At 38.3% G+C, this 128,542-nt stretch overlaps 13 protein-coding genes and 3 long non-coding RNA genes across 26 annotated transcripts; 8 read left to right on the top strand and 8 right to left on the bottom strand.

Moving 5' to 3' along the window:
* The first annotated feature begins 22,549 nt into the window (after positions 1 to 22,549).
* Positions 22,550 to 25,022, top strand: LOC124197486. Its single transcript, XM_046592989.1, has 8 exons — positions 22,550 to 22,857; positions 22,918 to 23,163; positions 23,225 to 23,557; positions 23,621 to 23,863; positions 23,923 to 24,185; positions 24,243 to 24,417; positions 24,485 to 24,635; positions 24,703 to 25,022. Exons 3-7 carry the CDS (start codon positions 23,512 to 23,514, stop codon positions 24,622 to 24,624), a joined length of 867 nt encoding a protein of 288 aa, XP_046448945.1. The 5' UTR covers positions 22,550 to 22,857; positions 22,918 to 23,163; positions 23,225 to 23,511; the 3' UTR covers positions 24,625 to 24,635; positions 24,703 to 25,022.
* Positions 25,023 to 28,625: 3,603 nt separating this feature from the next.
* Positions 28,626 to 36,440, top strand: LOC124198250 (WD repeat-containing protein 44-like). The gene is made up of 14 exons (XM_046594012.1): positions 28,626 to 28,816; positions 28,926 to 29,124; positions 29,188 to 29,351; positions 29,418 to 30,021; positions 30,089 to 30,432; positions 30,492 to 30,611; positions 30,674 to 30,824; positions 30,906 to 31,301; positions 31,371 to 31,493; positions 31,560 to 31,691; positions 31,792 to 31,953; positions 32,020 to 32,135; positions 35,721 to 35,848; positions 35,936 to 36,440. Exons 1-14 carry the CDS (start codon positions 28,749 to 28,751, stop codon positions 36,244 to 36,246), a joined length of 3,018 nt encoding a protein of 1,005 aa, XP_046449968.1. The 5' UTR covers positions 28,626 to 28,748; the 3' UTR covers positions 36,247 to 36,440.
* LOC124198256 lies at positions 32,130 to 35,286 on the bottom strand. 3 transcript variants are annotated; one of them, XM_046594022.1, is made up of 5 exons: positions 34,377 to 34,404; positions 34,191 to 34,305; positions 33,247 to 34,117; positions 33,035 to 33,177; positions 32,130 to 32,960 (listed from the first exon to the last, which is right to left on the bottom strand). In XM_046594022.1, the coding sequence occupies exons 3-5, from the start codon at positions 33,409 to 33,411 to the stop codon at positions 32,189 to 32,191; spliced, it is 1,080 nt and encodes a 359-aa protein (XP_046449978.1). In that variant the 5' UTR covers positions 33,412 to 34,117; positions 34,191 to 34,305; positions 34,377 to 34,404; the 3' UTR covers positions 32,130 to 32,188. The 3 variants fall into 3 exon arrangements, with proteins under 3 accessions (XP_046449978.1, XP_046449979.1, XP_046449980.1); XM_046594023.1 differs by lacking the exons at positions 32,130 to 32,960; positions 33,035 to 33,177 and adding exons at positions 34,598 to 35,102; positions 35,162 to 35,286 and having other exon boundaries at positions 33,903 to 34,117; positions 34,195 to 34,305; positions 34,377 to 34,534; XM_046594024.1 differs by lacking the exons at positions 32,130 to 32,960; positions 33,035 to 33,177 and adding exons at positions 34,598 to 35,102; positions 35,162 to 35,286 and having other exon boundaries at positions 34,056 to 34,117; positions 34,377 to 34,534.
* An 813-nt stretch (positions 36,441 to 37,253) lies between the features above and the next one.
* On the bottom strand, positions 37,254 to 38,917 carry LOC124198257 (F-box/SPRY domain-containing protein 1-like). The gene is made up of 5 exons (XM_046594025.1): positions 38,718 to 38,917; positions 38,359 to 38,597; positions 38,191 to 38,288; positions 37,996 to 38,127; positions 37,254 to 37,937 (listed from the first exon to the last, which is right to left on the bottom strand). Exons 1-5 carry the CDS (start codon positions 38,819 to 38,821, stop codon positions 37,752 to 37,754), a joined length of 759 nt encoding a protein of 252 aa, XP_046449981.1. The 5' UTR covers positions 38,822 to 38,917; the 3' UTR covers positions 37,254 to 37,751.
* Positions 38,918 to 39,600: 683 nt separating this feature from the next.
* On the top strand, positions 39,601 to 42,620 carry LOC124198254 (transcription factor Dp-1-like). Of its 3 annotated transcripts, none has more exons than XM_046594017.1 (8): positions 39,601 to 39,832; positions 40,148 to 40,360; positions 40,438 to 40,535; positions 40,603 to 40,904; positions 40,964 to 41,126; positions 41,187 to 41,417; positions 41,480 to 41,731; positions 41,791 to 42,620. In XM_046594017.1, the coding sequence occupies exons 2-8, from the start codon at positions 40,303 to 40,305 to the stop codon at positions 42,025 to 42,027; spliced, it is 1,341 nt and encodes a 446-aa protein (XP_046449973.1). In that variant the 5' UTR covers positions 39,601 to 39,832; positions 40,148 to 40,302; the 3' UTR covers positions 42,028 to 42,620. The 3 variants fall into 3 exon arrangements, with proteins under 3 accessions (XP_046449973.1, XP_046449975.1, XP_046449976.1); XM_046594019.1 differs by having other exon boundaries at positions 39,611 to 39,832; positions 39,893 to 40,360; XM_046594020.1 differs by having other exon boundaries at positions 39,611 to 39,832; positions 40,152 to 40,360.
* A 1,110-nt stretch (positions 42,621 to 43,730) lies between these two features.
* Positions 43,731 to 44,466, bottom strand: LOC124198258 (mitochondrial import inner membrane translocase subunit TIM14-like). Its single transcript, XM_046594026.1, has 3 exons — positions 44,332 to 44,466; positions 44,128 to 44,256; positions 43,731 to 44,041 (listed from the first exon to the last, which is right to left on the bottom strand). The coding sequence occupies exons 1-3, from the start codon at positions 44,332 to 44,334 to the stop codon at positions 43,823 to 43,825; spliced, it is 351 nt and encodes a 116-aa protein (XP_046449982.1). The 5' UTR covers positions 44,335 to 44,466; the 3' UTR covers positions 43,731 to 43,822.
* LOC124198253 (dnaJ homolog subfamily C member 3-like) lies at positions 44,450 to 46,786 on the top strand. 2 transcript variants are annotated; one of them, XM_046594015.1, is made up of 10 exons: positions 44,490 to 44,639; positions 44,718 to 45,028; positions 45,095 to 45,238; positions 45,304 to 45,485; positions 45,572 to 45,722; positions 45,781 to 45,993; positions 46,061 to 46,209; positions 46,265 to 46,380; positions 46,445 to 46,598; positions 46,745 to 46,786. In XM_046594015.1, exons 1-9 carry the CDS (start codon positions 44,549 to 44,551, stop codon positions 46,576 to 46,578), a joined length of 1,491 nt encoding a protein of 496 aa, XP_046449971.1. In that variant the 5' UTR covers positions 44,490 to 44,548; the 3' UTR covers positions 46,579 to 46,598; positions 46,745 to 46,786. The 2 variants fall into 2 exon arrangements, with proteins under 2 accessions (XP_046449972.1, XP_046449971.1); XM_046594016.1 differs by having other exon boundaries at positions 44,450 to 44,639; positions 46,445 to 46,786.
* Positions 46,787 to 46,919: 133 nt separating this feature from the next.
* On the bottom strand, positions 46,920 to 48,257 carry LOC124198259. Its single transcript, XR_006876537.1, has 2 exons — positions 48,167 to 48,257; positions 46,920 to 48,089 (listed from the first exon to the last, which is right to left on the bottom strand). It is a non-coding gene; the product is annotated as an uncharacterized LOC124198259 (long non-coding RNA).
* Positions 48,258 to 48,442: 185 nt separating this feature from the next.
* Positions 48,443 to 50,723, top strand: LOC124198255 (3-methyl-2-oxobutanoate dehydrogenase [lipoamide] kinase, mitochondrial-like). Its single transcript, XM_046594021.1, has 10 exons — positions 48,443 to 48,587; positions 48,690 to 48,930; positions 48,992 to 49,060; positions 49,118 to 49,228; positions 49,293 to 49,460; positions 49,530 to 49,628; positions 49,693 to 49,858; positions 49,924 to 50,053; positions 50,121 to 50,365; positions 50,432 to 50,723. Exons 2-10 carry the CDS (start codon positions 48,733 to 48,735, stop codon positions 50,497 to 50,499), a joined length of 1,254 nt encoding a protein of 417 aa, XP_046449977.1. The 5' UTR covers positions 48,443 to 48,587; positions 48,690 to 48,732; the 3' UTR covers positions 50,500 to 50,723.
* Positions 50,724 to 50,917: 194 nt separating this feature from the next.
* Positions 50,918 to 54,818, bottom strand: LOC124198251 (calcium/calmodulin-dependent protein kinase kinase 1-like). Of its 2 annotated transcripts, none has more exons than XM_046594013.1 (9): positions 54,663 to 54,818; positions 53,461 to 53,707; positions 53,096 to 53,376; positions 52,971 to 53,024; positions 52,675 to 52,903; positions 52,491 to 52,601; positions 51,820 to 52,416; positions 51,612 to 51,732; positions 50,918 to 51,545 (listed from the first exon to the last, which is right to left on the bottom strand). In XM_046594013.1, the coding sequence occupies exons 2-9, from the start codon at positions 53,633 to 53,635 to the stop codon at positions 51,488 to 51,490; spliced, it is 1,626 nt and encodes a 541-aa protein (XP_046449969.1). In that variant the 5' UTR covers positions 53,636 to 53,707; positions 54,663 to 54,818; the 3' UTR covers positions 50,918 to 51,487. The 2 variants fall into 2 exon arrangements, with proteins under 2 accessions (XP_046449969.1, XP_046449970.1); XM_046594014.1 differs by lacking the exon at positions 54,663 to 54,818 and adding an exon at positions 54,214 to 54,649.
* A 1,344-nt stretch (positions 54,819 to 56,162) lies between these two features.
* LOC124197819 lies at positions 56,163 to 56,509 on the top strand. Its single transcript, XR_006876349.1, has 3 exons — positions 56,163 to 56,251; positions 56,321 to 56,413; positions 56,486 to 56,509. It is a non-coding gene; the product is annotated as an uncharacterized LOC124197819 (long non-coding RNA).
* LOC124197820 lies at positions 56,498 to 57,021 on the top strand. Its single transcript, XR_006876350.1, has 3 exons — positions 56,498 to 56,626; positions 56,699 to 56,861; positions 56,939 to 57,021. It is a non-coding gene; the product is annotated as an uncharacterized LOC124197820 (long non-coding RNA).
* Positions 57,022 to 59,640: 2,619 nt separating this feature from the next.
* On the bottom strand, positions 59,641 to 61,844 carry LOC124198465 (integrator complex subunit 1-like). Of its 3 annotated transcripts, XM_046594309.1 has the most exons (8): positions 61,688 to 61,844; positions 61,477 to 61,618; positions 61,090 to 61,309; positions 60,734 to 61,032; positions 60,528 to 60,673; positions 60,365 to 60,453; positions 60,123 to 60,293; positions 59,641 to 60,044 (listed from the first exon to the last, which is right to left on the bottom strand). In XM_046594309.1, the coding sequence occupies exons 2-5, from the start codon at positions 61,507 to 61,509 to the stop codon at positions 60,539 to 60,541; spliced, it is 687 nt and encodes a 228-aa protein (XP_046450265.1). In that variant the 5' UTR covers positions 61,510 to 61,618; positions 61,688 to 61,844; the 3' UTR covers positions 59,641 to 60,044; positions 60,123 to 60,293; positions 60,365 to 60,453; positions 60,528 to 60,538. The 3 variants fall into 3 exon arrangements, with proteins under 3 accessions (XP_046450265.1, XP_046450264.1, XP_046450266.1); XM_046594308.1 differs by having other exon boundaries at positions 60,123 to 60,453; XM_046594310.1 differs by having other exon boundaries at positions 60,123 to 60,453; positions 61,717 to 61,818.
* Positions 61,845 to 62,807: 963 nt separating this feature from the next.
* LOC124198464 (aurora kinase A-like) lies at positions 62,808 to 64,575 on the bottom strand. 2 transcript variants are annotated; one of them, XM_046594306.1, is made up of 8 exons: positions 64,415 to 64,575; positions 64,216 to 64,337; positions 63,939 to 64,124; positions 63,749 to 63,883; positions 63,531 to 63,689; positions 63,291 to 63,464; positions 63,074 to 63,226; positions 62,808 to 63,013 (listed from the first exon to the last, which is right to left on the bottom strand). In XM_046594306.1, exons 2-8 carry the CDS (start codon positions 64,323 to 64,325, stop codon positions 62,968 to 62,970), a joined length of 963 nt encoding a protein of 320 aa, XP_046450262.1. In that variant the 5' UTR covers positions 64,326 to 64,337; positions 64,415 to 64,575; the 3' UTR covers positions 62,808 to 62,967. The 2 variants fall into 2 exon arrangements, with proteins under 2 accessions (XP_046450262.1, XP_046450263.1); XM_046594307.1 differs by having other exon boundaries at positions 64,419 to 64,537.
* Positions 64,576 to 65,369: 794 nt separating this feature from the next.
* On the top strand, positions 65,370 to 67,591 carry LOC124198463 (UBX domain-containing protein 6-like). Its single transcript, XM_046594304.1, has 5 exons — positions 65,370 to 65,863; positions 65,926 to 66,249; positions 66,303 to 66,433; positions 66,506 to 66,754; positions 66,813 to 67,591. The coding sequence occupies exons 1-5, from the start codon at positions 65,803 to 65,805 to the stop codon at positions 67,344 to 67,346; spliced, it is 1,299 nt and encodes a 432-aa protein (XP_046450260.1). The 5' UTR covers positions 65,370 to 65,802; the 3' UTR covers positions 67,347 to 67,591.
* LOC124198462 (synaptojanin-1-like) lies at positions 67,486 to 72,666 on the bottom strand. Of its 2 annotated transcripts, none has more exons than XM_046594303.1 (13): positions 72,370 to 72,666; positions 72,217 to 72,303; positions 71,871 to 72,147; positions 71,080 to 71,781; positions 70,844 to 71,009; positions 70,703 to 70,753; positions 70,579 to 70,605; positions 70,238 to 70,515; positions 69,768 to 69,897; positions 69,334 to 69,705; positions 68,658 to 69,257; positions 68,397 to 68,595; positions 67,486 to 68,330 (listed from the first exon to the last, which is right to left on the bottom strand). In XM_046594303.1, exons 1-13 carry the CDS (start codon positions 72,494 to 72,496, stop codon positions 67,912 to 67,914), a joined length of 3,435 nt encoding a protein of 1,144 aa, XP_046450259.1. In that variant the 5' UTR covers positions 72,497 to 72,666; the 3' UTR covers positions 67,486 to 67,911. The 2 variants fall into 2 exon arrangements, with proteins under 2 accessions (XP_046450259.1, XP_046450258.1); XM_046594302.1 differs by having other exon boundaries at positions 69,768 to 69,915; positions 72,370 to 72,665.
* Between the last annotated feature and the right edge of the window lie 55,876 nt (positions 72,667 to 128,542).

Below are 128,542 nucleotides of genomic sequence, written 5' to 3' on the forward strand. Positions count from 1 at the left end.
ACATTCCGCTTAGCACGAATATAATCCGCGATGCGGTCGAGCACTTGGTCGGGAGTGGTTATAGTCGCCGGAGTGATGTTTAGTCCAACCTCCACCACTTGTTGCATTGTGGGATCCAGTGACATTCGGAATGCTGCCATCTGTTCCGTGATAGGGTAACTAGCCAGCTGACTTAGTTCCACAAAATCATTCCACCGATTCCTCCATGATTTCAAAAGCGGAATAGATATATCGCTGTGAAGTTTGTCAACTCCGGATGGATCCAGTCGCCGTCTTTGGGGGGGTAATGGAGGCAACAAAGGTCCACCGCCACCAGCGCCACCGCCTCCACCAGCACCGCCACCTCCACCAGCGCCAGCGCCTCCGCCAGCACCAGCACCTCCGCCAGCGCCACCGCCACCGCCAGCACCACCACCTCCAGCACCGCCGCCGGCGCCGCCAGCTTGAACGATGGCCAAAAGTTGGGCCAATTGGGTAGCAATGGCCGTCTGACCGACTTCAATGGTGTCGATCCGTGCGTCGTTAGCCGCGATAGCTGCTGTTGCTGCGTTGGCTGCTGCCAACGCATCCGCTGCCGACGTCATGTTGTTGCGGGATAAACTGGGTGAACGTGGACGACGAGGGTGTCTGAAAAAATAGGGATCGTTCATGTACACCGCCCCACGATGTGGTTCAAATACGTTGGCCGATCACGCCACTAGTAAATAAGGAGAGCGGCTACACTGCAATGTCAGATGTACTAAGGGGGCAGACACGCGCACGAAAATAAATGAAGTAGCGGCACGCCCGATCACACGATTGTAATAGCGTCACTATGTGAACGCACACACCGAAAGAATTACCAATAGGATGGTAGAATCTCCACACAGATGCACGGCGATAAAAGCGAGGCAGAAATGGCTACGCTACGACGTCCGATGCGAAAGGGAGATGGCATCCAAGATGGCGGCGATCACAGACCACGCGACTGCGAGAGACGCACGGTATTAGGAATCGCAGCACTAGTTACGTCGGCACTAGCCCGAATGTCCACCTCTCATCTCTCTCTCTAGCCCGTCGCTGCCACGACCGTCGCGACATCTCCCGTACACGGAGAATGTCATCGATACACAACATCTTTCACAAAATGTTGCGTGTAAAGTAAAAAAAAAAGAGTCAAACTTTTCACTCAGGCTGCACAAAGCTTTCGAATATCAAAAACCCGTCACAACAACAGAAGACTATTAAAAGTGCAACGATGCCACATGGAATAAAACAAATCTGTGATGTTCCTAGAACTTATATCGAGGAACTTTTCACTGCACAAAAATACTAATTACAAATATTGAACTTGAGAAAATACTGATAAGAGTACATTTATTTATTTTCCAAAACTGATACACTCGTCGTAACTAAGAAAATAAATGAAGAACAGAGAAAGGAAATGAATGAAACTTTTTCTTGGTTGAGAGTTGTTTATGCTATTAATTGCCAATCCTTTTCGAAACTTTATCGAAAGCAACCATTTCCGCCTATTTGAAAAAGTATAATTTGAATTATTTCACCACGTAAAAATTAAAATTATATCACCTTTGCATCATTAGTTTTCTTGTGAATGGTAGTGAAATGAGACATTAGCATCACACAACTAGTATTGTTGATTCGACAGACTTTAGCCCATATCTTATTTATGAAAGCTTCAGCAACCGATCGTTTTACGCCAAGCTCCACAAACACAGTTTTGTTTCCCTTTTTGGTTACTTCACTTTGGATGTGATTTACTGAACCGCATTGTGAGCAGAAGTCACCTAAAACTAGAAAAACTTGACCTTGCACTGACACTGTAGAATCTTAAGACGCAAGTCGGCGTCTTAAACCAAATTATAATTAATTAATAAGATAACTATAATTTGAATATTTCACAATATTACTGGTGAATTTGCGACATTTCCGTTTTGACGTGAAGAAACAACAACAGACTGATGCGTTGCATTAGAGGAGAGATTTCGATTTGTTGCCTTTGACGATGACGTAGACGGCAACGTACTTGTAGACTTAAAAGATACAGCATGGAAAATGGGAATCACCTATAAATTGAAGGAAAATTTCAATTATTACTTCATTTAATTGAAATGTTTTATGAAAAAAACTTACTGGCGCAAAAGTGTTTTGATAGGGCATTGTTACGCACACAGAAACTTTTCCAGGACATTTCTTGGAGGTTTTTTGAATGGCGAGAATGATATTACGGCGTTTTTCTAACGACCCAACAAAAGTTCCATTGACCAAGAGGATGTCAGATTCTGCAAACTGGTGTTTGTTGCAGCATCTAGCGCTGACCGCTAGATGTCCTGCCACCTAGAGTGGGCATATACCCGCTATGCAGAGCCCCAATACAGCAGTCTTAGACACGCACTTGTCTTTATAACAGTGTTCACTCTGCTCATTGATGTAGCTCAATAGCTTCTTCAGATCTTGATGAAGAGCAATTTTGACACGCTCATGTCCGGAAACGTCAAGCTCAAACCACTTGACTTCCCTTCCATCAATAAAGGCAGCCAATCTAATTTGAAAAAAATATGATAATTTGCTTGCTTTCAATCCATGATGCATCATCAATTTGTGATATTCAATACTTTCTTCCCTTTCGATAACAAAACATTTTTCACATGAATACTTTTTGGGTGAATGTTGACTTTTTTCATGACTCGATCTCGATGCAGTGGTCGCTAACTTTGAGTTGCACCTAGGATATCTACACATTAGTTGAGCAACTTTTGTTTCCGGTATTGAAAAGTGAACAATTTCTTCTTCCATCCAAATAACTCCATTACTGAAGCCAGCGTCCTGTTTTCAGAAATCGACTTTTCTTCATAAAAGGAAATACAGGCTTCAACTGACAGTAAATCATCTTCGTCTTCGTTAAAAGATAATACTGATGAATTATCTCCTTCCATAAAAACTCTAAATTATAAAAAGTAAACATTACAATGTAATTTTTATTAACAAAATATATTGCTTGATGGAATTGAAATGAAAAAAAAAATTTTACCCACTATCTTCCTTTCCGTCTGCAGAAATGATTTTGGTTGAATTAAGTGAGATTCTCTTTTCAAGAAGCTTATTCAACAAACATGATGCCGGAACATGTTTCAGTAATTTTCGAGGAAACATTGGATAAGCTAGAAGATTTACTGATACAATATGCTTGTCTAATTCAATCATGTACATTTCTTTATCCTATAATTGAAATAAAACATAAGAAATATAAATTATTAAGTAATTAATATTTTAATTTGTCAATAGTTATGCTTAACCTGTTCTGTGGCGAAATTGTCATTTTTCTCAGCTTTAAACCAAGCATAGACCAAGGAGAACTTATCCGACTTTTTTACAGTAGTTCTCTGAGACTAACACACGGTCTTCCGTTAATTTTGCAGCAACCTTCCCATTTCTTTACGAAGGCTTCGCTAACTTTTTGATGAACAGCCAACTCGACAAATGTGGTATCTTGTTTCCTTTGAATGTGCAGCACGGGTCCACATTGACTACAAAAATCAGCAAGATGAGTAAATGTGACAGTATAGCTGAGACTGTACAATCGTATGACAGAAGTCACAGTCTAAAATCAAAATTATAATAAGATTAAGAGTTAATTATAATTTTTCAATTTCTACATTACAGCAATGTTAGGAACAATCCTGTTTTGCTGTTGAAGTGGCGTCTGTGAAACTTTAACGGGAATTTTCTTGTTGATAACACCAAAACGGTTATTGGGATCCGCTAACGGTGATTTCACATTTTCAACTTGACGAACTGTAGACTGTACTGCCTACAAATTTAAAGAGTGCAACCTTTAAGGGATACTTTGAGGAATCTCGTTCCATTGCTTGAACTATGTTAGTCCACTTTTCTATGGGTCCAAAAACAACTCCGTTGGCAGCTATAATGTCGCTTTCTTCGAATTGATGGACACTAACTGCATTGACAAAACTTAAAAGCTTTGTCATGTCTCTATGAATTGCAAAGAGACAACGCTCATGAACATCAATGTAGAGAACAACTTCCCTCAGTTCTCTCCCGTCAATTAGAGCAACCATACTGTGATGGAAATATTTGTTAAAGTCGAACAATTAATAAATATTGAAAACCAAATACCGTTCTTTGCTTGATAATTTTGGAATACTCGACTCTGTATAATGTTCGGCGACTTTTTGAGGTCAAATGGACAGTTTTCATCAATGCAAATTGCTTCTTTAGTAATGGAACTTGGGAAAAATGAAATATATATATATTTCTATGAAAAAATAAATATTAAAAATTCAATTACGTTTCTTTTAAGTTGTGAGTCGAGGACAATTGGTCATGTAAAGAGTTTTCAAGATATCCCGAGTTATCTAGAAAAGATTGATCATAAGAACCCAAAAAAGGTTGCCAATCGTCCTAATCGGTGATGCTGTTGGAAAAAATTGATTACTTTAAGAAAACAATCATTAACAGGTGAATAATACTAGTCTTTGTTGGTTGCATTTAATGTAGAAACGTCAAACACAGAATCGTTGTTTGGTAAAGAACATTCAACGACATCGTCAGTAACGACACTAAATACAAAATCTTTACTATTTGGAATAAAATAGCAAATAAAATATTTGTAATACCCAGCATCGTTTGTTGTCGAAATTGAATCAATGATTCCAATGTTGGATTCGTCATTATGTGTGATCTTAGTTTCAGATTTCAACACTTCAACATCTCTGTGAAATGAAAATATTTGTTATTTAACGAAAAATAGCAAATAACATAAATAACAAATAACCGTGATAATTTGTTGGCTTTCAATCCATGATGCATCCGCAACTTGTGGCTTTCAATACTTTCTTTCCTCTCGGCAACAAAATTACATTTTCCACATGTAAATGTTTTTTGTGAATGTTGATTTCTTTCATGACTCAATCTCGATGAAATGTTCGCTAACTTTAAGTTGCACCTAGGATGTCTACAAATAAGTTGAGTAACTTTTGTTTCCGCGATTGAAAAGTGAACAATTTCTTCGTTTCCTTCTAATTCCATTGATTGAAAGGCAATGGAATTATCCATTATTGTTTTTTTTTTAACAAAAGATATTTTCTGAATTGGCCATTTTTGTCGAGCTCAATTTATTTGCAAATCATTGTGAGCTTTAGAATAAAACAATTGCTTGATCTCTAAAGAAGTTTCCTAAAGTAAAAAAATAATAGTTAAATCATTAGTTTTGTTAATGACGATTAATACAGAATTAGAATTACAAGTAATTCGAATCATACCTGCCATTTTTTCCCAATGAAATCATTTAGTTCTTTAAAATTTGTGTTTGTAGTATCAAGCGCCATAAATATATTTTTAGTAATCAAAGCGATTGGTAGACCAGCTAAGGTTTCCATATCTTTCAATTGTTGGTTCAACTCATGTAGCTTTACAAATTCACTTTTCCAACCATCAATATCCAACTTCACAATACCAGACTTGTTAATTTAAAAAATGAAACATGGAAACTAATTAGAATTACACTTATTTGAATTCACAAATAGAATAGGTACACATACTTTGCCACTTTTGCTTTAAAAAAACCATTTAGCTTGCGTTTAAGCTCAATAACACAAGTAGAATAATATTTTGAGTGCTTCTCCTAGCACAAAAATTTAATGCAACTTCACAATGGTGAATTATCCTAAGTTTACCTGTTGGCAGCTTTTCGTGACTTAGAAAAACCACAAAATCCACTAGTATGTCTATATAGATTGTCTGTATCTATTGTTAATGGTTGTCACCAGTTCAATGGTCACGGGGTAGAATTTAAGTAACTCAAATCTTTCCTTTGACATCAGTTGTTTTACAAAATGGAGAAACCAGTCGAAACCAAAAAGAAAAAAGGGAACTACAGTACTTGAAAAATTAAAGGATGAAGTAATTTACAATGAGATTCTCAACGTGATGAAGGGTAATTATTTGCATTGAAATGTGTTGAATTAAGATAACATGTGATTAATTTAACATTACATTAAACAACTTAAAATGTAAACGTGAATTATTTTTCTCTTGAAATGACTTATCAATATATGAACTCCAACCGCTTCCTAACGATCTGCATTTTGGCACTGCTATAGTAGAAACCATGAGATATTTTATGGAGGCTGATTTCTATGATTTACCAGCAGGCTTGAAGTGCTCAAATTGCTATGGTTCTTGTTCAAGAACAATAAACCTGAACGGGAAAAGGGTTTGCAAACCTTGTACACGTCGAACTCTGCATAAAAATACAAAAAACAAACTGTTTTCGTTATTCGTTTTGCCACCACGAACTGCAAAACCAATAAACTTCATATTGACTGTTCAACGTCAATCACAAAGCACAAAAATTCCTGCAGAAGCCTTGCAACTACTACATGAATTCATCAAAACAACAGAGTAAGAAATATATTTAATAATTAAATTTAGCAGTAATGTAATCATTCAATTTCCTATGCTAGTATTTTAAAATTTTAATAATCTTTATTCTTATTAAAATTTTTAAAACAATTTCGGTTAACCAAATGTAGAACAATGCCTAATTCAGTGGGATATGTGAAATTCGTCATGCTCCTATTGGTTCAATTGGTAGCGGCCTAGCAAGTTATCGCGATATGATTGGAACATTAACGGACCAAAATGGAACACAATACTCGGCATTAAGCGACATTATCTACATGGTAAATGCTGTGATTCGGAAAAATTTCGATAAGATTACAATTGTAGCATCGAAAATGTCTCCGATCACTTGTAAACCAGCTAATTTGGTAATCATTTAAATTTAGAATTATATTTCCCAGAAGTAATTTTAAATTTAAAAAAATCTAGATTGAATTACTAGAAGACTTAAAAAAAGATTCAACATACCCTCCACTGATATTTCTTTCAACATGTGTAGTTTTGAAACTAAAGATGGATAGAATTCTTACACACCTTACTCCATCTCCGGAGAAGACATGTTGAAAGTTTTTTAAACCAAGCAGGTTATAATTAATAAAAATTTAATTAGTTGCTAATTAAAATTTGTTATACATTTAATAGAATTTGCAGTGGATTTCCGAGCTGAAATTGAACTGCTTTGCGAGGACATTTGTTTATGGTTTGGAAGTTGGGAGAAATTGCACAAAAATATTGGAGCAATTTCTAACACCAGAAGAAGTAATTGGAATCCAGAAAAAGATTTTAATTATTAATCAAGATGACGAGGTGGAGGGAGTCAACGATGAAGACTGAAGGCTATATGAAATAATCGTTACAGTTTTCATTTTTCGCTTAACATAGCAACGATACATGTCCCCGATATTACTGGGCTTTCCAATATATTCTGTCATTATTATTATTTTTTATACTTATAAGTCTCATTATACAAAACAAGTACGCGTTTTCCAGACATCATGGAAATGATTCATTGTCATGATTTTTCTGCCCACAGAACGACCTATTTTAAGGCTGGATGCTGAAGATGTCAAAGAGATAGAAAAGCTCAAAAAGAGTGATTGAAATAATGATGACGAATATCTAGATGAGGTCTGAAATGCTATTTTTCTGCCTACAGAACGACCTATTTTAAGGCTGGATGCTGAAGATGTCAAAGAGATAGAAAAGCTAAAAAAGGATGATTGAAATAATGATGACGAATATCGGGTGTGAATTGCTATTTTGTTTTTAATGCTTCCTTTCGTGAAGCTTCCTTTCGTGAATTGCTATTTTGTTTTTTTTTTCGCTTCGTGAAGTGGCATGAAGCCCCAGCAATCCGTCGCGTTCATTTCCGTGTTGATCGAATAAGCAGGGCGGCAACGTCCAGGTGTCTGTACAACAAAGCATTATGCAAAGGGATGAGTCCGCCTTTATCATCAACTACGGGATCATATAGTCTTGTTCGTCATCATATCTGCAATAATCAAATCAAATAAAAACTTTCTTTCCTTTTTGTTTACTCTCGATATTCGTTTGGTCAAAATTCATCATTAAACATCCATCTCATTTCAATCATTATTCCACATCATCATCACTCAAATCGGTTTAAAATCGAATCAATTTATCATGTTTCAGTTTTTCCTTTGAACCAACTATTTTCTTCCGCACATCAAATCTAAAAAAAAAATGTTAACTTAAGAAATCTTCTTTGTCATTAAAAAATTTGTCTTACTGATTATCGATGATTGGTTCATGAACCAAAAGCTTGCATAGGCTTTCCAATTGGGGTGATAACTATCTATGGCTGATGGAAGTTCATTCCACAAAACTTGGAAATCAGTTATCAGACGGACAGTAACCCAATAGGTTGTTGTATGGAATTGGTTGTTGAATTCAGTCTAAGTAAGTCTGAGACATTCTCGAATTTCTGATCTGACATTGAAATAACATTAGTCGTAATAAAAATCATTATAAAAATTATTCCCTTACTTGGGCAACGTAATTGGTTATAACCAGAAGCTGTGATTCCACTTCAAAAGACGAAATGGATGCACCAAAATATGTGCAGCCACAAGAGATGGACGAAATATTGCAAATTCGAAAATTGAAAAGAGAAATTGAAAAAATCAACAAGAGACAATGATAAAAATGGTTTGTCAGAAATATTAGGTGGAACAGAAAAAGGATCCCTAACTCTCTCCCAAACTATAAGTTAACTCAGCTAGTAAAAATCATGTCATCTCAACTCCGTAAAATTTGTGGTCATTTTAAAAACACGCTCAACGGTGAACAACAGAGTAGGACCATAATTTTGCCCACATTGACCAACGAGCTAGATTTAGAGTTTTTAAAGAATGTAATGCTGAAATATTTCAATAGTGAGGGGGTCAGAAACTTAATTTTTGAGGACTTTAGTGTTTATATCGTTGATCCTGATATCCCTTCTTTAGTGCTTTGGCTGACAAAAGAAGACGTGTTCAATCACCTTGACGTTTTTACTGTTGTAGTGAAAAGGTCTGGTAAGTTCTAAGGTGCCCCTGTTAGTTGTCTTATCTAGCTTATACAGTGTAACTAAGTCATTAATATTCCTATATACAAGATATTGTGAACACTGTGCTGCCCGCCACGACGGCCACGGAAAGGTTGAATAATCCGTCCCCCATTGAAACGGTTGACAACCGTGACGTCAGCCCAAATTTGGCTTATCCTAATTTTACACTTTTACCATCATGTAGGTTTCTAATTTTCATTGCTCCGACAACTTACTTATTGAGATTTAATTGTTATTGTGACTCTCTTCTAGCTACAGCTGAAGAAGAATCAAACGTCGTAACACAATTGAGAAATCGAATTCACGTGACGACTTGGTTGTCACTCTCCCAAATTTAGTAGGAGTGCTACAATTGTCAAGAGACGAAAAACGGCTAAGGGGCGGCTCCGTTTATCACGAGTTTGTGAAACTTCATGCGGTACACTACAATTTCTTGGCAAGTGATGGCCTTGGTAATGGCTAAAAAAGAAGGTCTTAGATTATTATATCAAAATGATTGTCACTGAGTATCCTCAAATCAAGGAGGATATTACAGCTGAAAACCCGAGTGGTTATGTAAGTTTTTTTTTAATTTCATTTGTAATGCGTTGTTTATACTAAATTAAAATGTATGTTTTCAGAGATGCCTCAAGGATGAATTTTACAATTCCGCAAGAAAAATGCGTAGTTACCGAAGTAGAAAAGAAAAGCGGTTCGAGAATACCATAGTGCCGACGGCTGGTTCTCCTCGGCAAAGTGTGAAAAGACCAAGAGAGTGTAGCAGTTCAAGGTCGGTTAGTGATGCTGATTTTGAAAAGAGAAGATTTATAGTGCAGGCGATTCCCACCTCATTAATGAATGAGATCGTGTCTCTTATTCCTCATTACGCAACTTTCAATTTGGTAAGAAAGGTCTATTTAATTTAAAATTATGTGCTGTTTTGAAAACTAATGAAACCGTGTCGCCATCAGGTTGTTGCCGAGTTTTTGATGATGTCAGTAATGAAAAACTATGATTATGGTGGCTTTAGCACGCTCTTTAACAAGCTGGTGATTACTTTCAAGAAATTCTTGAACAAAACTCATTCGACTGTACCCCACTACACGGAACAATTTTCAACCCTTGATGTCTTAAAAGCTATAAACAAAGAGGCTTCCACAGGCAGAGGGCAGCCCAAGTACAACTCGCACTTTACGAAAAACAGGTTACACATTTTGTTTCTCTACACTCACAACTTAATTTTTACACTTTTATTGTGACGACATAAATGTGCACTGAGTTGGTGGTTGTCATATGTACTGTAACAGTTATGTTCCTTTATAGGTGGGCGATATTATTGAAAGTGCAGGGCCTGAACCAGTTAAGGCAGACATTCCACAATCCCCGAGGTGTGACGTTTTTTTCTCTGAAAATGGAAAACTACATTCCATTCTCATATATGGAAGTGGTGGTTACAAATTTGCTAATAAGAACGTGGACAAGGAGTCCAAGATATTTTTCTCTCTACTAGCAGTTCACTATTTTTTTTATTTGATTTACCCGATCCCTTACGGTTTGCTGCAAGTGTTGGATACGTACCTTCTTCGACGGTTTGATCCACGAGCACCGATGGACGACGTCAGCAATCAGCCGCTTAAGAAGAAAACAGCAACCCCCGGTAAAAAGGGGAAGAAGACAACGTCTACGGTTGGGAGATTCATTGACAAGTTTAACATGCATTTAAAAACTAGTGAAATTCATTTGAACTCCACTGACTCTGTAAACGATGCTACTACTGACGATTGAATTGTGTACACTTTAGTGTTTTGCTGTTTTCTGTGTGCAAAATAAATAAATTCAACACAAAAAAATTTACGGTTGACTGAATTCAGTTTTTGATTAAGTGAAATAATTTCTCGGTACGCTACGGTGCGTACTGAAATATAAATATGCGTTTCAATGGTTAAAGCGTTTGATGGGTACTGAAAATTAAATACGGCATAATATTGTAATATTTTAAATCAGCATGCAAAGAGTGCTGAAAATTAAAGACTGTACACTATAGTTATTTAAGTACCCAATTGTGACTGAAAAATAAATATGGATAATGAACAAATTTTTTTAACTAAGCATGCAATGCGTACTGGAAATCAAATAGGGAATTTTAGTTTAAAGTCCAATATTTTTAAGCACCGACACAATGTTAAGTATGCATATCATGCTGAATAACTTTTGGAAAGTACTTTTATTTTAAGCATGCAAAATACGAAAAGCAGCCAGTTTTTTAAGCACCCATTTTTATTTTAAGCACCTTTTCACTTTTAAGCATTCTTCGCCGTGTGAATTTTCAGCCACTTTAAGCCGCTGTGTGGCGATTAGCCATGATATAATACGAAAAGAAAAAAGAATAGTATACTGGAGTCCATAAAGACTGCAGTATATTTAATAATTGCGTAATCTACAAAGATTTCCAAAATAAAGCTAATGGTTAGTCAAAATTGTCTAATAAAAAGATCTTTCCCAGATAAGTCACCTTTCCGGAGACCCAAATGAGATAAGCCCCTACTTGGACAAAAAACAGTCAACTATCGGACATATTTTCTCTATGCGGGTGTATAATAGTTGATTGATTTTATCCCCCGCAAGGTGAGGTGAAATAAATAAATATGACTTCATCACAAAAGAAATATTTCTTTTCATTATACATTTTAATGTTCTTTAAATTATAATCATGAATGGTACAAGGAGGTGCATAGCCTACAAATAATCAAGAGAAAGAGACGAGACAATTTCAATGGACTTCATATGTATAAAGAATCATATAGCTATCTCAATTGCATTTTCATCCAACAGTGGATGTGAACAAAGTATGGCAAATTTTGTGAAAGTTTTTTGTTTTCAAATGCATGAGTTCATCATTTTTTCGGAACCGACTTAGGGTTAAGTAGAGTCCACTTTTGAAGCCAGGAGTTTATTTTTTTTACATTCGAGATATTAGCGTAAGCATGATTTTCATGATCTTGGAGAATTCTTAAAACAGTTGATCATCGGACGTCAGCACCTCATATAGTTGTTCCCATTTTTCAAACATGCATTTAAAAACGGAATACCATTCGTCTGTACCAGATTGGCAATTTTCGGTGATAATTCAAAAAGCTGATTTTTCTTTTTCGTTGATGGTCTGAAGTGCGGCACCACTGGGAAGCAGGAACTTTATAACACTTGTCCGCACACTTCTGTTTTCATCAGAAAATGACAAAAATTGGTTTACATCATGATGAAGTAGGGTAGATTTACCGTTCCGTCGTGTTTCCAGTTGAAAAAGATTTCCGAAATAGCAATTCAAACTTTCTTTCTCCATTTCACTTTGGTCACAGAACTAAAACTGTATCTCCACAAACAAATGCAGATATTTCGTTCCAGTATACTTCTCCTTTGATCCGTGGAATAACAGGTGAAATGAAAAAAAAGATTGGAAACTCCTAAAGAGACTATGATAACCGCCAAGAGATTCATGGACCTGTTAACTTTAGCTTTGTTACTTAACACGTCAAACACCAGTTGGAGAGTTTTCATGAAGTAGTAAATGCCTTCTGGCGAAGAATTCACTGTGTAATTTTTACAATGTTCCAAAATGAAAAGTGAAGTGTTGATTGCCCGAATTCGCTTTGTTTCTTGATCCGAGGGATTTTCTTCCTGTGTCAAACGCTTTGCGTATTTCAGAAGATTTCTTAAATGGAACCTGTATAGTTCGTGGTGTTCAGGAATTATTTGCTCAAAGATTTGCATACAGTAAAGTAGAGCTTGAACTACCAGGCAGTGATATCCGTTCAGTAATAAGTCCATTTCGTTCAATTCATCGAGCTTGTTCACTTCAGTGGCATCTCCAATGGCGTGTCTGGCAGCTTTAGACAGAATTAATGGAATTTTATAATGAAGCCTACTGCGTATAGACTTATGCGCTTTCCAAGAAGCAGAAGACACTACTCAAACCAAGGCCCCTTGGGGTCTCTTAGCAACCGACGTTTGACAGTGCTCAAGCAGTCGTCAATACGTCGTCGAGTTGTGCTGCTCTTTTCTCTGTGTCGACTTCTTGGTGTGTCTCTCTTCTTTTCTCGTTCCCTTCTAATCAAGACGTGAATTGTTTTTCCGTACAAAACTATTGTGTTACAACTTCTTTGTAAGTATTGTGTGCGGCTTTCTAGAGCCCAAACTTAAACAACAATACAAACTTTAACCTTGACTGATCTAAAACCTTATTTTTTTAGGAATTGTGGGAATATCAGCTGCTGCTTGAGAGGAGAGGAGTCTCAAAGCTACTCTCCAGTACTGCAATCCGCGTCATCCTTCGCAATACGAAGCTCTTGCAAATAAAAGTGGATTCGGTGTTCGTGATCCTTTAAGGATCAATGAAGGCGGCACCCATCAGTTCATTTTCCACGATTTTGTATCCTCTTGAGATTTTGCTATTAGACATTATTGAATGCAGAATAAAATCTAACCACGATTGATTGTCATATTTCACATCAACGAAGTAATCTATGAGCTTGTAAATTGAAATGTGATTGACTAAATCACTGATGATTGACATTGACTCTTCTTCAAGAAGTTGCGAAACAGCAAGCCTTATTTTCTCCGCATATTCTTCCGCTGGGTCGTCTGCAGAGCACTCAGCATACATTTGATTTAATTCTTTAAATTGTTTCGTAATTAACGTTTTAGTCATCACTACAAAATCCCTTGCCACAAGAAAACTCTTTTTTTGTAAAGCGACTAGTAGAGGTGTTTGGTTTTGCTGGTTCCATGTGCTTAAATCGCCAGTCGCTGCGCTGATGGCATTCTCTTGTAAATTTCTTCGATGTTACTGACGGAGCCTCCACAAATTATGTCCAAAATATTCTGTTGATTGCTATAAGTTGAAGACATCCTTCATAAAAAAGGAACGAATGATCTATGTGTGAGAAAAAAAACTGTCGTTACCATTGATCATCAATTTTATTTAGGCCTATTATGCGCAATTTACAATATGCGACTATTTATATACAGTATATTGAAAAATGATCGAGTTCGCTGAAAATAAAAGAGGCCTAGTTAAAAGTTAAATTCAATGTAATTGCTCCACGTTAGACAAAAAATTTGCCTAAAACTATATTGATTATAAATTTTGAAAAGCAATAATAACTATGACCGAAATAATTATTTCATTTGCTGGAGGTTATATGAGAGCTGCTAAATTACCAGAATCCCACAATTGTTATTTATACGAAAGGGATAATTTATTTTCGTAAAATATTAGCCTATAAAGCGCTTTATCTAATTGAAAATAATATATATGAGTGATAAAACGGATCGTCTCAATATAGCGTACTGCAAGTTGAATAGGTTACATATTGAATAAATTAAGAAAGTGAAACAATCAGCGTTGGAAAGCAATCGTTATGCGCCACTTACAATCGTATACGATTTGAAGTGTGTGCAAGAGTGTGTGTGTTTCGCCTTTAGGCGACAACACATAGCCTACAAAGATAGCCTAAATGCCAACCCTCCCCCCACCAAAAAAAAAGGCCGACAGCAGAAAAAAATTGAACGTCAGATCCTAAAGTAAACGAAAATAACATGGATTCAAATGATGGGATTTTTTCGACTTTACCCTACCGAGCTTAATACGATACACCTTTATATTACCTATCTATTAGGCCCAACCGCTTTTTTTAGTTCGAGATTTTACAGATTACGCCACTATTTATTGCTGGTTTATAATTATGTCATGTAATCTTTTACTTTATTTCAACAACACTTTTCTCGCAGCCAATTTGCATCATCTCTTACGCATATCGGCAAAACTAAATTACATGAAGCTCATAACAAGTGTTGAATTGCTACGACAAGGGAGAATTGCATTGCATTTTTTTGTTTTGATTGTAAAAGGGCAGCAGATCTCGGAAACCTAGTGAGGCCCAGTGTATTAACGAGTATTAGATGTGCGGATGAGAGTTTGACGTTGGTAGAAAATTGATACAGTGACATTACAAAATATTTACAGATGATGGGGAAACTGGGCCTTGTTGACTCAGCTGGTTCTGGCGGAATGTAAACCTAGAGATCCTGAGCACGGTTTGGTGGTTGCACCTGGCCGGCATTGTTGAACCTTCTAGATAATCAGTCGATGATCTCTGGTAAAGCTGCGCCCATGCTCATGAACTAGGGTGCAGTCTCCAGTTCAGTCTATATTAGCTAAAAAGGGGAAGAGAACGGAATTCGAAGGAGACGATTGTTCAAGGGGGGTGGCGAGGCAGTATTTTCTTCTCAACGAGTACTGCTCTGGTCTGTACTCGCGAGTAGAGGTGTGGCGCGCCAATTTACAGCTCTGGCCCATGACTGACAGGTCTCTGAGACCATACATCAGAGTGTCGCGAGCTGGTGCTTTATTCTCTAGTGGTGGAGTTCTCTAGTGGTGGGGAAGGGGGGAATTTAAGACGACTAGTTCTTTTAAGAAAAATGACCAGTGAGTTCCAAAAAAGCGCATGTTTAGGAAAGTCGGACAGGGGTGGGGGCCAAGGTATTTTCAGGTCTTCAGCAGCATTTATGAGCGGACATCTGTAAAAAGAGTGGACAGGGCAGAAGAGAATATAGTGAGACACTGATTCGACAGGGGAGCCGCAACTGCATGCCGGAGAAGGCAAAAAACCAAAGCGATGTTGGTGCTGATTGAGAAGGCAGTGCCCTGTGATCATTTGTGTGGTGAGCGCATTTAACTTGAGTATGAGCAGGGCGTAGGAAGAGTGAACGTTTGGGAAACATTCACGAGTTGACACGCCCTTTTTTATTTTAGCCCATTCCCTGTTCCAGTTGGCTACAAGGTGGGATTTTATCAGGTCTTTCGGATGCAGTGGAGATTTTTTTGAGAAATCGGACACATTACTTGATGACTTAGACCAAAAGCGAGCCAGCAGGATGGTTGGTGATGCCGGGTTGGCGGCAAGAAAAAAATAGATCTTAGAGCCAACTGTGGCGATTCTGGCAAAGTTGTCAAGTTTGGCTTCAGTGAGTCTTGAGCCAGGGGCATATGTGAAGAAACGATCCGTTAGGTAGATTTCAAAAGAACTGAAAAGCGAAGTAGTTCGTTCGACTATCTCCAGGGCCTTTGAGAGTGAGAAGCAGGCTATACCTGGCGATGAGAGGCCGCGGAGGAGAGGGAAGAGCTGACGATTTCTCTTATGCCAGAGTGGTCGATGGTGACCACGTCAAAACCAGCGGAAGTATTGTTGTGGTGGGCCTGCACGAAAAGTTTCAGAGTTCCTTGACAGCAAGGATCCAGTGATAACAGGGTTGGAGGAAGGACTTTGACACGAGATGATAAGATCCAGGGAGGATGCAGGGCTAGTCGGGCACGAGAGACAGGTTCAAATTTGTGTGAAGAGTTGAGAAAGGGAAGTAATGAGGCTATAGTTGCGCGAGATGACGGAGCGAATGAGAGATCGTTTGGTATAGATAGGAGGCGATGAGCAGCAATCTCTATTACGCGAAGATCCAGCGGGACAAGGTTAGAGATGAGAATAATGGAGTCTGTTGTAGCGGTTTTGAAAGCATAGGAAATCATACGTGCGACTGAGCGTTGAAGTGATCTGAGTTTCTTTTTTTGTCCAGCTTTCTTCTTGCAGATGGATCAACAACGGAAGAGTATAAGAAGCGCAGCCGACTAGGGTCCTTCCCAAAGTACTGACGCACGCAGCCATTGATTGCTAAGAGAGCACGTCTGGCCGACACACACTTTGCGTCCAGATGGCCACGCCACTATAGTTTGGCGTCCAGCAAGAAGCGGAGGAATGATACTTCCAGCGAGGGGATGATTTTGACTTCATTAATGACGAGAAAAAGGTGGTTAAGAGGAGAGTGCTTGCGTGTGAAAAGGACAAAGACCGTTTTGATAGCATTGAGGAAGAGTTTCCTGCCATTTAACCATGTTTCGACGACGTTGCATACGAGCTAATGATTACTGGTAGTGATGGCCGGATCTTTATGTGAAGTGCCACGTTAGTGTCATCGGCATATGCAACGAATATGACTGGAAACGGGAAAACTGTTCTGTCACAAGTGTCGTTGTTCTTGTTCGTCAACCAACAAGTGCTATAAAACTCAGGAGTAGAAGAGACGCGGAAATTCTGTCTGCACCGGGAGCAGAGCCTGGATTCAAAGATGCAATTGCTGACTCAAATTTCCAATCTGATATCACGGGTGTTAGCACAGAATCAACACATTATGTTGCCGATTTTGCCTGCTCTTCAATAACATTGTGCAATTCATCGGAAGGCGGTTCAGTTGGAAAGAAGTGGTTCGCGCAAGCTTTCAAGATGGTCCCTGGATCGGATGTGAGAGCCCCGTTGATCGATAGACTGTGTGGCAGCGAAATGGATTTGGATTTGCCAGTGAAGGACTCTAGGGCCTTGAACGAATCGCCCGTTGTCACCTTGGCTTGAAAAGTAGCCCACGATTTGCATTTGACAACAGCGCGCTTTGTGCAGTTTTTTATTTGAACCACGCCTTGCAGTGGGAGCGGGTTTTGGGCGCATGAAGAATGTTGTTCAGCTTGTGGAGTTCTTCATTTCAGAGTTTTCCGCGTCTTCCTAGCTTAACTCGTTCTCTAGTTATCCTCCTTCAAAGTACCCTACTTTGCATGGAGCACTATCCATTTTAAACCTACCCTCCCCTTGATAGGAAAAATCTGAAAAACAGCTTAATGCTACCTGCAATTGCTACGGCCAAAAATAATTTCGTCGTGACCCGACAAAAATTGACTTTTTGGGAACGCCAACAAAAAACCCATTTTCCTCATAAGATTCTCTCGCGCGCGCTCGCGCGTTCCCAAACTTCGGGTAGGTACTATACTTTAAATTGTGTTTCCATCTTGAGTCGCTTGATCGAGGTGACCTCCCGAATCAATCATTGCCTGTAAAATAGTACTCGTTTCATACGCAGAAGAGTTATCCCATTCGCTCTTTTCGGCAAAAATGTGGAGTGCAGTTTTTCCATTCATGTCGATGACGGTAGGATCAGCTCCGTATTCAAGAAACTGATTTATAGTTGTTATGCGTCTTCTTTCTGATGCATGAAATTTATCTCTCCTTTCAACAGCCACATGAAACAGACTAGTATAATGAAAAGAATCTCAGTGGTTTATTGCCCTTCCGCTAGCCTCGATACAAGTCATTCACCCCCCCCCCCCTTTTTATGACCCACGCCAACCTTGACTCTACTGTCAATGACCGCGTTTGACCCTATTTTGACTTGTATGAAACCCCACCCAATGTAGCTATTCTTCAGTCAACGCTGGGCTCCTGTTCAGTCAATACCAGGCTGTTCAGTCGGTCTGGTGTTGGCTCACTCCTTCTAGAGCTCAGTCTTTCTAGCTCGTTTTCAGTAGTTAAATTGTCACTAGTTATGCAGGCGAGATGAGGCCTCAGGCAGTACGCTGGGAGTTATTCCCCGTCTGCATGGCTGGTGGCAATCGGCTATATTCTTTGTCTATCCTGTCTGACCTTATTTGTGTAATTGTTAATTGTATTGCCCGGCTCATGCTAGAGAAGTCTCGCGCTTCGCATGTAGTCTCGTAAAACTCATATGATTCAATACAGATTATGTCCCTTTCTAATTAATCTTTAAGTTGAGGATTGAGCGGAAACGGTCACACGGCCTATCCGTCCAATTCCTTACAATAACTATTGGGATTATTGAGGTGTAAATAAGATGAAAGAGTTTTCATTAGAAAAGCTTCTAGCTCAGCACTGTCTTGTTGGTTGCTCCTCTCGTCAGGTTCGTTAAAGACGAATATGCAGCGCACAACTTGTTCCATGATATTTAATTGCCAATATTGTGAAAGGCAAATTATTGGTGGTACTATTAACAGGTTAGTTAAGACTTTTATACTCAATTTGAGAAATAGTAGAATATTGGCTGGTGACAATCTGTCTCTATCTGGCCAGTTTCGTACATCGTAATTGAAGCTTAGGAATGGTTCTCGCAAAAGAGAATCTGACATCCAACTAAGTGTTTTTGCAATAGTTTGAATGCAGTTTGAAGAGAAATTTGAATTAAAACCGCTTGATTGTTCCAGGATCAGTTGGTAAATGTTGAACTAACGATCATTTTGCCGTATGCAGCATATATATTCCAGCATGATTCTACACCATAATGTTGCAAAGCTCTCAGATAAAAAGAATTGGAACCGGTATTTGATTGGCTGACTGGCTGTAGATGCGTTGGCTAACAAGAAGGGCCTGAGTCACGATGGGTTCATGTAGGTGAGAAAATTCCTCGGTAGTTCTAGTTTCCGCTCTATGCTTCCAAAATTGAATCTCCAATTGCTTCAATTCTTCTGTCGTCATAAACTCAAAGGTGTCTCCAAAAGCGACGCGAGAAATTTCTGGTAGAATATTGCAAGGGATCTTGGGAATTACTAGATAGCCATCGGCTGAAAAGCAGCGCAGAACCATGGCTTGTTTCCAAGAATGTAGGGGAGAGCGGTGTTGGATGGAACAAAAAAATTAACACCGAGTGTAACTTCCTATATTTTTTTAAATATATCGAATTAAGAAAATTTTTTAAATGAACATCTCTACTAGCAGACGCACGGCCATAGGACGTTTCAAAGTCGTCCGCTTCGTTTGGGCTAATGAACGTCAACTGGATGATGACCAGTAAAAATTATAGAAACTAAACTATTAGCACATTTTGATAGGCTAACAATTGCTCGATTTCTATCGACTGATAGAAAAAATTCATGATTTTGGCTAGGTATTTCTCGTGGATGTCCACTGGACGTCCAGTTTTGTCGATAAATGAACGTACAAAACTGGACGTAAATCCTTCTAACACGGCTGGTCTGAAATCCGTCTATGCGACGTATTTTCATCCATTCTCCGTCGCGTCTATTTTACGTCCAAAAAATACGACGATAGAGCGTATTTTTAACGTCTGTTTGCGATGTTGCTATCTTGTCTATTTTGTATTAGTTTTAACTGTCTAATAGACGTGTTAATTTGACACAAACTGGATATATTTTCCGTGTGTACAAGTTACGTCCATTAGATGACCAATTCAAATATTTATTTATTTTAAAAAAGTAACTTTCGGCCCTGACGTACTTTATAAAAAATATCGTGGCAAATTCAAAATGTCAAAAAGATTTCTACATTTTCCACTTGTATTTTTATGTCTTGCAACATTTGAATAAATAACATTACAACATTTCAATCAATGGTCATTTTGCAAACGAGCTAGAACAAAGAGGTGACACAAAATAAAATCCATTTGTAGGCAATTGCATGGGAATTCTCAACATTTTACATTCCATCAACGAAATTGGCCAAGCTTGAACAATCGACGACAACTCACTAACAACTATTTCTTGGATGTCAATAGATTTTAAGGGGTAAACATACAGGTTTTGTTGCTTGCAATATTTTTTTCCAATCAGATATACATCTCCAATATGATCCCGAATAATGTTGCGGATTAGAATTACAGTATGATCGTATAGAATTGCGGAATTATTAGGAACTTTTGTAGTCGCACTCCATTTCCCCCATGAAAACATAGAAAATTGGCTCGTTTTTGAATGATTAAAATTAGTTGGTAGTGATCCTTTCCGATGGGGATTCGACAACGATAATGAGCTTTTATGGGGCTGGTCAGGGCTGAAATGAATATTCATTTCTATTTCGTGTAAGCGTCGAACTAATTGTTCCAATGGCTTTGCGCTGTGTCTCAGTAGATGCTTCATGGTTTGGAGTTTGTTCTCAAAAGGAAAGGCGCTAAACCTGTCAAGATTTCCATAAAGAAGGACATCATCAGGTAGGTGGATAAGGTTGTGAACATTGTAGGTGATAAAAGCTTTCTTAAAAATCCTTTTAGACTTTCGGACATATGCGCGTAAAAGTCCTCTCGCATACTCGGCAAAAAGAATGCATTTAACTGGGAGTACTAAAAGCTTGATTGCTACGTGCAATAAGAGAAAATGTTTGTAGACTCGGGGAGGGAGGATTCCCATGAATGTCACGGGGTCTATCGTCTAGTGTTCGTGTCTTTCGCGGAAATTCAGAAGGAATATTTCCCTTTACAACAACCAGGTATTGGGATACCTTTTTCAGCAGCTCAGGACGTAGACGGACACGATCATACTTTCCACGAACCCATTCACTCATAGACTTTTTTTGGACCCCCAAACAGACCAAATGCATATAATCTAACGGGATATTTTTTACCATATCTGTTAACACTTTTTCTACTATAGATCTTTTTTTTATTATCAAAATGATTCAAATATGCCACTGGTCTCTGCCGAAAAAGGGAATCTGTTCTTGCAGGAGCATTAAGATCGGGATACGTTACCCGCCTACCGTGTTTGCCTGTGTTTCTAACCCAATCCCCTTTGGTAGTGCATTTGTGGCAACAATTATAGCTATTATGAGGGACGACACTTGTTGCAAAACTGCGTGCTGGGGCATCAAACAACATGGCAATCGTTTCAATCTTTAATAGTCTACCACGAAACTCAGAACCATTTTTTTGTAGATCGGACAGTTCAGTCACAAATTCTAGCAAAAAATCGTTGATGCAGTTCGGTTTCTTGATGCCACAAAATACTCCAACTACAATTAGTTCGGCATATTCTACGTTGTATAACTTCCCCAGAATGAGCCAAAAACTGTCCCCACTACCTTTAACTAAAGGGAGCCCATCGATACTCCATATAAATTGCAAAACATTTGGAATGTTCTTTGAGTTCAAAAGAGCCAAAACAACAGCAAGAGTCGAAGCTATGCCAAAATTGAAGTAGGGACCAGGCTCAACAACTCTGCATTGAATTCTGGATCTCAGTGACTTGAGCAGTGTTCTTGAGTCCAAGAGAAGATACGCCAGACCAGCTTCTCTGTTTAAACGCTTCAATAGGTTCGAGACATGAGCTCTTGGTATGTTGCAATCCAGTACCCATTCAGCAAGACTCCGTCTCACAGCTTCTTCATGAGAAACATCAATGTTCTCATCATTTAAATTGACCAGCCAATCATTGACGTTATCTGGGATGGATGATTCACTAACAGATTTTTGGTAAGAATCATCGTCCTCCAAAAGTTCCCCCCAGTCAAGATTTTCATAGTTCATGAAATGTTGGTCATCTGTTGTATAACCTGAAGCACCTGAAGCCTGACTGTCATCTTCAAGAAAATTGGGATGGCCTGGGAATAAACATAAATGAATAAGGATTGTGATTACAGTTTACGGTGTGTTACCATTAAACTCATTGCTTATTGATGTTGCCCCAACCCTTGCTAGAGGAAGATGTAAGTGTTCATCAGTGTTGACATTCTTGCTTGATGTAGTATCGCTGTTGACAACTTCAGCTGCGAGTACATTTTCATCACCTAGTAACATTAAACAGAAATATATTAGGATATCAATATACACCACATTATTATTCTATAGAAGTAGTATTACCAATCAACTCTATCCTCAATGCTGGTGTAACATTTGTTGGTGACGATGGAGGCAAGTTAATACCATTCTTGATTGCACTATATATTTCGAATGACGGATTCTCAAACTCTAAGTAGTGTAAGTAATTATTAGAATATGCCGTGTATGTATTCTTGTATATTTATCAATACCTGTCTCACTTTTTAAACAGGGAAGCAAGCAAAACAAGTTTCACATCGTAAATTTAGACGTGGATGTCGTGATTCTGAACAAGAAAGTGAAACAAGTACAATTGGCAGTTGTACCGGATATTTGGGTGTCAGATGGAATCTGCTTCTACCCTAATTCCAAGAATTCCCTGCCTTATGTCATGAGAAGATCCCCCGTTGGAAAAAATTGGAAAACATATCCATCAACCATCAAGTCAACGTTTGGTAACTAAAATCTATACATTTAGTTTCTCAATGTGAAATAAAGAATCCGTTTTATTTCAGATACCTACACAGAAGCTAGAAACAAGTTGGCTGCAGCTAATTCTGACATCGATACTACAGATTCTCAACATGAGGCATCTGCTGCTGTGAATGAGGAGGGTAGACCCAAACGCAAAAAGAGGAAACCTACAAGACAATTGAGCGCAGATGAATCAGCAGAAGACTCAGAAAGTAGTGATTCTGATTTAGAAGATGGTGACGATGATGTTCAACCTGCTGTCCCAGCTGGCTTATGTGCTGAAAAAAGTATGTGCATTCTCTCAAAATGTTTCATATGTAATCTTAAATGTATTTTTGTTTCATTTAGATGCCACATGTTAGGTACCCCCAAAATCTGCTACGGCACCTGATAGACAGGTGTTTACTGTTCCTCTTACTGTCAATGATGTAAGAAGCAGCCAGCAACCAACAGCTTCAATCAATCAATCGGACTAACCAGCAATAATGCCTACACCTCGTCAGCAATCTTTTATTATGGAACATGTATCCAACGGAGAACGATAAAGTAGTTATCATCGTGAAAATTATCACGCTCCACCGCGTTCTCAACAGCAGTTCTACCCAACTTCTGATACATGGGCACATAATAGTGCCATGCAGCAGCAAACACACACTGCAGTATCAAACGAAACTTTTCAGAGTAATTATTTCTCTTCTTTTATTAGTTCTCGGTATCTTGACTAAATAATTGTACTTTTTCCAGATGACCAATACTCTACAAGGGCCCCATTAGATTATTGGAACTCTCCACAGCCTGGAACTTCTAGTGTGAACTATCACAGCAATGGTTATCAGCAACAATCCAGGATTTCAGAGAACAGATACTTAACTGAAATCGGTCGTGTTGTGAACACTGTTCCCGAGACTCCTTTATTGACTCAAAATCTTCAAAGCAACATTCCTGATACAGTTTCATCTCTGCCTCGAAGAAATCTTCCTAGTCTGGGTAAAAGATTTAACCACCATACATTGTAGAATTTATAATTTATCGTTGTTATTTTAAAGAGTCTACGCAACAAACGAAGAAACGACATCGGCACCCCGAGCAGGAATCTTTTGAATTTTCAGTTTTTAAGTCCTTAGCCCAAATTTCTCAAGGGATTGAGAAACTTTCAAAAGCTTTACAAGTAATTAGTATCGCGATTGAGAAAGGAGAATCTTCAATCGCATTGCCAACGATGGAATTCGACGGACTTCCTGTTAAAGATATTGAATCGCTAAGATTGTTGGAGATTAAGCTGTTGGACCAAGCTTCTTTCAAAGAATTTGTGAGGAATTGCTATCTATATCGTGTAACTTGGATTTCATTTTATTACGTTATGCAGGTATTGATGGTCAGTCGTATTGGTGGAAATGGAGCGGCTAATTTTGTCAATCGAGCCTGGGACGCAATTCTTAGCGTAAATGCTAAAGCAAGTTGCAATTGGAAAGGCGCAAAGCGTAAGGGAACTGATCAAAAGTATGGCCTAGAAAATTCCATGGTTACTGCTGCAGTATTCAGTGAGTATTTTGTTAGTTATTTCTACTCTAGTTCGTAATATTTACAACACAAAATTGTATTTTTCAGAAGCCGTTCTGGATAAGTTTTCCAGTTCGGACAAAAACGAATTGACAAATTTTACGAAACTTGCAGTAAAGCACGCGCCTGGGAAACAAAGGAAACAGAACGCCGCTGCTGTCGTTGCTCAAGAAGACGATCCACGTTGAATAAACACAAGGTGTGCCAGATTTGATAATTTCTTCTTTAAATTCTAACCTTTATCGTGTGTTTGTTTACCCTTATAGTTCTGAACGCCATTCAAGAGAATCAGCTTGAATGGTAAACCAAATTTTCGAATCAAGACAAAACTGCGACTTCAGAAGAAAAACACATCCACAACAGGATATTCATGAAAAAATACCTGTTAGTTTGTTTTCTCGTGTATTAATTGCCAGTTCAATCGAAGAATTGTTGATTCTTTTGTTGTTCTTTGTCCGTTTTTTCATTTGTGTGGTTGACCTTCCTTGTTTCCATCAAACCCGTCTCAACACACTAAATAATCTGGAATTGTCTTACACTTATCGCTATAATTGTAAGTGGAAAATACAAAGAGTATTACATTTAATTCATGGCCAACTTTATTTAATTTAAATGTATTCCGGCTGTAGGGGAGACTGGAGTAAAACGGGACACCGGGTCAAAAGGGACAGTGGAGGGAAAAATAGTAGATGTTAATAAAACTTTAAAATTATTTAGTATGTTATGTAAATCTGTATAATCTACTTTGGCATGAAATTTGGTTGATTTTTGTCAATAACTGCATGAGTTATTGAAAAAACTAAAAAACGGTTTTTTTTTTAGAAATTTTTGTCTCCGCCATTTTATGTTTATAGAAAGAAATAAACGCTAATGGCATGTAAATTTAATATGGAAATGAAGCTGATTCATTTCTTGATCGTTTAAAACAAAAATTAGAATTTTATATCAATTCATTTAGACAGTATGAACTTTTTAAAAAAGAGTCATAATCGGGAAATCGGGACAGCTGTTTTTGCCTAAAATGGGACAGTTACGGACCAATCAGCGTACAGCATTTAAAAGAGGCTTGATTTCCTGACCTGGCAACGCAGGATATCCTACTGCTCCATAAGGAATTTTGTTACATAAGAGAAAAGGTTCATTAACAAAATAATCAAATTGAAACATTTATAAACTCAAAGAGTCTATGCAGTGGAACACTTTTTAAATTTTTTTATATTTTATTAATGAATTTTAAGGCGAAAACGGAGGACGTTCCTTACCACCCACCCCAGTGTCCTCACTTACCCCAAAAAATAGGCTCCACCCATAAATCTGAGTAAACTTTAAAGGTCTTTTATGGGGAAATGGTTTATTACAAAATTATTGAAAAAATATGGGGGGTTCATTACAATAGGGAATACATAAAAAAAAATTTTAAGAAATTAAATGATTAGTTGGGGAGATATAGGGGGCAAACGAAAACCGTCCCGTTTTACTCCAGTCTCCCCTACATATTTCGGCTCAATTGTATGTAGGGTGGATAGTCCAAAACATGTACAAAGAGTGTATAATCTACATCCAAATGTGGCCAGGGTAATATTTCAAACGCGTCCACATCTTGTCCATTTGGATATCCTATAAACGTAAAAAGTTTACGTAGAATGATGTGACATTAGGATAGACATTCAACGTACCATGGATGCCCCAAATGTATATCCAATCGTCCAATATGGATAGCTGGGGTACGTTGATGAGATGTAAGCGTGCTAGCAGATTGGCGTTCCAACGAACGATTAATGAAACATCCAAAATATGGTACAAGCTGACCATCTGATGGATATTCCTACTAGGACATCAAAAACAGAGGATCAAAATCGTCTGTTAGAAGGATGTCCGCAGCTGCCGGAAAACGGACGGACCTAGTTTGGATGGCCGGACGTTCTATCGACGTCCTATGTCAGACGTCCTATGGAAGACTTGTGCTAGTAGGGATTAAAGGCATTTATTTAATTTTTTTTTTTAATTTAATTTATCTTGTAAAATGCATAATCGGGAATGTTATGAATGAAGTGACTTCGTTTATAAAAATCACTTTTTACACGGGGTTGCCTGGGACACTCTTCTTAATGTTAGTTTTTGTGCATAAAATGACGGAAAACTAACAAAACTGGTATATCCATTTGGTGCGAAATTCTATTTTCTTTGCAACCATGTAAATATTACGCACGAAAAACCCATTTTATGTTTAGAAATCTTAAAAAACAAAATTTTTTCTCAAAAACGAGAAATTTTCAATAGACAAGTTCGGGATGCTGAGTTGCACAACCGCAAAATTAGGATCGTGCGCCAACGAGTCCTTTTAACGTTGTGGGGATAGTAGAAAGCGGGTTTTTTATTATTTAAGCATAGAATTACTTATCTAATCTTAGAAATGTTCAGGATTATCGTTGTTTAGAACATTCTGCTTTTTATAGAGTAATTTTAAATGTATAATTCAGCTTAGTTTACCAATTAAAATTAAAGAAAGTCCAAGCCTGGGATGCTGTTTAGTCTTTTCTTGTGTTTTTTGACAGATCTGCTGACAAGTGACAAGCTCAAACACACAAGAAAAGACTAAACAGCATCCGTATGTAGTATTAATTCATCAGACAAGCGACCCTCATTAGTAGGCCTATTTCTTTTTTAGTATCCCCCACCCCCCAAGGTTAGCGAAAAAGTTGCGAAGAAGGTCAGCAAGGCCTCAAGAACATTCTCAGGGGCGAAAAGAAGAAGATGCGCAAGAGAAAGGAGAGTTATACGCCATTTACATCTCAAATAGAAAAAGTGGATTGAATGAAGCAGGTCCGTCCATCCCGACATCTCAATAAGTCTCATCGACATTTTCAAGTGCATCGCTGGAGCTGGAGAGTCGTCCCGTCGTACCGACTCTAACAAGCGTGGTTAATCATCACGAACCGGGAAATGTATACGGCCATTCGCCTTCCTCTACCGGTGAGTTGGCCAAGCACGTTGTGCTTAAACAACGGAGAAAATAAGTTGTAGATTAAGAAAGGAATTAAGATATATTTTCCATAATTATCTACTAAGTACTAACTTGCATATCTTTTGGTTGCGAAGAAAATTTGTTGAACTTGAACATTAAAATAAGCCCATATTGATGTTTTTAAAAACTGGTGTACTGACAGTAGGGTGTTAAAATAAAGTGAGATTAATAATGAAAATTCCCTCTTCTCATTGCAACATCTACAGTAGTAGGCCTATACGTACTTGATTCCTCTATAATAAAAAGAGAATGAAAATATTTACGTTTCTCTACTCTTTCTGTCTGGCTCTGTTGGCCATAATATAATTTTAATGAGAGAATTACATATACTTGGAAACCATTAAAGGATAATAACTGTTGTAATATCTCTTTCAATATATGGATTTTGTTGTCATCAAAGTTATTCTTACACCAAAACAAAATAGCGCGCGTACTCCGGCGGGAATATAGCGAAATATAGGCACAGCAGAAGTTTGCACCAATATCTATTGCTCTCCCCCCCCCTCCCTTCTCATTGAGAAAATTGTCAAATAATAGAATTCTAATGATATCATCTATTCCGGCGGTTTGACGTTTTTATTAGCACTACTGGGTTAGAAACCAAAGGCGAGTTACACACTTCTGTCTGTCTGTAATTGTGCATTGGCGATAACGGATTTATACACCTTTAAGTCTTCCGAGATAGAGCCCTACTCCCTTCTTTTTTTCCGGGTGATCCTTTTTATCCGTGCACTGACTTCTTTTCGTTTCTATTTTCTCTCTTTTTTAATCACGTCGCAGCTCATATTTTCCCCACTTCTTCCGCCATCACTAAGGCTCGCGAAGCCATCAAACAACATTTGTCTTACACCTCTATAATTACACATTTGCAATTAAATCCAATGGCAAATTGAGTTAATGTGAGGGACGCGAACGCGCGAAAAATATTGTATTGATAAATATCGAAACGCTCATTTAGAGCGACATTTAAACGCTTTTATTTTTCCTCTGCGTGATGACGTGATTTGAAGGTTTCATTTTTTCTACTCACTATTATTTATGCGTGCATTTGCACATCATAATCTGGAATTAACCAAGGACATGAATGTGTCGGGGACGGAAAAATGTATCACATCATCAAATGACGTCAGAACAGACGCCATCTGTCATTTTCAAATCCAACTACGTTGAAGAACCAATTGAGGAAAAATTGGAAGATGTCTGTAGGAAAAAACACAACAAGGGCGTTTTAGTGACCCCAACTATTAATTATAAATTTTATTTAAAAGTTTGATCACGTTTTCCAGAATGTCAAGTGATTCAGAAGAATTTTATGACCTCGATGAACAAGACGTTACCGTCGTTGCAGAGGAAAAGTATAAATTGTTTGTTATCTAGTGCAGCCTCTGTTTAGTTTGAGGCGAAAAACCACAAAATATATTATTAATAATTGTAGAGAAAATAATCGTCTTCACTTTCTCTCAGGTCAGCTATGGAAGTGACTACATTTTTCTTACCTACTGTGACGAGCAAGGCTCCTGATGAAGAAGTAAAAACTTCCAACAGTAATTCTCTCCAGCAAGTTCATCCAATATTAGATTTCTCAGCTGAGAAAGTAAAAGAAATTACTAAAGAATCAAGTGTATGTCAAAGACCAGTAGCATTGGAAGGCTTAGATTCTCCTGTAAGTTTCACAATTTGCATGTTTTATGTGTGGTACTAATTAAACATTTAAATCTGAGTATAGTCTGGTTTTGGGGCTATTGAGAAACGAAGAAAAAAGCTGGAAGAATTGAGAAAACGAATGCTGACAGATGATGATGAAGGCAATCCCAATGCATCTCCACCAGGCAGCCATCCATCATCAGTTGAAGGACTCTATGCAGTTAGTAAACCATCACACCCATTCAAGTAAGCTTGCAGCAAAGGAAAATGAGGTTCTCATTTTTCACTCAATCCTTCCTCCATCTTTTACAGATTCATTGATCATGAGACCATGAGCATGCAGAGCACAGTATCTCTTGGTCGAGTTGGTCGTGTTTTAGGTGGGGAAATCAAGCTGGCTTCAAGATCAGGAAGTAAGGAAAATATTAGTCGTGCCACTACTCCTGAGGTAAGGACACCAACTTCGACGGCAGAAACTCCGATGACTCCTTTGCCCGTTGTTGTTAATTGCCATGAGCCAGACGTTGTCGCTAGCGCCAAAGCTTCCATTCAGACGGACGTACCTCCTTTTGCTTCTTCGACTAGTGAAGTAGGTGGAACACCGCGGGTTCTTTTTGAACCAGTCGCTCCTCCACGACGGAGGCGGAATAAAATTCAAGCCCCTACTCCTCCTCCTCCAGCAATACCTTCGGTGCTTCCACCTCTGCAAGACCCTGCTCCTTCTCTAACGCCAAAAGCTCCTATTCCCGTGGCTATTCCCGCTTCCGTATCAGCTCCAATGTTGTCGTCATCTGCCCCACCTCCCATTGTACTGGAACCAAGCAAAAAAACTCCACACCACCCGTTTTCAAAAGGATTTGAGTTTTCTCTTGATTTAATGTCAGCCACCAAGGGGAATTATGTTATCAAGCCTCAGGTAATAAAAATTTACGTCAATCCGCCGTCAAGCCCATCCTTCAATCTAAAACTCTTTGAACTGTTAGGACGAGGAATGCACCAGAGCCGAAAGGCGGAGTTCCATGACCGACACAATGAGTAAAACCCCTGAGCGAAGTTTAACAGGGGACGATGATGTCAAAGTAGAGAAAGTTAGTGCTGATCCCAATTGTGAGGAAGAAGCAAGTGGAATTCAAACGCTCAATATGTTCGTCCGAACCCGGACAGACTCGGGTAAACCTCTTAGTGACATGGAAATTCTAGAACAGGTGACGGTTCTAAACCTCGATACTGGAGAGCAGATTCCTTTGAGTATTGCCGAAGACAAGTTGCCCCAGTGCCTCAACCCGCTGTCATTACATATCATGAGGTTAACCTCGGAGTACATCAGGTACATTAATAATTATCATCTATCCCAATTAAATTTTTACATTACAAATTATTTTGAAGCAATTCGAGTCTTGAAAAAGATAAAGAATCCGACAACGAAAGTGTTGACTCAAAGAAAACGTATAACACTCAACTGGACAATGTGTCCGACGGGGATTCGATTTCTCTTCGCAAAAAAACGTAACTATTTGTAAGAATACCTTCACCTCTCAGTTTTTTATGGGTACTTTTTTTTTTTGTAGATCACAGCTAAAGAAATTTTTGGGATCTAAAGTTCGCCGTACAGTAGGAAGAGCAAAAATGATGGCTCAAGAAGTGTCTTTGCCCGGACGCCAAAAAGAGGAGATGATAGACATCCCTGACGAATTAACTGGTGGAGAACAGCATGTCAAAGTAAACTACATTTTGCTTTACGGCATGGGAACCATTTTGTGATGTGTTTTTCATTCATTCATTTCGTGTTTATTTTTATAGATGAAAGCTTCTTCCAGTCACAAGGGGCCTTATGAATTTGACACCCTACAGTGCGTCCAAGAAATGCATGGCGAACATTTGGGTCCCATCTGGTGCATGAAGTTCTCACCCTGTGGACGCCTGTTGGCTACAGCCGGCCAAGACCGTATTCTTCGAATTTGGGTACTAAAGACAGCCTTCAATCATTTCCAGGACATGCGATCTCGCTGTAATGCCGACAGTAAATCGTCACCGACTCCATCGCAAGAGTCTTTGGTGTCACAGCATTCAGTTGAAGATCCGGTTGCTGCCATAATAGCAGAAAAGGAGTCAGATCCACGTTCACCTTTCGTTGAGCGGCCTTTCTGCACTTACGTTGCTCACACTTCTGATCTCCTTGACGTTTCATGGTCCAAGGTAGCTTCGATAACGTTTGTACATTTATTATCTACAATTACACAACTAATTTTTTCCGAATTTCTGAAGAATTATTTCATTTTGTCGTCGTCGATGGATAAGACAGTTCGACTTTGGCACATATCTCGAAAAGAGTGCCTATGCTGCTTCCAACATATCGATTTTGTTACAGCGATCGCCTTTCATCCGAGAGTAAAATTTTACTTAAGATTTGTTGAAAGGTACAATGTTAATTATTCCTATTGCTACCGTTTACAGGATGACCGCTATTTTCTAAGTGGTTCTTTGGATGGTAAACTTCGCTTGTGGAATATTCCAGACAAAAAAGTGGCCCTATGGAATGAGTTGGATGGACAGCACAAACTAATAACTGCCGCTAATTTTTGCCAGGTCCCATATCATGTTTTTCTTTTTCTACTTTTTTGTTCATTTATTTTTATTACTATTTTGTTTTAATACTTTTTTGTAATTTATCTCATGTATTTTACAGAACGGCAAATTCGCAGTTGTTGGTTCGTACGACGGTCGATGCGTTTTCTACACCACAGAACACCTGAAGTACTATACGCAAATCCACGTCAGGTCGACCCGCGGACGCAATTCCAAAGGGCGTAAAATTACTGGCATTGAATCTCTACCCAACGAAGATAAGGTAACTTGGAGTGCTTATCAATTGATTACCTCTTTTTGACTCATCGTTATCTCCACATTCTCGTAGATTCTAGTGACTTCTAACGATAGTCGCATCCGACTCTACGACCTCCGTGATTTAAATCTCTCGTGCAAATACAAGGGATACGTGAATAATTCAAGTCAAATCCGCGCCTGCTTTAGGTAAGACATTCTTTATCATTCATTTTCGTTTCGGGGCAAAGGTAAAATCATTATCAAGAGTTAAATGCCATGGCTTTAATGTCGATGCGGCAATGTTCGAAAGCGTCGGAATCCATGATCTGTTGCACGTTCCACTGGCAGGGTAGCGTGAAGAACAATTCGGGTTTTTCCACACCAACCAATGTCAACCACTCGTCCATCTGGGGTAGTACTTGGCGGCTTTTAAAATCATATTTCGCCAGTAAAGGAAATTGGTTTTCCAAGTCGAGATAGCGTTTGAGCAAGCTGGATTGGCGCATCTCTTTGAGATTGAGAAGCATCAACTCTGTGTTGAAACCTGGCCAGCCGCGTGGTGGTGAGAGTCCCAAATTTGAATTGGTTTGCAGGTGTCGATGAACAGAAAAAGCCGCTGCGAATTTTGCTCCTTGAACCAACGTCAATCCAATCGCTTGTTGTGCCTCAAACCGGTCAAAGTATTCGTACAACTCGACTATATCGTTTCGAAACTTGATGTGGTTGCTGACGAATATTAAGCGATTGAGGTGGTGGTAGTGCCATGGCAAAATCAGAGGCAACATCTGGGTCACTATGTGGTCCTTCACCATGTCGAATTTGAGGTGTGGAACATTGGTTTTTAAATGGTCCAGCAACTGATCGAACACGTTATCCACTGTTTCTACGGTGTAAGCAAAGCGAGAACGGGCTTGATGTTCTACACGCGACATGATAGTGTCCACCATATCGATGCTACTACTATCGCTCAAAATGTGGAAATGGACTGGAGCAGAACTGTAAATCAGTAGCCACATGATCGTGTCTTTGGCACTAGCGAATAAAAGAAAACGACCTTAAAAGTAAAGAAAAATTGATTTTTATTAAAATTCGTAATGGGAACTTACTTTGCCGAAGCGTGAGGGTCATTACCGATGAACAAGAGTATCATGCCAACGTGGATAGTAATCCCGGCCTTGAGCGAAACCAATTGACGAGAAAATGGTTCTTTAATAGTGTTGATCTGTTGATAGATAAGGTCGTCTTCGATCTGCAAACAAATATGATTTTGTTAATCTTTCTACCGGTAATAGTTAAGTTAACATCAGAATTTTCTTACGTTCAAGTAAACTGTGTCAAATCTCTCCGAGCGGCTGAATAACATTATGAAGAAACCCGTCATTAGAATAGCAGAAGTGTAACGTTTCCATTTTCGTGGAAAAGAAAAAGACACACAACAAAAAGCGAAGAACAAATTCACCAGCCGAGTGAGACTTTGTAACATGATAGTTTAGCCAACTGATTAAAACAAACGTTGCGCTAAAATAAAGATATGCACCCGTGTGAAATTTTCGATTCTCTGCGATAGATTTCACGTGTACGACATTCGCTAGTCAACGTCAAACTGCTTCTTTCTTTCGGATTTCGTTAAAGATGATGAGTTAGTAAGGAATAAAACAGAAAAAAAATCCTGTTATTCGATTTTGGGTGCGGCGAGTGTTTCAACCGGGACTTCAAAATTGCTATGTCCGACATTCACACGAGGAAACTGTATAAGACAACGAGGAGAAAAAGGCAGGCTTATTTTTTAGGAAGGAATTATATTTTGCTTGGAAGTGAATTCCTCCTTCAGCCCCGTTGCATATGCGGGCCAAACATCTGCTGTTTCTTTTTTTTCTCCGGAATTATGGTTTATTAGTTTACAGCTACTGTATAGAAGGCTTCGCATGTGTCTTCTTTTGTCATTTTGTAATCAGCTTGGAAGCCGGTATAACATTTAAGGCAAAATATAATCTCCGTGTACTTTATGTCAATGGAAAAGCTACATATAATTATAAAATTTTGCACCCATGGGTTCATAATAGTCTTGATAATAGTTATGATTCGTCATCCGCCGAATTTATATCAAAACATAATTTTATTTTTTTCCTGGCATTTTTGGTTTCACCGCTAGCCGATTGGTGTGAATTATTGATCATCGTAGGAGTTTCCTATTTGTTAGTCACCAGTTGAATGATAAATTAACGTTCGCGAATTTCATGTAATTTGATTCTAGTTTTTTACCTACCTTTTGTGGAGTGCCCTCGTATTTCTTCAGTGGAGTACGAGGTGTTCCTCCAAAATCTTCCGCAAAACCAAAATATTGCGCTGCGCGTTTTAAACCATCTACAATGGCATTCTACTCGAAAGAAACCCAAATCTTTACTTTCTTCTTAATATGTTACATTTAAACGAAAAAGTGAACATTACTTCTTTGGCTTGGATTTTTAGAATGGTAGCCATAGATGATAGACCTTCTGCATAGCCAGTTCCAATGTCTTCATGATAGGTACCATCTTTCAATTCCATCCGAATAATGGAATTAGCGATTGCGGAATAATAACCGTTCGCCGTTTCTTGGGCAGAGTCTTTCAAAGACATACGTAGTAGATTGTATTGCGAATAAAATTGAGAGATTTGTCGGAATTTACCTATTTCCAATTCTTTGATAGAATGCTTCCATCCATCTTTCCCGTGCATCTGATTGAGTTTAGCCATAATCCGCCCTCGTTCGTCAATAAATCCAAATGTGTACCACGTATCAGGCCCTTGTAGGAGAATGTCTTCTTCCAATTTCCACACATCCCGACCTCGTTGTTCGGTGTCTTTGAGAAATTTGACGTTTGATCTCAGACGATCTGTATCAAACTTTAAATAACATTCAATGCGTATGGCCTCCGGATGCAACTCCAAAAATATCTCGCTAAAATTTGATCGGCCGCCTTTGTTGTTCCACCAAATACGATTTCGACCAGACTCCGGTGCCAGTGAAGTCAAATAAACACCCGATCCGTTAACATAAGCCGTTTTGGCATTGGACTGTATAACTTTGCCGTCCTTGAGAATTTTCCTGAGGTTGTCGTAGTTTGTGTAGTGGTACAAATACTGAGGCGGAGATTCCACGCTCGGCGTGGAAGTACTTGGTCCAGATGGCTCCTATTGTTGAATGATCCAAAAGTTTAATTAATTACCAAGACTTGAATAAATTAGCATAACATTTCTATAGTTAAAAAAAACTCATCTATTCCACAGTTAATAGTTATCTCACTTTCAATCGCTGTAGCTTATCTTCTCTAGTTTTCTTATCAAACAGTCGTGACACGGAACGCTGAAATATGTGTCAACGTTGCCAAATTCTTTCATTTTAATTCGTACCGCTAAGTTCGTTTCTCCAGGGGTATGGACTATGGAGTCTCTCCATACCCATGGTCTCTCTAAGCCCATGGTTTAAGCCGGACGACACGCTAATGATAAATTATTTTCAGCGGATTTTACTTTCTCTAGAATGTTACATTACACCGTAGGTCTATCCGTCTATGGACTATGATTGTATAACATTCTTTGGTATGCATCCCTATTGACTAGTGCGTATGACGTCATAAATCGTCAATTCGAAGGGGGGGGGGGGGTCCGTAAAGATTTTTAATAAATTATGACATCCTAGACACACTGGACAAAATGAGCCCTAAATTACGCTTCAGTTTCTTTTCTTTTCTTTTTATTTTCCGAAATGAAATGAATTTAATCATTTTCTATGTTGTAATTGAATTTTAGTCACGATGGCAAGTACATCATTAGCGGTTCAGAGAATCAGTACATTTACATGTGGAAGACACATCATGATTACGCCAAATTCTCTTCGGCTCGTCGAGATCGCAACGATTATTGGGAAGCCATCAAAGGTACTATTACCTAATCACTACCATTTTCTTGTAAATTAATTCTCTTTCAAATTGAATAATCGACTTTTCTGCATCTATTTACGACAGCGCACAATGCAGTGGTGACATCGGCCGTTTTCGCACCTGATTCGCATTCACTGATTGAGCAAATGGAGCGACATCGAAGAGAGAAGGAAGAGGAAAAAGCTTCCTCGTTATCAGGAGATGCGTTGATGGGTCGGCGATTAGCGGGATCGGCGACAGCCGATGGAGCGAAACCAAACTCAAATGTGGAAGGAGGAGCCTCTTCCGGCAACGGCTACGTTCTTGTCAGCGCGGATTTCAACGGCTGCATTAAAGTGTTCGTCAATCGAGTCAAACCGAAGCATAGTTCTTTGCCCGTTTCTGCAATGTCCTAAAAAGAGAAAAATAGTCGAACGGCTTGGAAAATTTCAATCGACAATGTAGTCGTTCTTCTCAGTCGACGTGACGACAACAGATAAATATGGTTCAGTTTGGAAATTATGAAATTATCGCGCAACCCAAAGAAACTATATAATAATTTAGCATGCCCATTCATTTATGGCAATGAATACACGCCTCCGATTATCGAGTGCGTGATTATTTAATTCAGAAAACTCTTCCTGTTTGAACCGCTCTTCATTTTTGACGCTAGATGGTAGAGGCATTCAATGTTGTCCTTTCTTGCGGATTGCCATTGGGCAGCGCAACAGAATTCCCGTCACAAGGATTTTTTTTTTTTTTTGGTCGAAAGTAAATCGACGGAAAACGTGTTTTGTTGGTCACACAATAGAATATCCAATCCACCTACCTTAGGGTTTGGAACCCCTAAGGCGATGTACAAATAGAAATTGAAAATGGGGAGGAAATGACCAGCTGTCTTTGCTTGTGAATCGAATAGAACTGAAAATTCCGGTGGTACATGACACTTACACTTCGCTTTATGAGGTTGATGAAGGTCAACGTACACAATAAACCATAAAAGAGGGGACGAAACTTTCTTTGATTTTGACCTATTTTTGGAATGATATTGCTTTTGCGCTTTGATTAATTCAACATGCGAAAAACCATTAAAGCCTTTACTCGATCGTCGTTCGATTTGATGAGCGTAATGGAAATACAGTTAAACAAACTTTTTTGTTTGACCTTCAAGACAGTTTTTGACCAATATGTTGCTAGAAATCTAGGATCCAAGTGCCCATCAGTACATTTCTCAGTTAGAAGCGTTAGAAGAGAAAAAATCACACATGAAGTAGTAATGAGGCTAGAAAAAACCTAAACGATCGAATCCATTCGTATACGATGGTAAATGTAGGAGTACTTAGAAAACCTGATTCCTTACTCATTGGTTAACACCTTTAAGTGTTTGAATAATGCTTATTTATAAAATTAAATAAAGGCAGTGTAGACAAGTCATTTTTCATTTATTCGAGTAATTAAACACGAATTAGATTTTTTTATTCAAAACGCCAAACTTTGGGCAGTAAGAGGTTCAGTTATTCTTTAGCATCATCACCAGTCCCAAGTCATACAAACATACACAGGGAAATTTTAAGTTATACAAATCTATTTCGCAAGTAGCAGTCAGACCGGACGATTAACCATTTGTTGGTTTTCGGTTGAACGTGAAAACACAACCACACGAAATTTGAATTGTAACACACTACAATAATCTGACACACACCAGGGAAATCATGAAAAAAAAAAAAATAATAAATAAATGAAGAATGGGAAAATACGGGAATGTTTTAAGTCAGAGCGGTATTCCCAACGCAACCTTTGTACACTGAATTTTGGGATTCTTTTACAACAACATCCTTTCTTGGTTGGCAAAACGCATTTGCCTGTAGAAATTGATTCACACAAAGAAATTTTCTGTTTAGGAGAGGGGGACAGGCGACAGTTAGCCATCCAAGGGAGGACCCAGGTAGACCATTGAGACTTCTGTGTGCCCATAGACTGCCGACACCGAAGGGTATAAGAGCTTCTCTGGTAAGCCCCTAAACGCCACTCCGAGGAATTCATAGTTTCTTTCGAAAGCTAATGTATTGTCATCACAGTCAAGAATGACTCGTATCCGCTCCCCAACCTGCAACAAAACTTTAGGTTAGGTTGATTCAACTCATTCATTGGTTAGACTCAATCACTTGGTATTTAGGTGCATTGTTCAGCATTGGGTAATTGCCTTGGGAATCTCCATTATGAAGTAAATGATTATCAACCAAATTCCAACCCCAACTTTGGTCATCTGATCCTAGTAAAGCTATGTATCCATGTGTCTGTGAACATGGATTTTGACAATTATTTTTAGATAAAATATTCAAATTTTAACACAATTATACCTGGAGAGTTGCTTCTTTAGTTGCAATTCCAACAACTGCAACTGTTCCAAGAGGACCTTCCCACATCACTTCCCAGGCATGCCTACCTTGACTGAATCCTGCACAAACATTAGTTGAATGGATTAATATGTACACTTGCAACAGGCATCTACAATATTTAGTACTCACCAATTTTACCTCTCACAGCATCTGTACTCTGTGCAACAGGGTTTCTGTGTATGGTAAAACCATTGGGTTTGATATAAATGTTTCTAGAGCAGTCTTCTGGGTTCCAAGCATGGTGAAATGCTTTTAATTTTGTTTTGTAGGTAGGAGCGGAAGATAGGAGGTCTGAGCTCAGGACTTCTTCTGCCAGTTTTCGTATGCAGTGCAGTCTCCAGACATCATTGTCCTCATCATTCAGTATACTGATTCAAATAATAATGTGCAAGGAGAACATAAGTTTCAAACAATCGCTGGTTTTGTTAGCAACGGTAGATCACTAGCGAATAGTCACAAACTGGTGTTGATTTCAAGAAAACTTGTACCTGTACCACCGTTTGCACACCAACGAACTGCTTCTTAAATCCTGCAGCGGCAAATATGAGAAAATATTTCCTAGTATAATATCTGGTAGTATATCCACGTGCATTCTAAACGCCGGCTCGCAAACACTTCAACATTCATTTAGGAAATTTCTTTCGATTTTTTCTGCAATTGACAATACTTCTATGGCAGAACCGGTGTTGCCACATTGCCATAGCAATTGATCTGAAATAAGAAAACCGAACAAAAATTATGAGAATCTAAACAACTTGATAAAACACTGAATTACACCTGTGAAAAAACGATATATTAATATCAAACTACTTTTTTACTAGTTTTTAAGATAAAATAATATTTTAGTTTATGTTTGAAATGGTTCCCGCGTATCCGGAAAAGCAGACGACGTTTGATTTTACTTAGCCTTCTGATTTATGATTTCATTCATATTCATGCTCGATTTCAATAAAAATTTAACGCTTTTCCCATGAAATTAATCAAATTAGCACTTAGTTATTACGATACATTTATTACGATAACTGTATTAACAGCCAAATTAAAAAAATAGACCAATTTAAAAGAGCGAAATAAAAAAAATATATTTCAGAAATTAATAAAATAAAATAACGAAATCGCTGAACACTTGCCTGCGCTTAATTAATTTCCTCTTTCTCCTTCATGTTTTAGCGCTACTTAGTATTTTACATGAATATTTGAAAAAGAGAAAAGGAGAAATTAAACGAGCAAGGAAAATCGAAAATCATTTGTTCATATTTTTGTTCTCACCCAACGACCCAAGGTCACGAGTTTGTTTGAATTTCGAATTTCTGCCCGTTGAAAGTATCGATTTTTTTTTCATTGCAAATTGCGATAGATAGAAAGCGAACTCATGGAGAAGTTAGAATTGAATTGAATCCCAGTCTCATATGACGTACATATAAGACGCTCACTCAGTAAACCCCCCGGACGAAAAAATAAAGAAAAAAAAAATATAATAAAAACTAAGCCGTTGGCCTGCTGTGCCATCATCACCCCCTCGTGCATTTTTGCCTAGCTGCCTGCTGATGCTACAGCAGTGTGTGTCTAGTGACGATCGTATAAAGTTGGCCCAGAACCTTAGGTAAACCCTATTGTCTCTTTTGTTTTGGATTGAGGGGATTTTTATTTTTTATTCATAAAGTGAATTAGATAATAAAGGAGGATACTATTTGTCATTGAGCTTGGAAAGTTTAAGTGAAGATGTCTGCAAAAATCTTAAAATAAGGGGGAAAACTTACCGGTGTGGGGTATCGACTGGTGATGGCGTTTTGGGCGCCATTTCGCTCATCGTGTTCTGAAATCATTTGGAGGAATAAATACGGGGAATTTCCATTTTAGTCTATTTAGATTCTATCATAGTTCTATATGAAATTTGATGATATCTGTAATTTGACAGGAAGTTCGAATTATAACGGCGCTCAGTTGATCATACTTTTGGTCCCACCCACCAAAGATGCTTGTTTGACAAAACATTGTCAGCACATTGGATCTTCCTTGATCTCTTCTCTTTACAGTTAAATAATATAAATAAATTTACAAGAGGTTAAGGAGATGGCACAGTCAACCCCAACTGGAAACATCACCAACATTTGGATCCAAGATGCAAATGGTATGTCAAAGTCTAGACTAAGAAATTATCTCATTCTTTTCAACAAGATAATAAAATGATGGTTGTTTGCATTCCAGGTCAGCCACAAATGATAAAAGTGGTGCATGCCACTGCTGGAAAAGGTGTTCCAGTGTCCATGGCTTCTGGAGCAGTTAGAGCTGTTCTGCGATCTAATGTAAGTCAAGGATGTGCTTGAATAAAATGTAAAAGATGTTAACAATGTTGGCTGAAAATTTGTTTAGGGAACCGTTTTGGCTGCCACACCTCAGATGTTGCAGTCACTTGGCAGAGTGACAAGAGCACCTGGACCTCGTGGACAAGTGGCAGCTGGACAGATACTAGCCATACCATTATCATCAGGAAATGGATCTACTCCGAGTAACAAAAACACTGCTGTACAGTTACCAGTAGTGCCTGTTGTGTTGAGCACTCCTCAACGCTTAAATCAGCAACAACAACAGGGCAAAAACTTCATTTCCCCAATTCTTGATCACAGTGGTTCACGAAAAAGGCAAGATCCTGACCATGAACATGGTTCTGAGAGGTAACTTTTCATTTTATTTTTCAAATGAGTAGTTTTATGAGTAAACTCATTTTTAATAGTAAACGGCGTAAGGTAGACAAAGGAGGCAAAGGATTACGTCATTTCTCGATGAAGGTGTGTGAAAAGGTTCAGAAGAAGGGTACTACAACATACAATGAGGTTGCTGATGAACTTGTAGCTGAATTCACTGATCCATCTCGTTGCACTTCACCTGCTGACCAAGTTAGTATCGTATTAGAAATTCATCTTTTTATCAGTGAAATAATGTTAATTTATTGACAGTATGACCAAAAAAATATTCGGCGTCGGGTTTACGATGCACTGAATGTGCTCATGGCCATGAACATCATATCGAAAGAGAAAAAAGAGATCAAGTGGCTTGGTTTACCTACAAATTCGTTGCAAGAATTCCAGGCACTGGAAGCGGAGAAGCAACGTCGGCTAGAAAGAATTAAGCAAAAGACGCAACAATTGCAAGAATTGGTCCTTCAGCAGATCGCCTTCAAGAGCTTGGTTGTTAATGTTTTTTCTAGTAAAACAGAAACATTTTACTGACACGTCTTGTTTACCTTTAGGTTCAAAGAAACAAGCAAAATGAGCGTCTTCACGGTGGCCCTGCCAGTAATTCTACCATACAGCTACCATTTTTGGTCGTAAATACTAGCAAGAAAACAGTGATTGACTGCTCCATATCTAGCGATAAGATGGAGTATCTCTTCACCTTTGATGATACTTTCGAAATTCATGATGATATTGAAGTCCTTAAGCGAATGGGCATGGCCCTTGGGCTTAACGAGGCCACTTGTACTGAAGAGAATCTCGCCAAGGTATTTTTGTTCTTTTATTTTTAAAGTTTATCTTAATTTTTAAATTTTTCTCGTTTTAGGCCAAGTCTTATGTTCCAAAAGCGTTGGAACATTATGTAGATCAGTTGGCTAGCGGTCAGGCCGAGCCACAGTGGCCAGAGGACGTCAATCCTGTGGTTAAGGAAACCTCAGATCACTTTGGAAATCAAGGTGTTCGAGCAGTTACACCTACAGCGTCGGTCTCAACAGGTTTCTCAGACTCCGAGGATGACGATGTGGATGACGATGAAGACAACTCCGACGTGGAAATCAATTAAAGGGTGTGGTTCTACTGATGCGTTGTCTCATTGCGTCCATTTCTACTGTCGCTTTACATGCGGCTGTCCTCGCTGATTGGATGCATTTCTCTTCGCTTGTTCTCGGTTCAGTGTTTACCCTTTCCTTAGAACCTCCTTTTCAATGTCGCCAATTTAAGCCAAGTGAGAGTATCCATCGATGATTTTCGTGGGAATCTGAACCGCGTGTGTGTGTCTATTAAGATGACGGAGTGAGCTCTTGTCGGTATAGGAGACCGCATCGACAACTGGAAACATTGAAAACTCAGGTGATGAATATTTGCAAAAGTGCCTGTCGATGTATTTTCGAGTAGAAGTGAGGTTTCATTGTCGATAACAGTTTTCTTCGTTCATTTTTGTTTACCGTCGTACAAAAACAATGTCGTTCGTTATTTTCGTCTCTTAGTGTTCATATCTTGTTCATCCATCTCGTTGACACGAGCATGTCCGGGTGCATCAATAGTCTTTGCTGGCTATAAACTATTCCATTTCACTTTGCCCTATGATGGGTATTTATTGCAAACTTCACAACTGTATTACCTTACATTTCATGAGTACACATTACAAAAAAAGAATAAGAATAGTAGCAGTTAAGTTGTTATTCATTCTTACAAGAGATCATCATCATCACACAAGTCTACAAATCCTATGAAAAGAAAAATTTTCTTATTACTGAATACTTTGTAAACATGAGATTTTATCAAACCATTGTAAAAATCACCATGGACAGCCTTCTCATTTGATGTCAAATCAACAATCATTCCAGAGGGACCAGCAGATTGCTAAATTAACATTGATATAAACTTATTAGATATCTTAAAATGGCAAGTAACAGCTAAATTAGAATATAAAAGGAAAAAAGTTGGTATTATTAACATCGTGTTCAATTAATTGCTGTTTTTCCAAAAAAATTTGTATCTTTGTCTAGGATCTTTGTAATGCTATCAAATGATTTTCAGATGACATGTTTGAATATATTTTGGAATTGTAATATTTAACAAATGATTTGAATGGGAAATCAGTTTACTATACATCTAGACTAGATTTTTAAAATCAATTGATTAATGCTTACCTCATCTAGGTCCATGTAGCTGCCAGCACCTATGTATGTAAAAAAAATCCATAAAAATATTGGCTGTGGTAATCATCATGTTAATCACGATGGTGAATGGTGGACTACTAACCTTCAGGAAACATTTCATCAACAACTACATTTGGCTTCATTTTAATCACCGTGAAGTATAAACTTTAACTGACTGTAGTTAATTAACAAATGAGCCTTATTTGAAAACACTATTGGTGTTTCCTCAACAATTCTTAAGACTCTTGAGTTGGAGAAAGAATCCAAGAGCGACAGGACAATAATGTTGAAAAACGTATTTTCGTCTGTTAACTGCTAAGAAAAGATGGAACAATGTTGCCAAATCAAACGGTACCGATTTATAGCCTCGGGCATTTGGTATCTCCCCGTGGGCCCGTTTTGTTTCTCTTTATGTGTTCCTAGTGAAATGTAATATTTTAATTTTTGTTTTCTACATCTTTATGAGTATGTTGGAAAAAGTTGTAAAATATACTAGCTGAATCAATCATAGTAATTTTACCTGAACAGCAAACAAACTACATTCATCCTCCAAATTGCAAATTGTCTAAATGAATAATAATTGATTATACAAAACATACAATTATTGAAGCTGTTGACTCTTTTATTTGAACAAATGTTACTAAAGTTAGATTATTTACAATGAAATCTATAGTTCTCCCCTGCACAAAAGATGTTTTATTTCAAATTATCCATGAAATCTTTTGCTTCATTTATCTTAGCTGCTAAATATGGTGAGCCACCTCTATCTGGGTGATTTGCAAGCATTATTCTTTTATGGGCTTCTTTCACTCTGATTTTGTTGGCTGTTGGTGATACACCAAGTATTAAAGATGCTTCTCTTTTGGACATTTTGGCATCAAAACCACCTTTGTAGTACTTGCTTCCAAGAAGAGACTACAAAAAATATTTGAAAAAATGATAATAAGAACATTACCATAAGTAGAAAAATATCAACATTTACAATTAATTCTATCTAATACCTCAGTATCCATAGGAAACTGCTTGAGTATTTCGTTAAACTTCGTCGTCATTGTGGGAGCAGATCGAAGCAGTGTGCGACCAGCAAATCCGACAGCAGCCAGTCCAAGACCAACAACTATCGCTGTTGACTGAATTACATAGTAGACATTAATAGCAAAACTTTAGTTTCACTATACACAATAAAATTTACTTTGAAATATTACCATTTTTTCGTTCGGAGGACAAGAGGTTTCGTCACGTTTTTGTAATGTTGTCTGCTCTGTTACTCAATATCTACCCACGAGCTTGAAATTCTAAACAACAGATGGCTTTGTTTGTCACGTAATGTCTTCTGATTGGGCCACATCACAGACGATTATTCTATTATCAGTCTGAAGTGATCCTTGTGGCTTCTTAAAGCTCTTAAGTTTAAAAAATAGAATGATAACTTTAAAAATGGCTGATTGGGGCCCACATTCAAGACAAATGTATTCAATCTTAATTTGTCTCGTTAGCATCGGAATCATCGAAGGTACAAGCCGGTTTCTTCAACTCATGTAAATTGTCCTTGTGATTCAAACGTCTTATGTATTTATTTTTCATTATACAGTTCACGGAAACGCCAATCCCTCGGAAATTGAAAAGCATTTAGAGCTTGGTAAATTAATGATGGCTAAGGGCCAACTCCAAGATGCACTCACCCATTTCCATGCAGCTCTAGAAGGAGATCCTTCTAACTACTTAACATTATACAGAAGAGCTACTGTATATCTTGCCCAGGGAAGAGCAAGAGCTGCATTAGAAGATTTGAATCGTGTTCTTGAAATCCAACCAGATTTCATTCAAGCCAGAGCTCAGAAGGGAAATATCCTAATGAAGCTTGGGCGTTTGCATGAGGCACATATTGAGTTGGAAAAAGTTGTAAGTATACATGTTATTATGGTCAAGTTAATTAAAAAATATTTCCTATATGTCTATCTTTCACAGCTTAAAAAGGAACCAACAAATAGTGAAGTCAACAAAAATTACATAGCAATTGAATCATTGAAGAAGAGTTACATGCAAGCTCAAATGTTTTTCAGTGACAAGGATTACCACCATGCCATTGATCTCTTAACCCAAGTTATTGATGTATGTTTTTATAAACTTTCTTGCAAATGATTTCTTGCTACTATGCTAACATTTTCTTTCTTTAGATTTGCCCTTGGGATATTGGTTTGCGAGAGATGCGCTCAGAGTGTTATCTAGCTATTGGAGAGGCATCAAAGGCTATTTCAGATTTAAAAGCAGCTACCAAATTGATGTCCGATAATACCGGCGCTTTCATGAAGCTTTCTAAACTGTATTATGGCTTAGGAGAACCAGAAGAGTCTCTAAAGTAATTATTCTTGTGTTTTTTGTTTTGTTCTGCATAATATTGTCAATATGATACAAGTTGCTTACCTTAAATTATTTTTTCTACAGCCAAGTTAGGGAATGTTTGAAACTTGATCCTGAACACAAGGAGTGCTTTCCTCATTACAAGAAAGTCAAGAAAGTGGCAAAGCTTGTGCAGGATCTGCAAACTAACTCTAATGACAACAACTACCAAGGATGCATCACTTCAGCTAAAAAAGTATTTTCCTTTGAATTATTAAATTCCACAATAAATAACAATGTAACCATTCATATAGGTCCTGAAAGTGGATCCCACCGTATCAGAATTATTATTTTTGGCTGAAGATAAACTTTGCCATTGCCATCTTCAACTAGGTGAACACTCGGAAAGTCTCGAGTTCTGCTCTTCAGCTTTAGCTCGGCACACAGAGCCGAGGATATTGTGCGACAGAGCTGAAGATTACATTGCTCTTGATATGCTCGACGAGGCTCAACAAGATTATGCTAAGGTAAATTATTAATTAACATATTGATATATTGATGTCTTGGATTAATCATCAAGCACCTTATCTTTAGGCATTAGAAATCGAAGAATCATTCAATAGAGCAAAGGAAGGAATGCAAAAAGTTCAGAAACTTCAAAAACAAGCAAAGAAACGTGATTATTATAAAATACTCGGTGTGAAAAAGAACGCCAACAAACGAGAAATTGTTAAAGCCTACAGGTAATGAGCTACATTTCATGCTGGAAAGAAAGTTTTCTTATTGTGTGTTTTTTAGAAAACAAGCGCAACAGTGGCATCCAGACAACTTCCAGAATGACGAAGAATCTAGGAAAAAGGCAGAAAAGAAATTCATTGATATTGCCGCAGCTAAAGAGGTTTTGACCGATCCAGGTAAAAATTGCCGTACATATCCCCCATTATTTATTTAATCTAAATTCATGATTTTCGTTAACAGAGAAGCGACAAAAGTATGATAATGGCGAGGACCCATTAGATCCTGAATCCCAACAAGGCCAAGGTTTCAATCCTTTCCAACAGGGGGGTTTCCATAATTTCCATGGCGGCCAATTCAAGTTCCACTTTAATTAAATTAAAAACAAAATAACATGGTTCGTTGTTTCAAATTAACTTTTTTTTGTCTCAAAAGATCGTTTAAAGTCTCGTCATGAATGGGTCACTGACATTTATCTTTTTTTCCTCTTTTTTATTTCAACAATTTTCATCGATTTGGCCTTCCTGTGAATTTTGTACATAGAATATTACCGGTATCTGATTAAATAATGGTACAGGTCACAAATACTTGCCGAATATGGCTCAATCTGAGGTGCTAATATTTAGAAACGTTTCCTCGACGCCAGTCATGTGTTTGTACATCAAAACGTATGTTTAATGTCCAAAATGACCTATTGATGTCTTTTTCGCCAAGATAACTCAACGGATAGAATAAGATGAAATGCTTAAACTTTTCAAGAGTTGTTGTGCTTACTCAGGTGCCACTATGTCATTTCGAAATTTAGTATTTTATCTTTCACCTTCAGAATTACCAACCCGTTTTTTTTTTAAATAATTGACCTTCAACCCGACTAGATTGAAAACGAACAAGAAGGAAAAAGATAAACTAGCATTTCTGTTACAGCAATTTTGTGTTCATTTCGAAATAGTTGAAAGTTTTAGGATAGTTTGAAAACACAATCCCTAAGTAAAATGCCTACTTCAATATTCATGCTTGTGGGTATTGAAGGTTTGATTTCCCATGCATGCCGCTCTTCCTCCTATCTTTTAGAATTTAGAGGCATATACAGGCCCCGAGGCCCGAGTAGGCAGCTTGCATCTACTTTATTCACAAATTCTGTTTTAAATTGCATTTGAAATAGAATGTAGGAGATTTGACCCCCGTCCCCACCCTTGCTTTTGCTGCTGAGATTTGCCACAGTCCGGTAGCGCTATCTTTTGCATCCGTAAAGACTCGAATTCAAAATTGTTTGGCGCCAAGTTCCGCCAAGTAATTTCCCTTAATAATATGAGAATAATAAGATGACATAAAAATATAAAAAAGGCATTCTCTTCTCGAAGGGAAATATCACGTACGTATTTTAAAATTTTATAGTAATTGACATTTCCTAGCTTTTTCTTTCCGAAACGTGAAATAGCATAGGGAAATCAGATATTATATTTTTCTTTTCTACAGGAAGACATCCGTTCCTAAAACCAGTTTTCTTCTCGAGGGATTGTCTTGAGACGAAATAGCATGACAGCAACTCTAGCCTGCAGCCATTCTAGCGCGGTCACTTCAAACGTTATTCGTAAAGTCGTCAAGGAAAAACTATTTCCAAATAGCCACTTAAATTTTTATCCTCCCATCGTATTAACTTTGAATTGACTTCTACAAAAAATACACCCCTTATTAAAAGTACTCAACTTCCTTAAAAAACACAAACAATATCCATGACAGCGTATCGTATGAACCGTATGAACTATGAACTGATGGGCTGTAAGATACGTGCATGGGAAATCACGCCCCATTTCATACGAATGAATAAAATAAAAAGTTAAGGTTTAGTTAAAATGAATATGCTTACTTATTTATTTAAGTAAATCGCCTGTGGTAAGACAAAAAAAAAAGGAAAAACCCGTTTATAATTGCTTTCGAGCAGAACATTTTTACAATTTTGATTACTGGTGCTGGTACTTGCTGAGATTGCATTAAAAGCTCACGTCATATTCCCGTAGGTTTTTGCAGTTTCACCATTTCACCCACTGGCAATTAATACTGTTGTTTCAAGCGTGCCGTCTATTTCGGGTTCGTGGCCGGAAAAAAAAATTTTCAGGCCAATGGCAAACGGCCAAGGCCAAGGTTATGTACCATTGGCAAAGTGAATTGTTAACTACAAAAATTTCTTAAAAAATTAACCTTCTTTTCAAGTTCTTCCTTTAACAGTTTCACTTCCTAAATTTAGATCTCTGGAACTTAGGTCGTCTGCTGCTCGTACGAAAAAACCTCAAATGTCATTTTTGTTTTAGTCTGCTCTGGAACTCCCCATCAGTCTCTACTATATCCCGTGCTTGTTGCTATGTCCATTGTGTCTCAATTTCTTCTCGTAAGTTTCGAAACATACAGCCTCCCCCATATCTTCTCCGGAACTGGAGTAGAATCCAGTTGAAAATTGATTAATTGTTTTTTTTCCACTTGTCATCCCTAGTTCTGTTAACTTTCCATGGATAGAGTCAACTAAACAAATAACAATGCTGTCACTGAGGCATTTCTCCCTCACATTCTGCAAAGAAAAAAGATCTAGCTGTGTAAGGCATTTGACTCATTTTGCTTCATCACAATCCAACAATGTGGGAAATGACAGCAAAGCTCTCCCACAGAGTAATCCTAGTGTCAGTTCCTATTACAAAGTTAACAACCAAAGTGCCATAGACACTGCTGCTGGAAAAGTAATACTATATTTAATAAACATTGCTTATAATTCACAATCATTATCTGATTTTTATTTAGCCTTCTGTAAGATTGACACCATATATGATCCTATATTCCGGAAAAAGTCATGATGGCAGTCATTTATTGGTAGGTGTAAGAATTTCTCTTTTCAAACATGTTAAACATTTTAATAAATTTCCACAGAAAAGTGCCCAGTATTTATGGAAGGAACTTCCAGTCAGAATTGCACATCGTATCCACGAATTTAGATCTCTACCCTTCATCATAGGTTGCAACCCAACTATACTTGAAGTGGTAATTATCTTTGTAAAAGCTGTTTTGTTGTTGTCATTGTTTCTCAAAATTCTTTAAACATTAGCATGAACTTTACATTCGAGCATTTAACATCTTGAACAATCATCCTGTGATACGTACTCCTGAAGATGAAGCTGCATACAGCCGCTTACTAAGGAATCTCCTTGATGATCACACACATGTGGTCACTCAACTTGCTGCTGGCTTTAAGGAGTGTCGTAAACATATTCAGGTAAAATCTTCATTTAAAAAAAGTTAGTTGAATAGTTGAAATAATTATTCCTGAATTCCCCTTTTGAAGAACGAAGATCTAGTCCGTCAGTTCTGCGATCGAACTTTGACGTCTCGTTTGGGAATTCGTCTATTGGTTACCCATCATTTGTCGCTACGCGAAGAGAAGGTTTTTTCTCTTTCAGGCGGATTAAACTTTAGAAAAAATTGCATTAACTAAAAATCATTTACAGCCTCATCACGTAGGCATCATCAATAAATCTCTGCGGTTAAAGGATCTCGTCGAGAAATGGGCCGAATTTACCAGACGTTTAGCTTTCCACCGTTACGGGAAGTCTCCTGATATTCGTTTGAGCGGACACGTCGGTTCAAGTTTCCCTTACATAACCCTCCCGCTAGGTCCCGCAATTATAACTGTAAATCTTTTAAAAGATGAGTCCCCAACTCTTGTTTTCTTTGTTTAGACTACGTATTACCGGAAATATTTAAAAATGCTGTACGCGCAACAATTGAATCTCATCCTGACGCCTCAGAGTCGTCCCTGCCATCCATTCACGTCACAATTGCAAATAACGAAGTGGATTTTATCCTAAGGCAAATCACATTTATAGACTGTTCATTTCCCTTAATACTGTGTTGCTAAAATGTCAACAAATTGTAGAATTTCAGATAGAGGAGGTGGTATTCCGCACGCCGTCCTGCCAAAAGTCATGTACTATAACTATACTACAGCGGAAGAGAGCACGGAGCAGCGACTTGCGGTTGATCCACTAGGCAATATCATTGACGCCAGCAACCCTGGTGCTGGTTCTGTGTCTCCGATGCATGGATTCGGGTTCGGTTTGCCAACATCTAGAGCCTACGCTGAATATCTAGGAGGATCATTGACCATTCAGTCTCTTCAAGGTAAAACTATTTTCCAGATTGTTGCGTTGCAACGGATGCCTCATCATCTGCCTTTGTCTTTGACAGGCTTGGGAACGGATGTTTATTTGCGATTGAAGCATATCGACTCGAAACATGACGCCTTCCGAATTTAGGCCGTTTCTCTCTCTCTCTCTCTCTCCAGCCCTAGTTTTTCTCATTCGATAATATCGAAAAAACAAACAAGAAAATCAAGCATATTTTCCTTTATGCTATCAGTTTTGACAAGTCTCTCAACGTAATTCTTAATTATTAGTAGTATAACGTCGCCCAACTGCCGTTCAACGCGTTTTAAGTGCATTGTTTTTCAATCTCGCTGGAAGAGAATGGTTGCTCGGAATTGTTCTATTTACCTTACTTTTTTTAAGGATTTCTCCCTATAAGACTCTTCAGTATTGCTTTTTACAAAATTATACCACTTCCTATAATCGAACAGCACTGATGTGATGCACTTTCTTGTGGACGAAGAAAATTCGTGAGTACGAAGTTATAATACGAAAGTAGATGAACACAAAGTCGAAATTTGTTTGGCGGTAGAAAATGGAATTTGATATATTTCATAAATTTTGTAGAAACGTTTAAAAAGAAAAAAAAAACATCAAAGTGTTGATAAAAAGAAGAAATAGAAATTCGACGTCTGCATCACTGTACGAGAAAAATTTAAAAAAAAATTCATGTTTGCTCGATTGAAATATTGTGATATAAATGTTGAAAAAGAGTGCCAACAGCAATGAAATTGTGAACGACAAGACAACATGAATATTTGTGCTCTTGATTTGCTCGCATGGCAGGAAGTGAGAGGACACCAGGAGGGGATTTAAGTGCATAATGCTGCGCTTTGTGATATTCGATATAAAATCACACGATCGGTCGTATTAGGGATACGATTAAACAGAAAAAAAACGTATGCGAAAATGATATACTTAAAATGCTCTCGAAGAGTCGATTGTGATATTTGAGTGCTTCAAAGAAAATAGGGAAAAACGACGAAGTATTGGATGTCCTTCATCGATTGGAAACTGGCCAAAGCGCGTGCTGAAATCGATAATCAGTTAGGCGGCGCAGTTACTGGAACGATGCCCAAGCACCACGTGTTTATAGCTACTAGGAGGTCGTATCTGTTGCTGCCTCACGAAGTACCGGCAAGTCTAATGAAATTCCTCTGTAACGAAAAGAAATAATTCAGCCAAATGAAAATGAAAAGATATTCCACGACCACGTTAAATACCTTTCGAAGAAAACACTATAGGAATCCGGAGCCGAGTTGGACCTCCCACCTGATTGAAAACGCAATTGCTTACCGACGGCCTCCGATTGTCCTGCTTTGACTAAAGATGGATTGGAATTTACTGGAAACAAAAACGAAAAAAAAAGCTATAGTCAGATTAATGGGCGTTACTGAGGCATATTGGATATAGGCGAGGGAGACTACTTGCCTTTGAATGGATGCTGGAATGAATGTTTGCGTAACATGGCTTTAACGAGAATGAGCGAAGCGAGATGTGGAATGGAGCGAACCGAGTGAGCCAAATCCTCGGCAGTAATCTCAAGGGGTCCGCTATTGCAGTTTTCTTCTTCGGCTGGAAGCGGCCAGAAACCGTCACACGTCACCCACGAGTGCACTTTAATCTCTGGAACAGTGATGCGTTGACTTGGGTCTTTGCACAGCATACGGATCAGCAAGTCCTTTAATTTGGCGGAGGTGGATGGCCTGGCCGGAAACCGTAATCCTTGGTGTTGGATCAAACCGTAGAGAGCTACGATGTTTGTGTCGTAGAAGGGAAGAACGCCGTAGACGAAAGCATAGAGAGTGATTCCCATCGACCAAACGTCTGCCGCCTTGCCAGCAAACTTGCCGACCAAAGCTTCCGGGGCCAGAAAAGCCGGAGTTCCAACCGTATTGTCCAGCCAAACGTCCTCTGCTCCGTGAAATTCGTTACAGACACCAAAATCGGCGATGCGCAATAGACCGTCGTCGCCCAGGAGCAAATTCGCTGGTTTGATGTCGCGGTGGATGACGTGGTTGTGATGTACTGAAATTTTAATTTGGCTCATATTATAATACAAAACACGAAAAATCAATTTTTGAACGAGCTATTTCTCTTACGATATTCAATTCCCAGCAGCAAGTCACGAAAGCGAACCCTAGCTTGTTCTTCTTCCATGGGATTATCGTTTGGCACTTCCACCACTGGTCCCAATTCCAATAATTCAAACACTGTGGCGCAGCGAAAAGAATAAAGCGAATTGATTGTTGGATTCTTGATTATTCAACTGTTGGCGACCATTACCCAAGTAGAGATTGTCTTGAGCTGGATCGTCTAGAACTTCCACCAGTTTGACAACATTGGGATGATTCAATTTCTTCAGAACAGCTATTTCGCGATGGACTCGGTCGAGCGGGTGTGTGATGGTCCCAGTGCTGCTGCCTTTGGTACCGGATTTATTTCTTTGCGGAGCTAGCCGGCCATAGACACCTGCTTTTTGAAGTAGTTTTTTCTTCGAAAGGATTTTCATGGCCTTGAATAGCACAAATTTATGTTAATCGATATGCAGCAGGAAAAATTCCAAGAGGGATCACACTTACATAGTGAAGGTCATCAGCTTCATTGTAAGCCAATTTGACGATTCCATACGATCCCTGAACATTAAAAAAATGCGTTGGATCACGTAAACAGCGTCAAGTACGTATGATAAAAGAAGGAAATTTACCTGGCCGATCGGTTCTTTCAGTAGGTACTGGTTCAGTTGGATGTATTGGCCAGTCTTCTCTATGCTAACGTGACGGCTCTGTTTGAGAGGACAGCGGCGGCGGACATTGGAGGGTGAGCTCATGGGTGAGTAAGGCAAATTGGGGAAGATAGGACGCTTAAAGTGCAGCGAAATTCCACTCGGGATGGCAATAGGATGACTGGAGGAACGACTACTCTCGCCGCCACCGCTACCGTTGAGGTCCATATTTTGAATTTGGTTGGAGATGACATTCACAAGGCCTAAATGGTAACATCATTTCAATTTTAATTCATGTGCTGAAAACGGAACGAAAATGTGATCAACAGGATTGAAATGCAATTTACCTGAATGACTAAGGCAGGGGCGTGGGAGAGTGGAGGGTGAAGGCACTGAGCTGCTAAAGACGATTTCATGTTGAATTTCTACACCAATAGGCGATTTGGCGCTATTGTTACTCCTCCTGGATGATGAAAGGAGATCACTGGATGTGCTAGCTGTCTTCTCTTTTTCGGGATGCATTGTCTGTAAGCTGCTATAAATTCTGGGTCCAAATACTACATCGAACTATCAACCACCACCACGCTCAATGCCCTATAAAATGAACAAAAAGAAATCAGAAATTGAAACTAAAATATACCTTCAGGGACTAGTCAATGGTTGGGCCGTAGCGCATGTCCACGGCAACCACACGAAAAGCCCACAACCGGTTTCGAACCTAGCCGCAATTTTTTTGAGTAATGTGATATCGTTACGAATCCCAAGAGAAACGTTATTAGCTTCATTTTTTTTTTTTTTTTACTGAGTCACACAATGTACTATATTTTCTCCTAACTAGCCACTATCCAAGTCAAGGTTAACCATGTTCCATGTCTACAGCAAAGGTATTTAATTATTTTTTTTATTCATGGAAATCTCAATTTAGAATTTACATGATTTGCCTGGATGATTTTACCAAACCAGATAACAAACTTATATTTTTAGAATTCAATTTGAAATGCTTGCAAAACACCTAAAGAGAAAGTATCAAGCATCAATTGCATTCACAATGAGGCCATAATAAACCATAATAAATAAATAAATAAAAAAGTTGTATTTACTTTTTACAATTCAATAGTTATTTCTAAGTAAGATGCAGTCTTTTAATTCTGTATTTACAAATTTTTAAAGTTCAGGTAGGAATTTTCTTATTATTTTGCTTTTTGATCATATTGATAATAACTTTGAATATTGTTCAGTAATCACTTAATGCACTTTTTTTAGTAACAAATGGTTTTCCTCAGGCCATTCTGGAAACGAATTATCAAGAACAAGGTTCCCATCATTATATCTGGCGAACTAAAAAAAAAAATGCCAGCGGTTGAACGTGAAGTCAGGTACACCAGAATCGAGGTCCCTACACATATATAGCACTATTCATGAAACTGGGTCGAAGTATAGGTAGGCATCAGTCTCATTAAAATAAGGGCGTACTACGTTGCAAACCATTTCCCACGTACGTTCACCAACACTCACACAACACGGGACTGTTTCACAGCTTAATACTTACATTTCGAGAGGATATTGTGAAAATAAACATTCACCCACCGAGGATGAGCGACACTTAAAATGTCAAAGAGATTTTTGCGAGACCTTTCTGTTGTTGTGAGTGTAAAACGCCACCTATTTACAATATTTTCAACTACAATATTTCTTCCTTGTTTGGCGGGCAAATTCTAATAAACTCCAAACAACGAAACCGTTGGCAGTTGTATGACGCGGTGCGTCTCACAGTGACGGAATCGCACTAGTAAAGGTGGCCATAAATAACAGCTTTTTTTTTTTTGCTCATAAATATATAGTGTTGAAAGTAAAGTGTTTCATAAATAAAAAATATCACTGATATTTTGATGATGTAGTAACTCTAAACTATACTCGTAAATAACTAGCTCTTTAAGTAAAATGTTTCATAATAACGTAAAGGGTGCGTAGCGCTATGACGGAATCGCAGTAGTAAAAAGGTTCATAAGTATCGTACTTTAGTAACTTGTATCGATAGTATATTTGCCATTCGCAACAGTGTATCACTAGTAAAAGGTGTCTCAAATAATAATGTTCAGTAGAAACTGAAATAATTCTTAAAAACTTAACTAATATCTTTGGAACAAAGGGCCATTAATAAATTATTTCATAAGGTGGTACATCTCAGAGTGACGGAATCGCACTAGTAAAGGTTGCCATTAATAACAGCTTTTTTTTTCTCTCATTAATATACAGTGTTGGAAGTAAAGTGTTCTATAAATAAAAAATACCACTGATATTTTGATTATTTAGTAACTCTAAACTATGCTCGTAAATAACTAGCTCTATAAGTAAAATTTGTCATAAGAACATAAAGTTATATATGTGTAGTATAAAGAAAGCGTATCTTAAATATATGTCTCATTAGAACTTCGTTGCAAAGATACTTTGTAGTACATGAATATTCAAATTTGTCACAATAAAAAACTGTATCATAAGTATTCTGTTCCACAAGTATATTCAATTTGTTTGCAATTTTACACGCTAGATGACTCTTAGTGTATGGTAGAATTCGGTACAATTTCTGAAATTCGGCAGCGTTGCAGCTTAGCGGCAGAATTTAAATTTGTTTTCTTCAAATAGCTAGTACTGTGCGTGTCTGGCTGCCTGCCAACCCCCGCCCTCCCCCCCCCCCCCCTTCGCGCTTCGTTTATCGCTTAAATTACCGTGATACTTTTACTTTTTTAGTATAGATATCAATCAAACATATCGGAACATTCCATAAAGATCTGTGAATCATAAGGTGTGCGACTTATTCGCCACCCCGCGTCGCACTTTTTTAAAGCTTAAGGCTTAAGTTACAGCAAAATTTATTATTAGCAATATGGAATTAGAAGATATTTGACTTTAACATATATCGCTGTCGATTTGGATGCGGTAAGCCGCCTACTCCGGCTGCTCACTCCGCTGTCGGCCTCCATGGCGTTCGTCACCGTCGCCATCGGACTCGTCACCGGCCATTGCTCTACAGCGAAGAGAAAATGTCCAACCCGAAATTCAACCGAACCAGAGATCCTGAACTCGAGTACCTCTCCAAATTCACAGTCAGCGGACTCTGGACTCTTTGCTACACCAATCGTACATTTCGCTTAAATCATTTTTAAAGACCATCAAATAGAAATCAAATGACGTGGGAATTTCTTTCAGCTGGAGAAACGGAACGCTACTGTTTCAACATCGATTATTTCCCAACGGAAGAGTACAGTCCCGATCCCAATGACTCGACACTCTCAATCCCTTGTAAGAGAAGTTTCATTATTATTCCGGGCTCCTAATGGATACATTAATGTTTATTTATTTTGATTCCAACAGATGCGGTCTTGAGGTCGGCTCCGTTTTTTTTCATGGCCACCGCTCTGTTGGTCGTCGGAGAGATTTCCTGTTTCCTCGGCCACTTTGCACCCAGGAGACGCTATTGCACTTTTCTATCCGGCGTCACTTTTATCCTTTCCGGTATTTTATTTCGATTGGAATTATTTTTAAAATTTTGATCAAGTTTATTTTTGTTTTTAAATTTTTATTCAGGATTGTTACTTTTACTCGGTCTGGTTGTTTACGTCTCGGTTTTCACGGCTGAAATCGGAAGTAAAAGTAAATTAAGGCCCAGCTCATCATTATAACCGCCAATATTCACCTACGCCTAGGCTACAGTTTCCATTTGGTAGTCATCGGTTTCTTAGCTGGCGAGGTATTTTCACAACCATCATTTTATACATTTAAATTGATTTTAAATTATACATCTTATATTTATTTGGGATAAAACAGGTAGCCGGTACTTCTGCCATTTTTCCTGTTCATTTATTGGCACCGAAATCGAATTGCCAAAAAGGAAATGCACCGGAAAATGACTTTAGCTCTAGTGAATAGACGCCAGTCGATTTGGGTTACACGGCAGCCCCACCTTCTGGCAGATAGGACCGCTGTAGGCCTATAGATCAGTACACCTCATACGTGGGCGATGAAAGCTTTGAAATTTAAACTTCACCTTGAAACGGAATGCTCGATCCTTATACTGCATAGAACTACTTTGATCAGTGATGATCGTTTTGGGGTCAACATCCGCTTTCGCCGTAAAGGTCAAAGCCGCACCAGCAATGTCTGGGTTTCCATCAAGACCTTCATGCAATTTCACATATTGGGTTGGTGGCCGAATATATAGGCCGCGGCTATGGCGAATGGTCAAGGATAAGGTAATTCCTCAATATTCTCCCGATCTTTCCAGCCGGTCACAGCGGCCCATCTGAAACCCCCCTTTGATAGGCTGTGGATGGCGATCACGCTGAGTGTGATGTATGGAGCCGAGTCCACTCAATCATTAGAAAAATCAGTCAAAATAAAAAAAAATTTGACTTTCCGATGGGGACGTGAAAGTGGTTGATGGAGCTTGGGACTTTTCTTTAGTTCCGTCTTTAAAAAAGCTAATTCGGCAAAATGTTCGTATTAGTCTGTTTAAAATTTCCAACGAAGGTCAGATCATTGAAATAGAACGTCATTTTAATTATGTAATCCCACTGTTACGTATAACTCATGTGAAAAACGTATTCATACAATTCAATTTTCAATTACTATTATTTTTTATCATAAAATCATAAATTTTAAATCAGTGCGTGGTGGAAATTTAAAACAAAGCTCGACAAAGCTAACTCTAAAGTCAAACTGATGCCCTATAGGATTTAGTTCCTCCCGTACTCGATAACAGGAAATCCTTTTATACTTATAAAAGCGCAAAAAGTCGATCTATATAGTTCATTAAACTCCTGAAGGCTATCCATCAAGACCAGAAGGTCAGTAGCAAACTTTGGCCGGCTTCAGTTGTCCGTAGTGGGTCTATATATATATTCGTGAATCCCGAAGAGAGATGATCTACAACAGCAGGCTACATTTTGTGTATTCCGATAAATGATCCGTCACCGTCAGGGAACACCCACGAACAGTAATCCTTAATTCTGAAAAGGGTTGCCTTATGCTCGGCTTGACTGGTAAGTAGGATCCTAGATCTTTGTTTTGAAAATTAAGACAGACGTCGAATAATTGTTGGAATTTATATCCATAATTTATATCTGCCCCACCTTCTGGCCATTGTTCCTCCGCCTCCCCCGCCGTCACAGATGAACCATCACCACCACCCCATGACCAACCCCCTAACGCCAGCTTGCCTTCCCCATCATCATCCCAGCGAATCCTTATTCCAGCCGACGAATCAGTGCAACGGTTTCGTGAAAATCCCGTGCCCTTGCTCCTCAATCGGCGGCGGAGTGGCTTCCATCGATGACGAATCCGTTTCAATTCCGACTCCGCTGCCGGCTATTACGTCCGGATACCCGAGAGATTGCCCCGTCCATTACCAGCAGCAGCTTCTTGCAACGGAACGTTCGTCTTACGTGACCGTTCACAGTCCGGCAACTGGTGCCTCTCCGCCGCTGTCGGCCATCCGGCGCCACCACAATTACCAGAAGCAGCAAAGTCAAGAGCGTGACATGCCGGACATAACGGCCTTCAGCCGGATGCTGGTCTACGATCGGCGCCAGTTCAGCACCGACTCGGAGAACAGCAATTACAAAGTCGTGACCGGATCGTCGGGAGGTAATAACGCGTTGCTACACCAGCAGCAGACGACAATTTGCTACTAGTGTCACGGGGCCGGTCACGTGACGGTGCCCTGAGCTAATTGCAACCAACAGATGCCACCCTACGTCTGCAACACTCTCCCGCGTGACGTGACCACCAGCACGCTCTGCAGGGTTGCCATGACGACTCCCGGAGACGAGGAATTCCCGGCTCGGACGGACATGAGCAGCAGCAGCCATCAGCATCGTCGCAGCAGGGATCACTTGGACGACGACGACGATGAAGATGATGCCGTTATTTTTCATCCCAGGCATTCGCGCAGTCATTCTTCCGGTACCAATTACGACGTCTCGCTCAGAAGGATCACTGCCGTCTAAAAAGATTTAAAAAGGGAAAATAATATCGTGACTCAAAAAGATAAGTTCGTGATTTTTTTTAATTTGGAAAAAATTGTCCCACGTCAATCCAGAATTATATACCGTGTGTGTTAGTGTACATAATTTTAGGTATAATATTGATTGTAAATTATTTGAGTGATGCGCGTGTATAGGCCTGAAATGATTATTATTATATGGAAAGGATGAACTCAAATTTCCCAGGCCCGACAATTCGCACCTATCGTTCTGAACAACAAAAATAATAAAAAGATTCTTTGAAAACATTTTGGCTTTTTAATATTTTTTATTGGACGAAAGTTGACCTATCTGAAATTTAAATTATGCGGTTCGGTTGGTCAATCAAGTTAGTTGATGGCCACGCTCACTTCTTGGTCGTTACGGAGAGTTGCGCCGGCGATAAAACGATATTTCGATAATAAGTCATCAAGTTACTTTACAAGTACATTTTCTGCTGGAGCTTGATCCATATAAGCAAAATGAAAACGAAAAAGCCATGCTACTAACTACAAAATCATGTATGTCAAGCTGAGCGCTAGATGGCTACGTATTAAAAAAAACGTCAATAGTCAGGACTTGCGTCCTGCTCCAAGAAAATTAGGAAATATTGGAAAATTTTGGATAAAAATGGGGAAAAAAGGGGAAAGCACGGAAAAATTATGAAAAATAAGGAAATATCGGAATCGGATGTTTACGATGACGCATACACATGGCTAGTGGTTGTGTTTCAATTAAAAAGGCGGCCCGTAGAGCAGCAATCACGGCAGGGCGTACGGCTTCGAAATGTGGGATGGTAGGTAACTGATGAACAAGCCAAGAGAACTGGGAATCGTCTCCTGTTCCTTCGGAGCATGCACCATCACTCATGGTAATATCATCGTTTTTACTGCCAAGACCACACTCAATGCCTATGCAAACGTAATGTATAATCATGGAGCCGTATAATTATTTCAGCAAACTCGTTGATTATGAAAATAAACTCTTACCGTGAGGGCTTGGTGACGGGCGAGAGCTTTCTGAGCACTCAATCGTCTCATCAAATAGTCTAGGACTTCACGGCATGCTTCGGGTGGTAGTTGATTGGGATCAGTCAACAAAAGTCTTAGATGCTGGACCAACTGTTGGTGTTTGTGACGACGTTCCTTGCGTTTGCCAAGCTGTTGCTTACAATCGTTCATTAGATCATTAACAGGCAGACCATCAGCTGCTTCGTGAAGCAAAAACTCACAAAGACATTGAACAGGCAGAACGTTCCAAGCACCTTCATTGGACTCGACCAAATCAGCCAGCCATGGCTTCGTTTGCGCAGCTCCTTGCCTACATAAAAAGAATTTGCATTGAAGAAAATTAGATTAGAATTTCGCTATTTAAAGTCATACTATTTCACATACCTATGCAGAATTTACAATAAAAAGTTTGGTTGGCGACTTCTACAAAGTAGGTGACCCAGTCGAAGTGTTGCGTTCAAAGTTCGAAGCTGCTCAATAACAGCCGGAGGAGGTCGTCGCGTAGATCCTCGTGGATCAAGTGATGTCAACTAAAGTAAAATATTACAATGATTTGCAAGAAAATAAAAAGTTAAGAGCGCTTTAAATACTTGACTTAGCAGCAAAGAATTGTTCTCGGTAATAACAGTTTTTGTAGAGGCGGCTCCTAGATGTGTTTCGAATTCCAAGATGGTTTGCTTTTCAATTGCAGCCACCTGCAACTCTGTCTGGTCTGTGGTACCAGAAGAAGTAGCGAAATCATTTGTGATACACATCTCCATCAATGCTCGGAGTGTAGGATGGAATGAATTCCATGCCTCAGACCCAAGACTGCCAGGATTATGAGCAATCATCATCAACCAAGCCTTCCAGTAAAGTGTGCTAACTGCCAGATTTGGAGGAGTATATCCTAAAGTAAAAAAAATTAGCTTGTGACAAATTAAGATAAGATTACACGCTTGAATACCTTGTGGCAAGACGATATTTTCAGGATAATGATAAGCAGTGAGGCGGAGAACCATGTCAAAAATTTCTTGGTTATCAGCCTCTAGCATAAGGAAAAGGAAAAGTTCCATCTCTCGCAAATCTCCACAGGCGACCAAAGATGCTGATTCACACACACCAGGACTTATGGCAAGGAAAATGCATAAAGTCGTCAAGGCTGCCAATGAATTCAAAAGCCGATCCTGGTATCAAAAGTCATTATATTATTTCATATTGCTACTGACATGGTTTTTTTTAATACTGCCGAACCTTGCATTCAAATTCTCTGATTGCAACTTTGCATGCATGATAAACAAACACGCACAGTTAAAATAAATGCAGTTAACAATAAATATGTGCATGAAATTACCTGATGTATAGAGTTATTCAATGGGTCTTCCATTTTGAATTCAACTTGAGTCCGCTCTCTGAAAGGCTGACAATCTTTCTTTCTGCATGGACCAAATTTTACTTCACATAAATTGGCCACCAAACTCCAAAGAACTCCAAACCTGGATGTTCAAGATACACAATTTTATTTTTTTTGCAAAAATAAGAGCAATTAACTAAAGTATGCTTACTTTTGACACAAAAAATGCGTCGTAATTACACTACGACGCCTCGATTTGTGCCTTCGTGCCGTCGACGCCTTTTTGTCGTCTGAACCTGCGCCGCAGGCTCGCAGCTGCTATTTAACAACACGGTTACTCATGCGACGTTGTCGTAATGTTGCTAAATACTATTGGAGCATTTTACTACTGTCACCTCACATACTCACATTTCTTTTTTAGACATAAAAATAAAAAATAAATAGAATTATGAAACAATTTACTTATGACCATTTGTCTCTGAGACAAATGTAAAGTTTTTCAGAATTATTTCAGTTTCTACTGAACATTATTATTTGAAAAACGTTTTACTACTGATACATTGTTACGAATGACAAATATACTATTGATACAGATTTGTAAATTACGATACTTAAGAAACTTTTTACTAGTGCGATTCCGTCACAGTGATACGCACCCTTGACGTTATTATGAAGCATTTTACTTAAAGAGCTAGTTATTTACGGGTATAGTTTACAGTTACTAAATAATCAAAATATCAGTGATATCTTTTATTTATGAAACACTTTACTTCCAACACTGTATATTAATGAGAGAAAAAAAAAAGCTTTTATTAATGGCAACCTTTACTAGTGCGATTCCGTCACTCTGAGATGCACCACCTTATGAAATAATTTACTAATGGCCATTTGTTTCAAAGATATTTGTTCAGTTTTTAAGAATTATTTCAATTTCTACTGAACATTATTATTTGAGACACCTTTTACTAGTGATACACTGTTCCAATGGCAAATATACTATCGATACAAGTTACTAAAGTACGATACTTATGAACCTTTTTACTACTGCGATTCCGTCATAGCGCTACGCACTGGTATGACGGTTACATTATTCTATCTTATCGATTACTCAATATTCTTTTCTCTTTCTGCCGATCCTTTACTGAACAAAGAAAATGTGCGGCAACTGTGATTGTAAAAATGCCAACTAACAATATGATTGCTTTCAACATCATTAATTTACAGGACGTATGAACTCCATATTTTATCAATAGTTTGTTACTTTAAAGACCTTTGATCGTATTCGATCTTTTCTATCCACATCTCAATACATATAAATACAGAGTAGCATATGAAATTTATACGTCTATTTTATTTTCCTATGTCGAAAGATCACACAGATTAGAAATTTGATAAAATTATGATACAACAGGGAATATAATGAAGAAATCTACTACATGATAGGACAGCAGAAGAATAAAATCAAATAAACTGCATTCAATTAATAAATAATTACACTTCGGATTGAATTGGGTCTTGTAACTGGAAGTAAGGCAATCTAAAAATATATATTGAATTTATAAAAGAAAGACACATGCTATTAGACAAATTGCCTTACTTTGAGCGAACTTCCGATGTCAAATGCTGCTGCACCCATTCATGATGAAGAATGCTCTTCAAATCCAGGCGATCCTCGGGTTGATATTTCAGCAATTTACTGATGATGTCACGGGCGCCATTTGTCACATGCTGAGGAAATCGCAAATCCACGCTAAAATAATTCAAGCTGTTATTGAATTACTGCATTAAATGTGGCTTATCAAGTCATAACTTGCCTGCATATTCTTTTGTAAGTCAAATCGGTTTTCTCCTCCTCAAAGGGTGGCTTTCCCACAAGAAACTCGTAGCACAAGATCCCCAAAGTCCACAAATCAACTCTTTCGTCATGAGATCTGCCTTCAACCATTTCCGGGGCCAAGTAGTCAAGTGTTCCGCACATAGTAGTGCGTCTGTTGAGAAAGAGAAATTTTTAGAAACTGAAGTAAAGCCATTTCCTACAAACTACAATCTAATACCGTGAAGATGGAGCATGAACAGACCAACCAAAGTCTGCAATTTTTACATCTCCGTTTGCTCCTATCAGGAGGTTCTCAGGTTTAATATCGCGATGGATTACTTTTCGTGCATGACAGTACATCAAAGCATCAGCCAACTGAGCCATGTAGTTTGCCACACTAATTATTGAAAATCACTTTATGATACTGCAAGAAAACCCATTAAAAGTTGAGCTTACCTTGGTTCTTCAAAGCGCTGCAAAGGCTGGGCCATCAAAAATTTATACATTTCACCCTTTGATGCATATTCTAAAATCAAATAGACTCTGGTTTCATCAAAAAAGTAACCATACATCCTTAAAATGTTGGGATGCCTGTGAATGAAACAATGTGTTATGAGAACTGCAATGCAATGTAGAATTGTTTTACCTCAAATGTGATTGAATCTCAATTTCTCTCCGAAGCTGATGTTCAAGGTGACTCTTTTGGAGCTGTGACTTGAATAGGACTTTAAGGGCTACCACAAATTTTGATTTTCTCTCTCTAGCTAGATAAACATTTCCAAATTTTCCCTTTCCCAATGGACGGCCAATCTCAAAATTTTCCAATGTCCACCTGTGTTTATCAAAGATTGGAGAATACACCAATGTGCAACTGTTAAGATCCACATCTTAATGGTCTAACAAGAGAAGAATGACAAGCATACTTAGGTTTTGATCTTTCATTTTCAAGCTTAACATCCGGTTTTGCTAAGGGAGCAGTGGTCATAGGTTTAGTCACGTTTTGCAAGTCCCTCAACGGTTGCTTGGTCTCCATTTATAACGTGAACTATTACATCAAAATACCCAACAATTTCTTAAATATTTGGAAAGCCAGTACTAATCATTAGATAATAAAAGTTATACTTATTTGCAGCGAAGTATTCGAGTAAGGTCTCTTTGTAACTAAAGTCAACTAGAAGTCTGGAACTAACGTTACTTCTTTAAAAGTCGGAGAAGATTTGTCTACCCTGTCTGGTTTGAAATTTGAACATTGACGCTAGGGGGCCGATGGGGTTTTAAACGGTAAACCCATCCTCTTGAAGTCTGATTGGTCAAGGACTCAAGGTCGCAGAGAACGATCAATATCAATTAAATTTAAAACATTTTAAAATAATATTTTAACTAATTGTTTTAACATTCCTAAAAATTTTATTAAAGTAAAAGATTAAATAAAATCGATGGGTTATATTTGTTTTATCATTGAAAAGTTGGCAACATCATAATGAGGGGGCTGGGGAACTGAGTTTTTAGGTAACCTTGATAAAATTGCGTGGTAGCATACCTTTTTTTATTAACCCTACCTGAAAACTGAAAACTTATGCAATATATTATGACCCAAGGGCACGACGTAGTAACTGTAATTCTAAAATGAAATTCACGTAGCCCCGTATGGCCCATCAAGGGTTTTGTCATAAAAGAAAACGTCTGTCATATTGTATCACGTAATTTGTCATGCAAATATTGAGAACATATTGCCGTTATTGGATTATAGTTGCCAACAGCAATTTCCTGTCAAAAATGAAATATGTGTTACGATGCGGACACAAGATTATTAGCCTGGTCTGGCCTGGGTTGTAGTGGAAATTGATCGTATAAAACACGCAACTGCTAAACAGCAGTTGGTTCCTGGTTCGTTCTTTCATATTTTGTAAACAAAAGGCTATCATTAGAGTACATGTCATTTCATGATACTAGAATCGATCGAGGATTCAATTCTAAATTTCGTAGCATGGTAAACAACTTAATAATTAAAATTAAATGCATTATTTTACCTAGTGACCAAGCTAGAATGTATAATTATTTGCATAATACCTATATTATAGGTGGATGAAGAAACTTTGGTTGAACAGCAATCTACTTTGTGGGTCGAGGTTTTCGTCGAATATTCCGTTAACTTAATTTATCTTCTAATCAGTTTTGTCATTGACTTTGTTGAAGTGTTACCAGGGCACTGTGAAAGTTTATTTAAATCTATTCTCTTAAAGTTGATTGATTTCTCAGAAATATTAGTGAACTTTTATGATTCAGCTTTTTCTGATTTCCAAATTAAATTATTACAAGTTTTCTTTTGCATACTGACTGTCCATGTATTAGCTATTTGTGTTGCGTGGAAAATTTACAGCGAAAGAATAACACAGAGATTTCTGAAGCCAAGTCAATACGAAATTTCAAGTGAACAGCTGAAGACTGCAGTTTCTGAGTTAAAGCTACCAAGTGAGCATACACCACGGTGGTAAGGCGTAGGATTCAAAATGGATAAAATTAAAAAGTTTTTTGAAAAGAAGAAAGCTGATACAAAATTTAAATTGGCTGGTAATAACATAATAATTAATATGGGTTTGTTAAAAGAGTAATGAAAACTTGTAATTTTTTAGGAGAAGGACATAAACTTAATGAAACTGTTCAACAACCAAAACTAAGCAAAAATTTGGCTCCTACTCAAGCTCGTTCTGAAGCTTCAACTAGTGCAGCACAACAACAAGCTGCAGCTGCTGCATTAGCCAGATTTGAAAAGAAAAAAGACCCTACTCCCCAACAGCGATCAGCTGCAATAATAAGAGCCCAGGCATTAAAGGAATTGGAGCTAGAGAAACAGGATACTTCAATTCAAAAGTTAACTCTGTCTGAGAAAACCCAACAACTTCCATCCTCAAATGAACTTGCTGTTAGTGGAGTTTACTACAAGTGCCCACTGATAGGTAGTATGTGTATCCTCTGTGATAGTAAATTAAATTAATGCAATTATTTGTAGGACCTGAAGTACTGCCTAAAAAAGAAATTGAAAAATTGATTAAGGAGTTTCTTTATCAGCAATTAGAAGATGAGGAAGCAGGACTTACTGCTTGTCTAGTTATACACACATTAAATAAGCCTCAAGAAAAGGTTATTTTTTATCATTTTCAAATAAAGAAATCTATTTCACATTTTTTCTCTCTCGATTAATCGACGATATAGGTTCAGCAATGTGTTGAAACATTGTTTCGCTATTTGGATAACATAGTACAGAACCCAGCTGAGGAAAAGTATCATAAAATTCGTATAAATAACAAAGTGTACCAAGAACGAGTAGGTCGGCTGGAAGGAGTACAACAATTTTTGCAAGCAGCTGGTTTCCAGTTAAAGTCTATACAAAATGCTCAGCAGGAGCCGGAGGACTTCTGGGTTTTATTAAACACACAACCAGAACACATCGAATATATTAGTGTAAAAATTTCATTTTATTCCTGAATACGGTTCAACTATAGATTGCCTATTATTGCAGAATTTACGTGATGGCTTGATAAGCGCGGAAGCGATTCGGCCAGATTTGGATAGAGGAATACAAATTTTGATGCCATCGCAAGCTGCCCAACGGGTGGAATTGCCTTCGGACTTTTTTTGGCTTACAACCGAAGAAATCAAACGAGAACAACAATTGAAAACCGAGGCGGCTGAGAAAGGCTTGATGCTTCGTACTCGGGCTATGAGGGAACGAGATGAGAAGGCTGCATCACGAAAATACCGATTTACCCTGATCCGCATAAAGTTTCCGGATGGTCCCGTGCTCCAAGGAACGTTCAAAGTCAATGAGACTATGCAAGACGTTCGCTTGTTTGTTTGCGATGCACTCGAAGAACCCTTCATAGAGTTCAATTTAGTATCTCCGGCTGGTGTGGTTAACCAACCGGACATTCAAGATTCAACTCTACTTGATCTTCAACTCTGTCCATCAGCAATTTTTCATTTCACTCCAGCCGTTGCATCCTCTTCTGGTTACTTGAAAGACGAGTTAATGATCCTTATGCAATCCATGTGATTGCTTATTATTATTCACTACATCCATGAAATATTTGAACCCTTTTCCAGATAAAATTCTGCATTAGTCACATATTGTTTTCATTTGGTTGTTCTTTTTTTTGGCATTTTTATTTTGCGAAGTGATAAACAAAAATTCCTTTAGGTGTTAAACAGCGACAACGGATGTATTCTGTTTTGTTGGTATTAATGAAGTCCGTTGAGAAGTATGACTAGTTCCGATACACAATGGATCATTCGACACAACCTGAATCAACGCGTACCTTCAATTAGTCTAAAATACAGTATATAAGTTTACGGTGACTGGGGTATAAGTTTCTGCTGGTAGATATGAATTATTGTGGAATAAGCCTGAAACAATTTTTTTTTCTAAATCAGTGCTGTAGAGTATTTGTTGATCACTTCTAGAAGCAGACATTTAAAGAAACACGCAACACATTTAAATTAAGTAAAATTTTTGCCATGAAAGAAAAACAAACAAACTTCCGGTTGATACTTTTGAAGAGTTTGCAGGAATGAATACTGTTAATCTTCACTGGAGTCGCAGGCAGTCAACCACTTACTTGTTATTTTGCCGTGCGGGGAGGGACAGGTGGAAGATTCCTGGCTGGGATGGGTGGAGGAGCCCTCACTACGTTAAACGACTGTGGGGGTTGAGAAGCCGTTGAAATTCCGTTGGAGGGCTGAGCTTCTCGTACTGGTACGACAGTAGGAGCTGACGGAACAGCTGAAGCTTGAACTGTAGAACGGGCGGGAACAGGAGGGAGAGGGCGGGAGACAGGTGGAGGAGCTTGAACTGGAGGAGCTTGAACTGGAGGAGCTGGTGGTGGAGGTTCAACTGGCGGTGGTGCGCTATTACCAACGTTCCAATCTTTAGCTTGCTGCTGTTGTTGCTGCTGTTGTAGGGCTAAACTGTTGGGCGGTGGTGGACGTGGCATCATGGGTGATCGTGAAGATTGTGCCACTGGTGCTGATTTGAATACACCTGATTTAAAAATAGTTATGCAGTTGATGGGATAGTGAAGAAGGACATAATGTTTGTCTATTTTACCTTCGCTCATTTGTATTTGATTGGCCAATAGTGCCAATACACGAATATCTTCGTCCACAGTACGACTTTCCAAAGGAACTACAGAACCGTCGGGTATGAAGAGGGGCACAGTGTTGGCAGCAGCTAAAAGGAAATCCCTAGCTACAGCAGCTGGCCAGTCGGTAGTTTTCAGCTTCAATCCTAGGCGGAGGTGGTTTATCTGTTCGAATAGGGGCATTATTAGTCAAGTGCATTCAAATGTATTAAGATGAAGTGACACACCTGCAAAGGAGAAAGCGCTACGGCAGCCAGAGCCGCCACTCCATCACGAAATGTCAGAAGAAGACCTTCGTGTGCGAAACGAATCAGTAAAACATCGCCGGCTGCTTGATTGACTCGCGTAAGCATGCCGGTCAAAACCATTTCATCGTCGGCCCAACTGGTCTGATCTTCATCCTCTTCTGATTTACCTAGAACTTGAACGACAACAGTGGCATCCGATGGGCCTAATCTCCCAACCACATCTTCCAAGACCGATCGGGCTCTATCAATGCGGGTCGCTAGGATGTCTATATCTATGAAAGCCATTACAGGCCTGTGGTCGCTCTGTTTTAACTCCGCTCGGCCATAATAAGCAACTCTGCCTGGATTGTGACCATGATCACGTCGCTTACGGAACAATACGCGATCCGTCCAGGCTGGAGCTCGGCATTTCTCGCTCGTATCGTAATCATCGGAGAATAGATCGTATTTATAGGTTGGTGGAAAGCTGATCTCGCCTTCAACGTAATTTACGAACGTATTGCCTTGGGCTTGTTGAATTTTCAATTGGTCGTACTGCAGAAGAGAAGACCATTCTCGTAGACTGACGTATTCTTTAACCTATTGAAATTCAATTCGAAGTAACAATTACGTCTTTACTTATTACAGCATTTTGAAGCATTATAATAGATTTTACCTCATCTCGATCGAGATCAATGCGATAGTTGAAATCGCCACACCAGAAGACGAAATCATGCTGCTCCACCTTACGTCCGTGAGGAAAACAGATACGCCGAGTGATTTCTGCGTAGTCAGCATTTCGCTCAGCCCATTGTGATTGGCCAGCGGCAAAATGACTGCAGACAAAACACAACGAAGTATTGCCTAGCAAAAACCGCACTGCCACACCACCTTTATTTCCCGTGGCACCACCCAGACCCGTTTTCACCGAGTCTGTGGCCACGTCGCGCACGTCAGCCGCTAATTCGGGCCGAATGAAAACGTACAGACATACTCCAACTAATTGAACGTAAGTCAGAAGCGCAAATGGACGATCCCGCGACAGCACCTTGAAAACATATGACATATTCATTGATTATTTCAAATAAGCGGTTTTTCACAGACACTCACCTTTTGTAATTCAGTTGCCCAAGCTTTGGCGTTTTCGCTACTAGCTGCCATGATGTTGGAAGCGTTCAAGTCTACGATTTCCTCAAAACCAACAGCGTAGATGTCCGCTGTTCGCCAACCTTGTTCCTCGCTTAGACACACCAATGATCTATTCACCAAAATACCACAAAAATTGCCATTAATAACGGACTTGGACGCAAGGAAAAGCGAAGAAACAAAAAAAATAAAATAAAAATAAAATAAAATAAACAAGTCAAAAGAATTTAAAGAAAATCCGTTAACTAGAATCTAAAGGAAAATAGACAATTACACATGCTCCAATCATTTCCAAATTGGGATGCTCTAATCATGCTAACATATATTAGTTAACTCACCCATCCCAATTCCACGAAATAAATTTTTTTAAAGGGTAAGTAAAAATGGGAGAAAATTACAGTTGGCTTTTCAGTAAATTAAGGAGTAAGTTTTACCTAGCGGCAGCTGAATCTTGATGTGGACTATCAAGCAACCAGTCGGCCAATGTAGAGTCTTTGTAAACGACACTACGGAAATGATGACCACCATTGACGTTGTATGTTCCAACTGCCACGCGAATAGGTTGCGGCTCCGTGAATTCAGAATAGCGAGAACACATGCCATGCAATATATCGGCAGGCAGGACACTCCAGTGCGGTGGTAAAAGACTGCGAGCCAGGTCAAAGATGAAATCATTCCCCGTACCTCCATGGATCAGCAAATCGAATGCTTCCTATTTTAAAAGGACCGAGTTATATTTCCAATTTCAAGCTTACGATTTAATTTCGAATTTTACCTGTTTACTACTGTCCAATAAATTATTCTTAAAAAAAATAAAAAAAATATAAATGTTATTTTAACCTTTCAAATTATACATTAAGTGGAAATAAAACACCGGGCATAGGTTACGCATAGCCTACTTGAATAGTACGAGCAGCCGAACGCGCGCCATCCATTATCTTTGATCCACCCTATTAGAAAAACACGTTCTTAATTAATTCAGAAAAAAAGAAAGAAAAAAAAAAACAGCTCAAAATAAAATTTTTAATAAAATCAATCACTTGTATAGCGCCAGTTCCAGCGTAGATTTTGCTGATTTCATTTCCATTGTTAACCCACATCGCCCGGAAAACTTCCTCAAACCTTGTCCACGTCTGTGGTTTCGTCTGGGGTTCTAGCGCCTCCAATTGTAGTGCTAACATCTCTAAACCGATGAATGTCTGCACACTTTTTTGGTAACAAAATATGCAACTATAAGTCACCAATCCACAAAAACAACCTAAATAATTAATCATACCAATTAGTTCGGTCAAGGCAGTCAAGACAGTTGGTACGAACAACTCCTTTTTGCTGTGAAACTACTCGCTGATTCTTGAGTAGGAAGAAGGAATGGCGATCTAGGATCGGCTTCAGACTTTGTTTCAATTTGCTGAGATTTTGGAGATTACCACCTTTACATTCTTGGTGGTAGTCGAACATTATGTGAGGCATTGCTTCGTAGTAGCGCTTCTGATCAGCCTGGAAGAGTTGACTAAGAGAAGCCTCGCCTTCTTTCGCACCCACCATGTTGAGACCGAGTAGATTTACAATAGCTGTGTCATGATATCTTTGCTGCATTAGTTTCAAGTGGCGTTCCAAAGCTGGCGAAGAAGCTTCAGGGCCACGAGAAAATCTGACTTTATGCGAGCCTACTTGAACACCTGGCTGTTCCCAGAAGAGGGGGACAGATCCACGAGTTTGAAGAAAAGCTGAAGCATCTCCTTGGTCACCATATATGAGTTGCTCCGTTTCAACGAAATTAGCTACATGGCCTTCGTCGTTAACGCCGCGTACATTAAATCGCGTACCAGCCCGTTCACAGCTAAGACGAGAAAAAATTGCTGCTTTGAACTGACGATGTCCTGCATAAACAGTGCGAATTTCAACGCTGCCACATGTTATCCGTAGAAGCCAGTGGGAACAGTCAATTCCATAATGTTGCAATGGTAGATGCAACAGCCTAAAAAATTAAAAATTAAGTTAAGACTTAACCCACAACACTTCCTTACTTATATAAAAATCTGGTCTATTTTGTTTGTAATTGCAAACCTATTCCAGAAAAATCTGTTGTCTGTCCCAGGATTCTGTTGGAGCTTCTGAGTACATAATGTAGCATCAATCGAGTCTTCACTTGATGACCAGAGAAAATAAAATGTGCCAGAGTTGAATAGTTTCCTCAGTTCAGTGACTCTCTCTTCTTCCACTGTTTGGGGTCCCCTCAGTGGAAAAAAACTTGTTTGATTGATTCTAAACACTTCTGACTCCCCAATCTTTCCAACTGACACACAACCTGTAACCATGACTAGATATTGTAAGGGTCCATCTCCTACAACCCAATATAAAAAAACTTAAATTAGATTCTAAAAATATGAAAAACTTAAATTATTTAACAAACCTGTACTGACTAACAGTACTCCAAGGCATCCATAAGCATCAGAGAGTTTTGTGTATGATTTTTTCACAACTTCAACCTCAGCAGATCCTAGTTAAAATGGTATACATTTTGGTTATTTGTATGTGAGAATAAAAAGAACTTTGCTTCGATTACCCAAGGCAGCAATTACTAGAGATTCAAATAAGAGAGCTTCGTCTCGGTTTCGTTGTTCGAGTAAAACACTGTACGGTCCCTGTCCATTGACTTTATGCCATATTTTATAACTTTTTCCCATAGCCATTTTTGATGGCTCACTTTAACAATACAACTTTTAAAAATAAAATGTGCGCTCACATTAGCTTTTACGTGACTTAGAATGGAATTGATACGCTCGGCTCGTTCTCGCACATTCGTCTGTCAAAAAGACAAAAATCAGAATGTCAAAGTAGCACAGTCGGGATCAGCTGTGCAATGTGCTGAATCATAGAGGATAGGAAACTAGCTATCAAACTAGGAACGAAAATATGATGAAAGCGCTCGCCGCGCCCCCATGCTGCAGTGTTCGGAAGATCAATTGGGAATTTAAATTGGAAATGATTAAATCGCGATTTAAATCAACTTTTGGGTGATTTTGATTTTGATCTTAAATCATTTTGTCTTTTATGATTTTTTTGGTGATTTTTCGATTTTAAATCACATTTTTATAAATCAAAATCAGAAAGCAAATTTTTCCCCAAAACTATGTTCAATGATCCAAATTTCTAATTCGTATTCGTAAAAAAATTCGTACAAAAAAACCACCTTGGTGGGGTTGGGGTGTGCAAATGAGCGTGAATGCCAGTGCCCGTAAAACATGTTTTAAAGTTTTGAGTTTTACGGGGCTGACGCGCTGCCCAAGCCGGCCTAAAGGGGGGGTGGGGTAGGGGGTCGAGCGGGGGAATTACGCACATCCCTGGGAGAGGGTAAGGGGGTTATATATATGGTATATGTTTACATTTACAAAACTTACTCAAATATAAACGAAAAAACGAGGTCTTTGCATGAATAAGGGATCGGGTGGAAATTAATATGATTCGAATCAGTTTTTCACGCTGATTCTCACAGTATGTTTATTTTATTATCAAAATTATAATTTCCCCACGTAGAATATCTTATCTAAGTTGAGATAAGCTCCCCCCACTTTAAAACGGACCCCACGCAATTTTTGGAGGGCGGTTCTTTTAATGTGGTGAAATTGCAGAAGACCTTAATCCAAATCACCGTTTTCATGCTGCCTACAACCCTCTTTTGCCTAAAGGCCAAATACAGATAAGGTGGTGTTTTGCTCCACATCGCTGGCTCCTGCACCGGCGGTGCACCGGCGGTGGGGATTCAAGCAGTCAATTTTTTTGTGGAGACCAAAGCAGTTTGAACATCTTTTTTGGTTTGTGATGATCGTCTTCTTTTCCTCCAGCTCCATTGTGCAGTTTACATGCAGAAAACGCAGGGCAGCGTTTGTTTTTTTGGGGTTGGAGCTGCTGCTTCTCTCCTTGGAGGTGGCGCCTTGTTTTTCCTGGGTCTGTTAAGAGATTTGGATTGGGTAGTCGGCTTACTGCTTACTCCGAGCTGCCTTTGGGTGTTGTTGCTGCTTTGACTAGTTGTGGAATTTGTACCGGCTTTGGGTTCTGTACCCTCAAACGACTGAGTCGCTCTGCAACTTCTATCTGATCTTTAAAAATCTTTAGAATTTGATCAATGTCTGTCATCTAATTTGCTTCTGATTTTGTCAACTCGGCTTGAAGTTTAAAGGAGATCGAGCGATGTGCACAAGGGGCTCCCTCAATGAGTGAGCTTCCCTCGATGACTTGTTCTTCACCATAACCTCTGTGTTTGTTGAAACGAAAATTTTGCTAATTGCATCGGGAGCGTGGTTGGTCATCACTTTAGCTTCGTCCGTCGATGATGATTGTGGCTTCCCTTATCAATTTTGCCGAGTAGCTGTATTCATCTATTTTTGATCTTGTTGTTTCTGTGATAGGAGGATAAATTTTAAATTGAGAGTGGTATGTAGCTTCATTGATCAACAATGTGGCCATTCCAGTTGAAGCGACAGCAATAATCTTTTCCCCTTCACCCTCTAGAACGTGGATTAGAATATTATTGATAAATGTTTTCCCCGTTCCACCAGACTATCTAAGAAGAATTAACGTGATTGAAGACAGTTTTTATCATTGATTGCTGCCATAATCTGATCGAATACCGCTCGTTGACCAACATTTAATTTAGCCATCATCATTTCGCCTCTCAATTTCTTTTTTTTCAGACATTCTAATAATTTTCTTAAATTTCAGCGGCAATTAGTCTACCAATCAGTTTAAAATCAGGTATGGGTAGTTCGAAATCTTCATAGTAGATTGTTATTAAAAAGAAGTTGCGCGTTCCTCGGACGACAGCGGCAACATATTTCGACGAAAAGTTGTCTTAACTGGATTTGCATTTCAAAAGCAGCGGCTTCTCCCATAAACTTTTCGCAAACACTGTCATCAGCGAGAAGATTTCTTGCCATGGCCGCTTCCTTGAATGTGGAATACAAAATGTTGTCAACTGTTCGAAGATAATCAAAACTTGTTGCTCCATTTACCTCAAGCAAAAGCAAGCGAAGACTGTGTCTTTCTTCTTGTTTCACCCCAACAGAATAAATTCTGGCGATAAAATTTCTTCTTTTTTTTCTTGGCTCCCATCTAAGTTGGTTGTTATCGAAGCAGAAATGCTTCAGAATTTCACGATAGTAGTACTGTCTTGCCGATTCGTGTTCCTGGTTTAATTAAACCAAGCTGTCAAAGTCGTTAATTTTGAAGCTGCGTTTGACACTTTGATGCTACTTCATAGCTCTCAATGCTCTCCGTAATCTCTTGCCACTTTGGATAACATGTAAATGTGAGGAAATAAGTCGGCTTTCCAAATCTTCCGCAAATAGCCATTTCATCACGACATCCTTGTTTCATCGTTCTCGGACTATAAAAGACGAAGGTAAAATCACAGGCGTTCTTACAGTAATGTTTTCTCTTTCAGCTCGCGTCGTAATATAGTCCGTAAGACCGTTATACTGTGCGAAGTAAATGTACAGTACTTTTGATGAGTTTGAAGATAATGAATCCTGTTTGCATCAATTTTCACATACGAATCAACAATACATGTTTGAGTCAGCGGTCCTCCGTATAAAGCAGCAGTTTAAAAAATCTCTTTGCGAATTGAAAGTTGACTACTATAAAACTCGCACTGAGTTATTCTGGAACGTGGCCCTCTTCGATTGACGTCATTGTTTCGTACTGGAACATCAGGATTCAGGATCAATATCGACTTCTGTTTCAAATTCTGGTTCCGGTACAATTTCAGTTCGCATTGGGTCTTCTTCATCGTTTAAGTCTGCGATTCTAGATACCTCATTCAAGATTCTCGCTCTTCTTGATTAGCATGGGCAACATAATCTTGGTCATATTTAGATTTCTTCGTTTTGAATTTTGATCCCATCCATTTTCACCATTTGGAAAAAAAGCAATGGGTGCGTCATGGGATCACACACGGGTTTTTGAGTATCAATCCAAATGAAACCTTTTCCTCTCTGTGGAATCAATAGATGCCCTCAGATATCCCTGTTTTCAGGGGGTGCTCCATCAATGAGTTTAAACACAACGGCAATTTCTCCTCCTGTGGGGCGTATATTCTTATATCCTTTCATCAACAACTAACGGAGCCCTACCTTCAACTGCTGCTTGTCGGTCCTCTTCCATAGCCACTTGACGCATGTTTTCTTCTACGCGTCATCTCGCAAGATCAGCTACGACTTCTTCTGTTGCACGTCGAATCCGGTGGTACCCTTAATCAATTCTGCGTCTTTATTGTCTACTCGCGGGCATTTCCTGTTGACGTAATTTACGTATACATTTAGACCTTGCGGTTTTTTCTTCTTGTTTTTTTTTCCTCTCGGCGTAACGTTCCCTGACAGCACGCAATCTCAATTCCTTCGCTTCCGGTGTTTCTACATTTCTTTTTGCTTTTAGTTAATAATTTTTTTTGCTTTCTCTTGATCAGTTCCCTCATAATCCGTCCTGATAATCCGGGATGTAATGGTAGACCTCATGGCGAAGAGGCGAATCGTTTGAGAAGCGTCCTTCAAAGGAAGTCTGATTGTAAAACTAATGGCACTTTGGTTTTGAATCCGGTAAAAGTTTTTCTAAATAAAAATGTCCATTATTAATGACTTGTAATATTTAATACCTAATTGAAGTATAAACCAACAACAGTTATTGACACCCAAGGATAAATACCAACAACAGTTATTGACACCCAAGGAAATGAGTAGGGTAAAACACTCATTTCCTTAGGTGTCTCAAATTTTGAAAAAGACTCAAATGTATGAAAGCGTAAACCCCTTTAAATGAAATCATTAAAAGGATTGCAATCTAAAAAAAAAAATTATGGGAACATACTGTTTTCAAAATTATGAGGTACAAAATTTTGAGTGGAAGGACTGCGAAGAAGATGTTATTAAGGACAATGTTGAAGTTTCCTATGATTTATTTTCTTAAAATTTTATGAAAATTTTCAGTTTCATTCAATGTCTTCTTCGCAGTCCTTCCACTGACAATTGGGTAACTCTAAATGTTGAAAACAGAACATTCCCAGAAACTTCATTTGGAATGTAGTCCTTTTAATGATTTCATTAAAAAAGTTAAAGGCTTTCATAAATTCAGATAACTTTTCAAAATCTGAGACACCTTAAGGAAATGAGTGTTTGTATCTTATTCTTTTAATATTCATTATTCCTTTGGGCTGCACTTGCTCACTGAATATGACTACACATTTCAAAAATTATGGGGAAAGAGTTAAAGGCATGTTTAAAGAAAAACTACTTTTCTATTTGCTGGGAATTACACTGCCAAAACACAATAGCATTTAAAAATACTGTTTCAAATTGACAATGAATTGATCAATGAATTAGCTGAGCAAATGAAAACTTTATCTTCTGTCTTTCAACATCAGGGGAGGAATTTTTTGTTCGTTAAGTGAATTCGTCACTTAAAGTAGAAGTACGTCCTTATAGTACGAAGATTTTTGCTTATTTTAACTTATATTTCGAATTATATTTCATTTTTTTTGTATTTTCGGGCATATAAGTAAACTTATATGTTAGCAAAATTTGGCTCTTTTTAAAGCCAACAACTTGTTGGCTTAAACGCGTAATAGTATGCTTAAACGCACAATAGTATGCTTATACGCACATGTTGATAAATGTTTTCGGTTATAAGGTTTCTCTATTGGACAAATACTAGTGTTTCTTAACATTTTTCTAAATAATGAATGGTGGTAGATGGTTCAATGAAGAGCTTAGAAATAACGTAGACGAAAGGAATAACGATTTAAAAAGTGACTCACGATGTTGACAAATTCGGCTTGAAAGTATCTACAAGAAAAATGGTTCCATTTTATTGATATTGAGATACAAAATTGAATACCCTCCTTACTCAAGTAAAACAAATGTTGTTGCCTAATGCAAGTAAAGTTGAAAGTCGTACTTTCATACTACCAGAGTATAAATCTCTTTTGCTGTCATGGCTTGTCATATTATATGTGACATCTATTGAGCAGTTTTTGATTCCGTAACGACAAAAAGTGTTGGTCGAGTTCGGGATCTGATTCTATTCCGAAATTTCTTATTCGACAGTTAACTGCACCAGAGCCATCCGGATTTACGCTCTCCTCAACCTCATTGTGTCCTTTGACAGTCCCCTCGCACAGTAGCAAAAAATCTCATCTCTTAAACTCGCAATTCTTGAATGGAATCATCCAGATCCCCAATTCGACCAAAGCATGTCGAAATTGCATTTTGAGAATACAAAAGTGACAGATATGAACTAGGAGAAGAATCGAGTGAAGAAATAATTGAAATTTAAAAGGGAGGAAGGGAAGAAAGGGTTAGGAAGCATAGATGAAAAAAGTGATAATTTAGAAAAAGGAAATGGAGAAAAGAGAAATGAAAAGTTAAGCAAGTAAAAGAAAAAAGTTTTAAATTAAGAAAGGAAATTGAAGAAGCTAAGAAAAGTCTTAGAAATGCTGAAGGAGACGTATGGGTGAAGACAGTGAGATATTTTGATGATAAGCGTAAAGAACAGTAGTGCAAAAGAAAGTGCAAAGAAAAGCGAAGAAGAAATAAGATTGATTGAAAAATTGAAAGAAAGTGAAATAAGGAGAATATGGAAGAGGAGACAAAGATTGTAAAAGATTTATTCAAAATTCGTGAACAAAAAAGAGAGGCTGCCAGAGAAGAGCAACTGAAAAGGAAGAAAAAAAGAAGATGAAAGACAAAAGAAATTCAAACTTAAAGAAAAAGCTCACCAAGCATATCAAGAAGTGAATCGCATGGTCGAATAATCTGAACGTCTCGTTAATAGTAGATTTTTATGTTACCCCTACTATTTGTTTGTTAGACGTATAAAGAACAGTTAAACAAAACTTCCTTACAATGACCTTTCCCATTAAGCTTCATTTTTTCTTCGCAGTCCGACTAAATAAAATTAACAACAAAAGTGGAAGGACTTCGAAGTTGAAATTAATGGAAATTAATGAGTTTCCTTGAATTTCATCTTCGCAGTCTTTCCAATTACAATTTTAGCAACTTGGACGGCGAGAAAAAATGAGGCTGGTCAGTGAAGGTCATTGCTAGGTTGTTTTTTAATGGATTTGTCTGTTTTACGCAAACAAAGAAATTGAGAAATAAAAAAAATGAAACTTATCATTATGTCTGTTTTTTATTTTTCTTATGACTTCCCAGCATAACAAAAATTTTACTTCAATTGCTACCGTGCTCAAAAGGAGTGGAGTGATAAATCGAAAATCGGAAAGGATGAGGAAGGAGAATTCGGAAATGAATCTGACATCAAAAGTCAAAAACGAAGAAAAACAAATAGCATCGTTGAATAATGAATGGTCAAATTAGTTATTAATGTCTGGCTGAATAAATTTTTTTCTTCAATAATTGCGGTATTTACTTATGAGAATTTACACACAAAATGCATTTGAACTTGGGGCAATTTTAATTAGTTTATTTAACTGATAGATGGAAGAAATTTCGTTAATAATTTCGTTGGTAAATGACGGTCATATAAATTTGCGTTGAAGAATTCCCCCTTTCTTTTGCTTGATGATGAAAAAGAAGCCGCTGTCGGTTATAGACTCCTTTCAAGAGCAAAGTGTAAGTGACCAATCATCGACTCATTGACACACACACAAGCTCATCCCCCCCCCCAAAGTTGTATTTTATCATAGCCTACTGTATTTAAGAAGCCGAAAGGTTTGTGCTTTTTTTTAAAGCAAATTTGTCTTCCTTTCGTCCAATGTTACCCAGTCTTCAAGTAGAGCCACGGGAGCCGTTGTATCGCCTAGTGGTGATACATAAAAATTTAACTTTTCTATTGATATGATCTCGTTCGAGAAGGAATAAATGAAGATTTCAATATGGTGGCCTTTGTTTGTGAGGCATGCCGTTCCGTGTAACATCGTCACTAATAGTCCTCGCGGCAAAATATTAGTGGGGCCTTCATAAATTACCGCTCATAAATTCGGGTGATTCCCAGAACTCAACCCAAACCCCCGGCATAATTTTGAACACCAGGTGGCTCCCGTGGCTCTACTTGGAGGAAGGGAAATTGTAGGAAAGGTGGACAAAATGTGCTTCAATTTTTCCACACGGGAGGGATAGCATTCCTTTCGGCTTCTTAAATACAGTAGGCTTTTCTTTTATGGAGTATGTAAAATGTAAAATGTAATGCATTCCATTATATATAACATATATTTCTATAAATGAAATACTATTTAAATCAAGATTTAGATTACTAGAATTTTACCTTTTCTATCGCGTTCACCATAGATTTTTCATCTTCGTTTCAAATGAGTACATTTTTAGCTGTTTCCAATGAATTAATTTCTTCCTTCACTCTATATATCCCAGAAATATTCATGTAAAGACTGAAGTGATTTTGTATGGATAAAGCAGGCTAAAGAAATAGTTTCAAATTCTTTGGCCACTGCTAAATAAAAGCGGGGACAAAAGAAATGACACATATTAGGATCAAGCACCCCAATAATATTCAAATATTAAAATTTTACATTACAGAGAAATAAGGGAAGAAAAAAGTCTTAATCAGAGTCGTCCAGATTCTCGGTTTTTTTAGTTCTCTTAATTCAGCCCTTTAGTTCTTTTTCGTCAGTTTTGCAAGCACCCCCAACAGATCTTTGGAAAGAGGATTATCTACCCGGTTAAAGGCATCCCAAAGTACCGTCAGGTGGTGCTGCTTCGACTCTGTATTCTTGTTCAACCTTCTCAGGGCCTGTTTTTTGGGAAAGGAACTTGGCCGTCATTGATATTTTCTCAGTCTCATCTTTCATCTTGTGGAGAAAAGTAACGAGACGATGAATACCCTAGAATAACAAATATAATTAGAAAAAGGTTACAGATAATTAGATGAAATCATAAAGTTACCAGCAACAGCTTTCAGGTTGTTGTGAGTCCCCTCGACGTTATTGTTACAAATGTCGTTATTGTTATTGCCTACAAAAAACGACAGACGACGGCTATGATGGATCTGGGCGGTTACGTCATCATCTTGGTCGAGACCAGTGACCAGAAGATCTAGCCGGGAAAATGAAAAGAAGAAAATTGTGGCTCGGTTTAATACAGAAACGACGGTCAATCGGCCAGTCATTTCACGAAATTGGCCGTCGTGAGCGGGGGGTAGCACTCGTTTTTTTTTTAAAGTTGGACACAAGCCTCCAAGGTGGTGGTGGAGCCATTCTCTCTCTCCTCCATTGGCTGCCGTTCCAAAACTACTCTGATGGTCGATAAGAAGAAACATTTTTGAGCCTTTCATCTGCGGCCGCCAGTAAATCTAAACTATAACAGTTTTTTGCACAGACAATATATACGACGCTAATGTATCTAGACACTCCAGCCCCTGCTGACGGAGACTGGAATTCAATGAAATTGGCCGTTCGCTTTCCCCCCTCCCCACAGTCCACCTCCCGAATAGATTATTTTTATTTCATTTTACATAGAAACATGTATCAAAGAGATGAGAGTGAATCAGATTAAGGGATGGAATGGAGTCTGTAAACCAATTTTTTGTTTCTTTTTTGTTTGTTTCGTTGTTGCATTATGCGCAGCTTATTGCTGGCGACTTTGCAAGAACGACAAAGACAAGGTTTTTACTTTATGACTGGAAACAATTAGACGTGAAGGATATAAATCTCTCTTTGCTGTTAGTTAAAAGAAAAACCACAAACTTGTGTCGCCCTACAAAAATTTAGGAAATTTCATTCATCAGTATTGGATTTGTATTTTTTCATTGTGTTGGAATTTAAACAAATAAACATAATACGTTTAAACAGAGGCTCTGTATTTCTTTAGACAACATGATAAACATTCCATTAAAAATGGAGCTTCCGAATAATCAGGGTAATTCAAGGTGAATGTGTGGGTGATAAACACGTATAGCAATCATACCACTGATTGCTTATACAATTATGCACTTCAAGCAATTATATTTCGTCACATACACAGAATGAAGAGCTTGTTACACACACATAATTACCAGGTACACGTGAATAATCAACACCTTTGATGAGACACAAAATATTGAAAGGATAAATCAAAGCGCAGTTGAGAGAATCTTTCTCTTAGTGTGGTAGGCAAAGAAGAAGGAGTGAGAGAGAACATGAGGCTAAAAAGCAAATTGATTGAAATGAAAAAAAGAAGCCGATGGTTAGATAGTCAACTTGCGCCGTCTACCACTAGTTCCTCTCACTGATAAAACAATGTATGCTCCAACAACTTAAAAATTAAATCGTGCGGCAATATCCTCTATGTTTTTGGATTGTTCACAAATGCAAATGGGGAACCTTTTCCGGTGCTCCACCCAGTCCTCACACGCATAGTTTGTTGCTTCCGCAATGCTGTGGCCAGAATTAACTACGAAATGCAGTCCTTCCGGAAGTGTGATAACGTAGTCCCCTGCTTGTTGTTTCAAGGTCCGGAAGGGAATGTTGGCCAGCAACAGTTCCTGTGGAAGCAATACCATGTTCTTGTGTCTGTAACGATGGATATTTTTATAGAATTGTTATATATACATATATATAAAACTACTTACAAGTATGCATTTGGACAATTTTTGTACAGTTCAGGGTATTTCTTTTCCGCGAGAGCCGTTACCTTCTTCAGGTGTTTGTAAGATACCCTGAAAAATAATTTTTTTTTGATTAATAATTAAACTGTTGGTCCAATTCGTGATGCTACATGATACTTACTCGACCCACATTTTCGGTTTGCCGGAAACATGAAAATTAACGCTACCCAAATTTAAGTCTTCAACATGCCAACCTGTCATGCTACCAGCCTCACCGATAAACAGCTCCACTGAGTCAATTCCGTCCATATTCAATTTCTTCTCCGGCTCCAACAAATACTTTGAATAAGATTTCGACAACGAGCGCAAACAACTGTGAAACAATATAAAAAGAATGTGGCTGTAATTAATTTTGAAATGGAAGTTAATTTTTTAAATATGTAAACAAATTTACCATTCACTCTCGTTTTCTTTTGGGGAAAAAGAAAAGCCCTTGTTGTTGACGTATCTTGGATAGTCTTCATCGTTGGCAATCTTCGTTAGGAATGGAATCATCGATGGCCAAAAAGAAGATCGACCACCGAGATCATATCCAGGTGAACGCTGGAAGTCTGCATCGGCAGCCTGTTTACGGAAGGCGTTGTAAGTCGTATGGCCTGCCTTTTTTTTCTTAGTTATTGTCTCGACTTGCTGGAATAGGGTGTAGACGCCTGCGGATTTCTTCGTCAACACTTCCGTGTAGGGAATAACATGTTTATGGCTGAGTTTTGTTGTATCCGCTATATAGTTGGCCTTTTTCGGACGAACGATAAAGGCTCCAACGTCTCGTTTTTGGTACACTTCGTGTACCACATCGTAAAAATTGTTGTTTTCTATGTCGATTTCCAGGATCAGACCGTTGTGATCGCTGATTTCTGTAATATTTAAATATGATTTTAAAAGTTACGTTACTTATATAGTTCGTTTCATTGTAGGCACTTGAAATCGGATGTTGTGGTGTTAGTCATAGTGACTAGCAGATTGGTCCATGAGGTCTTGGTCGTTGAGATCAAAGTAGGGTGGGTGTCCTGTGTAGGTGAGGGGGCCCCTTAGCATCTCGTCGTCGCGTCTGAGGAGCATGGCCTTGTCGGTGCTCTTGTAGCTGGTTCCTGTGGTTTGGCTAGGGCTTGCGTCGATGTGGTTGAGCTTCCCCTTCACAGCCGCCATGTCCACACTTTATCTCCTTTCCCTTTATGCTGGGGATGTTTGCGTCTCTTAGGTTCTTCAGTTCTGCTTGCACGGCCTGGAGTTGTTCTTTTAGCAGATCGATCTCAAGTGCTTGCTAGTTTTCCTGGCGGATGGGTGTCGTAAGTCGCTTTGCTGCCGATTTCTTGAATAGGGCCATTCTTGTGCGGGCTTCCGAGCCCGTTATTCCTTCTAGGTAGGCCATTTTGAGGATCCCTTTCGCCTCTAGGTAGGCTGGGAAGTCGTTGCAGTCAGCGTCGTGGTTGTGGTCTCCTCAGTTGTTGTCGAGACAGAGTGGGGGCGTATAGGTAGCTCTGAAGCCTAATGTGAATTTTTGGAGGTCACTGAGAGTGATATGCGCACGTCTATTCACTGTGAAGGCTCCGACCGAACCTCATCTTTCATATTGTGGAAAAAAGTAACGAGACGATGAAGGCCCTAGAATAACATAAAATAATAAGAAAAAGGTTACAGATAATGGGATGAAAACATAAAGTTACCAGCAACAGCTTTCAGGTTGTTGTGAGTCCCCTTGACGTTATTGTTAGTGCGTTCATGCTCCATGAACATCGCCCAGTTCTCTGGTGGCCAAACGGCGCTGTTGATGTAGGTGGTTTAAATGTAATTACAGAATCTGAGACCATTTGCTTCTTAGCGATCTTCTGAAATCTTTTGGAGATTTTCTGCGCCGGCAGCAGGTAGAGACTCAGTAATTCCCTGCAGGTTTTGCGAGTCTGACTTCTTTCCGATAAGATGGTCCCAGCCCTATTAACTTTATGTGCCAATAAAATGATGGCGGGTCAAATGGATGGAGCAGCCACGGGCTTTACCGTAGGTAAAACTTCCTTGCATGCTGCTTGTATAAGAAAAGTTGATTAGTAATGGAAATGGAATAGATTTGGGAATGTTATTTACCTTCCACATGGCCACCTCAAAATCCATCGTGAATTACTCGACTTTAGGCTAGTTGCCATCCTGGCTCAGAAGCTCCAGAATCCATCCATCCATTAAGAATGCAGCTTCCAAATTGATCTGTTATCATTAAAAATCAAATAATTACGATTGCAAATGATGAAATCGATTAAATGAACACTTACCCTATTCGAAGTTAAGATCCATCGGGTTTTTGGGAAACTTCGATTGTTTCTTCCGTTGCATCACCCTAATAAGTTTGTTCTTCACCGGAAGATTGCGCGATGAATTTTTTGCGAACTCCACGACTATTTCTTTCTCTACTACTGCACTAGCACTGACCAGTGGATTGTTAATAGCCAGTGTCTTCGCTTTCATGAGAACCGAAGCATCACCACAGATGTCCACCAGAGATGCCCATACAGCTCTTATTTGACTTATTGATTTCTTTCGCTAAATTAAAAAAAAAATGTATTGGCGTCTGTCCATTCTGATTTCAGGTTAATCACACACTACTTATCATGGACGATGGACTTCATCTTGCCGTGTTGGGGAAATTGCAGAAATCAAAACTTATTAATTATGTATTAGATATATAGATAAATTACAAGTGTAATTTAATAGGGATATGAGTCTCTTACCCGTAAACCAATTAGGACTAATCGGTCCCTTGCCGAATCGGCATCGCAAATCGAAATTTTCTTCTTCCTTCCTTTTCTTTTTCCCCAGGCACAGTCAAGTCTGTTTGCAGCGGGGCTTGCCGCCGGCCACTGGCCTGAATGTCCAATTCTTTCAGGCTAGTGGCGCTAGTAGGCTTGTTTCCATTCCCTTCACTAGCGGCACCACGCTGAGGCCGGCAGGCTGCGGCAGTAAACAGTCTGACAGTCCGACAGTCCGACTGTGGCGTGTTGACGAAGTTGAAACGATATGCTGACGGTTGATTTTTTGTTTAACTTCTGGCGGAATTTTTGTGTGAATAAGTGCGCGTGTGTGAGTGTGCTATTTTGTGTATTGGGTGTTCCGGCTGATATTTTGGGTGAATGGATATGGGTATGTCGAGTGATGGCGATTCCGTCGGAATTTTGTTTTTTGAATGGGCTGGTGTGTGCGTGAGTTTGGATTATATTGTACAACTATTTTTTGAAAGTGTGGTACTTCTGGGCGGCACCTTTTTTTAGATTTGAATCCAATAAACGCTCCATTTTATATTGATTTGAATTCAAGCGTTTTCTCCCCAATTTTTTTTATTGAAGACCCCTGACATTTTTTTCTACAATGTTAATCTCGAGTGTAACTGGACATAAAATTTTGTAATTGAATTAGACATTACTTGCACGCGACGTAATAACACAGATAGATCGTTAGATTTTTTATTGAAACGTGTTATATTTTCAGAATTAAGGTGTTTTAAATATTTTTTTTTGCGAACAAAAAATTTTGGTTAGGTACATAAGTATTTTGAGGGCAGGAAATAGCGATGGAAAATTTAACAAAGGTTTTAATTAAGCCTAAAGTTTTTGCCGCTCGTTTGGATGCAAATTGCACCTTATCGACTCTTTTCATTCACTGTATCGTGAAGTTCCAACCCACGCAGTAAAGCTTCGAACCTGGAGTTCTCTTGTTCTTTGGTTTTCAGATTTGCACGAAGGCTCTCGATTTTTTACTCGAGTTTCCGTTTCATCTTATGCGCTTTAACTATTGACCAACAATAAATCATGTGAATTAGATTTGTTGATAATTTGAAAACAAGAAACACGGTAGCACCTCCTCTAAAGTTGCCAAACTGGCAGACAAGGCGACGTTGAAACTTAAGGTATGTTCTGATAATTTAAGGTGACTATCGTAGACAGAAATTTGAGCCTTGATAGGAGTTTGATCAAATTTTTTTATCATCGAAGCCCTCTCCGCTGCCACTTTCTTGGATACGACCTTCCTCTTTAATTCGCCAGCAGCATATTTATCACATGTCTTATATTTTTCCAGTCCACCATACATTTTGGCTGGGCAGGTATGAGGTATTGGTTTCGCATTGTGACACCCAAGAACAGCAGAAATTCGGGTTTGTGGGCTTATTACAGCACCACGATACTGATGGCTTGTTTGTCTTCTTCACGGGGTAGCTTTGACCAACCCCATCGAATAATGTCTTGTGCTCACTGAAAAATAAAACACGTTACTTGGGAAAATATACATAAAAAAATATCGCTGTGCATTAAGTTTAATAGTAGGCTTTGATGAAACTATATTAAGATGTTTCTACATTTCTGATGAATTTATTTAAAAAATGGTCGAGTACACACTAATTCATTATTTCCGCAAAGCGCACATAAATTGCCGCTCCAGAAAAGCGGAGGCAAGGCGCTAAGCGCTAAAACAGTGGACGGTCGAGCGCATAGCGCTAGAAAAGTGGACGGGCGATGCTAAACACTAGAATAGCGTATCAGATATTACTAGAATTTCGCTCATGAAATTAAAGTTAGTGGTAAATTATTTAATAACATATATTTTACTAAATTTGTACTCCTGTGCGCCTTAGTCAGTGAACACAGGTAAAACCGTCTCATGGTTACAAGGGTAAAAACCACGAGCCCTTAAACCATTTTGGCCATAGTTCAGTGACAAAATCTGTCATACACGATGCAGTAGGTGGGCCTCATATCTTATGGATACTTGATTTTGAAGTTTCTGGCTTGCCCATCACTCCTTAACTTTGGTTTGCCACATCCCTTCAAGTGGGTTTATCAAAGTTACATCTGATAGCTGCAATAAATGTGTAATATTCGGAGAGAAGCATACAAGGACAACATAATTTGTAGAGCAAATTTCAGAAATTTGTATATTGATGCTGCTGCTGCGAAGACCTTAAAGGTATAATACAACGAAACAAAATTATATTATTCCGCTTCAGTTCTGGGATAAATTTGATAAATTTGATAAATTATTTGATTAAGCAGCCTAAAGAAAAATGATACAACGGCACCAGCAGAAGGTAGTGCATAAGTCCCTCCAGGCTATTAGCCGTATCAATCAATGTCAATTAGGCCAGCAACTAACGGAAAGCTTCTTGGTTCACTATATACGAAGGCCTGTATAAATGCAATGGTTCTAATGTGAAGGCCGATATATAAGACCTTCTGCTGGCTTGAACCATGAGCGCATCGGACCGTACGAAAAAATGGCTGCAAGGCAGGGAGGGAAACCAGCTAAATTATCGTTTCACTAAATTAGTCATATCTCAACCAATAAAATCGGGAAAGGAAATTCCTTTTGGATTTCGGTGGTTGAGATTGCAATAAACCTTTTAAAAAAAATTGTTTTTTCCCTAGCTCCCCCGCTTTTCCGAAAATTGATGTCAAAGCCCCCACTTTCTGACAAAATTAAAAAAACCCAAACTTTAGAGCTAAATAACTCCTAAACGGGTGGGAATTTTGTCATTCTGCAAACGCAGGTAAATCCGGCGTGCGAAGACAAACATGGCTTAATTTTTTAAATATTTTTAATGCCTTTTTCGGATTTAGATCTGGAAAGCCACTCCGGGATTTCGGTCTACTTGAGTCGTGGATCGCTAGTTAAATTCCTATTATGTGGTTTGACGTAAGAAACGTTTTCAAACGATTAATCGTGTTTCTTTCCATGTATAATACACGAATTGTCTCGCGCATAGCAGTTTAACTGCAGTTCCTTAATCCACAATAGGTTCTAGAAACGCAATACATAATTCTGATAGAATTTATCGCAGCGCCAATCCAACAGAACTATACACGGATATTAAAAGCAATGCGAAAGAGATGGGTTTTCAATGCTTTCCGAAAACTTGGCAGAGTAGACATGGCACGAATAGCAGCAGAAAATTTGTTCCACACAACTGGGGAATGGTTTGCGAAGGCTCTAAGCCAACGAGTTTTTACAAGGACAGATGGTGGGACTAGATCATGGTGGGCAGATGGCGCAATAGAAGACCGTAATATGCAGCCACCCGGGTTAGCAATGCTCGGACGACTTAACAGCCTAGACAAGTAAGAGAGGGCACAAACGTTCAAACATTGGAAGGTCAAAACCGTGATCTTGAAGTCGATCCTGTAGGAGATAGGCAGCCAATGGATGGTTTTAATAGTAATTAAAAGAATTTAACTGTTTTTTATTAAAGATTTTTTGCATTTCACTGTTATTTACCGAGTAAGGTAGGAAGAACATTTCGCCATCATAAATTTCGTGAAGTTGCCTGAAAACTGGACGTTAATTGGTCGTATTTAGAACTTTTTTATTTCATTTAATAGTCAAATCGATTATAAGAAAAAAAATATATTATTTGAAACTTATCGAAATCTTAAATTTTAGTTACAAAATTTGCTAGTTTACATGTTATGACATTTGGAAGCCATCAGTGACTTTATCCATGATGATTGTCCGAATTGCACTGATTGCTCGATTTACTATATGAGATATCGGCATGTTTTTTTGTTCTCCTCATGTTTTAATGGATGGATAATAAAAGGTCCCTGTAGCTCACAATTTCACTCCCCATGGATTCAATTGGCGACATTACATTCTGAACATGAGTTATTGTAAGATTGTGTATGTTTTTTTTCTTTCTTACTTTTTTATACTTACTGATTTTTTTACATACTTGAGTGATTTGTAAAGAATTTCGTTAGTTGTTTTAAAGAACTCTTTCTATGCTATGTTTTCATGATTGCCTTTGACGAACTAGCTGTGAGGTAGCTGGTGGAAATATGGAATAAGTAATTGGATTTTTCATTATCACTTTTGTTGACGGTGAGTTGTCCTTTAGCACAAGGACGACACACTCGTCCACGTAGTTTCCCAACTTTCTCATAACAAAGGAAACAAGAAATGCCTACTAGAAAATCATTAACAAGGCAATAATCCAAGAATTTATCAAAGGTGACTAAATTTGCTGTCCCAACATGTAAGTCAGTCGGAAAAGGGTAATGTTTCACGTGTGACAAGTTATCTGTGGTAGTAACTTTTTTAAATAAACGGCGAAAACAGTTGATTGAAATAAAAATAATTTCCTTTTGCGATGTTGATTGTTGATTGATTGATTTGAAATTCTCCTTTCGTCTTCTTCAATTCTTTTTAGCAAAAGTTGCTAATACGATCATTTTTGGCTGCTCGATGAGGTATATCTCAATTATCCTGAACGGCAACCACAATTGCTTAAAGTGACTAAAGAGAAGCACTTAAGGGTTTTAACATTTATTAACTTCGAAATCTGGGGAAATAGACAAACAAAAATAGTGATACAATCCCATGTTAGAATTTTGGTACCATCAGGGTAATTCCAACGATTGACTAGTCGTCTACGCCTTCATTTTCTTGCTTATTGTAGTATTTCAACATGGTCGTGCACATGTAGATGATAGTTATTGTCAAACTGTGCCGGTACTTTTCCAGTAAGAAAAATGACAATTATCGTCTAGCTGACAACTATCGTCTAGCTGACAATTATTAGTGAAGAGGCTATCCGCTATCGTAGTGGTCTCCAAGCAACAGTATCGGAAAAAAAATTGATTTAGAAAAATGATTTTGCAATACGAAAAAAAAAAATTGCATCAAATGTAAATTTCGACCCACCATTGGCACAAAATAATGCCAGACTGAAGGAAAATAATAGAAGAAAACTGATTAATAAAGGATTTATTAATTATCAAATAAAAAAGCAAAACTACATAAAAGACATACAATATATCAGCATTTCCACAAATAAATCGAGGTTGAATCGTCTGTGGTTTATCGCAAGGCACTTTTCATACTGATATTTGATTTTATATGGTAGTAAGTCTTTTTTTTATTCAAAATAAAGGCACACCAACTCGCAAGGAAGTTGGTTATATCTACGTAGATGCTGAACTCCTCATTTTTGGATCTAATGACACAGTAGGAACAGGAAGTTGTGGCATCTGGTCATTTGGTAAGACCACAGAGCTGTTAAAAAAGAAGTCAGATACATTGAATTTCTTCAAATATTGGGAAAAAGTGTTTTCCCTGATCGAAGGTAAGTGTGCTCTTTCCAATATCAAATGTATTTAAAAATTTACTCTGTTGTATTAACACCACTTTTTTTCTGTAGCCCAATGACAGAAAAGGGAGACTGTGGAAGTTGAGAAATGCCACAATGCAGCAACTTGCAAAGTTGGCTCATCTGTCGTAAACTCAGAAATGAATTTTGATGCTGCGCGTCGTGATTATAAACAAGCAAATGTGGAAAATGAATCTGAACATGCAGGTGTCGAAAAGGAACATGAAGCTCAGACTCAAATTGAGTATGTCACTCCTTGAAATAGCAATAATTCTATTGAAAGATTTGAATCCGTTGAAATTGATTCAGTTGAAACGATGGACGAATTGAAAAAATGGCTAGAGTCTAATGCTGAAGACTCAACTGACACCGAACTAAGTAATTTGTTTTTACCATTGTATGTTGTACTACTAGAGACTAATCGATACGAGGTTTAGTTTTTAATGTAGATCCGGAGAATTCGACAGTGTATTTTTCACCAGTTTCACTTGACGCTATCTGCGTCAGCAGTGTATCATTAGCCGCCAAAGTTCGGAAGATCGTGCGTAGTCGGCTGAAAATTCAAAAGATACACCAACGTTTCTGCCAGCAACAAATTCACTATCTGCGGATTGGGAGTCAGAGCCATTGATTCCAAGTGTCACTTTGGCCGCCAAAGCTTCGGAACCCGCTTCGAAAAAAAAACGCTAGCCAGAAAAGTTCTAGCTTCATCGTCACTGCCTCCAGTTTTTGGGCGTGCATCGTCGGCTGCAAAATCTAAAGATAAACCAACGCTCCTGCCCGCCAAAAATTCGTTATCTGTGGTTTGGGAGTCAGAGACATCGATTCCAAGTGTCATATTGGCTGCCAAAGCTTCGGAACCCCCTTCCGAGAAAACGTCAGCTACAAAAGTTCCGACTTCATCACCGCTGCCTCAAGTTTTTGGGCGTGCATCGTCGGCTGCAAAATCTAAAGATACACCAACGCTTCTGCCAGCCAAAAATTCGCTATCTGTGGATTGGGAGTCAGAGCCATTGATTCCAAGTGTCATATTGGCCGCCAAAGCTTCGGAACCCGCTTCAGTTCCGGCTTCATCTTCAATGCCTCCAGTTTTTGGGCGTGCATCGTCGGCTGCTAAATCTAAACACACAGTGATTGCTAAACGGAATCAGCCACCTCAAAAAAAAAAAAAAAAAAAAAAAACGGAAATGGAACCTAGAAATAACAAAAAGACAAGCTGCAATGCGGATGTATGTTTACAGGTAAAGGCAATATTTATACTTTCTAAGTTGTTGTCCTCATCAAAATTGTTCTCTTTATAATTTTGAACTTCTTGAATTTACAGCCAAAATTGAGTGATTGGGTTTGTTTGACGAAAAGTCTTGCGCTAGATGGTTTAATCAAAAGTAAATAAATTGTACGCCCCTAAAAGTATATTTTAAAATGTAACGATTTTTTTTTCATTTCAGGTGTTTGGGCTCTAAACCAGGCTAAGTTACCGACGAAACTCAATTTGTTTGCCCAAAATGCTGCTTGTAGCTCAAGTAGCCCCCAAATGGGCAAAATTAATTTTTATTTCTCGATGTAATCACTCTTGATTGTACGAAATAAATTGCGATTGCATACTTAGTTTCCTCTCGGGAAATTTCAGTTTGATGGAAACTTTATTTTTGCTTAATCAATCAATTAAGAATTTTTTCAAGTGAAAGATTAACTGAATAAGTTCGAATCAGGGTTGAACGACGCTAAAAAAGCTGAAAGCAGAATTTCAGAAACATCTTAGGCGTGACACATTTTATTGCGGGGAAAACTCATTTATTGTACTATAGGAAATAAGGAGATTGTCTCGGATATTTCATGATTGCGACCAATGGAATAGTTTGTCAGCTTACAAATTATATGGAGTAGGTGGACAATTTTGTTGAAGAAAATTTTTGGTTTCTTCTCAAACATCAACTATGTGCTATAAATTTTACTTATTATATTTTCAAAGTAAAATTTATACGTTTTTGCAAAAGTTTTTGATACGTTTCCCGCCAAAAAGTAGTTTTCCGTGTTTTTTATTTTTAGGGGGGATACGGATAAAGTAATGGGGATAACTCTGTTTGTATTTGTTTTTAAGTGTTTGGCGTCATAACTACTCGATTATAGCAGTATTCTGTTATTGCTCTTAAACGAAACCTTAATTCACTTTATCGGGGAAATTTTTAATGTGTACAGTAAATGAAATGCATACAATAGGTAAAAGATTCTAATTAAATTTTTGTATTTCATTTCAAAGCCGACACAAACGTGCTACTTCAAAAAATTAATGAGAACTCAACCTTACACATCTCCCCCGACTTCCTCGTCTTCTTCGTCATCTCACTTTCATCTTTTTTCACCTGCTCATTAAATTCTTCCTTATCATCATCCGAACTTTCACTATCACTTACATCATGCTCATCGCCAACTATACTTCTCGTTAAGTCGCTACTCCAGTGGTCGCAATCCTGCAATATGCGAGACAGTCCCCTTATTTCCTGTTTCATAACAAATGCTTTACCCCGCAATAAAACATTGTCACTCTTTATATGTTTCTCAAATTCTGCTTCCAGCTTTTGTTTAGAGTAGTTCAATCCAGATTCGAACTTAATCATTTTTTTCTTTCACTTGAGAAATGTCTTCTTTGCTTCGTTGAGCTAACATCCAAGCGTCGATCAAGCTGAAGTTTTGCTGAAAGGAGACTATAAAAGCAACGAAAAAGAATTGTTAGTGTACATTAACATTAGTCAACACGTGTTCCATACTTTCATATGCAGACTGCCATGGAAAAACGCCACGGTAATAGTCCTCCATTGAAACCACACATCCATTTAGTTGCGAATTTATAACGGCAATAAATTTCGTAGCCTTTTCTACATATTTGCCCATCTGCTTCTTAAGCTCTATTCGCTTTTTGGAAGCATCTAAAGACGTGAAAAAATTAAATTATTTTTACCATATACAAACGTGAATACATTATTACCAATGCCCTTTGAAATCTTATTCTTGATGTATTTAATCGTAAGATGTATGCCTTCCAAATTTTTTTGAGAAACTGATAGTAGGGTTTTCGCCGAAATTCTTTTGTCTGGTAAGTATCAAAATTTGTTAATAAAGAAGATGCTGCTTAAAGACATAAATAATGTACTTAGACATTTTCGTGCTTTGACTTTCAGTTGTTCGAGTATTTCCGGCAATTTCAGCATAATGTCTCCATCAAGATCGCTAATAGTTTTTTCTTCCCTTCTTTTAATTGATCTCTTACTAATTTTCCGTGTAAATTTCATTTATGACTATTAGACTCCCAATGTGACTAGAATATGTAATTCAACTTTATTGTTTAATTCGCCTCATTAAAAGATTCTTTCGATTTCTGGCTGCGGGCCAATGATTCTTGAGTCTGAGATCCGGATTTAGCAATTTTGTTGATCTGTTTTAAGCACTGAAGCATTTCTGCTTTGACCTAAGAATGAAGAAATTTTGAAATAACCGTACAAGAGCTGTAAACTTTAAGTAATATCTAACCTCTTTGTCGAGTTGCAGGTTTGGAGATTTCTCCTAGGGTCTCAATAAATTTTCTTTCTGAGGTTCCTGGCGTTTTGTGGGCAAAATGGTTCCACATAACAAGCACATTCATCGAGAATGAGTATGTTTTTGTTTTGGGAGACCCAGGCCACCACCCAGAGGCAAAGAAATCGGATTGTGTGGCTGATATGAATGCATTTGGACTTGGATGGGATTGGACTTTTAAATTCGGTCCATGTCAAATTGAAACGCCCAATACAAATTTTAATTAACAAGTTGTCACAACATACAACGAACTTGATGATTACCTTCTTTTGTTATGAGAGCAATTTTCCCAGGTTTACACTGTGAACGGAAAGTTTAATTTCCTGAACATGAAGAACATGTATTTGGAGCCAAACAAGGCCCAAACACATCTAGATTAAAGAAAAAAATAGGTAAAATTGCTTTAAAATAATTAAATGCCAAATAAGTTGGTTGATCAATCCACCATTACAGGCAACAAACTTTTTTCGGTAAAAGAACTTTCGAATCCATTTCACTGAAGAAGGTACGTTGATAAAATGGAGAAGTTAAATATTGTCTTTGGTAGCACTCATATCAATAACTGTCAAGGCAAGCACTGTATTTGATGTAGAATATTAATTCAACAAATAATTTGCTGCAAATGTTTTTAACAAAGGCATGAGACCTGACACATGACTGGTAAAAATCTTCTTTGCAATTATCCCAGTCGCACACTATTGCTCAGATATCCTCTGTCTTCAGGTCTTACGTGTTATTTCATTTTATTGCCTTTTACTGTTCAGGGTTGATGTATACACACTTCAAATTCTGCACTTAATAATTCCATCGCTTATACTTCGCTCTTCAACATGATATACTTCTTTCTAGGTTTATGTTTACGTCACTTGCACACAACAAAGCTTCACCAGTAAGTTATTTATCACCCACTTCCAAGATAACTTCAGCAGTTTCTTTATTTTGCTCGGTTTCAGCAGATTCTTCTTTATTTTCAGCTTGCCCAATCTTAATTTGTTTGTTACTTTTTTTGGCTTTAGTGGCATTGTCAACTTCTTTTTTTTTTTTTTAATTTTGTTGTCACCTAATATCACCATTCCTGTTCCAGCGAAAGGCTGTTTCAATTTTTTTTATTTAGCCGCTTCGTTCTCTCGTTTCCAACGAGCGTTGTATTTTGAAAGTGAATAACCACTCCGCATCTTGTTTACAGTTCTTCCCATTTGTAACTAATGGGACCTATAAAAAATGTAAACGTCAAACTGGCAACAATAAGCGTTTGCTAGACGGTAGTTGTCAGCTACACGATAAGCGTCATTTTTCCAACTGGAAAAGTACCCGCACAGCTTGGCAATAACTATCACCTAGTTGTGCGCGACCAACCTGTAGTATTTAGCACTGAGCTGTTTTGAGGATGGAATTGATCGAGACGTAAGGGTGGCTACCCTCGCGGACAATAATAAAAAATCAGTGATTACATTTTTTCGGGCCAAATAGGTGAAGGATATCACACGATCTGGATCTCACGTATGGTCGTATTTAGGTTTAGGGGGGTTGAAATTACAAAAATCTCTTAGCAGCTTGACCACCAAAGGCTGGCAACCAATCGGGTTTCCCGTCAACCGGGTCAAGAGTCGTCGGAAAAGTTGACCTAGTAACATTAATTGTGCTATAAGAATTACCACTTTTAAAAGATCCGTGAGGAAGGCTAAAATAATAGTTAATTTTTTTTACAGACGATAGGTTTAAAGTTGAGAGCATCTATTTTCCCCACGCCCCACGCCTCTTGATATGCAGCGTTTGGTGTGGTCTGGCCACTTTCCAACAGCAGTTGAAAAACTTTCTCTGGTAAACCCTGGCTTGGCAGTCTTTTCCGGATAACTTCTACGCGGTAAACTGCAGATTATTGTTGGTCGCCAGTGGATGATATAGACCGTAAGCTGAGATAAGAATTTCGTCTTTAACCGAGAGCGAAGCTCAGACGTAAACTATTCCGCCAAGCCCTTCTCCACCGGCAGCATATAATCGACAGAGAAGTCGGTTTTCTTGAACGGACAGAAGAGACTACTCGAAGGATTGTGGAACAAAGGGCAACAAGCTGCAAAAATTAATCCTGAGATGAATTGTATTTAATTTCCAAATTCAAAATTTTCGTGCGTTTATTTAAATTTCGTCTCCACTTATAAATAGCCTCCACCACTGGAACCTTCCGGAAAAGAAGTTAATATTCCAGTACCGATCCAATTGAACCTCAGCGGATTCGTTTGGATAACTTCCGAAATCCTTGAAGCCGTGATCTTACTGGAAAACCGTCGCGATTGCAACGACCAGAACGAGCAAGTAAACCTGATAAACGTTCGCGTCCAGCTCAAATTCGTCAGAGTTGCAAGAATTCCGGTGGTCAATAAGCAACCTCCATCTCGTTCGTCTCGTCCGGCCGTCGTGAAACCTGCCGACTTCATTCCGCCAACTGGCAAGGATCGTTTTTATCCTTTGTATAGTCCCAGGCATAAAATGTTGTACAGAAAAATTTGAAACAAGTTTTGTTGGACAACTCTGCAGCAATCGCTGCACTGAATTGTATTCATGGCCAAATGCAATAAATCATGAACAGTCACAGTCGATGGCAGTCGATGAGTTGCAATACATAAGTCAATGTCTCAGTTAATGGATGGCGAGCTACCATACGGCTAATGCATATGCCGTATGGTTTATGAAAAATTTACAAGTCCCTATTTGGTCATTCCCGAGGGTAATATCTAAAGGTGCGTTCACACTGCCACTAACGCAGCGTTACGGAGCGTAGCGCCACTGGGTGTTACGGAAGAATTGGTACTGTAGCCCAGTGGCGCTACACTACGCTACGCTACGCTCCGTAACGCTGCGTTAGTGGCAGTGTGAATGCACCTTAACCTATGTTTCTTAAATGTAGGCATGACAATATATCTAAGTCGGTAGAGTAGTGATTTACTAATACATTAACGATAGTGAGTGGGTTCGAATCCAGATCGCAGGTTAGACTAATGGTAGCATATATAGTAATAGGAATTTCATTTTTAAAAAAGAAAATATTGTGAACAAAGAAATCAAATGATGGTTTAGGGGTGGGTTTGGGAGGGATGTTCACTTTGGATTACTGCTAAGACCTTTCTTTTCTTCCCATTACCCTCTATACCTTGAACCACCTTGGGTGGTTTATGACAAAACATTTCTGTTTCGTCATATTCTCCAAACATTTCTTGTTTAAGCTGCGATAGGTAAACATTTGTTTGCTATTGGCAAACCCCTCTTATGAGAGAGAAGAGTCGGTGGATATTAAAATAAACGCAATACGAACTGTTCACCTCGGTTTACGAAAATAGATCTACGGACTACGGCTATCACGTTGTTGACTTCATCCTGTCGGCAAGGTCGTCGCAGCTTGTCAGACTGATTCCTGATCAATAATACGTTATTCGTTATTGTGAAGATCATGGTTTCTGTCATTATCCACCTATTTATACGGCATTATATTTTCCTAGGTTTACAGTTACATTTTATTATAATAACGATTCGCGGAAAGAAACTGTCAGATTGATTTGGCCGGCCTCAATCGGCTCAATTCTAATTAATTTCTGCTTTACCTAAATCGAGTGAACTTATCTTGAACGAAGAATTATCACGATTCACGACAGTTTCAATTTTAAATAAAGAAATCAACCCCACTGGGCTGAAGAAGGAGATTCGAACATCAGTCTTTCGGTATGGCAGATCGGATTGCTGACCATTATATTACCGTTGACTAATGTGGTCAAAAGATCTACAACCTTGTGTTAATCGTTTGCCAATAGCAGAAAACTTTTCTTGCTAGAGAAGAGCCGGGGGTCCCAGGGTAAGCGCGAGAAAAATCCCACAGGAATATATTATTTTTAAATTAACCTTTCGTATTTTTTTAGATTCTCACAATTGGTGGTTCATGGAAGGTGACACTGAGTCTAATAACTTGTAATTGTCGTTGACGAAACAAAAACAAGGAATTTCAAACATTTTGAATTGTAAATCCTAATTAAAAAGTAAATCTCTCTTTGTTTTTCTTACACATGAATTGACAACAAATTTCCTAAAATACCAAGAGGGAATATACGTGGTGACATTTCCGGAAGCGTATCACTTTGACCCAAACAAAACGGACGAAATGTTTCGGGGGGTATCAGTTGCAAGCCCACCCGATTCCATAAATATCTGGGTCACCGCTCGCGGCTTTTGCTGCTTCAAATGCACCTTCAAAATCTCCAAGGTTGATTTTTATACCAATTCCATTTGTTTTTTAAGTATTTCGCAATACCTAGAAACCTACTTATGGCAAGCTACACGCTCTTTTGGAATTTGGTGTTCTAGTCCTACTCATGTTTAAACACATTGTAATGAAAATAATAACTTTCTCTTCATCTAAGCGAGTTAGCCTACTGATCAACAAGGAAAAGCGATAAATCTTTTATGCTTCCCTACCAGCAGTCCAGCACTGAGATTTTCCCGGAAGATGGCTACAATGTACTCTTCAAGATGAGAGAGATACAAATGGGTGTGTTAACTTTCAAACTGTTTTCTAATTATAATTTTACCATCAGCAGAAGCGTCTTTCGACGAGCTTTACAATGGTAATATCATTTTTATCTTTTGGCGATTGCAGAAACACATGCGTTAATTTACAAAGACAATATTGAGCTTCTGTTAAAAAAACACAAAGATGAAGGCGACTTACGGCTGAGTATGGTGGACAATTTTTGCACGAATAAATATAGAACAAAAAAGTGCTTTCACAAAACCACCATGGTACGCGCGGGTCGAGCGGACTATAAGTCATGATGGGTGAACTTCAGTTTACCGCAAGCCTCAACCTTCGATAGCCTGTCAATGGTTTAATCCAGTTCCTTCAAAGTTTAAAGAATTGAAAGGAGAAGAAATCTGAGCTAGTCGTAAAGTAGATAATTTGATTCGAAATTTTTCGGAAAATTCAATGTCGGAATCGGTGACTTCGTAGCTATTACAATTTTTAGATATTAATAAAAAATTGTCAGTCGGAAATCGTGCATATTTTCGAGTTGTTTACAGCAGTTTTCTTTCAAGGAAGACAATTTAAAAAAGTTTTAATGCAGATTCAGTCCCTTTCTTCAGTAGTCTAAAACTGATTATCAGACAAACAACAGCAATTTTGCCAAAATATTAACGATTGAAATTTGAAGATAAAAAATTTTCCATTTTTTTGTGTTCTAGCTTCATCTGCCTAGCCACCTAGCGGTAGATGTGGAAAACGCGTCGACACCCCCCTAAGAGCTGAAAAAATTTTTCTCAGAAAGATAGATGGGTAATCAAAAAGTTTAAGGGTAATCAATGTGTTGTACTTATTAGATAACCCGAAAAGATCTCGTATTGTTTGTCCCTACCCATGGGCAGTGTTGCTGAGAGGGCAAAGGGTTCGCTCCGCTCGCGCTATAGCAGTTTTTTTTTAGCGAACGCTTAGCTTAAAAAAACTATGAGATAGTGGCTAGCGCCGCTTCCCGCTAATTTGACTCATGCGCCATCTCGTTAGATAGTTAAACGTTTAAAATTAAAGGTTAAAGTTAGACGGTTAATTTCTACGGTCAAAAACAAATGAATTCAGTTTTTACTCATAGATGACACTGTGGAGCGAAAAATTTAAGCGCAATAGAAGTAGCTTCTCTTTTGTCCGAAACCCCTCCCCTTTGTCCCCCAATTTCTAAGGCTATGCCGTGGGTAGGGATAGGGACAGACTTGGCCGTAGCCATAGAATATGGGATTGGCGAAAAAATGAGAAGAAGCTGCTTCTCCTTTGTTCGACATCCATCCTCTTTTTCCTCCATTTTCTTAAGTTATGCCAGGGGTAGGAATCGACCATGCGAATATTTCACTTCTCCCATTGACAAACGCAATAAAGTAACACCTTTTTTATACAAAAGTCATTGATGTATCCTTATTATTTAAGAGGAAGGGACAACCCGGATTCCAACAAAATCAACGAGTCAACGAATCTAAATGTGACAATTTTGCTGATAATCGGGGAGGGTCGTGCACCAAAAAAAGTATGCAGTGAAATACTTTTTACAGTATATCAAGCAAAAGTAGTAACAACTGAGTTACAATTTCAACCACGATGTCCACTGCGTACACCAGTCACACACCCTCGTTTTTACGTAACCGTTAGCAACTTCTCAAATGGCTTTATCACAGCTTTGAAAATCCATAATCCATTTGAGGAAGGCACAATAAAAAAATATTATTTTGCAAAATTACAAAAATATATTTATGCGATAGGGTCGTTTTCCAATTTAGTGGATTGTAATGCATAGTCTTGTGCGCTGTATAACATATGTAACAATATCTACTGTGTGTAGTAAGTCATTCTGCCCAGAGTATTTTTTCCCTTTACTTTCTCCCTTTTTTGCTCTTTATGACTGTGTCAAACATTAACTTCACTCTTTATGACTTCACTTGTCTCTTCTCTTTATTGCTTGCGTCTACGGTTGCCAACTCGACCGTAGCACTGGCCGCGCGGGAATATATAAACTCCCATCGCAGCCTCCAAGATTAGTTCGGCCCAAACTATTTGAACTATTCTTCGAAGTAAGTGTGCCTTTTTGCGACCCCCAAAAGCGCCTTACAGGATAGAAAATCCCCCAAGCTGTGGTAATCCTTCAGAAAATGAATGCTCGTTTGACTTGCGTTGAGATTTATTGTTCTGTTAGAAATCTCATTGCAGTAACCACGCGGTTTGGCTATTACTCCACCATACAAGCGGCATCCAATTTTTGGCGATCTAATTACGTTATCAGGATAGGAAAAAAAATTCAGCGTTTTTTTTTATAGCGTGAATGTTTTTAGAATTAGACCGCCGACCCGGGCAGTTAACTTTTGGTCATTACACAAGTTTTTGGGCAGTTCAATCACAAATTTATTACATTTGCCCACGTGCAATTTATCTCATAGGAACGAACACGATGAATGCTTTTTGACAAAAAAGTGGCCCAACCACGCAAAGCAATACAATCCATTTTAACAAGCAATGATTCTGGAAAGACACATCCACCAATCTTCTGATTCTGATACCTATAAAACGATGATATTACCAATACAATAAATTTTGACAAGCAATTATTCTGGACAAACACATCCCCCAGTCTTCTTATTCCGGATAATATTTTCTGTGAGATTTTCCGTAGTTACTTAAACAACAATAAGTTTTATTTTATTAGAAGTTTTTGCTCAATTTTGTTAAATATTCATTAATTTTGTTGAACCAGAAATTTAAAAAGATGCAAGACTACATGAAAGAATTTTTGACCAACAAGTTTGGAATCATTCAGTTTGAAATCGACGGGGCTTTGAATGTTGTTGAAACTCGTGGGCTTGTTCCCCAAAAAGGGCAAGCCAATTTGGGGGATATGATATTTTTGTCTATCAAATTTTCATTTTCTAAGAGCATGAGAAAAATGTCCTGTAAAATACTGTTACCCTCAGGTGAGCAAAATATTTTGTACGAGATCTTTTGAAACACTTTAATTATGTTTTTGTGGATATGTTACAAAAAGTTCTCATTGAATCTTGCTGATGAATACGAGTCAACACTAATCTCAATCGAAGACATCAAAGCAGAAAAGAATTTATGGTGATCAATGTTATAATGGTGGTGAGATGAGTGTCTTATCGATCCAGAAAGTCAAAGCTAAATGATCAGTTTGAATATCAAGCTAATTCACAGCATTAAAGCATCAGCAAGAATAAAAAGCCAGAGACAGCTCAGAATAAACCACCTGCTGCTGGATTATCATCTTCACAACCAACTAAAGTTACAACAGATTAGATGCTACTGAATAGAATCAAGAAAGATAGAGTATGTACTATGTATAATTTGTAATTAGTTTGTTGGTTTTTTTTTTATTTTGCTTTGAATTTTCAAAACTTAGAACAACACATTGCGTAATAAGGCTAATAATATCGACGATGATAAACAAAGCTTCTACACTTCAACTCAGAAAAATACTCACCAAAGTGAACGTTATAATGTAAAGGTGACCAAAGTTTTTACCTAGCAGTGTTTGTTATATTAATTTTCAACAAATGCTTCGATTAGGATACTGATTAAACTGAAGTGTGAAGAGAATGCTGAACTCAAGCAACAACAACTTACTCTTCTACCCAGTAAACAACTATTTAAATCAATGCATTTTTTTATTGATACAATGTTACTGTAATACAATTTTTTTTTAATAATGATGCCTGATCTTATTGAAATATGTCATTCTATACTTTTCGGAAATAAAGAAAAATCTCGTCGCATTGTTAGGGATTCTTTTAATAAGGATTCAAGCTCATTTAACTCTGTAACACCAGATGACAACAACGACGAAGCTAGAGAATGATTTCGAAGAAGAAAGTGATGCATCTTCTGAATGTGATCTGTTAGACTATCCCTATTGCGCCAAAGAGGAAAGTTTAATTGGAATTCAATGTGAATTTAAACCTAATCTAAACTAATTTTCTCTATTTACATGGAGCTTTTCCAATTAAAGCAGTTTTTTAGCTACTCTACCAAAAAAATAATTTAAGAAAATTCAGCTTGGTTCTGATTGGAGGTATATATTCTAAACGCTTCCTGACTCTGCACAAAATGAGAGATAAGGACAAAATCCCCATGAAGAACCACGAACTTGATCAAATTATGAGTACACATTTTCCTAAATAAGTTAGTGGGATGTATTTATTAAATAAAAATATATTTAAAGAAGTAATTTACGAAGCCTTCCCTAACATTTACACTCGTCACAAAGAGAAAGTATTCATTCAGAAGTTCAACCAAAACCCGAAAAAAGAGAACTGAAAAAATAAGAAAAGAGTTAAATTTACGATTCTTGAATTAATAATTTGTTGACTTGTTGCTGTGTAACGTTTTCATTTCAGTTGAAAACCTTTTTAAATAAAGACATTTTTTGCAAATCATACCTACTTAGAAATGTAGCTACTTTCATTTTAATATTCATAAACCTACATTTCATAAAACATCATTTGTTGCACTATATGTATTGTATTATTTAGCATTTCATATACTTTAACATATACCATTACACTTATTATTACATATAGAGCTACACAACACAATGACATGTAACATCATATGTATTTTAATTAGCAATATTGTGGTTTATGTTAAATAACATGTAAATTACATGCAATATTACATACAACATTTTAAACTGGGAATCTCAACCCAAAACTTGTTTTCACTGCCCTGGTATCTGAAGGGAGCTAGACCGGTGGTTCGCACGATTTCGATCAATCGTACAATATTTGGTAATATTACGTACATTTTAATCTACATTATATACATTTTTACCAGGTTCTATTGGTACCGTAAGAGAAATAGGACGCACACCTGTGCAAGTATAGGCTTTGTGCTTCAGAAGACAAGGTGGCAATGTTTGGTTACCATAATAGATCAAATAGATTATATTAAGAATTACCTCTTTTGGTCCCACAATAAAAGCAAACTTACTTCTTGTCGTCATTTCTTTTTAACATTACCGTCACTTGGAAGAGCACTAGAAAAACCCAAAAATTGCACGAATTTTGGCTACCCCTGTCATTTTTTTTAAACAATAACAAACAAACTATATAGTAGCTAGAAAAACGCCGTTTCTTTTAAATTTCGAATAAAATAGCCTTCATAGATGCCTATTCACAATTTCCAAAAATGGGAATTCCTGAATCTGGTTTCATTCGGTCTCATTTAGTCGTGTTATCAATTATAAATTTTTTTCTTTTGACGCTTGTCATTTTTTTTTTGTTTTTCTATGTTTTTTTCTCTATGGATGTGCGGATATCTATGACGGAGAGGCCACGGATTTGAGTCGTGTTTCATATAGAATAAAGGGTCCTATTTTACGTAGCGCAAATGCTGTATTCACCAACTCACAGTCTGTTGATTTTAGCTTCCCAGTCTCATCTGGATCCCTGACTGATTGATTCCACTGTTTAGAATCTCACTGACCAGAAGCATTTTCTACGCAAGTTTGTTGCTGATACGACAGGTAACTGGATCATTAAAGGCGTAAGCGATGCCACAGCACTCGTCCATGGCTACGAAGACATCGTTATCGACTCGCATGTTAGCGGAGGCATTCGTTCTGCCATAATCAAGAAGGTATTATACGTGCCAATTGCCAGAATAACTTTGGCATCAATTGGTGTATAGTCACTTCTGCCCTTGGCATGAAATCCAAATAAGAAGATAACAAAGTCGTGTTTTAACTCAAGGTTATTTTTGAATTGACCGATCAACAAGGCTTTGGCCGGACTTTGTACAGACTGAATTTCGAAATTGAGATGCAAGAAGAAATTGCTTGTTTAGCCAAAATTTCTAATACTTCCCTAATCGTATATCATTTTCATTGTGAGCATGTCAACTACAGAGCGCCACTAGACATGGCTTCACGCAACGCATAATAATATAATGCATGTTTGACGTGCACTTTTACAAATAATATGAACAAAGGCACGGCAATGACTTAAGGAAGAGGAAGCATATAAATTTCAGTTTTCAAAAGCAACAAGACAGCGATGAGTCTTCAGGGAGGAGCGGAACTGTGCTAACGTTGTGGCAGATCTCACGGAAAAAGGCAATGAGGTTCAAATTGCTGGGCTAGCATATGAGAAGGAGGTAGAGCCATACTTCTTTGACTTCTTGGTAAAACAAGCTCAGGACGGGAGGACAAACAGAGAAGAGAACTGGGTGGCTCGTACCGAGTGACAAGGGAAGTCAGATAGCCTGGTGCAGTTCCATTTAGGCAATGAAAAATAAGCAGCGATATCTTGAAATCAATGCGTTGACGGGCAGGAAGCCAATGGAGAGATTTAAGATACGGAGTGATGTGGTCTCTCGTCTGTTGCAGCCAGTCACGAGTCGAACAGCCTGAACCTGAACCTTTTGAACCACACATAACTTAGATTCCGGGCAACCAACCAAAAGAGAGTTGTTGCAGTAGAGAGTAGAGAGAAAAAATGCATGAAGCAGTTGAGCCAGGGCAGGTTTCAACAGAAATCTCTTCATCCGGGAAATCCGGCTGAGGTAAAATAGAGGCTTCTTCCGGGTCAGTGAGAAACTTTGGACAATTCACTGAGGGCGGTCGATACATAATTGCAATTTTGACAAAAACGGTATTTACTGTCAAGGATATGGATAAGTGCTCAAAAAATAGTGACTAAAAAACGATGGGGAGACGATTGACACAAATCGTTGAACGGTGAATGGCAGCAATCCCACCACCTCGTCTACCAACTCTTGGCACATGGATGCCAGTGTATCCTTCAGGAATGGTATTGGCCAAAATCCCATCTGCATGCTCAGGTGTAAGCCAGGTCTCAAATGACAAGGGCATAAAGATCAGTAGTGAGAAGATGGTGGTGAATAACGTCAGGTTTTGAGGCAACTGATCTCGCATTAAGTGGACCAATTGGTAGAAACTTCTTTGATGCTCTCAATCTCTTCACACAAACGCCACTCCTGCAGCCATGATAATTACGTGATGTGAAACTGGAGCCCTTGTCAAGCCTCAGACGTAAAATAATAGCAGTGGAACTGGGTTACAGCGGAGATAGGAGAGAGTCACGAAGAGAAAAGAACAACAGACGACTTTCTGCCAACCGCATATTGCGAGCACTGACAGTGACAGCCAGCTTAGTAAAGTTAATAATAATTAACAGCAAAAGTCAGCCATCAGGCAGTAGAAAAAGACAGTTACCAGCAAACACGAATTTCCATCCAAACAGACGACACGCTGCTGTTACACAGGAAAAAAGAAAAAAATATATTGGGAGCCCGGTTAGAACGCTATTTCTCAGGACGCAGCCCAGCAGACGATAATGATTTTAAAGTAATCGGCCATCCGTCTGTGAAAGCTGCATACTGGGAAAACTAAAACGCAACGAGTTTCCTACAATCTGATCGTAAACAAGTTACCAAGGTTGGACAACTAATTGCCGTCGCCGCTGGTGGCCCAATGCAAGAATCATCTCTCAGCGGTGCCCGGTACTATGTCCTTTTCAAAGACAAGTAAAGTGGCTATCGCAGAGTGTATTTCATCAAGAACAACTCTGAAGCATCTGGTAAATTAAAACTCTTCATTCCTCTCTTTCAACACAAAACGGGAACAATAATAAAGCTCTATTGACAGAAGGAGTAGGAAAGTTCAAAGTAGCTGATTGGATCTTGATTGACGAGATAGGCATCCAACCACCGTCGCGTACTCCCTGCAACAGGCAGTGCGAAACGAGATAATCGGTCAGTCGTAGAGCTGGCACGAAGCGCGATGTACGGGGTGAAACTTTAAGTGTCACCCAAGTCTTCGTATTTTGGCTGAGGTAGTTAACTGCAGTGTACAGTATCGTCCAAAAAAATCCGAACACCATGGTCTCTTTCTTTATTAAAAAAAAATATTTCTGCATTTTTTTCTTAATTCTAATAAATGAACTTTGTAAAACAATTAATTCTACACATAATATGAAGTCTTGAAAGTTAAAAACAAAGAATCTACATTAAACTGGGCTTTTGAAAAAGGGGTGCGTTCGGATTTTTTTGGACGATACTGTACACCCTCAACCACACGCTGTCACGCACGCGATCAATCACACTCACCATTTCAAAATACATTAAATTCTTAAATAATAATTATTAAATAATTCAAAATACGTATTAAACCACCTCGCACCCTCGCCAATTTGGATGTTTATGTTATGTTAAAATTTCAGATGAAAAACGTCGCAAATGAGACACTAAAGCAGAAAAGGCTCTCTTTCTTAGGTACGACGACACCTCTACCGGTCTTATTCAGTAAAAGAGTCAAACCGTGCTCTCGATATTCCCGTATGCGGCTCAAAAACAAATATCTTGCTCAAACAAAGTTTACGCAGATTCAGTAGCTAGCAATGAAATCCAAGTATTCCAGAACAAAGAAACTGTAGCTAAGAATGGAGCCCAGGCTGTCGGAAACTAATTAAGCTGACGAATGAGTTCAAGTGGTCAAGAACGAAGAATACGCTGTTGATCATGTCAGAATCAACCACGAAAGGGAATAAAATCTAGTTGAACTTCAAGAACTAGCTCTATACCGATGCAGAAAAAAAAACTCTCAAACACGATGGCATTCCAACTTGTGCCAACCGTAAATACCCGCTACGCGATCGTGTCCCTAAAGTCATACAGAGCATGAAGGTCACATATGCTGCTGCCTCCTCAGAACCGTTTGAGCCAACATCATTCAACTAGGCTATGAGCTGTAAAGAAGCCCAGCTATGGTCAACATTGGAACAAGGTGAGTTCGACTCACATCATCAAAACGGCACTTGGGTATTGGAACAACTACCTTCCGGACGACAAGCCATCGGAACTGGTTGGGTGTTCAAAGTGAAGCCTGGCCCGCTTGACTTATCCACCACGCTTCAAGTCACGCTTTGTTGCTAAGGGTTACGCTAAATAAACCAGTCGTTCGATATTAATTTTTTTGTGTTTTTTATCCATGTTTGCTGTTCTTGACTTAGAAAAAGCACAACTCGATATATATAGACCGCTTTTATGCATGGGCTCTAAAATAGAGGAAATCTACATTACTCATCCTGAGGGGTTTGTCGTGCTGGAAATAGAACATCTAGTGTGTAGCCTAATCAAATGCATTTACGGCCTAAACTAGGCCTTGTGTGGAATGTGAATTCAATTATTTAATTCTCAAGTTTGGATTTGTGTGAAGAAAAAACGCCCCTTGTGTCTATTTCGCATATATCACATATTTATCGTATCTTACCTGATGATGTTGATTTGGGTCGACGACAGACTTATATCTGCTGCAACAACAAGGAGGCGATAGCGGATGTGCTTGCTTACCTCTCAGAACATTTTGAAATGAGGACTCAACCAACCAACCGCTTTATAGGTATGGAAATCTATATGGACAGTGAGGCACGTAAAATCTGCGTTCATTCGTCTTCATTTACAAATTTTTTAAGCCGATTCAAGAAGACTGATTTTAAGCCAAGGGCCATTTTAGCGTATCCTCACGTCCGAATGTTAAAAAAAAATGTCACCTTCTACTAGAACCGAGAAGATGTCGATGGCAAATGTACCCTATCAGGTGTCAGTCGGTTTCCTGAATTATTTGACTTGCGCAACACGACCCGAAAAAAAGATTTGCCTCCAATCAAGTAGACCACTACTGTCAAAATATCGGACAACAACATTGGACCAGAGTGAAAAACATCCTCGCCAACCTAAAGGGCACGAACAACAACGGTTTGTATTTTGTCACAATTAGTGGGAACAGTGGGGGCATTCAAGTCGAACTAGTTGGCTACGTCTATTCAGACTTTACTGGTGATCTCGATTCCTGTCGTTCAGCATCAGGATGCCTGTTTCGATGGCAATGGCCCCGTTTCATGATGCAGCAGCCTCCATCACTCAGGACAAGAGAAATGCACACTGTATACCAGTAAGTTAAACCGTAGCCACAGTGCATCTAATTATTTTTGAGTGAAACCAAAATAATAGAAAACTATTTTTTCTGTTAACCAAAATTGGAGAGCGTGACGTTGGTGACCTGGTGCTAGACTTACTCAATTGAACTTTCCAGCAGCACAGATGACCTTGGAACTCGTCGACGACGATGGTGCGAGCTTCTCGAATCAATTGTCAAAATCTACTAGAAAAAACATGTGTATCTTGCTAATAGAACAGTGTAATTAATTCCCTTTATCTGTAGACTTGTCCGTTATTTCGTCGTGTTTGGCAAAAGCTGTCCAGTGATATCATTCAATGCTTTTTGACACTTCCCATTGCCTTAGCGAGCTTCTTCTTGAAATTTCAGTTATATTGTAATAAATTGTGTGTTTATTGAGGAACAATGAAATGAGAAAGAAGGACAAGGCCCAAAATAAAAAGGTGTTTTTCGTATTTGGTACTCTCAAAATTTAGCAACGCAATTTTAAATGTGCGTTTGGAAGTTTATATAACAGTACGCGTTATCTGCCATGGATAACATGGAATGACAAAGATAGCATTTATTTTTTCTATTTAGAACATTCGATGTTTAAGTTACACAAATTACGTTGCTTTATTGGCTCTCGAGATACCCTTAACTTGGTGACATTTTCTATTTTTAACATATGATATATTGTGATTCTGATCCCATAACTTTTCAGAAAAGAACTAGAGATAGCTGTAAAATTCAACCTGTACGTAGTGACGAAAGTTACCGACAGCAAGTAAGTTGGTAGTTCTTGTACTTGTCTTTGATGAAAAATCTCCTCTCCGCAGTTTGTGTTCGTAGTTCTTGTACTTGTCTTTGATGAAAAATCTCCTCTCCGCAGTTTGCATGGAATAGCCCTTGGAGGGGCTTTTTTCCCTTCTACTGTCTCTGAACTATTTGTTTAACTTTTTCTAATAGTACGCTACTATTAGTAGCAGTTGTCTCACATGTGTTTCAAGTGATGTTTAACAGTAATGTTTTGCGTTTACTAACGGTATCTGGCACGATTCCAAACTGGATTATAAGACTATTGATTCAACATCAAAACATGGAAATATAGACGTTTTTTTCATAGACAGGATATAACATCTGTGCCATCCATTTGTCTTTATGCCAATTCTTTTTTTACCATTGGATGTAAGCTAAATTTAGCATTTCAAATTGAAAAAGTGGAAACACTTTCATCTCCAACAAACCCTCTCCTATTAAAACCTAACACATTTTAAAATGTTTTCAATAATCCCAGGTCAGTGGATTGAAAATCTCAACTGGTGGACAAATTTTTCATGCAAGAAAGCTGCTTATTTGCGTAGCAAGCGACGGCTTTTAACAAATGATGTGTGTACTTTCGGGGTACCGGGGCACCGACGGATACCATCCACTTGGAGGACATCCATGAAAATGCATTTAAAGTTGTACTGCAATACATCTGCTGTAAAGTCCTTCCTTATTTGCAGTTAGAACGAGACGCAGAAAATTGACTGAAGATAACACATAAATTCAATCTAAACGCGTTACAGTAAGGAGATACAATGATTTTAGGTATTCACTTTTTACGATTCTTTATTTGCAGATTGATTAGAAATGGCAAGAAACAAGAATAAGAGAACAGACACACAATTTCGAAAGTCAAGAGGGGTGAAACAAATTTTCCAAGAAAGCCGCCGAAGCATCTCGGTTAATGAGATTGCAAATGAAGGGACAACTGGAACGTCAAGCTGGAAATGAAGAGCCTGGTGTTCTGTAAAAAATTGAACCAATGAATAAATTATTTGATGCTTGTCTATAACTGAAATTTTATTGTGTCATACTGTTCTGGAGCTATAGTTTTAACTCAATTAATAACGAGTCTGTTTTTTTCAGTCAGATAATTTTTACATTGTGGTAGGTAACCACAGAGATGGTGGTGCTAAACAGTATCCTGTGTTTGTGAACCCACTGGGTTTGGCAACGGAGACTGAAAAGACGCGCATGAACTTTGTGTTACAACAATCCTGACCAGAAAGTGAAGAGGAAATAGAAAAAAAAATTTTTACTTTCTTATGCTATTCTCATCGTCGTGTTGACAGTTAAGCTATCTTCCCTTCTCATTTTCTATCATCTCTTTAGTTTGAAGCAAAAATTTTTGTTGGAATTCACAACCGAAACATTCAGTTGATAAATCCCCTTAGGCACCTTCGGGATTTAAAGTAAGTTTAAGTTTAGTTGAATAAGGTGTTAAGATCATTAGGAAATGTTTCATTAGCAGAAATTCCTTTTATGGAAGCATCCCTTTGTTGCCGAATGGAACCAGCCTTTCCCATCCCCTTTCTCTGACTCATTATAGCCATAGTGCCAAAAGTACAAAGTATTCACAAAATGTTTCACTTTCCAAAGCTTGTTTCCACCGATTTAAACTAACAATTCACTCTAGTTACTGTTGTTTACTTAAAAAGTGGTGCAATCTATGTTTTAAATGTTGAAATACTGAAAAAAGATACAAAATGGACGATTTTTACTTTTTTAATGTAAATAAAAAATAAGAATGTCACATGGGTTAATGTTTAATGCATAAAAACGATTATTAGAACACGAACCCATTATTAGTTACATTTGCCATAATGTAAATCTGCCAGTTTTAGCTTGGAAATATGATTTTTTTCGTCGTTACTGACCATTTTAATTTTCCACGATTCCTATTGGTTGAAAAGAATCCCAATAAAGCTTGTCAGGTCGACCGATCGAGGAGAAGCTTATGCTGCCATGAAGACCTCTAAATTTTCGGTTATTTAGTAAACTAAATCCCTCAGAGATAACCTCTCAGGATGTTTTTTATTGGCACACGTTTCATAATTGTTGGAAGAGTTGCATAATTATGTTTAAAAAGAATGCGTACATAGTAAAATATTATTGATATTGAGTTACTGAACTGCTTCGATTTGATGATTAATGGAATTCTTTTGTTGATGTATTGATTTAATACAATTAATGCAAAGCTAATTAAATTAAATTAAATTAATCCCTGAACCCAAGATATGATTCCGCGTTGGACGGCGCTGGCACCAGTGCCAGTGAAGAGGCGCCAACGCAATTCTGGTAATGGGTAATCACTTTGGCTGACTACCCTTGTATCTATAACCGGGGTGACTTCCTTTAATGGGTCGCTGCCAACAAGCAGATAAAAGATCTCTGATTCCTTGCTAGTATTCTAATTCCGCGTAATTATTGGTATTGAATTATAGGAATCGGAGCTGGAAGCAGATGACGTAATAATGTCAGATTGTGACGTGTGGAGTACAAGGACTTTGAAGACCAATTGCGAGTGTTGTCAGTGATCTAAGGGAATAAGGAGCAGAAGAGATCAGTGAGAGCCGTAACAATAAAGGTACTGCCAGGTAGAGGTTTAGTTGCGCTTGAATCGTTGCTTGATTAATTGATTTATGCAGAGTGATTTTACCTTTGGGGTTCACAGGCGTGACGGAGGAGGAACGAAGTCTCTGAAACCTGAAGTTGACTTTCTAAGGGGATAGATCTGCGGAGCAACAGCATCCTGTAGCGTATTTGGTCAAAGACTTCATTTTTTTCGGTATTCATTTCTGATTTTTATTTTCAGATTTTCAAGAATGAACTCATCAGATCATAAAAATCATAAACAGATCATAAGCAGATCATAAACAGAACATCATCACAAACCAAACTGCAGGCACCAAACTATGTTTGAATCCTCTTTCAAGAGCAGTTTTAATGACCAGAATATCCTTTTGAAAAACAAATTGGGTGAACTCAGAGCTTCCAAAAAGTCTTTTTTAAGTTGAGATTAGTGAATTTATGTAAAAAAGACGCTGTGTATACCAATAATCGGTTTTCTTCTTTTATGACTTGATTCATGCTCGAGCCATTAGCAATACTACTGAAACATTGAATAAAACTTACCTTTTTCACTCCGCGTAGAGTTTTGACCTAGCTAGACAGATAAGGGGAGGGGGCAGTGTTGTTTAGGCATCGAAAAGTCATGAGAGTGGTTTTAAATAAAAAACGCTCCTCAACCAGTAGCCAGTGCAAGAGCTTTAGGTGGTCAGATATACGCTCGTACTTGCCAACAACAACAATTAGCCTAGCGGCCGCATTCTGGGCCCGTTGAGGTTTCCCCAAAAGAAACTTGGGTTAACCAAATAAAAGAGAATCGGAATAGATATATTCTGCTCAGAACAAGGGCATGTACAAGTGAATTCGCAGACCTTACCTCAAGATATTTTCTAATTCTACCAAAAAAAAGCATATTTACCCACACTATTGACTTGAAGAACCATAGAAAGTGCACTATCGAATATAACGCCAAGGTTACGTGCTTGAACTGAGGGAGGGAGAGTAGCATCACCTACCACCAATGAAGGAGTCACAAGCTCAGAGGAATGACGTTTAGGGACAATGTAGAGTAAGAGGCTTTTCCCCAGGTTCACCTTCATGCGATTGTCGTTAAACCAATCCTCAGTGTCAGCAGCACAGTCAGCAAGTGAGCCGAGAGCCACAGACTGACTGTGGGGATCCATGTTGAAATGGACTCTTGGGTATCGTCAGAAAACTGCTTAATACTGACTCCATGTTTCGAAGCGATGGCTGGGGCAGGACTGGTGTAGACGGAAAAACAAGACGGCCCAAACACAGATCCCTGCGGAACACCGAAATAAAGCGGAGTGGGCGGCGATGTGACACCCAGAGCTTTGACTGATTGTGTATATAGAAAGGATAGAAATGACCCGATAGAAAGGACTGAAACCAACCGAGAGCAGAACCAATGACACCAAGAATAGAGGCTAGTCTCTTCAATAGTATCTGATGATCAACAGTGTCAAACGCGGCACTTAGATCCAGAAGCAAGAGTGCGCTGCCCATGCCAGCATCAGCCGCCGACAGTAAATCGTTTTGAATGGCCAGAAGAGCGGTCTCAGTTGAATAGTTGACTCGATAGGCCGACTGAATAGGCAGTAAAAGTTGGAAGTCCTCGATGTGGGAAGTTAATTGCTTCAGCATCAACCTTTCAATTAATTTGGAGAGAAAGGGAAGACCAGATACCGGACGGTAGTTTGAGAAGCCCTGCTGATCCAGTGATGATTTCTTAATGAGTGGAGATATCACTGCATGTTTCAACGAATCAGTAACCAGACCAGACGCCAACGAGGCATTAGCAATCCTAGTTATAGGAACTGCAAAAACACTCAAAAAGTTCTTCAATAAAGGAGTCGGGAGTGGGTCGAGACAGCATGACTTTGCCGGAGAGGCAAGAGTAATCATCGTTACTGTCCTAACAGACACCGGCACAAGACGCTCCAAATGACACTGCTTACCATGTAGTGAGAGGAAAGATGCCTCTATATCGGCATGATCCGACTTCCTTGATTCCGCACCACCATCGAGAAACGAGCGAATGGACGCTATTTTTTATGAAAAAAATCACTGAATTCCACCGCAACACTCTTATCAGCGTACTCTTGTATCGGTAGAAGAGTCACGTCCGACTTCCCCATCAAATTACAGAAAAGACTGTACAAGGCCCTCGCATCTTTACCATATTCGGAAATCTTCTCACTGTGAATGCTCACTTTGATGATTTTCCGATATTTTGTATCAACACATGAAATCAACCAAACATTTATCGAGAATCACAAATATTAGCTATTTTCAGCTCCATCATCACTTTTAGGCTCACCACGGTCTCTTCGAACCACTCGTTTCTCTCTCTGGAGCTTAAAGGATTCCTCCCAGGAGCCTATACGGAATCCAAGATCACATTCTGCTCCTTAAGTATGCCATTAAGGCCAGACTAGGACATGCAACCTCACCATATGATGGCTGGATCTGGCAAATGCATTTCCATTTAGCTTTCATCAGCAATACTTCCAGTTTTTTCTCAGTCTGCCTCTGCCTGTTCCGGATGCCCTCAGAACATCCACTTCTGGAGCTCGTCAAGGGGACGGTTTGAGCTCCATTATCTCCACCCTCACTGAAAGCCTCTTTTATGATGCGCAAAAGGTTCCAGAAACACTGGCTACATCCTTTTCAGCTCCTTCCTCAAAGTTAAGGGTTAAAAATTTTACTAAAGATACAAAACGACGAGCAAGAAATTAACTTGAATTTATCCAGTAAAAGTGTAGCAAAAAGATACTTAGCGTTACATATTCACAACTGGCGTGCAACAGTTCTTTTGTAAATGTGACTACCTATCCAGTTTCCTGTACTTCAGAAAATGTAAAGAGAAAAATTAATGGTATGTGTTAACAGTTATTGTTATTGTTAACAGTTATCTTAATTAATTTTTTAACACCATTTCAGATGATTTCAGATTCATTCAGATGAATTTTCCTGCTGAGAGACCAAATGATCCCCTAGCAAAACCAAAACGGTTTGCCTATTTCACAATGTGAAGACATCGGGTTGTTTTAAAACAGTAGTGTTGCAAGGAGGTTTCATCAGCACGTTCCGTGTTCATGGTGAGTAATTATCATTGCTGTAACCCTTACCTATAAGATGATAATTGTATTTTTAACCATTATGCGATATCATGAGATTTCTGGAAGCTTCCATCCTCATACTGTACGCCAGCTCCTTGAACACACAAAAAATGAATTTTCTTTGCAAGATATACCAAACGGATCAATTCAAGTTCATAAGGGAGCAACGTGACACGACATATCCTTGATTGGTACCTGAGCGATCTTCAATCCACTCTCGGCGGCATGCTGCTGGTGGCCTCTGCGCTTGGTCTGCGGTTCAATGCTGCCAAGTGCTCTGCCCTCATAATATAGTTCAGGAAAAAACTTAATTTGGACAAGAATCAGAATAAATGGAAGGTAGTTAGTGTCGGATAGCCAAAGTTGGAGTAGCCATTGCCGGCCGAATACGGATAGCCATAGGGTGTTCCATTTCCGGTGATAGTCGGAACTTTTGTACCAATTTGTTTTACCGACTAAAATGTTGTTTAAATTATTCTGATTTATTTTTTTATTTTTTAAATGAAATATATTATTGCCGCAAATGAAAAAATCACCTTCTTATTTTAACTGCAGATACACAGTATCCTTAAATTGCATCCATTTTCGGATACGATTTCCTTTAGAAATAAAAATACGGCCCACCCCCGGATCGAAATACTGACCTTCAATTCTGTAGCTAAGAACTCTCACTAATCAACCAACTATTATTGTTAAAATAAGCTATCGGCTTTGTTACGACTATATATCGTAGTCGGTCCTAGTTTCCATTCGTAGTCTGTGCGTTGCGTTTTCCCCCTTATTTTCGCTAGTATTCAATCCTCTCAAATAAGAAAGTCTATAATTCTCCCAAACCTCAGATTCAGATTTAAAAACAGAAAAACCACATTTAGTTTTTCACCTTTTCTCATCTGTGTTTTTGCTTAAAATTATGCCCAATAAAGTGGAGCTAGGTTATCTGTAGAGGCAAGTTCCTTTCAGTTACTTGTTGTCTTATTTAGTATTTTGTTCATTTTTCGCACTTGCAAACTTGAGAGAGGAAACATAAAAGATGGATAAACAACGTCAATTAAAGCCCTACTTCCCAAGCCCCCAGTACAGTACGGTACTAGTAAAAAATGTAACAATCAAGAATTTTCTGAAAATCAAAGCAAAATGGGTTAGAAGTAAACTAACGTGCTTCAAAGATTCACACTCTTCTCCACCAAACAGCTGTGAGGTTATTTGTCTCAGTGTAATGACAAGAAAAATTGTAAAACTGTTCTTCTTTAAAGTATTTTGTGGAACTTTACCGATTTATGATCAATACCAAGACGACTTGTTACTTATGCTCGAAATTACGGGTCTGCTGTTCTTTGGTTGATGAATTTAACCAATTTTAATTAAAAATATGTCTTCGTGAGCTATACTTCAATTTAAGCAGTAGCCGTGGGTATGGTATTATATCAAAGATTTGCTTGTTTATTGTACAAAGAATGAGACTGTTGCTACCTTTTTCTAGATAAATGCTTTATATTAGGCGCCATTTTTTAGCAACATCACTATGCACACTCGTTAAACGGCAATTCGCTGAATCAAAAATAACCCAAATTTTTTATATTGCCGAATTATTTTGTCGATTCGGTAAACATTGCCGAATTGACACATACAAATTTGTAGAAACGTCTTTGCCAAATTGCCGGATATTCATCTTCGAATTTTTCAAAACAAATTCTCTTACTACGGCTCATGGATAAGGTCCAACGTTACCAAATCCAATGACTGGACTAATCCGGGATTTCATTATACTATCAGGGTATTTAACAAGAGGAAACTATTAATTGCGTCTTTTTATATTCTATTTCTAAGTGAACGCAAGATATAACCTGAGATCAATTGATAAATTTCATTTCTTCCGTTACGTTATTATTGTTGAGAAAATTTCAATATTAATCTGTGATTCCGGTTTTCGAAATAAGAATATTAGAAGATGTAACAGTTGAAACTAATTTGGTTTTAATGAAACTCAAGAAACCAAGAACCAACAATAATCATTTAATGCAAAACAATGAAATTGTGATTGATAAAAAAGTGGTTTGGAACAATGGCCAAAAAGATAAACTGCAGCTTGAAATGGCCCATACTGCAAATCTAATTTGTCTTGGTAATTTTTTTAAATATTGTATCGATATATTAAATAATTTTTGGTAATCAAAACCTTATCACCACAATATATTTAATGAAACAGAATTACAATAAGTTGTGTGACAAATCACACAGAACATTGAATATATGTTTGTAACAATCGCTTATGATATGGAACTGCTGGGTTACAATTTTGCTCCAACAAGTGAGGCAGCACTAAAAAAGGGGGGGTGGTGGAGAAATTAGTGTTCCATTCGTAAAGCCTATATTGCTAAAATATCAGCTACGGGATCTAACATTTATGTTTTGAAGAGAAAACCATACTATGGGGAAATGGAACAGATATTAGGTAGGCTGATTAGAGATTTATCTCTCCGTTTGTGTTTAAATAACATATATGATATAATATAATCCGATGAAAGCTACGATTAAATAAAACCTGAAACGATATTCTCCTGTTGAGTTGGTTTGATTTTTACAGTTTTTGTGATGTTAGGAAAAAAAAGTCTGCTTAAAAGGGGGAGGAGCTGAATCTTGGTGGAAAAAAAATTGAGCAAAAATTACGTTTTGGCGTCCTTTGAATGACACTTCACTTCACCTCCACTGAAGTAAAGTGTATTTCACCTTTTTCTAAATTTTCTTCAGCTTTTGCCATTTTGGCGTCAATTTCACTTCAGCTGAAGTGTAGCACTATCTAATTTATGCGCCAAAATGTGCCTTTAAAAACTTGGTTTTTATATATTCTGATACAGATTCTCTTGCGATGGGGTAAGAGTTTTGGACCTATTTTGTAAGGTCGAGTGGTCCAGTCAGCCAAGGCATCAAACGAGGAACATGCATGATGCTTGAATTTGATTCCCCTGGTAAGTAAGCAACGCGGGCGTGAACCACAAGTTAATTATTTGTGAATATTATATCTAAATGTTTCCCCTTTGTATTATACCACAGCCTATAATTACAAACGCAGCAATCATCATTTGTACTGTAATTTATCTTGTAAGATCATCATCAAAACTTGTGAATAGCTGCGTTTTTCTCTACGATGCATGAATGTAATGTAGTTGCCGGCAGTGTCTTCATGCAACAAAAAAGAAATAAGTAATTCACTAAGTTAAATGCATTATATTTATATCCATAAACCCTTTCCCAAGCTGTGTTAGCTAGGGTTTTATAGTCCCTAGAAATTTTCGCAAAATCAAAAACCCCTAAAATGGTTTCAATGAGTGGTGGACGGCATGTTAAATCGACAGCCTTAATGGACTTTTGGTGCTAACTTGTCTCTTCTCTGAAACTCCACAAACACCAATTGCATTGGCGCAATTTCGGCTAAATAACAAATAAATTGCTTCGAGAATAATGGGCAGTTGGGCCAAATAAAGCTATTATAGAAGTTATCAACAGTAAAATTTTTCTTGGTGAGGCGTATTTGTATTTGCGTATGCGTATTTGTATGGTGAGGCGTCACCCCACCATACAAGACCAATTTTTCGTCCCCGTGATAAATCGAAGTGCCGTTCAACATCCCTACGACGAGATTAACCTTCGAAATAATTGAAGGAAGCAGAGTATGTACTCAAGGACCTCAAGCCCATTGGAAAAGAGAGCGAAGGTTAGTAGACAAATGGCCAACTGGCAGATATTGGCCGATTGTGACAGGAGAAACGAAAGGAACGCGAAAACGGGTACTAAGACAAACTAGCTCCTGGCGGATGGATCAACGTCCATCAGAATCGGTTACAACTCCCGCGCTGGACAACCGGTGACGTGAGATCAACTATCAAGGTGGGGCTGGGAGACTTCAACGGACAAGCACTGCAGTGGTTCACCTAGATCAACCTTTCAGGGCTTTAATCCACGCCCCTTGACGGGCCTCAGCAGAGAAGCTTGTCATACTGTGACGCCACTTGCGTGGAGACTGTGCAGATATTGTATACGGTCTAGGTGGAGGTGAATCGGCATTTAAGGAGGTCCTCTGTTGGTTTTAAGAATCTGCGATAGGAGGGACGTTATGAGAGCAGCCATTCTTCAAGCACTAGACAAATTGGAGATTGGAAAAGGATATTTGAGTTCCTTCCACCGTTTTGCAGAGAAGGGCCAAACCTACCTTTTTTACCTCAATCGGATTGATCTAACGCGGATGTAATCGAGCGCGTGTGTTTAAAACTTCAGCTTCCGGGTCGTCTTGCGTGGAATGAAGACCGTGTTAGTGAGGTGGAGAAGAGAAGTCTCCTGATTTTTTTTGGACAATGGATTTTCAGTCATTCTGCCTCATACCAAAGCGCACACAGTCTTGCCACGAAGCAGATCAGCCAATCTCCAGGAAAACAGCAGCATCGGCTGTTCGTGAGAGCCCACTCAACTAGTACCGAAGTTGACCAAAGAAAAGTGATATTCAAGTTGAATGGTGGCGGCAGAAGCTCGGGAGGAATAAAAAACACGTTCTGCTTCAGATGCGAAGTCATGCATCGTCTAGACCTGCGAAGAATTCAAGAGATTGAGTACTAAGGATTGACTTGATTTTTGTATCCGGCGGTGTTTTTACATATGATATGTACATACGTATATAGATACATAAATACGTGTATTATGTGTTTTGGAGTCATTTATTTTTCGCGTGATTATAATTTGAAGAAACCGTGCCCTTTCCCGGATGCAAGCATAGGCATCTTCTTCGTAAAGCTTTTTTACGAAGAAGTTGATGTTCCAACGACAGAAGCGCGACTCACCACGGTGTTAGTCAACTCGTCTGCTGGGATGACCGCAGTAGCCATGATTCATCTGGACGTTTTGGATGCGGACGGACAGGAAGTTCAGGGAAATGTCTTAGTGAATGAGGATAGTGACAGCACACTATTCCATGAAGGATTTATATGACGCTCTCGACAAGTCGGATAGATTCAAACACTTGCAGTAGATGGAGCCAGTGCCACCAAAAACAAATATTTATCTCAGCATGTCCAGCTCCAGTGTAGATATATCTGTGGGCTGTGGCGACATCGTGACTGTAGTAGCCGAATGCGACGAGTTTAGTGCCCATGGTCGATTGGGTTTAACTGAAGGCGAGATGTAAGCATCTTCAAGACCTGTTGATCGAAGCTAGTGGGGTAAGTTGATTGTTGGTTTGTCCAGGCCAGGGGTTTCATTGACAGCCATGATAATTCGAGAGTCGTTTGCAGCCACACTATCTCTTACGCTATCTATCGACAAATGACGACGCAGGCCTTTTGTCCCAGCAGACGAAGAGGTTCTGCGATACCGAAGAATTCGGCACTTAACACCAACAACCCGGTTTGTTGGAAGCAGATCGCCAAGCTGTGCAAATCCTGGAAGTTGGCACGCGGAAGTTGGAGGTTGGACATGAAGTTCCGATTTTATAGAACCTTGTGAGCCGTCACTACCAAACAACCGCTTTCTGACAGAACACCATTTTAATAGTTTACTACATACTACATGTTCTCTATGTAATGTAGTTTAGCTTTGCTACTCAAATAAAACTCGTTTCCATGTTGGAAAATTTGGTCGTGACCGAACAACGACATCAACTTACTTACAGAATGATGAGTATGTTCTTAACTATTTGTTATTCCCATATTTTTTTGAAATAAAACCAAATTTTTGCAATAAAATGAGAAGAAGATGTTTCTCCGTTATTCGAAATCCATCTTCATTGACCTCCATTTCCTAAGGTTATGCCAAATTTAGGAATTGACACTGTGACGAAATCACTTCGCCAATTGACAAACGCAATAGATATAGATATCTTATTTATTGAAGGGTTGTTGCATAATCCTTAACATTCACGTTTGGAGGGAGAGACAACCCGGATTCAAATGAAAACCATGAGTCATGTTACCATAGCATGGTCCAATTACACATCGTAACTAGCACCATAGGGTGTTTCTTACTCTAAATGTTGTAATTTCGCTAGATCGTTATAACTATCCTCTTTATCGATAGAGAATTTTATAATCGGGAAGGGTCGTGCACACATAAATGTATGAAGGGAATTATTATTTATATCAAGCAAAGCAAGTAGCAACTGAGCTATAATACCCGACCACGATTTCTACTACGTACACTAGTCGCACACCTTGGTTTTTACCTAACCGTAGTAAATTATCAAATAGCTTTACAAGAGCTTTTTAAAATACATTTTAGCTAGGTAAAATAAACAAATTTACTTCCCATCAACTTGAATGTATTTATGCGATAGGGTGGTTTTCCAATTTAGTGGAAAAATAAGTCCCAGTGCTGTGGTAATTCTTCGGAAAATTAATTCTCGTTTGTCTGGTAATGAAATTTATATCTCCGATAGAAATTTCATCGCAGTAACTACGCAGTTGGGCTCTTCCTGCACCATGCAAAAAGCATCTTATCTTGGGTGATCTAATTACTTTATCAAAATAGGTTACAAATTTGAAGTTTTTTTTAAGCAGCAATGTTTTAAGAATAAAACCGCATGTGGTCGATGGTGGTGGTGTCGTCGGTGGTGGTGATCTTGAACCAACAATGAACACTTTTTGCCAAAAAAGTAGCCCAAATACTCAAACCAATACAATCAATACAACCAATACCATATACATATAACTAATACCATACAACCAATACAATCCATTTTGACGAACAATGATTCTGGACAGATACGTCTTCCAGATTTCTGTTTCTAAACACTCAAATCAATACTATCAATTTTGACAAACAATTTTTCTGGGGCAAACTCATTACCCAGTCTTCTGATTCCGGATAATATTTGTTATGATATTTTCTTTAATATCCACCCAAATCATATGTTTGCTGCCATGATGTCTGAAAGCAGCTAGACCGGTGATTCACACAATTTCGATCAATCGTACAATATATGCAACCAATGTTACGTTACATTTTTAGCTGTTAGTATTGATAACGTAAGAGAAATAGGACGAGCACCAGCAGGTTTAGGCTTTGTGATTTGGAAGACAAGGTTATAATGTTTGTTGCCTAGAATAAAAATAGAATAAAAAGTGCTTTTTCAATAACCAGATTTCAGAATCAAAGACCGGCAGAAGAGGAAACTGAAAAGGAAAATGTGATGCTTAAAGGAGAGCTCAGTAAGAATGAAAATAAAAATTACAGAAAAAGCATCGAAGAAGAAAACAATGAAGTTTTGGCGGACGAACAGCTGTTGAGTCAGTTTTAGCTGTTACTTTAATAATCGATTGATAGAATATCGATCAACATCTCGATCGATTATTAAAATAACAGCTAAAACTGACTCCACAGCTGTTCGTCTGCATTGTTTGGGGCCTTAATTAGGTTCCTCCCACAAGAAGCTGAACAGCCAAATTTGGGAAGGAGGAGCCTAATACAACTTTGCATTTAAGTATCTCGCGAAATAAATAAAAATAATAAATAGAAATAAATTTTTTAGAGAGAGAGCGTCGAAATTCGGTTTGAGCTTTGTTTATGTTACTATGTACAGTATCCTGCACGGAAACTGGGACAGCCGCTAGGTGGTTCTTACGAGTATCCTGTGTAAAACCCCTAGCGACTGTCCCAGTTTCCGTGCAGGATACTGTACTTATACAAAAGTACTCTTTTTCTTTGTAATTTTTAATTTTCGAAAATGGGTGGTTTCTGTGGGGAAATTAATAGGTTTTTTAATAATTAGATCGAAAGTATACATCAACTAATTTTTGTATGTGTCATACATAGGTTCATAATTTATTCAACCACATAGGTTGCATTGGTGTTGAAAAAACCCAGAAAATCTGCCGAAATGTGCTGCGGAAAAAAGTTAAACCGGAAACCTTTCCTAATACACAAAAAAATAATTATTTTGTGAATGATTGGGAAACGTCCAATCTTAAAAAATATGTAATAGATTGCCCTGGTGTTGAACACAAATCAAATAAAAATCTCAAAACTACAGCCTTACAAAATTTTAAATCGTGCAGGAGACTTCAATTATCTTCAATTATCTTAATTTTTAAGATGGTATATTTTTATTATAGTCTTGTAATCTGATGTCTGTCATGCGGGACTATTGATCAACATAATGTTAGCTTGCTTCCTAGAGATAATTTGGGCTTGCTAAACAAAGTTGATTTGTTTAAGGTTCCCGCCGACTTCGGGGTCACGTCACGCTTGAACGCCCTGGCGCCAGTTGACAGACGTAGATTTGTGTGTGTGTCATACCCTCCCTAAACATGTTTTAGGCTTAAAACTTTTGCTTAATTATAATCATTTTTTGTGGCTGAGCTCCCAGATTATTTAGATCGTAGCATAATAGAATTTCTTGACAAAAATATGAAAAATATTTTACGAAGAAATTTGGAATCCATACATTTGGATATTTTAATATTAGGGACATAAAAAAACAGCCATCCTATCATATACCAACGCAGTGAATCCTGCTCTGTAATACTCACAAGTTTAAGCTTTTCCAAACCATGACCACATAGAGTCCCCTATATTTTATACTTAAAATTAATTTTTGTGTTATGTTTGTATAAGTTTCAGCAATGATTTTATGAACAAATTAGTTTTTCGTTTACAATGTGTGCCAAAAGTTTAATACAATGACATAGCAGACATGCTAATCACAGTTTGGTACACAGAAAATCAAAAAATTATTCTGAATTTGGAGGAATATCACTTCGTTTATTGAAGTCCACCATATTTTATTACCAAAATGAATTTCAAAAGTGTTATAGTATTTATTATTTAATTATCAAAGAATTTTCTTTCGATGAAACTTTTGTAAATTTTTTTTAAGCACTACGTCTTTAGAGTCGTTTTTTTTGTTGATCAACTTTTATTTTTTTTTAAACCGTCATCCTTGGACGTGGTTTCTTTTTAATGAAAAAGAACTACAAAAAATACATTTCGAATAGATAAAAAAAAGGTCCAGACGGTAATCAAGAATCTGTTGAAAATGGATTAGTCTCCTGTCTTCTGATTATTTCATTTTTGGCATCAAGTTCCAAATGGATGACAATACATTTGACTTTAAGCCATCGGATTCTACAACAACAACAAAAAATTGTGGTACTAGGGTTCTCTATTTTAAATCAAAGTTTTTAGGTGATAACTGCTGGGGAAATTTGTTAGTGAGTTCTTTGTGCTAGTTGCCCTACCCCCCCCCCCCCCACAAAAAAAGGAAAAAAACCTAAAAATAATTGTTTAACTTACAAAAGTTGTATTTTATCAATTCATACAAATTTCCATGGAAGTATAACCCACTTTAATCCCACATTCCCAATGGAATATCATTGGGAGATGGATTAATCTGTAATACTTAGTCCTGAAATACATCCCCCTTTAACGGAAAATCATGTTTAATGATTTTCACACCTTTCAAACGAATCACCGTTTTCCCTTTCTCACAAGAATTTTGATCAATATCTGGCATCATATAAGCTAATTTTCCAACTGTAATCGTTTGACCTTCGATTTCATTTCTCAATACTATCTGCACATCAGATTGACTATCAGCGACAATACCATCACTAGATTCAATTGACTCATTCGATTTGTCAAAAGAGGAATTGATTAAAAGTCCAATAAGATCAACAACAGCAAATTGTCTGAGATACCCTATAGTAATATCCTCAAATGATTTTAAGTTCCAATTCAAATAAGGAAAATCATTGATGCTTTTCCCTTGACACCATTTCAGACTTTCAATCTTAACAAATTGATCCAATAATGCTTGCACATTAATAGGCATTACTCGACTAAATCGAGAATCAGAAGTATTCATTTTGAAATTAGAAATCGTGTAAACTTCATTCAGCTTCAATTGAGACATCCATTGTGACCATTTTAACACCCCAACCTATAGCTTTGATCCACTAGCTGCCATCCGTTTCAGCACTTTTCTTCGGCACTTCAATTTTGTCGTTTTTGGCACCGATTTTGTCCGTTTCGGCACTGTGTTTTTCTTTTTTGGCACAGCCGCAGATTGAGAATCAGATTAATTTTTTTTCTTTTAGTGGTTTTTTTTGCGCTATGTTTGTTCATTTCATTTCGGCACCACCGCCATATTCCTAATTCACAATGTTTCTTTGTGTAAATTTAACATGAATACACGACGATTAACACTTTATTTGGTAGGCCGCTGACACCCACAGATCCTGCACACCTAACTTGTCGGATGCAAATACACCCCATTTTTATTGTCTGGTTCTCGTTTGATATGCCAGCAACCCCTTCATTCCCACATGCACATGCTGGGAATTGAACCCTTTCTGGAAATTCTCTCGAACGCTGAGACAACAGTTTGGCAAATCTGGATATCAACTTAAACCCGCTCGAGCCATATCTACACACACCAGAATCTGCACGGCAATTAAAACAATTTCACCGTCACCAGATAATGACAACGACTTTACCATCACAAGAAAATGGAGGGATTTCCCCGACGCCTTTGAGACGCCACAGACGACAGACCAGCCGTGAAGATTGCTCGGACCATTTTTGTCTAAGTGCCTAGTTCATCCAATCCAAGTGTAATGACTTACCCTCTGACACGAGATGTCCTGATTGACTACCTAACTTGAACCCGGGCCAACTACATGTGTAATCAGACTGCTATCAGTTACATGACACATAATTTAAACACCACCATCGAACCATATCCATATACTGGCATCACCTCCAAAAAATAGTTGTTCGCCTTGAGCCTTGACACGAGTCCAGAACACTAAAGACTGTGTTAAAATACATATCGACCACTAAAGCTACCAGTAAAGACTATTATAACAGAGCAATGCGCTAAATCTATATGCAAATATGGAAGTGTGATTAATTGGGAATGATGTCATGCTGACTTCATATTTCATTATTTGAAACGTTCTTTATTGAATGTTTGGCGTTCTTTTAATGCACATATAGAGGATCAATGATTTTATAGTACTTGATTAAAGAGTTATTGTATTTCCGTGTCTGAAGTCTGTGTATCAATTGTAACTTGAACTTTTCTAATACTGCACAGTTAGACGTCAACTGCGCAGTAATGGAAACGTTTCGGCTTGTTTAAGATGATGTTGACTAGTTAGTTTAGCCGTTGTATAGCATTGCTACTCGAGAGACAAGACCAGAATTTAGTTTAAGTTAGTCAGAGCTGTTAGTTGAGAGTAGCCATTTTAGTCCAATTGCTGTTCTTCCCTTTTTATGTGGTTATTTCAGTATGTCAACACTTCGCTTCCTGGCGTTTCATTTAAATTGTTTAGTGTAGAGTCTTTTTTTTCAAATCTCTTGTGTGGAAACGAAACTTACACTATATTAGACCTCCTCATAATTTTCCGCAACCACCTGCAGCAGTTAGCAACCAGATTAGGACCAGTTCCCAGAATTTTTTAGAACTTCCCAGACATTCAAGGCAATCAACCCCTTCTGTTGGTACAATAAATGTACTTATAAATAATTATTTGTTTTATTGGTGCCGAAACCAACACAACTGATGCCAAAAACCGTGAAAATGGTTCCGAAATGGTCAAATTTGGTGCCAAAACGGGCCATTTTTCACGTGCGAGGAAATGTGGGGTACCGAAAACGTGTTTGCCTGGGGTTCCGAAAACGACGAAAGCGAAGTGCCGAAAAAAATTGCCAAAACGGGTGGAAACCGGCTTAACTACAGCGGGCCGATAAATATTGTCAGACATTAATAGAAAGAATAGGTAAAAGAAAAAAAGCAGAAAATACAGAAGGAATAAGAAACGAAGCCGGACAAAGGGCTGGGGACCGATATAAAAACGAAGCTGACCAAAGGGTCAGGGACCGCAATAGATTAGATAGATTTAGAAAGACAATGATAAATGTAAAGAAGACGTGGAAATAGAAGCAGATACAATCATCGTCGAAAGATATAGATACAATGACAATGGAAAAATAATTGACATAAGTAACAGATTAATAGTACCAAAATACAGTACAAATTGCCCCAAATAAAACAACACGTCGCGCTACATGTGAACAACTGTTTGATGTGTGCAGGAATAAAATCATTTGTAGCTACAAAAGCACCTTTGCAGTCTCTTCCACCCGTTGTAGTGGTTTAGGAAAGGATTGCAATGGAAATAGTAGGACATATTCAAGAAAGTAACAAAGGTTACCGATACATATTAGAGATATCAGATTACGCCACTCGATTTGTCTTTACAATCCCAATCAAAAATCAAACAGCACCAACAAAAGCCAGATGTCTCGTAAATCAAACTTATCACAAAATAAAGTACTCACCAAGCCGTTCTAACAGACAGAGGAACAAATTTCTTATCAGTATAAGTGAACGAATTTTGTGTACTTTTCAAAATACGGCAAATGAGGACAACATCATACCATCCACAGACAGACGGCCTGTTTGAGATATTTAACAGGACCCTCTGTGACATGCTTATATGCTACGTAAATAATGAACCAAAAGAATGGGACAAATATACTTATCTTTTGTCTTATATGCATATAATAACACCATCAATCAACATTAAAAGAATGTCCCTTCTACTTATTCTTTGGTAGAGAATCCCTCTTACCAAACGATAAAACAATCAACCCTAGATACAACACCAGATTTGACGACCATAATGTCGATGCAGAAAAATGGGAAAAGGACATAAAAACAAAAATTCTATGTCAATAAAGAAACAAAGAGTAAGACTATACGAGCACCCTCATCAGCAAGGGAATTCATAAACCAATTGAACGTACCTTTTATAACCACCAAGAGCTACTCTAACGCGTCAATTAAGAAATATAAAGTTTCCCAAAAACTAAACAGCGACGGTTAATAGTTCACACCAACCGGTTGAAAACATACATAGACCGAGTATCCGATATCCCATCACCAGAGATACAAAAGAGAAAGAATGATGCAACCAGTGAAAAAATATCATCCACCAGCAGCACCGAATATCTCGTTTGGAATATCATCTCGCGAAGAATCGTTCCATTGTGACAAACCCGTAAAACGAGAAAGAGGAATAACCGAAAAAAAATATCACCAAACACCATCCCTACCACTAATCCCATGAATCAGACCAACCCAAGGACACCAGACTATCCAAATACCTTACGTCACAATCTTTCATGGATAAAAAATACGCGCGATCTTTAATATGCCCGTATGCTACCGCGAAGAGATAACACTCAAAAGTATAAATACCCAAACGAAGTGACCAACCCCGGTGGAGATCAAAGTATTCTTATCAAAGTACTCAAAATCAAGCCAAGATTATCACAACACATATACACAAACCGTACCTAAAAAAGTATAGGACTTCCCAGTGACACGAAACGATGACGGACAGTAATTTTTATTACATAGGGTAG

The sequence above is a fragment of the Daphnia pulex genome, chromosome 7 (assembly GCF_021134715.1).
Source record: "Daphnia pulex isolate KAP4 chromosome 7, ASM2113471v1".
In the NCBI taxonomy this organism is placed as follows: domain Eukaryota; kingdom Metazoa; phylum Arthropoda; class Branchiopoda; order Diplostraca; family Daphniidae; genus Daphnia; species Daphnia pulex.

What these genes read in the sequence shown, in the direction of transcription:
- LOC124198258 (XM_046594026.1), bottom strand. An exon ending in AGTTTCCTATGGATACTGAG is followed by an intron (nt 44,042 to 44,127) that starts GTATTAGATAGA and finishes TATTTTTTGTAG; the next exon opens with TCTCTTCTTGGAAGCAAGTA.
- LOC124198463 (XM_046594304.1), top strand. Translation starts at nt 65,803, where the DNA reads ATGGATAAAATTAAAAAGTTTTTTGAAAAGAAGAAAGCTGATACAAAA. An exon ending in CTACAAGTGCCCACTGATAG is followed by an intron (nt 66,250 to 66,302) that starts GTAGTATGTGTA and finishes AATTATTTGTAG; the next exon opens with GACCTGAAGTACTGCCTAAA. An exon ending in AACACATCGAATATATTAGT is followed by an intron (nt 66,755 to 66,812) that starts GTAAAAATTTCA and finishes CTATTATTGCAG; the next exon opens with AATTTACGTGATGGCTTGAT.
- LOC124198255 (XM_046594021.1), top strand. Translation starts at nt 48,733, where the DNA reads ATGCTGTCACTGAGGCATTTCTCCCTCACATTCTGCAAAGAAAAAAGA. An exon ending in TGTCGCTACGCGAAGAGAAG is followed by an intron (nt 49,629 to 49,692) that starts GTTTTTTCTCTT and finishes AATCATTTACAG; the next exon opens with CCTCATCACGTAGGCATCAT. An exon ending in TTACATAACCCTCCCGCTAG is followed by an intron (nt 49,859 to 49,923) that starts GTCCCGCAATTA and finishes TTCTTTGTTTAG; the next exon opens with ACTACGTATTACCGGAAATA.
- LOC124198250 (XM_046594012.1), top strand. Translation starts at nt 28,749, where the DNA reads ATGTCAAGTGATTCAGAAGAATTTTATGACCTCGATGAACAAGACGTT. An exon ending in CTGCCGCTAATTTTTGCCAG is followed by an intron (nt 31,692 to 31,791) that starts GTCCCATATCAT and finishes TGTATTTTACAG; the next exon opens with AACGGCAAATTCGCAGTTGT. An exon ending in TTATTGGGAAGCCATCAAAG is followed by an intron (nt 35,849 to 35,935) that starts GTACTATTACCT and finishes TATTTACGACAG; the next exon opens with CGCACAATGCAGTGGTGACA.
- LOC124198464 (XM_046594306.1), bottom strand. Translation starts at nt 64,325, where the DNA reads ATGGAGACCAAGCAACCGTTGAGGGACTTGCAAAACGTGACTAAACCT. An exon ending in CAGCGCTTTGAAGAACCAAG is followed by an intron (nt 63,690 to 63,748) that starts GTAAGCTCAACT and finishes TTCAATAATTAG; the next exon opens with TGTGGCAAACTACATGGCTC. An exon ending in GTTCATGCTCCATCTTCACG is followed by an intron (nt 63,465 to 63,530) that starts GTATTAGATTGT and finishes CTTTCTCAACAG; the next exon opens with ACGCACTACTATGTGCGGAA.
- LOC124198254 (XM_046594017.1), top strand. Translation starts at nt 40,303, where the DNA reads ATGGCACAGTCAACCCCAACTGGAAACATCACCAACATTTGGATCCAA. An exon ending in GAGCTGTTCTGCGATCTAAT is followed by an intron (nt 40,536 to 40,602) that starts GTAAGTCAAGGA and finishes AAATTTGTTTAG; the next exon opens with GGAACCGTTTTGGCTGCCAC. An exon ending in CATGAACATGGTTCTGAGAG is followed by an intron (nt 40,905 to 40,963) that starts GTAACTTTTCAT and finishes CATTTTTAATAG; the next exon opens with TAAACGGCGTAAGGTAGACA.
- LOC124198251 (XM_046594013.1), bottom strand. Translation starts at nt 53,635, where the DNA reads ATGCATCCCGAAAAAGAGAAGACAGCTAGCACATCCAGTGATCTCCTT. An exon ending in AAGCTGATGACCTTCACTAT is followed by an intron (nt 52,904 to 52,970) that starts GTAAGTGTGATC and finishes GTGCTATTCAAG; the next exon opens with GCCATGAAAATCCTTTCGAA. An exon ending in TCAAGACAATCTCTACTTGG is followed by an intron (nt 52,602 to 52,674) that starts GTAATGGTCGCC and finishes GCTGCGCCACAG; the next exon opens with TGTTTGAATTATTGGAATTG.
- LOC124197486 (XM_046592989.1), top strand. Translation starts at nt 23,512, where the DNA reads ATGCAGCAGCAAACACACACTGCAGTATCAAACGAAACTTTTCAGA. An exon ending in AAGAAATCTTCCTAGTCTGG is followed by an intron (nt 23,864 to 23,922) that starts GTAAAAGATTTA and finishes GTTATTTTAAAG; the next exon opens with AGTCTACGCAACAAACGAAG. An exon ending in AAGCTTCTTTCAAAGAATTT is followed by an intron (nt 24,186 to 24,242) that starts GTGAGGAATTGC and finishes TACGTTATGCAG; the next exon opens with GTATTGATGGTCAGTCGTAT.
- LOC124198462 (XM_046594302.1), bottom strand. Translation starts at nt 72,496, where the DNA reads ATGGCTATGGGAAAAAGTTATAAAATATGGCATAAAGTCAATGGACAG. An exon ending in TCTAGTAATTGCTGCCTTGG is followed by an intron (nt 72,304 to 72,369) that starts GTAATCGAAGCA and finishes CATTTTAACTAG; the next exon opens with GATCTGCTGAGGTTGAAGTT. An exon ending in CGGCTGCTCGTACTATTCAA is followed by an intron (nt 70,606 to 70,702) that starts GTAGGCTATGCG and finishes ATTTTTTTTAAG; the next exon opens with AATAATTTATTGGACAGTAG.
- LOC124198253 (XM_046594016.1), top strand. Translation starts at nt 44,549, where the DNA reads ATGATAACTTTAAAAATGGCTGATTGGGGCCCACATTCAAGACAAATG. An exon ending in TCTTAACCCAAGTTATTGAT is followed by an intron (nt 45,239 to 45,303) that starts GTATGTTTTTAT and finishes TTCTTTCTTTAG; the next exon opens with ATTTGCCCTTGGGATATTGG. An exon ending in CTCAACAAGATTATGCTAAG is followed by an intron (nt 45,994 to 46,060) that starts GTAAATTATTAA and finishes CCTTATCTTTAG; the next exon opens with GCATTAGAAATCGAAGAATC.
- LOC124198256 (XM_046594022.1), bottom strand. Translation starts at nt 33,411, where the DNA reads ATGTTACAAAGTCTCACTCGGCTGGTGAATTTGTTCTTCGCTTTTTGT. An exon ending in TTGACACAGTTTACTTGAAC is followed by an intron (nt 33,178 to 33,246) that starts GTAAGAAAATTC and finishes ATTTGTTTGCAG; the next exon opens with ATCGAAGACGACCTTATCTA. An exon ending in GACCCTCACGCTTCGGCAAA is followed by an intron (nt 32,961 to 33,034) that starts GTAAGTTCCCAT and finishes TTTATTCGCTAG; the next exon opens with TGCCAAAGACACGATCATGT.
- LOC124198465 (XM_046594309.1), bottom strand. Translation starts at nt 61,509, where the DNA reads ATGGAAGACCCATTGAATAACTCTATACATCAG. An exon ending in TGAATAACTCTATACATCAG is followed by an intron (nt 61,310 to 61,476) that starts GTAATTTCATGC and finishes TTTTGATACCAG; the next exon opens with GATCGGCTTTTGAATTCATT. An exon ending in AAATATCGTCTTGCCACAAG is followed by an intron (nt 61,033 to 61,089) that starts GTATTCAAGCGT and finishes TTTTTACTTTAG; the next exon opens with GATATACTCCTCCAAATCTG.
- LOC124198257 (XM_046594025.1), bottom strand. Translation starts at nt 38,821, where the DNA reads ATGCACGTGGATATACTACCAGATATTATACTAGGAAATATTTTCTCA. An exon ending in GTGTGCAAACGGTGGTACAG is followed by an intron (nt 38,598 to 38,717) that starts GTACAAGTTTTC and finishes TATTTGAATCAG; the next exon opens with TATACTGAATGATGAGGACA. An exon ending in ACAATGCACCTAAATACCAA is followed by an intron (nt 37,938 to 37,995) that starts GTGATTGAGTCT and finishes GTTTTGTTGCAG; the next exon opens with GTTGGGGAGCGGATACGAGT.